This window comes from Macaca fascicularis, chromosome 20 (genome assembly GCF_037993035.2).
Source record: "Macaca fascicularis isolate 582-1 chromosome 20, T2T-MFA8v1.1".
Lineage (NCBI taxonomy): Eukaryota > Metazoa > Chordata > Mammalia > Primates > Cercopithecidae > Macaca > Macaca fascicularis.
The window spans coordinates 53265013-53367895 of NC_088394.1; the positions used below are offsets into that span (position 1 = coordinate 53265013).

Consider the following 102883-nt stretch of genomic DNA (forward strand, 5'->3'; position numbering starts at 1 on the left):
TAGATACTTTCCAAGGCTGCTTCCTCTGTTGGTCAGATCAGATGCTGCTTGTTAGCTGTGGTTTCTACAGAAGCTCTGTTTCAGTTCCAGAGCTCTGTGCTAATGGGTACAATGGAATATGATGCAACCATCACCAGTGATTCTCAGTCTCTCCTGAGACACCAGAAGATAAGTCACAGTCTGGAGTCTCACTCAACCTTCTCCACACAATCTAGCTGAGAGACACAGGGAGAGTTGGAAGCACAATATTCAGTAGAGGAAAAACAAGATCTTGTTCTCTGACAGGTTTATTAGCTTTCATGTTAATGTATGTTTTAAACCCTGCAACCTTTTGTCAACTTCTTTCCACATCAAGAGGCCATGAGGTACAGTAATGTGGCTTGACTCAAGCCACATAAAGATGGTGACTTGATGCCCTAGCCTGCCTCCTGTAACAATGTGAGGCTGTTTTGGGTACATGCTGTAATAACAACACGACTATCACAGGAACGATGAAGCAGAGAAGCAGAAGGTGCCTACACAGTTTTACCTAAACATCTTGTTTGTTAGGATGGAGCTGACGCGCCCATACTGGCAGTCAGGAACAATTAGCACAGAGTAGTTCTGAAAAGGAGGAAGAATTCACAAAGCATCAGTTATGGGTGCAGAGAAGTCGCCATCTGCCAACGGGCACCGGAGTGTCACTGCACTGGAAGGGGAAAACGAGTGGGCTGGATGAGATCCAGGGGCCTCTCTGCCCACGTTCAAAGTCAGTAGCTGCTCTGCCTGCCGGCACCACAGTGTCAACACATTTTGTGTGTGTCTCACTCAGTCTCACACCCAAGAAAGTGAAAACAATTGACGTAGGAACAAGGGGAATGGATAAAGAACGGTACACGCTTATTCTAAAGCAGGAGAGCCTACAGATTGTCATCAAAGCTCATATCTTATCTCTTTCCTAGAGGCCTCCAAACCATCTCCCTCTCCCCCTCCCTCCTCCAGAATCCGAGGGATGAACCCGTTTCCCTTTATGAGACAAGGTGGAGCAGCACCTCTAGTTTTTGGCTGCTCATGGCCTCAGAGTTGCTGTTTGGAAAGGAAAAAGAGCAGCAGGGGCAGCAAAGAAAAGTACTAGGGCAGCACCTTTAGGTTAGAAATAGATTCCACAGTGAAAAGCACAAGTATAATGTGCATTAAACAGAGAAGGGCCTCAGTAGAACAGTCACAATATGCAAGTGTGTCCCACTCGTTTACAATATCAGGATTCCAGGAGCTGCCAGAAATAAGTCATCTCATTAACATACCTACGCACAGTTCTGATGTCTGACTATGAGTAAACAAGGCCTACGTTCGTTTCTCTAAAATTTAGAATCTTAAACTAAATCCTTTATTTCAAAAACAAACATAAAATAATTTCCCAGGCAGAGAAAAGGTCTGAGATGGAAGCTTTCTTGTTAGCAGTCCCTTCCTGCATAAACGGGGTTGGATAAAGAGGGGAGAGAGAATGGCCAAGGGTATGGAAAGCTTTCACAATGCATGCCGAGTGTGAAGTGACACCCCCAGCAGATGGGGTTTATCATCTTTACTTAGTCACACAACATCAAGGACTGGTTAGTTCCAGGGAAGGGCTCCATTTCATCACCTGGGTCAGTTCTCTTCCCCCGCATGCTCCACAATGCAGTAGAACCAAACAACACGTTCACCTACAATAGAATGTTTAAATAACACCTTACTTCTTACTTATAACTGCCCTTACTTCTTTGTGCTGTCAGGAAAAGAAAAAAACAGAAAGCAATAAAACCCAAACCCTTTGGCAAGCCAGCCGGTGCCTATTCTCCTAGGGCATTTTTAGTGGAACTTCAGCTGGGCCTTGCCCTCCTCCCAATATCAGTGAGGAAAGTGGCAGCGGGATAGGTTTGCTCATGTGCACTGCAGTAGAAAGAGAAACCAAACACAATTCGGGCCACAGGTGGATTCTGGCACATTTTTAGATTGGATTGGTTAAAAGTGTCATGTTGTGCACAGGATGCAGGCAAAGGAGTTTTTTTTTTGAGACGTAATGCCCGAAGGCAGCATGAACGGTCCAATCTACCCTTGGGGAGGAGCTCCCTGTGTAAGGACAGAGAAACTAGGGGGCCTCGAGGAAAGTGTTGGTTCGGAAGATGGAGGAGACAATCTTTCCGGTGGCATTGATGGTGCCTTCGCTGTCTGAGCTGGACTCGGAGTCGCTGCTCCCAGAGTAGGCGCCCAGGCCCGGAAGGATGCCGATACAGACTGCAGCAGAGGGGCAGTGGATGGAGGGGCCACTCAGGGAAGTGTTTCCGAGAGACTTGCAGGATGAGGGCTCTGCAATAAAAGGTGAAAGACTGTCATTTCGTCACCCTTTTCCAAAGTTGGGGACTGACTTACCATGTGCCAGGCACAAGTACCGTGGGCTTTTCCCACAGAGAAGCCTCAGAACAACACTATGCAGCCAATACTATCATCACCCTAAGAGGTGGGGAAACTGAAGGAGGAAGGGAGGTTCCAGGAGGTGAAAGGACTTCTGAAAGGGGAAGAGCTGAGACTTGAATCAAGGTCTTTTTAACTCCAGAGCCTGACTACACTCTCTTGTCCCCCATCAAATCCGAGCTGGAGAACAAGCTACTCTGGAGTGCAGCCTAGAGTGCTTTGACTTCCCCGTGCTCACACAGCCGTGAGAATCTGAAGACAGATTAAGAGAGACACTGTGAGCAATAATAACAATTCCATTAAGTTCTCAGCATATTATGCCATTCCTTATTTACTGACCAATAAGCCAGCTAGCACAGATACAATTTCAAGGTCAAACATTAGCTACAAAATAACATTCTTTTCTTTTTAAACATTTTAAAAAATCGGGTAGCCCCCTGGACTAGAATAGGCTTAGAAGGACTCACCAGAATAGCGTTCTTTATTAAGAAGGGCCGCTTTTCCCAGATAGGAGAGAGGAGCAATTCAGAAACCAATTTAACACAACCTTTGCTTTCCAGTTGTGTTCTTTTACAAATGAGAAAACTGAAGCCTGTCAGGTAACATTTTAAGGCCATGCAGAATGTCACCTAGGAGCTGGGATTCTTTTTCTTACAGGAAACCCACAGTTACTCTGCCACCTCAATGACAAATATCTCAATCTAGACAATGCAGGACTTGGCTGGGCATGGTGGCTTATGCCTATAATCCTGGCACTTTGGGAGGCTGAGATGGGGGGACCATTTGAGGTCAGGAGTTTAAGACCAGCCTGGGCAACACAGTGAGGCCCTGTCTCTACGAAAAAATGTTTTGAAAAATTAGACGGTGCCAAGCGCGGTGGCTCATGCCTGTAATCCCAGCACTTTGGGAGGCCAAGGTGGGTGGATCACTTGAGGTCAGGAGTTCAAGGCCAGCCTGGCCAACATGGTGAAACCCCATCTCTACTAAAAGTACAAAAAATTAGCTGGGCGTGGTGATGTGTGCCTGTAATCCCAGTTACTAGGGAGACTGAGGGAGGAGAATAGCTCCAATCCAGGAGGCAGCGGTTGCAGTGAGTTGAGATCATGCCACTGCACTCCAGCCTGGGCAACAGAGCAAGACTCTGCCTCAAAAAAAAAAAAAAAAAAATCAGTCGGGTGTAGTTGTGCATGCCTGTGGTCCCAGCTACTTGTGAGGCTAATGCGAGGATTGCTTGAGCCCAGGAGTTCAAGGTTACGGTGAGCTATGATGGCACCACTGTACTCCAGCCTGGGCAACAAAGCAAGACCCTGTCTGAAAAAAAAAAGAAAGAAAGAAGAAGAAGAAGGAGAAAGAAAGAAAATGCAAGACTTGAAGACTAAAGAAAAAGTTAAGAACTCTACTCCAGGCCTTCCGTTCTTCCCTGAAATGTTTCCGGCCTTATTTAATCACTACAACTTGATGTATAGGCGTTGTTCCCATTTTACTGATGAGGAAAGCCAAATGACTTGGCAAGGCTGCAGGTTGCTTAAGGCAGAAAATGTGAAACCAAACATGAATCAAAAGAGAATATACTAAAACGTTAACCTGAGCTCACTGCAGAGTTAAGGGTTGGAGTTCACACTTTGTTGCCACAGGCTGACAAGCATACTACCTTCTAGGGTTTTGCCTTAGATGTACTAATACCTCATTTGCCCAGACACCTCAAGTAAATGTGAAGAGAATACACAGTTCCAAGTATAGGAAACCAGGAGTAAGCAAACAATACCACTGAGGAGTTAGAAGAGATATCAAACGGCCCGCAAACAAAGTTCAGATCAATGTATTTGCTTGTTTGTGCAAGAAGCTCGAAGAAGGGAAAAGGAAGCTGCCAAAGATAAGCAATGTTAAAACATGGAGATGGAGAAAAGTAAAATGAAAGCCAACAATGGCTACAGAGATAGAGCAAGGCGATAAAAGAGGCAGGAGCAAATACTTGCAATATCACAAAAGCAAATTTCCTTAAAATACTAAGAGTTCTTCCAAATCTGTTAAAAAAAACAACCAACAACCAAATAGAAAAGTGAACAGAAAACATGAACAACTCACAGAAAAAGAAACAGATGAATTTTAAACATAAGGGGATAAACAATATATTAGGAGGGAATGTGTTGGGAACAGCAAACTTCGTATGCTGTTCAGGGGGTACAGAGAAATTTGGCAATGTTCTTTGAACTTAAATGATGTCCATAAAAGAACATTCATTGCAGCACTGTTTACAGTAGCAAAACAGTACAGACAACCAAAATGTCCATTAGATGACTAGTTAAGTAATGGACTACTATTCAACCACTAAGATGAATAAAGTAGCTGGGCATAATGGCTCATGTCTGTAATCTCAGCACTTCGGGAGACCAAGGCAGAAGGATCACTTGAGCCCCCCAGGAGTTTGAGAACAGCCTGGCCAACACAGGGAAACTCTGTCTCTATAAAAAAATTTTAAAAATTAGCCAAGTGTGGTGGTGCACACTTGTAGTCCCAGCTACTCAGGAGGCTGAGGTAGGAAGATCACTTGAACTGGGGAAGTTGAGGCTGTAGTGAGCCATGATCACACCATAGAACTCCAAACTGGGTGACAGAGCGAGAACGAAGAAGAAGAAGAAGAAGGAGAGGAAGAAGAAGGAGAGGAAGAAGAAGGAGAGGAAGAAGAAGGAGAAGGAGGAGAGGAAGGAGAAGGAGAAGGAGAGGAAGAAGGAGAGGAAGAAGAAGGAGGAGAAGGAGAGGAAGAAGAAGGAGAGGAAGAAGAAGGAGAAGGAGAAGGAGAGGAAGAAGAAGGAGAAGGAGAAGGAGAGGAAGGAGAAGGAGAAGGAGAGGAAGAATAAGGAGAAGGAGAAGGAGAGGAAGGAGAAGGAGAGGAAGAAGAAGAAGAAGGAGAAGGAGAGGAAGAAGAAGGAGAGGAAGAAGAAGGAGAAGGAGAAGGAGAGGAAGAAGAAGGAGAAGGAGAGGAAGGAGAAGGAGAAGGAGAGGAAGAAGAAGGAGAAGGAGAAGGAGAGGAAGGAGGAGAGGAAGAAGAAGAAGAAGGAGAAGGAGAGGAAGAAGAAGGAGAAGGAGAAGGAGAGGAAGGAGAAGGAGAAGGAGAGGAAGAAGAAGAAGGAGAAGGAGAGGAAGGAGAAGGAGAGGAAGAAGAAGAAGAAGGAGAAGGAGAGGAAGAAGAAGGAGAGGAAGAAGAAGGAGAAGGAGAGGAAGAAGAAGGAGAAGGAGAAGGAGAGGAAGGAGAAGGAGAAGGAGAGGAAGAAGAAGGAGAAGGAGAAGGAGAGGAAGGAGAAGGAGAGGAAGAAGAAGGAGAAGGAGAGGAAGAAGAAGGAGAGGAAGAAGAAGGAGAAGGAGAAGGAGAGGAAGAAGAAGGAGAAGGAGAAGGAGAGGAAGAAGAAGGAGAAGGAGAAGGAGAGGAAGGAGAAGGAGAAGAAGAGGAAGAAGAAGAAGGAGAAGGAGAGGAAGAAGAAGGGGAGGAAGGAGAAGGAGAAGGAGAGGAAGGAGAAGGAGAAGGAGAAGGAGAAGGAGAGGAAGGAGAAGGAGAAGGAGAAGGAGAGGAAGGAGAAGGAGAAGGAGAGGAAGGAGAAGGAGAAGGAGAGGAAGGAGAAGGAGAAGGAGAAGGAGGAGAAGAAGAAGAGGAAGAAGAAGAAAGCATCTCTGTGTGCACTGTTATTGAATGATCCCCAAGATACTGTGCTAAATGAAAAAGGCAAGGAGCAGGACAGTGTGTGAAAGTTATAATTTGGGGCAAAGTGGTCATGCCCATGTATACGCATGTCAGTGTCTGAGAACAATAAATAAAAACTGGTAGCAGTGGCTGCTCAGGGGAAATGAACTTAGTGGTTGGAAAACGGGGGAGACTTACTTTTTACTCCACATTCTTTTGTCCCTTTTGAATTTTTCCTTTCTTTCTTTCTTTTTTTTTAAACATAAGTCTCACTATGCTGCCCAGGTTAAACTCCTGGGCTCAAGCGATTTTCCCACCTCAGCCTCCCAGAGAGTTGGGATTACAGGTATGAGCCACCTAACCTGGCCTAAATGTTTTATTATGTGCATATATTACCAATTCAGACAATTTTTCAAAATGCAGCTGTGCTTGGGTAGACAATTTTTTAAAAAAGCAAATACAAAAAATTCAAAGAACATCCTGAGCACTTAAACTAGGGAGGAACAGTCCCGTTTATCTCTGTAACCCCAAGAGCATCCCAGTATTAAAGCTAAGAAGGCTGCAGAAGATAAGAGGGGTTGCTTGTTTGTATTCTCTATTAACTGTAAGCCCCTTGAAGGCAAGCACTCTTTTATCACCATTCCACCCCCAGGCCATATAGCACAAGGCCTGGCTCAGAGCAGGCTTGCATCCACAAGGGTCAGAAATCAGAATGCAAGAAACTGTGTCAGACAGTTTACAGTTTCATTGCAAATGGCTAATTTGGGGGGAACGGGTATAAAAATGTGACGCTCTTTTAACATTTGGAACATAACATCAAACTATACCATTCATGACTTAAACATGCATTGTAGTACTTATGTATACCATATAGAATGATACTTTCAGCATTCTGTTAGAAAAATTTGGTTGTTCAAAAAAAACAAACCGGCCAGGCATGGTGGCTCACGCCTGTAATCTCAACACTTTGGGAGGCTGGGGCAGGTGTATTACCTGAGGTCAGGGGTTCGAGACCAGCCTGGCCAACATGGGGAAACCTTGTCTCTACTAAAAATACAAAAATTAACCAGGCATGGCGGTACACGCCTGTAATCCCAGCTACTTGGGTGGCTGAGGCACGAGAATCACTTGAGCCTGGGAGGTGAAGGTTGCAATGAGCCGGGATTGCGCCACTGCACTCCAGCCTGGGGGACAGAGCGAGACACTCTCAAAATAAAAAAAACAAACCAACCAACAAACAAAAAAAACCTTATAAGGGTATATAGATCAGTTACCTAGAAAACTAATTTATGTGAAATTGTTGAATGAGGTATTTCATTTTATCAAGTATAGACACTCCTGCTTAATGATGGGAATATGGCCTGAGAAATACATCATTAGACAATTTCATCATTGTGAACATCATAGTTATACAACCTAGATGGTACAGCCTACTACACATGTAGGCCATATGGTATATAGCCTATTGCTCCTAGGCTACAAACCTGTACAGCATGTTACTGTATGAATACTGTAGGCAGCTGTAGTACAATGGTCAGTATTTGTGTATCTAAACGTAGCTAAGCATAGAAAAAGGCACAGTAAAAATACGGTATTATGATCTTATGGGACCACCATCATATATGCACCCATCATTGACAAAAATGTCGTTATGTGGCACATGACCATATTTCAAGGGCGAATGGAATTTAAAGGTCTATTTTATATAGAAAAGAAGGATGAAAGTCAGAGTGCCTGTGGGGGTAGAGAACTGGCCTAATGGAAGGACGGAAGTTAGCTACAGAAATATAATCAAGGAATCTGGACCACTGTGGCATCAGAAGAGTTTAAGTAAAAAAAAACAAATACCCCAATTATCTAGGAGGTTTCAAGAAAGAAAAGAGACTGCAAATCCGACAAATTTCATTCCAAAAGCAGTTAACTGTCCAAAGAGAACAAAATGGTGCCCTCTGATCTCACCCATTTGGTGAAGTTTCCTGCCAGCTTCTGCATTTGCAGGACCACATTGTCATACTAAATTAACACAGAAAATTACTAATAGAGAATGTTCTTAGTATTCAGACAGATGCGTGACTTGGGAGTAGATGGGGCCAACTTGTGCATTCACTGGCTCTGCTCAGTGCTTAAGTTCAGAGTCTTCACTGGGGAAAGGCTGAATCTCTATCAGAGTCATAGGGGCCCAAGGAGGAAATCCTCCCACTGCTAAAGACAGGGCTGAAGCAAGCTTCAAGGAGTATTCTTCTTGTGGGGCCTTAATTCCTAGCAAAGGAGGACACTTCCTGCCTAGTTTCTGTTGCAAGAATGCAGGAGTAGGAAGAAGGGATTTAGAATGACAAAAAGATGACTCTAAAACACAATTGTCTGCCTGAGATAGTCCAAAGAAGCTACACAAGTTTTCCTTTCCATTGATTCATTTGTATAGTTCCTACCAGGAAATAAGTACCATATAGTGAGCAAATAGCTTACTTGTGGAAATACATTTAAGATTCCTATGCCAAGCGCATTTAACCCCAGCAACTCAGGAGGCTCATGTGGGAGGATCGCCTAAGCCTGGGAGTTTGTGGCTGTAGTGCGCCATGATTGCACCCGTGAGTAGTCACTGCACTACAGCCTAAGCAACAAAGTGAGATCCTACCTCTTAAAAAAATTAATTAAAAGAAAAATATTCCTATGAAGTTTTGTGTGTATGTGTGTGTGTGTATACACATATACAGTATAGATTTATCCTATTTAAGCAAGTTTCCTGCTTATTAAAAAGATGTCAGTGAAAAATTCCAAAATTGCTGAAGGTAGTATAAATTGGGATAACTTAACTGAAGGGCAATTTGAGAATATTTACCTAAATTACAAATGTATATCCTCTCTGACCTATCAAGTCTACTTCAAGGTATTTAACTTGATAGATCTGTGCATGTGAAAAATTATGCACGTGTAGGATTATTACTGAAACACCAGAACAGGGGAAGAATGGAAAAAATCTAAGTGTTTATCAATTAAAAAGTGGGATAAATGATATACCCATACAATATACAATACTACACAGCCTTAAAAAGCAACAAGGAAGTGCTCTACATCCAATTATGCAATGATTCCCAAGGTACAATAACTGCTGAATTAAGCAATGAACAGAGTAGGTTAGATTACAATACTACTAATAATGAAAGTTTAAAAACAATATATAATATATTCCTGCTGAAAAAAACCGACTTGATCAAGCTTCCAGATCAAATTACCATTTTACAGGAAACACAAGGTAGCAGGAAACAGCACGGGGATGCCATCAGTAAAATATAGAGCCAGAGAAATGCTAAAGAGCAAAGACCCAGTTTCTCCACAAATAAAATACAAAGAAAACAAAATATAAATTTAGAAAGGAAGAACTTACAGATTAAATTCAAATTAAAAGGTGTATTAGCCTATCGCTAAGATGGCAATATTGCCAAATTAATCTACAGATTCCAGCAATTCCTGTATCAAAATCTTAGCTGCCTTTTCTGCAGAAACTGACAAGCTGATCCCAAATTCATATGGAAATTCTACAGACTCCAAATAGCCAAAACAATCTTGAAAAACAGGAGCCAAGTTGGAAGACTCACACTTCCCAATTTTAAAACTTACTCCAAAGCTATAGTGATCAAGACTGTGTGGTAATGGCATACAGATAGACATATATAGCTCAGTGGAAGAAGACAGTCCAGAAATAAATCCACACATTTATGGTCAACTGATTTTTTAAAAATATAAATCACTGAGTTGTATCCTTTTAAAGGGGGAATTTTATGGTATGTGAATTATACTTCAATACTTTTTTTAAAAAAAGCCATAGTAGGCAAATATAATGTCTGGTGTTTGTTAAGATCATAATTTTTTTTTTTTTTTTTTGAGACGGAGTCTCGCTCTGTTAACAGCCCAGGCTGGAGTGCAATGGCTTGATCTCCGCTCACTGCAAGCTCCGCCTCCCGGGTTCACGCAATTTTCTTGCCTCAGCATCCCAGGTAGCTGGGACTACAGGCATCCACCACCACGCCCGGCTAATTTTTTGTATTTTTAGTAGAGATGGCGTTTCACCATGTTAGCCAGGATGTCTTGATCTCCTGACCTCGTGATCTGCCCGCCTCAGCCTCCCAAAGTGTTGGGATTACAGGCATGAGCCACCGCACCTGGCCAAGATCATAATTTAAAAAAAAAAAATTTTTTTTGAGACAACTGGAGAAAATACTAACTTAATATTTGATAATATTTGGTAATTATTGTGATTTTTTTTTTTTTTTTGAGACGGAATCTTACTCTTGTTGCCCAGTTTGGAGAGCAACGGTGCAATCTCGGCTCGATGCAATGGCTCACCGCAACATCTGCCTCCCGGGTTCAAGCGATTCTCCCGCCTCAGTCTCCCAAGTAGCTGGCATTACAGACATGCACCAGCAGCCCGACTAATTTTGTATTTTTAGTAGAGGCAGGGTTTCTCCATGTTGGTCAGGCTGGTTGCGAACTCCCGACCTCAGGTGATCTGCCCGCCTCAGTCTCCCAAAGTGCTGGGATTATAGGCATGAGCCACCGGGCCTGGCCTGTGATTATTAATATAATGGTATTGCAATTGTTAAAACAAAGAAACAAAATAAGAACTTGTATTTGCTAGAGACACATATTAAGAATTATGAATGAAATGATAATGTCTGGAATTGTCACAAAATATTACAGTTGAGAGATATAAATGAAATAAAATTGGCTATGTGCTAAAAACTGCTGACTGGGTGTGGTGGCTCACACCCGTAATTCCAGCACTTCGGGAGGCTGAGGCAGGTGGATCATTTGAGGCCAGGAGTTAGAGACCAGCCTGGCCAACATGGTGAAACCCCGTCTCTACTAAAAATACAAAAATTAGCTGGGTGTGGTGGCACATGCCTATAGTCCTAGCTACTTGGGTGGCTGAGGCATGAAAATTGCTTAAACCAGGAAGGCAGAGGCTGCAGTGAGCCAAGATAACCCCACTACACTCTAGCCTAGGTGACAGAGCAAGACTGTCTAAAAAAAAAAAAAAAAAAAAAAAAAAAATTGTTGAAGCTCTTTCCTGTAGGATAGCTTACAAACAAACAAACAAAAAATCACTGAAGCTTGGTAATGGGGGTTTATTATACTTATCCCAACTTCTGAATGTTGCTTAAATTATCCATAACAAAGCATTTAAAAAATACATATTTACAATTGCTTGCACATGCATAGAATAGCTCTTGATGGATACATAAGAAATGTGGCTGGGCTTGGTGGCTCAATCCTGTAATCCCAGCACTTTGGGAGGCTGAGGCAGGCAGATTACTTGAGCTCAGGAGTGCAAGACCAGCCTGGCCAACATGGTGAAATCCCATCTCTACTAAAAATACAAAAATTAGCCAGATGTGGTGGCGCACGCCGGTAATCCCAAATACTTGGGAGGTTGAGGCAGGAGAATTACTTGAGCCCAGGAGGTGGAGGTTGCAGTGAGCTGAGATTAGGTCACTGCACTCCAGCCTGGGCGACAGAATGAGACTCCGTCTCAAAAAAAAAAAAAAAGTATAATTCTGTTTCCCTCTAAGGAGAACTAGATGGAAGAGGACATGGTAATGGCAGACTCTTTCTTTTTCCCCACACTCTTCTTTTTAAAAGTAGGTTCTAGAGCAAAAGGATAACAGCAACAGACCACCGCCACTGGTGCTTAGTAGATGCATATAAAAAGCATCATTTTTTTTGAGACAAGTTAATGTAAGCCCTGCTGATTGATGGAATTTAGTTCAGAGTCTCAATCCCACATGGAGTAATAATAAAACTGAAAACACACTCTTGAATTTCTCACCCCTAATCCAGCCCCAGTAACATTCACCTTCACTTACAAGTTCTTGCCACTTAATACAGAGGCAGATTTCATCACATAAAGGTAAAAACCAAAGAAGTATACTCCTGGAGACTGTATTAAGCTTCTAGGCTCAATCCAATCCAATAGTGAGGAGGAGCCAGGTATTTACCTCCTATTGGTAGCAAGCCAGGTGAAATCAAGAAACTTGACATTTGGGGGAAACAGAAAAAAACCTTTTGTGAGCAGAGGTGGTATGACCAGAGCCTGGTAAGCATTCCTGGGAGAGTACTATTTTCATTGATCAGTTTCACTGGTTTCTAATACGATAACTTTTGCAGGTATAAAATCCTGCCTGGTATAAAATCCTGCCTGGTATAAAATCCTGCCTGGCATAAAAAAGTTGGGTAAATTCAGTGTAGGTAGGCTTGCTTGAAGACGGAAATGCATTCATTTGCAGATGCAATGCATTATAGCCCTTTACTGTGGTTCATGTGTATTCTGAGTACAAGGAAGTAATGAAGGCTGCCACCCACCTTGATTCTTGTCATCTGGCTCAGGGTCTGGTTTCAGTCTTTTCACACTGTGGCCACTCTCTGAGCTGTAACAAAACACATGGTGATTTGAGCCATGTCCAATCTTGCAGATCAAAGCTTAGGGAATCAGGAGCGCCAATAACTATTTATATGTGTCTTAGGCAGTCTCAAGAGGCTGGGATGATAAAAATGAATGAAAAGTATTCATTTCAGATTCTTAATCTCCTTCCAATTGCATCATTAGTCATAAAGACAATTTAAACTCCTGACAAATCCAGGGAATAAAGCACTGTATCTTTAAGCATCACTTCAACTTCAGATTCTTGGCCGCCTTTATCACTCAAATTGGTTAGAACCACAGATGGATTTCAAGAATATTTAGACATGTTCATAAATGACAAACATTTAGTAATTACAGATTGAAGAAAACATCTTTAGTGACAAGCTAGAGATTCTGAGAGTCACCCAGAAGACTTTCACTAAAAGAATGTATAAGGAATGTACTTCAATGAAGAAAGAAATGATCCCAGAAGGAAGGAATTCCAGAAGGAAGGGGTAGGGAACAAAGAAACTGGCAAAAGGAAATATAAGTCTAAACAAATACTGTCTGTATCAAAAAATAACATCTAGTTTGTGGTGTTCAACATGACCATACTGAAGTCACCTCTAAGACTGGGACATTACTGTGTGTATGTACTACCTGGTATTTTCTTGCAGGAAGTGCAGAGCAGGTTCCATTTAAGAGTTATGTGGGAAGCCCAGGAGCAGTGGCTCACACCTGTATAATACCATTACTTTGGGAGGCCAAGGCAGACGGATCACCTGAGGTGTTTGACACCAGCCTGGCCAACATGGTGAAACCCCGTCTCTACTAAAAATACAAAATTAGCCAGGCGTGGTGGTGTGTGCTTGTAATCCCAGCTACTTGGGAGGCTGAGGCAGGAGAATCGCTTGAACCTAGGAGGCAGAGGTGAGCCAAAATCGTACCATTGCACTCCAGCCTGGGCGACAAAAGCGAAACTCCAGCTCAAAAAAAAAGAAAAGAAAAACAAAAAGAATCAGTGTATACAAAACCACAATGCAATTAAGTTGGAAATCAATGACAAAAGCGAAACGTATTTTGTAGCCTCTAAGACACTGTTATATCATCATAAGGTGTTAAAATGTGTGTGTGGCGAGGGGGAAGGCTTATCTTCCCCCTTACTGAAATATGGTTGTTACCTCAATATGGAGATTTAAAAAATACATTTCTAAATAATTCCTGAGTCAAAGAAGAAATCATAATGGATATTTTAAAATACTTAGAAGGAAATATAAAACTTATATACAATGAAAGAAGGAAATATAAAACTTACATACAGTGAAAGCTAAGGAAAATTTATAGCTTCAGATGCCTATAACTAAAAAGGCTGCACATTCATGAACTAGGTATCTGACAGTTTTTTCTAACAATAAATAAAAGAATAAACTAGAAGAGAGTAAAGAATATTCCTTTGAAGAAGGTAAGAAATTGCTGCTTGTTTTGTTCTTAGGTTTCATGACATATACATGCCGATGGCTTCCAGACCTTCACCAGGCAGCAGAATCACTCATGGAACTTTGAAAACTACAACTCCCAGACTTCACTTCAAACTTACTGAACCAGAATTAGTGCGAGGCCTACAAATATAAATTATTAACAAACTCCCAGGTAATTCCAATAAACTCAGGGTCGGCCTACAAATATAAATTATTAACAAACTCCCAGGTGATTCCAATAAACTCAGGGGCGGACAGATTAGGAACTCCTGCCCCAGGAGACTAATTCATCACCTTGCTACACAAAGCAACATTAAATGATGTTGTTTCAAAACCCAAAAGGGGTTATATGCAGGTCACCAAATAAGCCACAGAGCCTTTTCCAAAGGTGATCTAAGGACTAAGGGAGACAGCTACAACACCCATTCTGCGACCACCAAGAGCAGTCTCAAGGGATAACAAATTGATCACCTGGAGAGCCCTCCCTTGGCATATTCCAGTAAAACTGACCCAGGTCCAAATCCTGCGAGTCCCTGGTCTTGCAGGAAAGCTTATGTGAGAACTTGAAAGGAATAATTCATGGTTTGGGTAGCGAGCCCTTCTCAGGATAACTCCTCCCCTCTGCTGCTATACCAGCATGACATTTTTACATGTAGGCAGTGTTCCTAAGAACATCTGCAGCAGATGGGTGGTGTGCCAAACCACAAGACTGCATCAATACATTCCCTTCAAAACATATGGCTGGTTGCCAATATATCATATTGATTTTCCTAACAGACTGCACTTAAACTTATCATTTCGCCCACAGTCTGTTGGGTCAAATCGAAATGACCAGATTCAATTACTCTGATGCCATTTCAGGATTTGGAAAGGGAGGAGCAAACATAGCAAAGAACTTATCACAGCTTCAAGACAGTGCTATCACTTCCCCATCAATCCAACCTAGCCACAGCCAGGTCTGTAACGCTGTCAGGGCTGCCATGTTCTTTCAGGACAGGATGTCTTTGCAGCAGCTATTCCCTCTGCCTAGACTGTTCTCTCCCTTTTTGCTTGTCAAAGTACTAGTCGTCCTACCTAATCAGCATCTTTCCAATGGTTTCCCCAACCTCCCCAACATGGAGATGCACACACCCTCCAAGCAGCATTGTATGCTCCTCCTTCTTGCTCTCAGCACACCCTACATAGATCCTTTCACAAGACTCACTACCTCATTTGTCTAGACAGAAGCCTAAATATTGAACTCGAGCTCCCTATTTCTCTATGATCTTGCACAAAGAAGGGTCTCAACCTCTCAAACTCTTGGTCTTCTCATCTACAAAACAGGGATTATAATTGTACTTTCACAGGATTGTTGAAGAATACATGAGATTATGCACAGGAAGCACTTAACACAATGTCTGGTGTGGCAGATCCCCACTGAAGAGTAGCTAGTATTTATATTTGTTGAATAAATGATCAGAGAGACGAGGGTTGAAGCCTATAGAAGGCCCCAAATCTGGAAAGGGAGAGAGGCATAGGTGAGCACACCAAGGGAACTTCACCAGGACTCACGCAAAGTAAGCGTTGGCTCTGTCTTCCATTACAAGTGGTGTTTCAGAGTACATGGTCAGAGCGAAATCTAAGTTGTGGGAGTGCTGACTGACCTCTTATGCTTCACAGCTCCTGCCAACAGCTTTGCCTGGGAGAACTTGTTCTTGGTTTCTATGGGCTTCACAGTCAGTTTCTTTTCCACTTCCTTCTTGTTCTCTTGAGAAATTCCAACCTTCTTGAGGTTATTGTGAGTTACCAGTTAAGGGTCAAACTAAGCAAAAGGAAGGACAACAAATATAACTCACTAGCCCTTCGGCTGTGCCATGTAATGTCTGGCCTACATTAAATAAATGCCCCACCCTTCTTTATTCTGCCAGTCAAATCCAGCCGATTCAAAGATAAATGAAAGAGACCATGGAGGAAGACAGCATAGAAAGCCCAAAATAATACAGGTAAGCAAGCTTCTCCTCTGATTCTCAAGGAAAATCTGAGCATAGCCACAAAACCCACTATTACCAAGGACATGGCCAATATCATGCTTGATGGGGAAAACAAAGATCTTAAAAAATATAAAGAAAACACACACACAAAAATGTGGCTCCCCTGAAAATGTGCTTCCCCCTTCAAGGGTTAAATCAAATTTTGCAGAATGTTGTTATGACTATCAGTGCCATTTAATCTTAGACATTACTAAGACTAACTCCTGCTCCACTGGTGCAAGGAAGCATCAGAATCACCCCAAGGCTCATCAGACATGTCAAATCCCTCCCTGCCCCAAACCTACTGAATGAGGACCTCTAGAGGCCAGGGAGTTTGTTTTAAACACTCTCTGAAGGTGATTTTACACTTGATCTTAGTCAAAACACTGAGAAACAAACGATCAAAGGTGATTTTAATGAGACATCCTGTGCATATATACAACAACTGAAAAGCGGTTTTTAAAAGCATGACCAGTTCACTTGTAACATCAGTTTTTCGTTCTTGATGCCAATCTCTGGCTCTCAACTTTTTATTTTTTTTGAAGTGAAGAAAGTCCCCAAATTTTTGTCGGGGAGGTCACTTTCACTTGTTCCCTCCACCAGCCTTCCCTCCTCTCCCTCCACTTCTCCCTCCATTTTATGCTCTCTCTCGAAATGTCTTACACAACAGATGTCTGGCCTACTTATTTAAATAAATGCCCCACCCTTCTTTATTCTGCCAGTCAAATCCAGCTGATTCAAAGATAAATGAAAGAACCATGGAGGAAGGCAGCATAGAAAGCCCAAAATAATACAGATAAGCAACCTCTGATTCTCAATGAAAATCTGACACGGTGCAAGTCCTTATTTAAGATGCAGTAGTGCCTGGAACAATAGTGACATCTAGTGCCCAGGAAATCTAAGAAGCATGAATTATCAGCCCAAAGAGGTGGGTGGAAGTAGAGAATGTATGGTTAAGGTTATTTGTCTAGGCATGTTTGAACAATGGAGAAAACTGAGTTCCAGAAATCCTAAAATTCTAATTCTAATCACTCTCCAGGCAACTGACTCTGTTCTTATGGGCACAAGTTACCTTAAATATTTGCAGTATGCAACAGAAATTAGATATAATGCTCAGTACTATTATGAGTTTAATGAATTTAATGTTTTTAGGGTCATCATGGAAATAGATAATTTTTTTTTTTTTTTTTTTTTTTTTGAGATGGAGTCTTGCTCTGTCGCCCAGGCTGGAGTGCAGTGGCCAGATCTCAGCTCACTGCAAGCTCCGCCTCCCGGGTTTACACCATTCTCCTGCCTCAGCCTCCCAAGTAGCTGGGACTACAGGCGCCTGCCACCTCGCCCAGCTAGCTTTTTTTGTATTTTTTAGTAGAGACGGGGTTTCACCATGTTAGCCAGGATGGTCTCGATCTCCTGACCTCATGATCCGCCCGTCTCGGCCTCCCAAAGTGCTGGGATTACAGGCTTGAGCCACTGCGCCCGGCCGAAATAGATAATGTTAATACTCATTTTTATTTAAAAAAAAAAAGAGATTAGCCGGGTGCAGTGGCTCACGCCTGTAATCCTAACACTTTGGGAGGCCAAGGTGGGTGGATCATCTGAGGTTGGGAGTTCAAGACCAGCCTGACCAGCATGGAGAAACCCTGCCTCTACTAAAAAGACAGAAAATTAGCTGGGTGTGGTGGCACATTCCTGTAATCCCAGCTACTCGGGAGGCTGAGGCAGAAGAATCACTTGAACTCAGGAGGTCGAGGTTGTGGTGACCTCAGATCATGCCACTGCACTCCGGCCTGGGTAACAAGAGCAAAACTCTGTCTCAAAAAAAAAAAACATTTCATCTTTCTAGGAGAAAATGCCAAAAAAATTAGCATGTTGATTTTTTATCTGCTACTCCATCATTAGGAGACAGAAGTTCTCAAAACCTTCAATATTAAATATTAAAAAATAAAACAAAAAATGGAAAAAAAACACAACAAAAGCATGTATATATTCATACATTATTCATACCATGACATAGACAAAACCCAACATTTAACTTTTTATTCTTTCAAAATGAAGAAAAGTCTTAACCTTTTAGGGGTAGGGTTGTTAATAATCTTTTTTTTTTTGAGACGGAGTCTCACTCTGTCACCCAGGCTGGAGTGCAGTGGCGCCATCTCCACTCACTGCAAGCTCCGCCTCCCGGGTTCACGCCATTCTCCTGCCTCAGCCTCCTGTGTAGCTGGGACTACAGGCGCCCGCCACCGCACCCGGCTAATTTTTGTATTTTTAGTAGAGACAGGGTTTCACCATGTTAGCCAGGATGGTCTCGATCTCCTGACCTCGTGATCTGCCCATCTTGGCCTCCCAAAGTGGTGGGATTACAGGCGTGAGCCACCGCGCCCAGCCAATAATCTTATTTTTGATCCACAAAGTACAAGCAATTTTTCCTTCTTAAGCCCCTCTTCTCCCAAAATGCTTTAAAAACACAAACACACCTCAAAAATCTCAAGAAACTCATTAGATGCAGCATTCTCTTAAAATTGCACTGTTTTTAACATACGCAATACTGCTAAATACTGGTTTAACCTGAGAGGAAACAACAAGAGTTCTGTTATTTACATGGTTTAAACCACAGCTTATTTGTATTCAGAAGTATCCTATTATACAACATATCATATAGTAATCAAGCAAAGCCAAGAACAAGTTCCTAACTTAGAGCTTCAACAAACAAATGTCTAATCCTTCAATTCCTATCTCAACATGTCTCTGGCTACTTGCATGCTTGGGATTAGTGCATTAGATGTCAGTAAGTTGAAAGGCCTGCTTTTTTTCAGTTTTTCTAGACAGTCAGAACTTTCCAAGTTTCCAGTTAAAGCCCTTATCCCTGGAGCCTCATTGTACTGCAATGTTACCAGGACACAAAGGTTTCTTTTGTCTCACTGCTGCCCTGTTCATTCTTTCCTTTTAATTGAAAACCAAAGTGAACTCAACAGCACTTCTCCCCGGGTGCTGCTTTGGGGGACACTATATGTCTTATTTGCTAGTCTGCCAACATAAAACAAAATATCATTCAAGTGAGAAGTGTAATGACGAAAAAGCTTTGTGTCTGAAACAACACAATATGGGTATCTGCCTACCTCTACAAACGAACACATATTATTCTGGGGTCATCAGGGTCAGGGAAGGGGGAGTTCAGAATAATCAGCCTCAATCCTACAGTTGAGATTGAGGTATAACTTTCCATAAACTTCTATCTCCATGTTGCACATGAATGCCAGTAACAGAACTGGGACTGGAAGCCAGGTCTTTTCTGGTACAGAACACCAGTTCTGATGTAAATCAATTTTCCCAGGGTATCTGTCCATTCCAGTCCATGTCTTCTCCCACATCATCCTTTTTTTTTTTTTTTTTTAAGACAAAGTCTTGTTCTGTCCCCAGGCTGGAGTACAGTGGCGTGACCTTGGCCCACTGCAGTCTCCACCTCCCGGGTTCAAGCGATTCTCCTGCCTCGGCCTCCTGAGTAGTTGGGACTACAGGCACAAGCTACCATGCCTGGCTAATTTTTGTATTTTTAGCAGAGATGGGTTTTCACCATTTTGGCCAGGCTGGTCTCAAACTCTTGAACTCAAGCGATCCTCCTGCCTCGGCGTCCCAAAGTGCTGGAATTACAGGTGTGATCCACCGTGTCCAGGTCTCCCACATAACTCTTAAAATGGAAGCTGCTGCACATTCTCTGCAAGAAAATACCAACTAGTACATATACACAGTCAAGTCGTCCATTTCGGAGGTGAAGCCTGTTGGATTATACCAGTGATGTTACTCAACATATAAGCTTGAAATATCCAAATAAGCTTCCTCACATGAAGACAAATGGTCCTATTAATATCTCTTATTAATCATTTATTAATTTATTCACATATTTACTGAGAATCTACTATATGCCAGGCACTGGGGAAATCAGAAGTGGCCAAAGTCAGATAGTCTTTTTCTTATGGAGCTCATTTATTTCACATTCTAGCAGGAAAGAGATAGACAAACCAGTAGGCAAATAAATAAAGACAACTTTCAGATAGTGACAAATCTATAAAAAATGATATTACTGGCCAAGTGCAGTGGCTCACGCCTGTAATCCCAGCACTTTGGGATGCTGGAGTGGGCGGATCACCTGAGGTAAGGAGTTCGAGACCAGCCTGACCAATATGATGAAACCTCGTCTCTACTAAAAATATAAAAATTAGCTGGGCGTAGTGGCATGTACCTGTAATCCCAGCTACTTGGGAGGCTGAGACAGGAGAATCACTCGAACCCGGGAGGCAGAGGTTGCAGTGAGCCAAGATCGTGCCACTGCACTCCAGCCTGGGCAACAAGAGAGAAACTCCTTCTCAAAAAAAAAATTGATATTACCGATAGCAATTTTAGGTGGGGTGCTTAGGGAAGGTCTCTAAAAGGGAGAGCTGAGCAGAGGGCTAAGCTGTGAAATGCGTCTTGCAAAATCTGAGGGCAGAACATTTTGGGCTGAGGAAATAGCAAGTCTGAGGCCTTGAGATGGACTCAGAAAGCATGGTGAGAGAGAACATAAAGGGCAGCAGGCTGCAGTACAGTCAACATGAGAAAGAGTGGCTTCAAGATGCAACAAGGAGGTGGGTTGGCCTAAATAATGTAGAGCCTTCAAAGGCCTGATACAGAATAAGACTTTAGTCTAAATATAAGGGGAAGCCACTAGAGTATTTCAAATAGAAAAGTGACATGATGCCATATATGGTTTTTAAAGTTCCCTTTCTTGTCTAAGGAATAGATTATTGAGGATGAGAGCAGAAACAAACCAATTAGATGGTCACAGGAGTCCAGAAGAAAGTCTACTAGTACTACAGTAGCAGTAGATACCTAGAATTCAAGAGATTTGGAGTATATTTTGGAAACAGTTCTTGGCCCAGGCACCTGGAGGCATAGGACTACCAGTTACTGGGACTGGGAGGACCAGAAAAAGAAGAGACTTTGGGGAAGGGCAGTGTGATGAGAGTGGGGGTTATGTGGCACAATATTGAGAATTTTGATTCAGCTAAGTTACATTTGGGATGTCTATTAAGACATTTAAGTGGATGACCAAAAGGCAACAATGAGCCGCAGCAAAGTCATCTTTGCAGATTTCTCAGCCCTTCTATGGAGAGAGGGCATGCTATAACCAGTAGAGAACATCTCACTAAGAATACAGGAAAGTTGCTAAACATGTTCTTTTAAAACTCAGAGGCCAATTTCTCCCCTGGATGAAGCTGGCTGCACTGCCCACCTGTCTGAGAGTCTAATCCCAGTACTATTAGGATTGATGCCTTGAGTTAACCCTGAGAAGGATGTGGACTTTTGACAACACCCTTGCACACAACACAAACTCCACAACCCGTTGCCAGCTTTTCAGAATCACAGGAAAATCAGTGTTGAAAATGACTTGAGAGATCACCAGGTAGAAAACCCCCTTCTGTTGATGAGGAGATGACATCCATAGATACTGATGAGAAAATGGACACCTTACAGGTTTTCCTCCAGGTACAAAGGATATTCTGTATTCCTTCAGTTCTTTCAGTTCTTCTTCTCTTCGTTGCTTTTCTATTAGTTCCTGCTGTCGAGAAACCTCATCAAGGAAGTTGGTCTCATCTTCATCTAAGCCTCTTACCATGTTTTCTGAGGAAATAATTAAACAGGGAACACTTAGCAGGCTAAAGGGAAAAATAAGATTTTTCCTTTCCCCTTTTTTAATAAACAGCAGATTCTTCAGGGGATTAAAAAAAAAAAGAACTGGTAAATACCATCGCGTTTGAATAGATAACAGCGCATAAAAAAACAAGGCATTTTTCCCATTACTAAATATTACCATAGAATTAAAATGGGTGTTTTGAGCTCTAAACAAAAATATTCAATGTGGTTTAGAAGGCTGAAGGCTGTCTCTTTTCCACCAAATGAGCATCTGGAGACTTGAAAATCAAGACAATTCCATGGCTAGTTAGGAAAAGTGCTGCACGAGGCAAAAGTGCGTCAAAAATACCCCACAGAGTCCCTTGAACTGTGTTTTCGGAACCTTACTGAATTTGAACTGTTCCTCATACTCCTGCTGCTTCCTGTCCTTCTGTTCCTGTAGTCTTTCATACAGAGAGCGAGGGTCATAAACCTCCTCTGGACATTCTGAAAGGAAAAGGAGATGGGAGAGAGGTGGAGGGGGAGGAGATACATACTTCAGATTGTTTTCATATTATTTTGGAATCACAAAAGCTTTTAAAGACAAAGTCAAGTCTCTGCATGATCTGAGGGTGTGGACAACACAAAAATAGTACAAAGTCCAGTTTCCCTTCGGACCTCAGAGAGGGGCCAGCAGTTCTCAAAGCCAACTATCAATGTCAATAGCGCCCATGGCCTGAAACAGTTAACTGATTGAGGGGCCAGCCCTAACCCTCCACAGCAGCTGTGTTCTCAGTTGTTCAGACCATGGATGCACCTGTATAGATGGAGGAGAGGAGCAGAATCTCTTGGAAGGCAGTGTGGTAGGCAGAAAAGGAATAGGATGTGAGTATCCTGGCTCTACTCCCAGCTGTGCAGGACCTTACACAGGTGACTTCACCCCTCTGAGTCTCAGTTCCTCAACTCTAAAGTAAGGACAATTGGCCAGCATGGTGGCTCACGCCTGTAATCCCAGCACTTTGGGAGGCCGAGGCAGGAGTTCAGGAGTTTGGAACCAGCCTGGCCAACATGATGAAACTCCATCTCTACCAAAAATACAAAAATTAGCCAGGCATGGTAGCAGGTGCCTGTAATCCCAATTACTCGGAGGGCTGAAGCAGGAGAATCTCTTGAGCCCGGGAGGCGGAGGTTGCAGTGAGCCAAGATCGCACCACTGCACTCCAGCCTGGGCAACAGAGTGAGACTCCGTCTCAAAAAAGTAAATAAATAAAACAAAGTGAGGACAATTAATACCTACTCTGCAGGGCTACTGCGTGGATTAAAGACCATTATACTGAATGTCACAGTATACCTTCTGGATCTTCAGGTTTTCGAACTTTCTCCCATTCTTCTTGCCTCCTTTTGCGCCGTTCATCTAGTTCTGCCTCAGACACAAACCTCTTTTTGATAACAAGGTTACCATCATCCCCTCCATCCATAATGAAACAACCAATCTACAAAACAAAAACAAAAACAAAAATATCATTTCAAGTGAGAACTGCAATTAAAATTCTAAAGAGAAACAAGGAGATTTAGCTCTGTCTCACCCAGCAACAAACTAAAAATTATCTTCCAACTTTGAATTGAAAAAATTCTCAGCCGGGCGCGGTGGCAAATGCCTGTAATCCTGGCACTTTGGGAGGCCAAGGCAGGCAGATCACGAGGTCAGGAGTTCAAGACCAGCCTGACTGACATGGTGAAACCCCATCTCTACTAAAAATACAAAAATTAGTCAGGCACCTGCTACCACGCCTGGCTAATTTTTGTATTTTTGGTAGAGATGGAGTTTCATCATGTTGGCCAGGCTGGTTCCAAACTCCTGAACTCCTGCCTCGGCCTCCCAAAGTGCTGGGATTACACGCACCTGTAATCCCAGCTACTCAGGAGGCTGAGGCAGGAGAATCACTTAAACCTGGGAGGCACCCAAGCCTGAGCGACAGGGCAAGACTCTGTCTCAAAAAAAAAAAAAAAAAAAAAAAAAAAACTCTCAAATAGTTTAATTTATAGGCCATTGATGAAAGCACATGAATACACTTTTCCAAACATATCAGGGAATTTTTATTAACATCGATGTTATCTACACAGTTGGCAAGAGGACCTGGAATAATTCTTATTACCTGGTGTTCCATAGTAAATCTCACATTGCAGGTACTTCTCTGTCCTTCTAATCTAGATAAATTGGCCTCCTGAGCATCCCATCCTTTTCCCAGCTTTATCCTCCTTTATTTCTGTAACATCTGACATTGCTTCTTCTTGAAATTCCTGTTTCTGGGACATTACACTACCTTGATTCACCTGCTCTTGCCTCCAAGTAGATTAAGATGGAGAATCTCAGCTACTGAAGATTTAGTGATCAAGTCCAGTCTGTACAGCAGGGAACGTGAACAAACCATGAATGGAGAAAGTGAGACTGGAAGAACAGATCTCCCAACTCCAACTTCAGTTCCATGTACTTTCCTGAATATTAATCTGACTCTTCATTTATCTCTCTCCTGACCTTCCTCCTTGTAAACCCCTTGTCTGTGCCATTTAAGATTTGAACTTCAATCCTTCTCTTTTCTCACTCTCACAATCACCTCAACCATTTTATGCATATTTTGACACAGAAGATTACCTAATCTGTTATTTCTACCTGAGCTTTTCTTCAGAGAGAAGGAAATAAAGATAGCAGAGTGTGTATTACTTATTACTTCTTTTTTTTTTTTTTTTTTTTTGAGATGAAGTCTTGTTCTGTCGCCCAAGCTGGAGTCCAGTGGTGCAATCTCAACTCACTGCAACCTCCGCCTCCCGGGTTCAAGCAATTCTCCTGTCTCTGCCTGCTGAGTAGCTGGGACTATAGGCGTGTGCCAACATGCCCAGCTAATTTTTGTATTTTTAGTAGAGATGGGGTTTCACTATGTCAGCCAGGCTTGTCTCGAACTCCTTACCTCGTGATCCACCTGCCTAGGCCTCACAAAGTGCTGGGATTATAGGTGTGAGCCACTGCAGCTGGCCGTATTACTCCTTTTAAACTAAATCTCTGTTTTTCTTTATTGGTTTCTTTCCTTTTGAGTAACTGTAGAATCAACCCCTACCCAGACATGTTATGTGTTATTCACAGCACTATGCGCTAACAAGGAGGCACATATTCAATCCAATGTCCATTCCAAGATGACCACTAACAACAAAAACAGTAAGTTTCCACGCTACCACAAAAATAAGGCAGCTAACTGCTAATAAGCTCTTACCATGTACTGTATTCTTTTTATGGATATTATCTAATTAACATGGTCATTGATCCTATGAGAAATATTATGTTTATAGATGAAGTTGAGGTCCAGAGGAGTTAGATTATTTGTCTAAGGTGATACACGTGGTGAATGGTAGAGCCAAGAACCAAAGTCAGGCCTAACATCAAAAATTCATACTCTTACCAACTTTACCATACTCCTCCCCAGAAAACACTAAATCTTGGTTGAAAACAAAGACATGTCGACTTCAGCTTTCTTCCTACTTCAAATTCTAGTGTTAAGAATATTCATGCAACATTTTTATTTAGTAAAGCTAGAAATGGAAGCTAAAAAAACAAAACCAAACGTTCAGAACAAGAGAATAGTCTCAGCCTGTTGCTGAGGTTTAGTTTAATGTAACAATAATAAGAAAGAATTGTGAAAATTACTAGAAAGAAATGAAATCAACTGACAGACGCTGTTGCTCCCACCTAAAGCCCACAACCTGGACACTTCTGATTTAGCAGCACTCAACGACTCCAGCCAGAGGCTCATTACTGAAGCAGAACTATTCAGTCTCTGTGAAAATGCCAAAAATTCCTCAAGTTCTACAGAACAACCTCTTATGAAACCAGAGCCAACAATTTCTTAAACGTCTCTGGCAGAGAAAACGTGAACTTTCTAGGGCTCTAATGATTGGGAGAGACATTCTGGACAACCCTCAGTTTCCCCCTTTCTCATCCCCTATTAACCATTAAGTCTCCTTTCTCATCCTGTATTAATCACTTGGTTTCTTTCCATCACCCATTTTTCCTAAATAATTCAGAGTAGGATAGGTCCTTATAGCCTACCTAACACGATAATCACTCGACATCTGAATTTACCATACACACCCAGGAGAAGGTCATCCAACTCATATATTAAAACTTCAAGAGGGACCACTGCACTCCCTTCCTAGGCAGCCAACTCCCTCTCTAAGCAGATTTGACTGTTAGGATAGTTCTTCCTTAAACTGAAGTGAAATCTGTTTTACTATAAATTCAACACATAGGTTCAATCCACTGGGACTATACAAAAAGAATCGAATCTTTTCTAACATGACCATATTTCAGTTGTTTGAAGACAATTCCCATGTTCTTCCTAATTTGTTGTTTTTCTGAGCCAAACATTCCTAGTTACTTTAATCTTATAAGATGGAGAAAAATAATCATGTCTCCGGGAAATGAATTTATCAGATTAGATATGATTTAAACCTGGGAAATACTAGGATATGGCAATGCCATTGGTGCCCCAGTAAATGTCTCTCTTCATTCTTGTTATATATATATAATTTTTTTTTTTTTTAGGACAGAGTCTCGCTCTGCCTCACAGGCGGAGTGCAGTGGCATGATCTTGGCTCATTGCAACCTCCGCCTCCCAGATTCAAGTGATTCTCCTGCTTCAGCCTCCTGAGTAGCTGGGATTACAGGTGTGTGCCACCATGCCCGGCTAATTTTTGTATTTTTAGTAAAGATGGGGTTTCATTATGTTGGCCAGGCTGGTCTTGAACTCCTGACCTCAGGTGATCCACTGGCCTTGGCCTCCCAAAGTGTTGGGATTACAGGCATGAGCCACTGTGCCTGGCCTATATTTTTAAAACAGAAAATTAAAAAATCTTCCAATATGCCAAAAAAAAAAAACAACCAAACCCTAGATTTTTACATTTCCATCTAAATAAGAAATCAGAGAGCCTCCTGGGTTCAAGCAGTTCTCATGCCTCAGCCTCCCGAATACCTGGGACTACAGGTATGCACCACTACACCTGACTAATTTTTTTTTTTTTTTTGCAGAGACAGGGTTTCACTATGTTGCCCAGGCTGGTCTCAAACTCCTGGACTCAAGTGATATGATCTGCCCACCTCAGCCTGCCAAAGTGCTGGGGTTATACGTATGAGCCACTGCACCCGGCCTACAATCTTTTATACACAAGGACAAAACCAGAAATCAGTTGGTTAATGAAAATAAGAAATAAAGCAAATGCATACATTAAAAAAAAAAAATTTTAAAGACAAGTGCTGCAGGGGCAAAAAGGGGACAAGAAATGTATTTCTCATCAGCTCTCAGTGCGTTGGTCTCCCGAAAGCAAAGTCACACTGTCAAAACTAATGCACACTTATAAAAGTCTGCTCTTTAAAACTAATTTCTTAATTCAGGTTGGGCATGGTGGCTCATGCCTATAATCCCAGCACTTTGGGAGGCCAAGGCAGGAGGACCAGCCTGGACAATAAAGCGAGACCCCCCCATCTCTACAAAAAAATTTTTAAAACTAGCCAGGCATGGTGGTGTGTGCCTGTAGTCCCAGCTACTCAGAGGCTGAGGTGGGAGGATCATTTACTCCAGGAGGCTGAGGCTGCAGTGAGCCATGATTGCACCACTGCGCTCTAGCCTGGGCAACAGAGTGAGACCCTGTCTCAACAAATAAATCAATTAATTAATAATAAAACTAATATCATAATTCTGGCATTCCCTTGATCCCCAAATAAAGAAAGTAAGCCAAGTTAGATGGCCACAATAGTAATAAATTTCTGTAAGTTTAAAAGGAGTAGACTAAAACATAGACTGCTTTATACATCTTTTTTCAAATTAGCATTTTCTTCTGTAGGTCCTCATTCTCTGCATGGCTTTGCTCAGGCTGTTCCCTCTGCCAGGAATATCCTTGCTTTCTTTTCACCCCATGCAAACTGCTGCTCCACCCACCCAGAATCTCACTGAAGACCATCTCCTTTATGAAAAGACCTCCTAGAGTAGTTAATATGTATTTCCTTCCTTTGTGTTCCTGCTATGATCATTCATAACTCTACTACAGCCCTTATTCATTGTGTTTTATTATCTATGACTGTTCCAACAGCTCTTCATCTCCACAGTGCTTATTATTATTAGCACAGTATCTGGCATATATTAGGTATTCAAATACTTACTAAATAAACCAACCATGAGGAGCTGAAGAATCTGAGCAGGGAGGAATGAACTCACATGAACATTCCTAGGTACTGTCAAGTGCAAGCTATAGAGATTGGTAGCCATCAAGCAAGTATTTGCTGAAGTGTCAGTATCATAGGAATTCTATTCAAACACCATACAATTTATGCAGTAAGAAACAAAGGACCAAAACTTAAATCATTTTACTATATCATATAATTGATATCATCTCTCAAAAATAACTGCTACTTTCCTTTAATTTCAACTGATTAAAAATGGTCACTTAACCTGCAAAAGCAGTACTTGATGCAGACAGCGTATTTCTTTGAAGAGTCCAATGGCTGTTTATTCTGCAAGAAAGAGGTGATAAGTACCTGTAACTTACTGCCCTGCTGGAAGTAGACAGAGAAGCTAGAAAACTAGATTGTAGTGACTTCTAATTCCTATTGTCTAGGTAAATTTTCACAAGTCTCTTCTTTTCCCCTTTTGTTTGCTAGAGTAATTAAAAACAAAACAAAAGACAAACAGCCCAGGGATATCGGGGATATGGGCTCTAACTGTGAAGATCCCTGTAGGAATGCAGAGGACTTATATTAGGAATGCTTATTTTGTCCTTACTGTGTTCCACTTTAGAAAGAGTAAACAAATGCTGTCAGCTTTCCTTTACTCACATGTTTTTTCAAAGTGACTCAAGTTTAATTATCAAACTAAACATTACATTATTTTTTAAAGGATTTATTCAAGTTCTTCAAATAGGGAATTCATAGAAAACTAAAATCATTTCAAAATTCACTTTGTCCACCAAACTTAAAGTTCAAACTGGCACAAATAAAGAACGTGGTTTTCAAATCTGCCTGACAGTCAAGAAAACAAAGTTCTTATATTTCAAGCCAAAGTAACTGTTAAACACTGAACCACTGGGTTTACATTGGAGACTGTGGTATTTAATTTCCAGGGTGGTGGGACAAAATGGGCTCAGTTCTTACACAGCACACTACACATTTTAAAATACAAAACTTACATTGCTGCTCCCCAAATAATTGCTATTCCTAACTTGAAAAATGACTCCATTAAGTTAGTGCCATGACACAGGTAATGAGATCTGGTTTCCTATGGAATTGAATTATGTGATGGCAAACTACTTAAGTGTTTACATCATTGGCCACCATATCCTTCTAATTCTAAAATTAGAGAGACTGTACATGTAAAAACACACCAGAATCAGGTTTCTGTGTTCTATTGTTTTAAGGCTTCACTCTGAGTAGCAAAAGCAATAGGTCAATTCATTTCCTTCTGTCAGTAAATACAGATTATTGCTTTCCAACATTTTTTACTCTGATGTTCAAGTCACATTGTACTTCAAAATGCAGGACAGCAACTAAGAGGAATTTGCCATCTGGCTAACTCAACTATATTCCAAATAAAGACTGCTTTCTGGACAGAAGGCACTTCTACCAAGATACAATAATTTAGATTTTTAAAAATTTAGCTGACTTTTCCTATATCATAAAATTTATTTAGAGGATGGTAACTGCTAACAGAGAGCCTGCTGTTAGTATTTATTACTAGGCAAAGTAAAGTCAATCTTCTAACACTGAAGCTTATTTAACATACTCCAGTAGCAAAGGAGACTAAAAGAATCTAAAAACCACAGAAAAAGCAATTTAATCCATATTTTAAATGTTTATTATAAGGGGCAATTTACAATAACCTTTCAGGCATCTATGAAACACATACAATAAAAAATTCGGCTTTGCAATAATCTCTCAGGCATCTATGGAACACATATAATAAGAAATTCGGCCAGGCGCAGTGGCTCACACCTGTAATCCTAGCACTTTGGGAGGCCGAGGCAGGTTGATCACTTGAGTTCAGGAGTTCAAGATCAGTCTGGCCAACATGGTGAAACCCCATCTCTACTAAAAATACAAAATTAGGCCGGGCGCGGTGGCTCAAGCCTGTAATCCCAGCACGTTGGGAGGCCGAGACGGGCGGATCACGAGGTCAGGAGTTCGAGACCATCCTGGCTAACACGGTGAAACCCCATCTCTACTAAAAAATACAAAAAACTAGCCGGGCGAGGTGGCGGGCGCCTGTAGTCCCGGCTACTCGGGAGGCTGAGGCAGGAGAATGGCGTAAAAACCCGGGAGGCAGAGCTTGCAGTGAGCTGAGATCCGGCCACTGCACTCCAGCCTGGGCGACACAGCGAGACTCCGTCTCAAAAAAAAAAAAAAAAAAAAAATACAAAATTAGCCAGGTGTGGTGACATGCACCTGTAATCCCAGCTACCTGGGAGGCTGAGGCAGGAGAATCACTTGAACCCAGGAGGCGAAGGTTGCAGTGAGCTGAGATTTCACGCCACTGTACTCCAGCCTGGGCAATAGAGTGAGACTTCGTCTCAGAAAAAGAAAAAAAAACAAAAAGAAATTAAGGCCTGGTACGGTAGCTCACACCTGCAATCTGAGCACTTTGGGAGGCCAAGGCAGGACTGTTTGAGTCCAGGAGTTCAAGACCTGCCTGGGTAACATGGTGAGACTCCATCTCTATTAAAAATAAACAAACAAACAAACAGACTGGGCACAGTGGCTCATGCCTGTAGTCCCAAAGCTGTGGGAGGCCAAGGTGGGAGCATCACTTGAGGCCAGGAGTTTAGGACCAGCCTGGGCAACACAGTGAGACTCTGTCTCTACAAAAAAAATTTAAAAATTAGCCAGGTGTGATGGTGCACTACTTAGGAGGCTGAAGTGGGAAGATGGCTTCAGCCGAGGAGTTCCAGGCTACAGTGAGCTATGAGGGCCACTGCACTCCAGACTGGGCAACAGCACAAGACCCTGCCTGGGGAAAAAAAAAAAAAAGTTAAAAAAATTATTGATTTATCTTTCCATAGCGCAAGAGCAGAGACTCAAATGCGCGTTTATCTTGAATTCATCTATATGCACTAGAAGACAACTAATTTAAATATCAGTTCCCTTAGCTGATCCTCATTCACATGCGCCTCTCCGAATATGAACACTTCCCTCACTATGCATGATTGTATTCATTGCATTTTTTACATATTGTGACTCCTAAATACAAACCAACAACTTCATCTGGGGCTCACAGGAAGAAAAACAGCAGTTTTTTCCAAAGCCAAAATAAAACTTGCCTGAGGATCTAGAGAAAAAAAACCCAAACCAAATTGTTTTTCCTATTCTCTCACTCAACAATCAACACAGTATAATTCTGTGAGGGATATGTCCCCACAAACCAAGCAATCCACCAATTCTGCAGCAGACACCAACCGGCTGGGTGTCCTCTAATTCAGTTCAACTCTGACACTACCTACCTGGATGGAGACTGCATCAGATCCCACAGGCTGAGGGCTGAGTCCCACAAGACTAGCCTCCATTTATAGATACCAACCACAAGGACCAGGTTGTTTTCCCTGTGGTTCGGATCAACTGGCTATTAATCGGGGTTCCCATGACCTGCTCCTTAGGTTCTATGAATTTGCTAGACCAGTTCACAGAACTCAGAGGAACTTAGAGGAACACTTTACTTACATATACCGGTTTATTATAAAAGGATATTACAAAGGATACAGATGAAGCGATGCATAGGGCGAGGCATGTGGGAAAGGCACAGAGCTTCCATGCACTCTCTGGGGCACCATCATCCAGGAACCTCCCACATCCACCTATTCAGAAGCTCCCCAAACCCAGTCTTTTGGGGTTTTATGGAAGCTTCATTACTTAGACATGATTAATTAAACAGTGACCACTGGTGATCAACACAATTATCAGCTCCTCTGCCCTCTCCTTTCCCCAGAGGTTGGACACTGGGGAGGGGCTGAAAGTCCCAACTCTCTAATCTTCCCTGGGTCTTTCAAGTGACCAGCCCCCATCCTAAAGCTACTTAGGGGCTGCCAGCCACCAGTCAGCTCCTTAGCATATAAAAAGACACCAATCATTTTGGAGATTCCAAGGATTATAGGAGTTGTATGCCACAGGAGACAGGGATGAAGGCCAAATATGTATTTTATAATATCACACTGGCCATGTCAGAATTGTGCAACACTGGTACTACAATTAACATGCTGCTTCCCTGAAATTTCAAGGGTAGCTTTGCTTGTAAGCTATTTTGTCATCTAGGCTCGCTTCAGAACCTAACCCACACCTCAAGTCATATTCCATCCTCCCTCCCCCCACCCTACGTAACTCCACTTCAAGACCAAATTAAAAACAAAATAAAACAAATAATCGCAGTCCCAGTTACTCAGGAGGCTGAGACTGGAGGACTGCTTGAGCCTAGGAGTTCAAAGCCAGCCTGGGCAACATAATGAGATACCCATTTCCCTTTAAAAAAAAAAAAAACAAAAACGGGGGGAGGGGGGGCTTTGCATTACAATAACCAGACAAGGCCAAATAATTTTTTTTTTTTTTTTTTTTTTTGGCGCAGTGGCTCATGCCTGTAACCCTAGCATTTCGGGAGGCTGAGGCAGATGGATCACCTGAGGTCAGGAGTTCCAGACCAACCTGACCAACATGGCGAAACCCCGTCCTACTAAAACTACAAAAATTAGCTGGGCGTGGTAGCACATGCCTGTAATCCCAGAATCGCTTGAACCCGGGAGGCGGAGGTTGTAGTGAGCCGAGATCGCACCACTGCACTCCAGCCTGCGTGATGCGAGCAAGACTCCATCTCAAAAGAAAAAAAATTTTTTGAAGCAAATATTTACAGAGAACCTATTACGTGCAAGATACAATGCTATGTACTAAACAGGCAACTGAGGAACTTACACTCATTCAGTAAAAGAAGTAAGGTTGGTACACAGCAATTTAAGGAAAAGTAAAACTAGGTTACAGGCCATTAAGAGGCACTAAAGAGTAAAGAAAGGAAGACTAGGATAAGCATTGGGGAAGCTTAATTTTCACAGTGGCTGTGACGACGTACAGTGAAAGTGGTGGAAATTTTAGGTATATGAAGAATAACCATCTTTAACTTAAGGATGCTAGAAATCACACAAATTTCACATTCCAAAAATCAGAATACAGGGGGATTTTCATTTCTTGAAATAGTGGGCTAGGTATTTGAGATCAATTAGCCACCTCTGCACTAAATATGCCTGAAATTTGTTAAAAAAAATTTTTTTTTTTGAGACAGGGTCTTGTTCTGTCACACAGGCTGGAGTGCAGTGGCACGATCTCGGCTCATTGCAACCTCCACCTCCCAGGTTCAAGCGATTCTCCTGCCTCAGCCTCCTGAGTAACTGGGATTGCAGGCGCCCGCCACCATGCCTGGCTAATTTTTGTGTTTTTTAGTAGAGACAGGGTTTCACCATGTTGGCCAGGCTGGTCTCAAACTCCTGACTTCAAGTGATCTGCCCACCTCGGCCTCCCAGAGTGCTGGAATTACAAGTGTGAGCCACCGCGCCCGGCCAAAAATATTAATTCTTAAATAGAAAAGCTAACAAGATAGTAAAGAATTTGGACACAATCTAGAAGGTGAAAACCAGAAATTAAGCCCAATATTCAAAATGGATTTCATCCTGAGGATTTCTCTGACCTAAAAGCTAAAGTTTCAGTGCCTTTATGAGATAACAGAAACAAGTTCAAGCCAGGAGCCCATCCAGGAAGTGGAGTCTGACAACTACCTCCCTCTCCATCTTAATTTGGTATCCAAAAGAACTACAGCTTCAAAGTAAAGATGAACTGGGAAGTAAAACAGCAGGAATAATGGACAACAGAAACAGACTCTCCCAAAGGGAATTCAGACAGTGGAATTAAACATAGAGATTACAAAAACAACTATACTTTCCATGTTTAAAGAAATAAAATTAAGCCTCAAAATTAATAATAAGAAATAAGAAACTGTAAAACAGTGTCACAAACCAAACAGAACTTCAGAAACTAAAAAATGCAATATATGATTTAAGATTTCAGTGGCCGAGTTTAATAACAATGGAAATAACTTGAGAATAAAGAAATTATCCAGAATGTACTATGAAAGAACAGAGTAAAAGATATAGAGAAAAGAATGAAAAGGTTTAGTTAAATCAACAAAAAAGAGAGACAATGGGAAAAAGCAGTATATGCATATAAAATGGCTGAGAATTTTTACGGAACTAACGAAAGACACTAATCCACAGATTCAAGAAGTCTAATAAATACCAAACAAACTGAACAAAAACAAACCCATAGTTCCATACAGCATGGTGGAAATACAGAAAACCAAAGAGAAATCTTTTTTAAACTTGTCCATACTTCATTTTAGACAAAACAATAAACATTCTATAGTGAAGAATGAAACATAATATTTAAGAATGAAGACAAAGTATGTTCAAAAGGTTACTAATAGTGAACACGTTGAAAATGCTTAATTTAGCTGCCGCGAAGGCATAATTACACTATGACCCTGTACTTAGATTGCACTTGTTACTTGATTTACCACATACGTGGTTTTCAATAGCTAAAACAGCAGCTTGACTCTAACCAAGCATCACGATTCTTGGAAGATGAAAGTGAAGGCTGATAAACAACTAAATGGTTTTGACAAAATTATCCCTTTCTTATATTATGAAGCACTTCCCCACAGAGTGAGGACATGAAGACTTCAGTTGAGAAAGATAATCGGGCAGCCTATACTTTCAGACCCTTACAAATTGTTCGCAGGTTATCTAACTAAAGACTGTAAAAGCTGCTGTCGGCTCAATATTTTGTATCAAAAAGGAGTCTACCCACTGATTCTCTTCAAAGATTTCAGAAGGGTGCCTCCTATTTTATGGTGTCCCTGTGGACACATGAATATACCAAATAATTGAAGAATCGACAAATCTTATCTCACAAGTGGTAGGCAAGAGGTCATCGGGAATTCCGACCACCAGGCTCGCATGTGGCTTCCTGGGTCCCACTCCTGAACTAACCAGACTACCTGAGGGTGCGGGGGTCTGAGAGTCTGCATTTTAAAAGGGCCCCAGGAGATGTTGTTTTCCACTAACGTTTAAGAAGCACGACTACGAACAAACAGGTCTCCCCTTTTCCTCTGTGTGGACTATCACAAGGACCACCAACTCTCAAGCATGACGCTTCAACTCTCCGTCTTTGTTCCTTAAGTTTTCTGCAAAACGGGCCAGCTGGCTTGTTTTCCGTAATAGAAAATGCGCTTGGCACAGCAACTAGTACATGGCACACAATAAATGTGCTTCCCATCCTGCACTTCCATTCTGGGATGCAACCATTTCCAACCAGACGCCGCACATCGGAGTAACCTGGGCCTGTTCCAAGACCTCTGGAACGCAGCCTGCTACTCACTTGAAGCCTGGGTGGCCCTATCTAGCAGAAGAGTGGGGAAAACCCACTAAACGCCCGGCAGTGTTGGGCCCGCCTGAAAGGGTCCTCCCCCGCCACCCAGATGCCTTCCCGCGGGCACCCTCAGCTACCCTCAGGCTGGGCCTGCAAGCCCCGGGCTTCGGCTACTCCGGGCAAGGGGCGGGTGGGCGGACTGAGAACAGGCCTGGCCCTATCCCTAACAGCAGCTACAGCTCCCCTTCTCTTCGGTAAAGAAGCTGGAACCCAGGTGTCGCTGCCAGGCCAGTACCGAGGCCGCACTCACCTACCGGCGCGCGGGAGGCGAGACGCCCTCACCTCGGCGGCGCCTACCCCAAACCGCCACCGCAGAGCCGCTCGCTCTTAAAAAAGAAAAACAAAAATGAGAGGAAGAAAGAAAGAAACAGGAAGGAACGAATGAAAGAAGAAAAAAAAAAAGAAAATAGCCTTTGCTTTTGTATTCCTTTTGACCCTTCAGGGCTTCCTGTTCCTCACCGCCACAATAGAGTCCCGCCCCACTTCCGGCGACGTAACCCAATCCGCGGAGCTCTTCCTCCCCGGGAGCCCGATGGAAATCCGGTACCCTGAAAACTAGCCGGAGAGACTTGATTGGGCTGTTCACGTCTCAGGATGAGGATTGGCCAGTTTACGCTTGGGGGGCGGGCCGGTTCTTCTGGTCACGTGACACGATTTTTGAAAGGCGATTGGCTGTCAAGGAGAGGGATTGCCACCGAGGAAGGGGCGTTTCCTAGGGGACTGAGGGAGGGCCGGGGCGGTACGAAGCGGGGGAGGGCTGTGCGCGTAATGGCAGCGCCGTGGCCTCGCGTCCATCTTTACCGTTCTCTCGGACCTGTCACAAAGGAGTCGCGCCGCCGCCCCCTCGCTCCGGTGGGCCCGGGAGCTAGAGAAAGTCAGTGCTGCAGCCCGACCGCGCTGCTCTGAGAAGCCCCCTGGGCACGCGGAGCGGGAGGGAGTGTGAGGGTTGGAGGCGACTGTGAGGGAGGGAAACAGCCTCTCGAGCCTGGGGCGGGCGGACCGGACTGGAGCCGGGGCAGGCTCTGGGAAAGGGCCCGGGAGAGAGGTGGCGTTGCTCAGAAGCCGAGAAACAGCCGAGAGGTTTTCCACCGAGGCCCGCGCTTGAGGAATCCGAAGAGGTTCCTAGAAGAGGGTGTTCCCTCTTTCGGGGGTCCTCACCAGAAGAGGTTCTTGGGGGTCGCCCTTCTGAGGAGGCTGAGGCTAACAGGGCCCAGGTGAGAGGCAGCTATCTATCTCCTGGGGTGGCTCCTGGTACTGAGGGGGTCCTATCTACTCAGGGGTGCCCGGGATAGAAAGGGTAGATGAGGGGACGCTTTGGGAGGGTTCCTTTTGTGGAGTTTGCGGTCTAGGTGGCACGGGTGGGAGGCGGACCTCCCCTGGGAGATTTAGAAACGCCTTGGGATAGAAAGACAGAATGGGGCTGGGAGGTAGGAGCCAGAACTAGCGGATTCTCGTACTACGGAGGCCGGAGCTGAAAATTGGGTAAGGACCTTGGGGAGAGGGGGTTTTTGGGCGGTGATGGGAAGAAGACACCTCCATCCATAAGAAAGCCAGAGTGGGGAATAGTGAAAGGGAAACGGGAATTCATCGACCAGGTGTCCTAGACACAGGATCCAACTGCTTCCGGGCTTAGTGCCCGAGTAGGGTGGGGAGAGTCCATCCCACCAACACCCCCTGCGTGAGTCCAAATTAGGCATTTGTCTCTGCCTGCTGCCTCACTTTCCCCGTCTTTGGGGAGGGAAACCGACCCAGACCGAGACGGTCAGCTGAGACTTCGAGGTCCTGTCTTGTACCGTTCTCTCAGTGAGGTTGCTCCCCTTGGAGTGTTGCACTTTGAACTTTGAAGGGTTAGAAGTGTCTATTATTGACTGAGTAGAATCCCGCAGTTTTCCAGGCCCTTCACCTACCATCTGTTTGTGCTTAGTGGAGTGACTTAACCTCCTTAAGTCTCTTCTATAAAATAACCAGCGCAGTGTGTGAAAGTAGAAACTACAAGCTGCGTGAACGTAAGTTACTGTGATTCTACCACCAAACGGGTTGCTGTTGAGGAATAAAAGTGAAGGGACTTTATAAATTGTAAAGCAGTATGTAGAGGTAAGGGGTGAGATTAATACAGTAGTTGTCTGCCACCTGCGGAGTCCTGGGAGCCATATTGCACTGCAAGCTTCAAGGTTCACAGCTTCTTAGGTCATATTATGATCTAAACCCATGATTTCAAACCCTGCTTAGATGGGGATGGTGGGATTTCCAGGTTTTGCTCTCAGAATTTTTACTTACTTTGAACTTCTTATGGTGCTGGCAGTAGTTACCACTGTAATATCTTTTCCTTCAGGATTTTTTTTCCCCCTGACAGCTGAAATTTTCCTCTAAGTAATTTGATCTCAGCATTATAAACCTCTTCCCCCTTTTGCATATATATATATAGAGAGAGAGAGAGGCATGGCTTTTGGATGTCTACAGCTAGTGAATATCATGCTTTCTCCCTCAGTTATGAGTTGTAAAGACTGCCTTTTTTCCTCCACGAATACTATGCGTTGTTGTGGTAGCCCCAGACTATAGATTATGAGGCACGTTGGAAGTTGCTTTTAAATTTCTCTTGCACAGTAGTTCTCTTTATTTTTCCCCTTATGTAGAGTTTGCATTTCCTGGGATGGTATCTTGCTTTGTAGATCCCTCTATGAGATTATAAGAGACTTGTGTCCCTGTGTGACATTTTACTAGTGTTTGGTTCGTGGTACTTGTTAAAGATGGTTTTTCGGCCGGGCGTGGTGGCTCACGCCTGTAATCCCAGCACTTTGGGAGGCCGAGGTGGGCGGATCACAAGGTCAGGAGATCGAGACCATGGTGAAACCCCGTCTCTACTAAAAATAGAAAAAATTAGCCGGGCGCAGGGGTGGGCACCTGTAGTCCCAGCTACTCGGGAGGCTGAGGCAGGAGAATGGCGTGAACCCGGGAGGCGGAGCTTGCAGTGAGCCGAGATTGCGCCACTGCACTCCAGCCTGGGCGACAGAGCGAGACTCCGTCTCAAAAAAAAAAAAAAAAAAAAAAAAAGATGGTTTTTCAAATATTGGGCAATTTATGTGGGATTTAGTTGGGTTTTTTTTGTTTTGTTTTTTGTTTTTTTGTTTTTTGAGACTGAGTTTCACTCTCGTTGCCCAGGCTGGAGTGCAATGGCGTGATCTCGGCTCACTGCAACCTCCGCCTCCAGGGTTCAAGCAATTCTCCTGCCTCAGCCTCCCAAGTAACTGGAATTATGGGCAAGCACCACTGTGCCCGGCTAATTTTTGTATTTTTAGTAGAGAGGGAGTTTCACGGTGTTGGTCAGGCTTGTCTTGAACTCCTGAGCTCAAAGTGAGCTGCCCATCTTGGCCTCCCAAAGTGCTGGGATTAGAGGCATGAGTCACCATGCCCAGCCCTCAATGATTATTTTTAAGTTATTGATTATAGGAGGTATTCTAGCATACTCTATGTGGACTTCTGCTTTTTTCAGCAAAATAACTTTTCATTTAGCAAGTATCGAAGGGAAATAAAAACAGCATTTTGTATAATAGTGTGTTAATCTGTAGTGAATCAGGTAAAAACAGCAAATCTGAGTTATGTAGCTCTATGGGGCCTGGAGGCAAAAAAAAAAAAAAAAAAAGGTATGTTTTAGCAAGAGTTTAACAAACAATTGTTCTGTATTTCTTTTTTTCTGTTCTTTCTTTTTATTTTTTTTTTTGAGACAGGGTTTCATGCTGTCTCTCAGGCTGGAGTGCAGTGGTGCAATCGTGGCTCACAGCAGCCTCTACCTCCTAGGCTCAGGTGATCCTGCCACCCCAGCCTCCCAAGTAGCTGGGACTACAGGTGTGAGCCACCACACCTGACTAATTTTTGCACTTTTTTTAGACACAGTTACACCATGTTGCCCAGGCTGGTCTCAAACTCCTGGGCTCAAGCCATCCACCCACCTTGGTATCCCAAGGTGCTGGGATTACAGGTATGAGCCACCATGCCTAGCCTCATGAGCTTAATTTAGTCTATCGAGAATTGTATATACTTTCCTTAACAATGAAGTAATTTGTTATAATGAAGTGGGAAATCGCTTTGCATCTTTTTAAATCCAGCTTGCTTTCACACTCTTTATAGTTTGGAGAAAATGTTAGGAATTCTTGAGGATAGTAATCACTTACACAACTTAAGATTGGAAGTTATGGCTGGGCATGGTGGCTCACATCTATAATCCCAACACTTTGGGAGGCCAAGGTGGGAGGATCACTTGAGCCCAGGAGTTCAAGACCAGCCTGGGCAACATGGCAAAACCCCATCTCTACAAAAAAAATACAAAAATTAACCCAGCGTGTTAGCACATACAGATAGTCCCAGCTACTTGGGAGGCTGAGGTGGCAGGATCTCTTGAGCCTGCGAGGTTGAAGCTGCACTGAGCCACTACACTCCACCCTGGGTGACAGAGCAACACCCTGTCTCAAATAAATAAATAAGAAATGTTCTGTATTTTTGAGTAGGATACTTGTAAAGTAGGGTGTGATAGTCTCAGGATTGCAAAATAAGTGGAAAGTCAATAGTCACCACAAATGGGAAACACAGGGGAACAAGCAATCAATTTCAAAAGAATTATTTGGGGATAATAAACTATGGATATAGCTTCTCTTCAAGCTTTTGGCATTTTCAAGGCAGTTATCATTGAATTTGGGTAGTTTTTTTTTCCCTGGTATTCAAATTAGAAAATTGAAAAACAGAATAATCACGAAGTAGTAAATGCCATAACTTGGGCCACAACCTTTTGGAGGGGACTTTTACAACTTTTAGAAGTGCGAAGGAGTGAATATTTCCCTTTGGTTTATCATTCAGTAAGTCAGCTTTTGAAATCCTTTTCTTGCCAACCTTTGTGAGTAGAAAAAACTTACAAATGTGTCCATTCCAAAAGGAAGTGGTTACTGGTTAAGTATGTAAAAGCAGTAACTTCAGATAAATGTGTGGTATATACAAGGTTAAATCAGGAAAAGTTATGTTATAAATAGTGGTGGCCTCTTAGAGAACATTCCACTTTGTTTCTAAGCTTTTGAAAACTGAGAATACATTTGAAATAGTAAAGAATTTATATACTCCTTAAATTTGTTAAGGAATGAACTCTGCACATAGCTTGAAATTATAGTTTCCAGGTGTAATTTCATGGGTCCTATATACCTCAAATAGAAGGTTTGAAGTACCTTACTCAGCAAGTATATTACCTCATAGTTTAATGTTCAGTGTTAGTTTTTTCTTACCCCTTTACCTCTTGAAGAATTGTTTTCACTCCTGTGTTCCCTTAATGCAGTGATTCTCAAGATGTGGTTCCTGCCCAATCCCTCCACATGGGAAATATAGCTCCTTTTTTTTTCTTTTTTAGGTTCTTATTGCTTCATAGTTGTTCATACTTAGGTATGCCTAAGGGCTACTTATTAATAACCTATCAAGTAAATTACTAAATATTACTAAAACTTGGTATTCATAACCTAAAACTAGAACAATATTGGAGTTTACTGTGGTCTCTTAATACTTTTTTCACCCAGGAAGTCTGTCCTGGGAAACCTGGTACCAGTGCAAGCTTCTCACGTGTCATATGCAGAATGGGTATTCCTGCAGTATTCAGGAAGCGTGCTTAGTTTGGGGTGCATCATCTGTATTGTCTCAAAATTATCTTGGTTTTCATCATGATTCCTCTTTTTTTAATTAGACTTTTTATTTAGCTTCATCTTTGTCAATTTAATTTATAGGTTTTTGGTTAACTTTTCACTCTGTGGGCGAGGATATTTATACCAACAATATTTTGGCTTGTAATGTAAGATATAAATATGTTACAATGCAAAGATAGATTCTCTATTCCCCTTTTGCTATTGCTGATTTGTATAGTCACCTAAAAACTTGCTCACACAGAGATACTTCAGTGTTACCAAAGTTCCCTTTTCCACTGGAAAACTGATGGAACGAGAGGCCTCCTTCTAGTAGATGCTTTATCTGTAGGCTTTGGGTAGGGAGCTAAGTTTGTCCCTAACCCCAGCTCCCTTTGTCAGGAGCATGAAGGACCTTTTTCCATCTTTCCTCACTGCCCGCCGTATAAGCATTGGATATGTATTTATTAAATGGTGTCTCAGTTTTTCCAAATGGTAAATATTTTGGAGAGACTTTATGTTTTAACAGATTTTAGAATACACCTAAGATATTTATTGAATATGTATTAGGGTCTAATAAGTATCCAAATGAGTTTGCAGTATGAGTGTTTTAGACATCATTTAAAGTAGACATCATTAAGGAAAATGTTGATATTCATACTGCTTATATATTTTATTTGCTTTTCTTAACAGCAAAGAGTTTTCTATAATAGAAAAATCCTTTTCCTTCAGATTTGTGTATATTTGAATAACATATGATCTCCTATTATTTGGCCTTCTTGAGGGAAAACCACAAGCACCATGGAATATTACATTTGTTTTTCTCCCCTGTACTGCAGCTGTCATAAGCACTCATGTCAATTCTTCCTTAGGATTTTTTGGAGGTCTAAGGCAAATTTTTCAATCCTTAAGACTTCGGGGCCGGGCGCGGTGGCTCAAGCCTGTAATCCCAGCACTTTGGGAGGCCGAGTCGGGTGGATCACGAGGTCAGGAGATCGAGAACATCCTGGCTAACACGGTGAAACCCCGTCTCTACTAAAAATACAAAAAACTAGCCGGGCGAGGTGGCGGGCGCCTGTAGTCCCAGCTACTCGGGAGGCTGAGGCAGGAGAATGGCGGGAACCCGGGGGGCGGAGCTTGCAGTGAGCTGAGATCCGGCCACTGCACTCCAGCCTGGGCGACGGAGCAAGACTCCGTCTCAAAAAAAAAAAAAAAAAAGACTTCGGGCAGGGATTATTTACTTCCTTTTTTTTTTGCTATTATTTGCTTCCGGAAATTCCTTACTCTATCTTAGGCCTGAATTTTATTTTTTAATAAATTCTTTGAATGCTGAAGGGATTTGTCTTTTTCTCCTTTGTACCGTTTTAGGTCAGAACTAAATTCTGTAATTCTTTCTCACTGCAGATGCACTCCTTCTAGGTTAAAAAAGCTCTCAACATTTGAGATGAAGGTTTTTCCAGATACTTTTTTTTTTTTTTTAAGATCTCTGTCTCCTAGGCTGAAGTGCAGTGGTGCAATCATGGTTTACTGCAGCCTCGACCTTCCCAGCTCAGGCGATCTTCCCACCGCCCTTCCCAGTAGCTGGACTACAGGGTCCAATCCGCCATGCTGGCTAATTTGTGTATTTTTTGTAGAAACAGGGTTTCGCTATGTTGCCCAGGCTGGTCTCAAATTCCTAAGCTCAAGCTGTTTGCCTGCCTTGGCCTCCCAGAGTGTTGGGATTACAGGTGTGAGCCACTAAGCCCTGCCCAGATACTCTTTCAACCAGAAAAAATATCTACTTTCAACGGCATGCTTTCTTAAAGATCTTCAGTGCATAAGGGAAGTGTCAGAATCATCCAGTGCTTTTCCCAAACTTCTTGACAGTTACAATTCAGGGGATAATGGTACCCTGTGTGACTTAAACCTCCAGATAAATAGCTTTGGACATCTGGGAGACATGTAAAAACACCTTATCAAGGCAACCTTTCTTTTTGGGGGAAAAGTAAAATTCCAACCAAATATTTCACAATCTACCCCCTTCTTACCTTCCCCAACAAAATACCAGAGGCTTTAGAGTCTAAAGACAGAAACACTCTTGTTGAAACATCTTTAGGTAGTTTCTGTTTCAGCTGGCAAGTGTAATCTTCTTGCATTACCAAATCAGTATTGTTGACTTCAGAGTTTTCCCCATGTAAACACAATCTTCAGTAAGAAGATTGTGGTCTTTGGGGTGTTCTGCAGGGTTTTGTTGTTGTTGTTGTTGTTGTTGTTGTTGTTGTTGTTGTTGTTGTTTGAGACAGAGTCTTGCTCTGTCACTCAGGCTTGAGGGCAGTGGGATGATCTCGGCTTGCTGCAACCTCCACCTTCTGGGTTCAAGTGATGTTCCCACCTCTGCCTCCCGAGTAGCTGGAATTACAGGCGCACACCACTGTGCCTAGCTAATTTTTGTATTTTTTAAAGCAAATATGTTTCTAGATAACGTTCTCTATCTTGATAGGGTTTGAGTCACAGGTGTATGCATTTGATAAAACTCAGCACATCACTGTGCTTAAGATTTGCACATTTCTGCCAGTGTGGTGGCTCACACCTGTAATTCCAGCACTTTGGGAGGCCGAGGCAGACAGATTACCTGAGGTCAGGAGTTTGAGACCAGCCTGGGCCACCTGGTGAAACCCCATCTCTACTGAAAATACAAAAAAGCTGGGTGTGGTGGCATGTGCCTATAATCTCAGCCACTCGGGAGGCTGAGGCAGGAGAATTGCTGGAACCCGGGAGACAGAGGTTGTGGTAAACCGGATCACACCACTGCACTCCAGCCAGGACAACAGAATGAGACTCCGTCTCAAAAAAAAGAAAAAAAAAGATTTGCACTTTTCAGTGTGTGTAAGTTTGATTCCTAAAAACTTGAAGTTTATTGAAGTCTAATTAGTGATGTGCATGCTGAATTATTTAAGAGAAAGTATACTGATGCCTATAGTTTACTTTGAAATATGTAAAAAAACAACAACTATGGATTGATGGTTACAGAGATGGATAGTGATAAAGCAAGTTTAGTAAAATGTTAGTAGTAGAAGCTAGGTGGTGGGTATATAGTTCACATTTTACAGTGAACTCTAATTCAATTTTCTGTATGGAAAATTTCATAATAAAATATTGGGAGTAGGGGGTAAATGTGATGATAGAAGCTATCGCTTTAACACACTTAGGGAAAAAATCCGAAAACATTTTCTAATGAGAGGACATCATTAAAATTTTCAGGATGTTACACATTTTGCTATTCATGCTATTTGACTTAGCCTTTGCGGGGGAGAGTTGGAAAAAAATGTCGCATCCTCTAACACTATTTTGGAATGACAAGGTGAAGATTATAACAATAGTAATTTAGTGCCCAAAGTCTGGTTTTTCTTCTTTATGGTCACTCTTTTAATCAGCTTTTCTTCCTTGGCAGTGTAATTCTGCAGTCCTATTTTCAAAGAAAAGAAAGTGTTCTTTTTCACTGATCTGTACTATGGCTGAATGCAAGCAAATATTTGAAGAGATGAATCATTGATTCCTGGACCATTTGTCAGAGAGGGTTAGACCAGTTGGCCAGATGTCTCCATGGTGAGTTGTTCATGATGGTAGAGGTCTGTGTTTTATAGACAGTGAGTACCAGAACCTTACTGCTTTAACACCAAACTTACCAACACCCTAAGTTTGATTGTTTTTCGTCTCAGAGCAGCTTTTAAAAAAATATAAAGTGTTAGGTGCTTCATTTGCCCCCAAGAAAAAAGAAAAAACATGTAAAATGTAAAAATCTAATAAATAATATAGAAATGGAGGGAATAGTCTTTAGTTTCTTTTTTAAAAAGGCAGGAATCAAAATTAATAATACCACACTTCAGAGAAATAGATTTGCAAAGGAAATATTTGATCATAATGGTGCTTTTGCAGCAAAATTGTTATCAAGAGTGTATTAGGCTGGGCATGGTGGCTCACGCCTGTAATCCCAGCACTTTGGGAAGCCAAGGTCGGCAGATCACCTGAGATCAGGAGTTCAAGACCAGCCTGGTAAACATGGTGAAACCCCATCTCTACTAAATATATAAAAATTAGCCAGGCGTGGTGGCAGGCACCTGTAATCCCAGCTATTTGGGCGGCTGAGGCAGGAGAATCGCTTGAACCGGGGAGATGGAGGTTGCAGTGAGCCAAGATCACACCATTGCACTCCAGTCTGGGCAATGAGAGTGGAACTCCGTCTGAAAAAATAAAAATAAAAAAAGAGTATAATGATATTAAAAGTATTGCCATTTAGGTGGTGAGAAGAGTCTTTCTACTGAGCACTGGCGTCCAGTGATAAAAATTATTAAATCAGTTGATGATTGCCACAGATGTGTATTTAAATTCTGTGACTAGCTTTTTTTTGGTCTCAAAGTTGACTTCACCAGCTAATGTTGTCTTTGAAGTTAAGGTAAAGAATATAGGTATTGGCCAGGCACGGTGGTTCACGCCTGTAATCCCAGCACTTTGGGAGACTGAGGCGGGTGGATCACAAGGTCAGGAGTTCAAGACCAGCCTGGCCAACATATTGAAACCCCGTCTTTACTAAAAATACAAAAAAATTAGCTGGGCATGGTGGCACGCGCCTATAGTCCCGGCTACTCAGGAGGCTGAGGCAGGCGAATTGCTTGACCCCAGGAGATGGAGGTTGCAGTGAGCCGAGATCACACCATTGGACTCCATCCTGGTGAAAGAATGAGACTTCATCTCAAAAAAAAAAAAAATATATATATATATATATGTGTATATATATATATGTATTACAGATGTGTTGTCTTTATATAATCTCTTATTCATTTTCTATTCCGTTCAGTCTCTTAACCTTGGATGATATTACCCTTAAGCAGCATATCATTTAGGTTCATTTTGATGCTTCATAGGAAAATATATGGAGCCGTTTTTTTCTTTGTGTTAATATGTACTGTACATGTCACTTATGGATATAACTCTTCTAATGGTTTTTTAGGCTGACCTCTCCAAAGGACTGCATTCAAAGATAGTCTCAGTTCATTTTACTGGACAAGGAAATTAACATTTTTGACTCGAGAAGAATCGCCCTTTAGTATTTCAGGTTGCCCCCTAATTCAGTCAGTGGGTCCTTCCTGCTGTGCCAGGTTCTGTGGTAGGTTCTATACACAGTGATTTCTAAATGTGGCTGCCATCAGAGTCACTTGGGGAGCTTTTAAGAAAACACAAGCTTGAGCCAGCATTCTAGAAATTCTGATTCTGGGTATTTGTAGTGGGACCAGGGATTTGCATTTTAGTAAGTACCCTAAGTGATTCTAATGCCACCTATGAGGTGATTAAGCTACAATCCCTCCCAAGATTCTCTGTCCAAAAATATAGGTAAGTATAGGTTATAGGTAAGTAAAAATTAGTTCAGTATGGGGTAGTTCTGTAAAAGTTTTCTTAGTGCTTTTAACTCAAGTTTTACTCCAGAATCCCCCTCCCCCAGGTTGTTTAGTTATTTCTGATTAGATATGTGCTCATTTTATAACATCTTGCATTTTTTGATCCAGTTTAAGTGTTAGACACTGTGCCATGCGTATTACATGCATTATTTTGTTTAATCCCCACAGTGGTACTTTGAGATAAGAACTATTACTGTCTCTGTTTTTTAACATGTGTCAAGAGTCAGGTTAATTAGGATACATGTCAGTAAATATTGCAGGGCTGGGACTTTCACCTAGTCTGACAACAGAGTGTACTGTGCTATGGTGGCCTTTCGTATTGTGTGTAAAATCTGTCAGCTGAGTTTTATTGTCTTAAAACAGTGGTCCTTGGAAAGTGGGCCACATAAAGCTTTTTCTGAATGGATAAAACAAAGTTGTGTAAAGTGTAATTGATTAGCTTTCACCCAGTTTTGCCTACAGTCCATCACTTCTCTGTAAAAAAAAAAAAAAAAACCATGAATGACAATCATTTCCAATTGAAAACCTATAGATTTTTAGTGCCAAATAAATCTGAAAGATCATATACTTGTTCATTTATGTGCCCTGTCTGTGGCTGTAGCCCTCAAGAGTACTCTGTGTAGTCATCTCAAAAAGTATTTAGAGGTAGTAGCTCTTGTTTTGTCCTTGTATGTTTCATAGGCTTGCCTTTATGAAATGCCTTACAGCTTCATCCACCTAGTTAACTTCTTCTTTACACTTGGTTTTCACAGCTGGTCCTTTTTATTTAAAAAAAAAAAAAAAAAGTCTTTGGCTTTGAAGTATTTAAAGTTTTTTTTAAAGCCTCATTTTCTTCTCTGACAAATTTTATAGTTGACATTTTCTGAGTCATTTAAGGTAAATTGCTCTTTTGGAAGAAACTGACTCAAAACGCACTTTATTTCAATTTGGAAAAAAAAAACTTAATTTTTGTCTTACCTTCATATTTAGTCAGTTTTTGTTTTTTGTTTTTTGTTTTTTTTTCCAAAGACAGAGTCTGGCTCTGTCACATAGGCTGGAATGCAATGACACCATCAGGGCTCACTGCAGCCTCGACCTCCCAGGCTCAAGTGATCTTCCCACCTCAACCTCCTGAGTATCTGAGACCACAGGTGTGCACTACCACGCCCAGCTAATTTTTTAATTTTTTCTGTAGAAATGGGGTCTTGCTACATTACCCAACCTGCTCTCAATCTCCTGGGCTCAAGCAGCCTTCCCAACTCAGCCTCCCAAAGTGCTGGGATTATAGGCATGAGCCACCATGCCCAGCCTATCAGATTTAGTCAGATTTTTAAAAATATCTGCATGTATTGGATATCGTCCAATCACCTTAAAATTGTACTAAATGGGCGGGGCACAGTGGCTTATGCCTGTAATCCCAGCATTTTGGGAGGCCAAGGCAGGCGGATCATGAGGTCGGGAGATGGAGACCATCCTGGCTAACATGGTGAAACCCCGTCTCTCCTAAAAATACAAAAATTTAGCCAGGCCTGGTGGCAGGTGCCTGTAGTCCCAGCTACTCGGGAGGCTGAGGCAGGAGAATGGCATGAACCCGGGAGCCGAGATCACCCCACTGCACTCCAGCCTGGGCGACAGAATGAGACTCTGTCTCAAAAAGAAAAAAACTGTACTAAATGGAAATCTGCGTAGATTATTCTGTATTCAGTGTATAAAAACCTTAGGAAAAAATGATAAAATTAAGAATTTAAGATCCAACAAACCTCTTTTTAACTTCTTTCCTCACAGGCACCCCCAAGATGATTTCTTGTTAATTATTCTAAATACCTTTATGTGTTGGCATTAAGTTGTAACTTTTTAGGATCCACTATTCTTTTTGCTTTTTTTCCCCCCTGAAGTTACTGAGCTTCAGCAAGATCCCTGTTCTCTCCCCTTCAGGGCTTTGTTTTCTGGAAGTTGACATTCTCAAATCATTGCCAATTATTTTTAGTATGTGATTAGCCTCCCTTCCTCAGGTATGTTTTCCCCAATTTGGATTGAATCTACTGTTTGAATCTTGTTTCCCATCCTACCTTCATACAGATTGTGTGGAAAGGCTGTGGGATATTAGAGAAGCCAGTGGAGTTCCCCTCTGCTGTGGCAATGTTGACACCACAGAGCACAGTCCTAGGACCCTTACCACTGTGAGGAAGGAGTTTGGAGTTAGCACTTCCCCAGGGGATGACGCATTCCGCAGAAGAGGCCCCATGTCTCTAATCCTGGACTACTCCCTTCTACCATCCCCAAAATGTTAGTTGGGTTAGCCACAAGTTTTTTATAGCATAGTGGTCAAGAAACTATGATAATCCAGAGTATGAATTTCTATACAACCTTTAAATGCATGAGGTAGTTATATATATACTGATACAGAAGGTTGTGGTATTAAAAAGAGCAAATCATAGAACAGTATTTATGGCTTCATTCTAGTTAGATTTAAAGAAAAACGGCCAGGCGCGGTGGTTCATGCCTGTAATCCCAGCACTTTGGTAGGCTGAGGCGGGCGGATCACGAGGTCAGGAGTTTGAGACTAGCCTGACCAACATGGTGAAACCCTGTCTCTACTAAAAATACAAAATTAGTCAGGCATGGTGGTGTGCACCTGTAATCCCATGTACTCAGGAGGCTGAGGCAGGAAAATCATTTGAACCTGGGAGGGAGAGGTTGAGTGAGCCGAGATCACACCATTGCACTCCAGCCTGGGCGACAGAGTGAGTCTCCATCTCAAAAAAAAAAAAAGAAAAAAGAAAAGAAAAAGCTAGTTTATAAGTATATAGTAACAGATGTGGGAACAAACATATGAAGCTTTTAAGAGGTTATTTCTGGGAAAGGGATGGGCTAGGTAGAGCAGAAGAGGAACTTTCACATTCCATAGGCCTGTGTAGCATTTAGGTTTTAGAAATGAATGTGTATATTTTTAAGTTTCTAGATAAATATATTTTTAAATAAGATACTTTATGATTTCAAATAAATACTCTAGTGGCACAATCATCTGAGCTACTGCCCAGAGCCACACCTGTCCGAAAACCTTGCATTGTTTACCTCTTTTCACCTGAAATATTCTAACAGCACCTTATCAGTGAAATTTCTGTGAGAGGACCCAGAGCATAGCTTCTTAAATGTTGCTTTTTCATCTTTCTCACAAACCAGCATAATTTATAAGATCTGTAGAAATTCATTCCAGAGACCCTTTAAAGAGTTATTCCAGGCCGGGCGCGGTGGCTCAAGCCTGTAATCCCAGCACTTTGGGAGGCCGAGGCGGGTGGATCACGAGGTCAGGAGATCGAGACCATCCTGGCTAACATGGTGAAACCCCGTCTCTACTAAAAATACAAAAAGAAATTAGCCGGGCGTGGTGGCGGGCGCCTGTAGTCCCAGCTGCTCGGGAGGCTGAGGCAGGAGAATGGCGTAAACCCGGGAGGCGGAGCTTGTAGTGAGCCGAGATCGCGCCACTGCACTCCAGTCTGGGCGACAGAGCGAGACTCCGTCTCAAAAAAAAAAAAAAAAAAAAAAAAAAAAAAAAAAAAAAGTTATTCCTATTTCTGATTTCTGTTTCCTCTATTCTTTTAAGCATTGAAATCTCGTAGTTATCTACCCTCTAAAGCGAATCATACTCTGATCCGCACAGTAATGGCAATGTTATTACTTCGACTCTGCTGGTTTAGAACGTGTTCTTTTAAAAAGTTATTTCCAACTGGTCCTTGCGTCATGCTCCTACCTATATACTTCAGTCACATCCTTTTCAGTACAACCTCCAAATTTTGAAGACAGCCCAAGTGGTTTGGGGAAACCAAGAACATCTGTGGTATCACTTGGCCCAGCCATTGCTGTCTTAATAGCGAAAACATCTGTTGCCTCTCATTTCTTTTCTCTCTCCTTTTCTTTCTCCTCTCTTGTTCCATCCCATTCCATTCTTCTCTCTCCCTTCCCTTTGCCTCCTCCCTCTTTATGTATATGTTATTACATATGATTATATATAATATATATGTACATATAAAGACTTTCTGTCTCCATTTATCTTTTTTTCTTCTATGTTTCCCCTGTAGCAGTAATCAAACTGGGAAAATAATAAAAAGAATTTGCCATTAATCTGTCTAAAATAATGGAAGTAGGCTGGGCACAGTGGCTCACACCTGTAATCCCAGCACTTTGGGAGGTCGAGGTGGACAGGTAACCTGAGGTCAGGAGTTTGTGGCCAACATGGTGAAACCCCATCTCTACTAAAAATATAAAAACTTGCCAGGTGTGGTGGCAGCACCTGTAGTCCCAGTTACTCGAGAGGCTGAGGTAGGAGAATTGCTTGAACCCGGGAGGTGGAGGTTGCAGTGAGCTGAGATCAAGCAACTGCACTCCAGCCTGGGTGATAGAACGAGACTCCTCAAAAATGAGTAAATAAATACATAAAATAATGGAAGTAATATTTCTCTCCTAATTCCACTGAATTATAAATTTTGTTTATATTATTCCTGGCCAGTGCTTAGGGTATGAGGAATTAATTGTAACTAGCCAAATATTGTATAGAGACTACATACTAGCATGGTCTATTCCTTATGTGGCCTATTCTCCAGATGTCAGCCTGTTTGTTGTTTTTTTTTTTTTACTTTTTGCTACCAGCCCATGTAAGTCTCCTGTTTCTAAATCTTTACTTCCTTCCAGAATCTAACCAGATTTTATCACCTTCATGAAGAACTGGTTCTTTCATTAGGTTTTTTGATGATAAACATACTGTATGGGATGAGAATGGCCATCCATGAATTCCTGGAGGGCAGGAACTATTCCTTATTCATCTTTATTCTCCTAGTCCAGCGTGGTACCTGGCACAAGGTGCTTAGTCAGTATTTTCAGGCAAAGAAATTGGTGGATCTTATTCTGAACTTTGTAACGGACATGTGCAACAAACTGATCTTTGTGAAAATACAACTTTTGTGATATCAATTTGCCTTTCCCAAAACAAAGCCTTGCTTACATAACAGAAACACTTTGTAACAACTTTATGAATTCTGTCAATTCTTGAGTGAGCTTCCAATGGGGAACTCTATCCTTTTATTCTCCTTGATATCAAATGGTGCTATCATATTTGTATCTTAAAACTTGTTAAATTATCCTGTGGGTTTAAAGCAAGGAGACAATTCATTTTTTTAAAGATTTTTCTCTTTTTAACACCTATCTCTTACACAGAAAGACAACTGATTTTTTTATGATAAAAGGAGCCCTTGAAAAAAAAAAACACACACATCCTTCTAATGTATTTCTATATACCTAGAAAAAACTATACATGTGGTTTTAAAAAAATCAATGATAACTCCTCTGGTCTATAAGAGTATGGTTTGACAATCAACTTTGTAATAGAATGATAAAAAGAAATTATTGATTGATTGCTAATTCTGTTATCCAAAGCTGTCTCTTGGTATTGGAAACCCATAAAAATAACCAAAGATGATTCTCCATTAGAATCCTCCTAATATCTATAAAATCAGACAAAGAAAGTTTGAGTAATTAAGTGGTCAAGAATATTCTATTCATTTTCCTTTTTCTCATTTTCTTTTAGAACTGCTATTGGATGACCAGAATTCCCTGTAGTTGATAATGTTGGGAATAAGCTCTGCAACTTTCTTTGGCCTTCAGTTGTTAAAAACAAATAGGATGCAAATTCCTCAACTCCAGATTATGAAAACAGTACTTGGAAAACTGAAAACTACCTAAATGATCGTCTTTGGTTGGGCCGTGTTCTTAGCGAGCAGAAGCCTTGGCCAGGGTCTGCTGTTGACTCTCGAAGAGCACATAGCCCACTTTCTAGGAACTAGAGGTGCCACTACTACCATGGGTAATTCCTGTATCTGCCGAGATGACAGTGGGACAGATGACAGTGTCGACACCCAGCAGCAACAGGCCGAGAACAGTGCAGTACCCACTGCTGACACAAGGAGCCAACCACGGGACCCTGTTCGGCCTCCGAGGAGGGGCCGAGGACCACATGAGCCAAGGAGAAAGAAACAAAATGTGGATGGGCTAGTGTTGGACACACTGGCGGTAATACGGACTCTTGTAGATAAGTAAGTATCTGACTCACAGTCACCTCCAGTGGAATGAAAAGTGTTCTGCCAGGAGCCATGACTTTAGGACTCCTTCAGTTCCTTTAGGACATACTCGCCAAGCCTTGTGCTCACAGGGCAAAGGAGAATATTTTAATTCTCCTCTGATGGCAGAGTGAATGAGATTTGATGTTTTTGCTTGCTGTCATCTACTCTGTCTGGAAATGTCTAAATGTTTCTGTAGCAGAAAACACTAATTAAAGCTATGATCTTTATTAGAGAATAGAATAAATATGGAGTGAGTTTATGTTGCTAGCTACAACAGGAAATGGTTTCATGTAGGCTCACTGTTAATGGTACATGCCTGTCTATTCTACTGACCTCAGATTCAAGATAAGCTGTTTTACCGAGAACATGGCTACAGGCAACTTCTCTTGGCAACATAAGGACCAAGGTCAAGGAGAGTTTTCATTATCGTTTATTTGATCCTTTGTTTATCCCTTATTTGACTATCTTTAGTCCATTTAGGAAGCTTGTCAGTTGAAACTTCAAGGCACACCTGTACCTGTTTTGTCTTTTCCTCTGCTTTGTCTACCTCTAAATACAAAATCCCAGATTGAATAACAGTGAAATTAAAGGGCATCATTCAAGTGGAAAAAAACATTTAAAGTTGTATATTTCAGTAGTTAAGAGCACAAAGCTTAGAACCATGATGGGCCTGGCTCAACTGCATGACATTGGGTAAGTTACTTCTTGAAGCCTCAGATTCCTCATCTGTAAATGGGGACATAATACTGTTCCCACAAAGATTATCATGAGATAATGTACATAAGGCATTTAGTGTGGAGCTTTGTACTTAACAGTTGCTCAGTAGTTGGTAGTATTTTTTAAAAAGTTACTTAGGTGTTTTTGCTTCAGGCCCTGCTAGTAAATTTAAGTATATAAACATTTGATAATCACGTTTATAGAAACCTAGTTTCGTTTAGTTCCTCAAAAATTAAGCATAAAACAGAGTGTATCTGTGAATACAAATGAATTTTTAGAGCTGTATTAAACTTTTCCATAAAATACTGGAGCATTTGTTAGTCTTCTAGAAGAGTAATTTTTTGGCCAGACACAATGCCTCCTACCTCTAATCCCAACACTTTGAGAGGCTGAGGTAGAAAGATAGCTGGAGGCCAGGAGTTCAAGACCAGCCTGGGCAACATTGGGAGACCCCCATCTCTACAAAAAAATTTAAAAATTATCCAGGTACAGTGGCGCGTGCCTGTGGTCCCAGCTACTCAGGACTCTAAGACCAGAGTACCGCTAGAGTCCAGGAGTTTCCAGCTGCAGTGAGCTATGATCACACCACTGCACTCCAGCCTGGGCAATAGAGCAAGACCCTGCCTCAAAAATTAATTAAAAAATTTTTTTAAATCTCTTTTACCAAATTGTAATAGAAGTTTTCCTTCCCAAATCAGGAAGTAAACCACAAGCAATGTTAATTTAAGCTCATTGGAAAAATGAGTGCAGAATAAACTTGGAGAGAGAGAGTTGTTTTGTTTTGTTTTGTTTTGTTTTTAAAGAGACAGGGTCTTACTCTGTCACCCAGGCTAGGGTACAGTGGCATGATCATGACTCACTGCAGCCTCAGCCTCCCAGACTCAAACAATCATCCCACCTCAGCCTCCTAAGTAGCTTGGACTACAGGTATGTGCTATTACACCTGGCTAATTTTTTTAAAAGTTTTTGTAGAGCCAGGTCTTGCCGTGTTGCCCAGGCTGGTCTCAGATACCTGGACTCAAGCGATCATCCAACTTCAGCCTCCCAAAGTGCTGGGATTGCAGATGTGGGCCCCCACGCTTGGCCCCTTGCAATGTTTTAAAAGACAGTAATGTAGTTATACAAACCTCTTTGTTTTTAACTTCTTTCAACATTGAAATCTATCTTGCTGTATATAAATCTACAACTGCTTCTGACTATTACAGAGTATTCCCTTGTATGCCTGAAAGTATTATATTTTGTTACATTTTCATCTGGTGGTGGTCATTTAGGTTACTGCCAAATTTTTGTTCCTACAAATAGCACTGGAGTGAACAGCACAAATATGCATCAGTTTTTGGACCTGTGTAAAAATTTATCTAGAAGTGTTGGATATATGCATACTTAATTTTATTGTTGCCAGATCATTCTTCAGAAATGTTTGCATCAGTCAATTATATTGTTTAAACAGGCAGCACCTAGTGAGTACCTGAAATTACCATAGTAATTCCCATATCACGAGGTTATTCTCAGGATTAAATGACTTAAGATGATAGTTTTTTAGGCTTTTTTTTTTTTCCACAGTAAAACAGAGACCCACAATATGTAAACAAATAAGTGGTGAGTTCTTAAGCAGTTAGAATTGTTTAATGGAAAACATTTCATTATTGAAGTTCCCCTGAAGGACTTCTTAAAGATTTCTGGGATCACACCACTGAATTAAGGTGTAGAATGCCACTTTGGATCAATGTCTAGAATGTTAAATAGCTCCTTAAGTTTGGTTTTGTTTTCTTGTAATACCATTTTATGAAGTATAAGCATGTAGTATATCCAGAGGAAAACTTCAAAATGAAGATGTGTATATAGGCCCTTGCTTCCATAAGTCCTCAACCGGGATTATCATCTCTCTTCCTGGCATTTCTCTGAGGTAAGTATGAAGATGATGTTGACCTTCCTGGCTTGTCTCAGTTGGCACTGGGCCTCTGAGTGTAAAGCTGAGAGTAGGCTGTGGTCTCCAGTTTAGTCCTGTGCTTTTACCCCAGGACACATAGTAGTCCTTGTCTGTACCCACCTGCCCATTTTGTTTGTGGGTCATTGTGGACAATGACTGGAAATTAGCACATATGGTATACATTCATCCTTACAGGTCATAGCTCAGGTTGTCTCTTCTATCTCTTTACTTACATTTGTGTTCATTTCTTCTGTCCCTTTTTACCTCCACACCTCCAGTTTGAATTTTTATTTGGAATTGTCATTTATTTCCTCAGGTTTAATGCCTTGAATTTTTTTTTTTTTTTTCAGTGATCAGGAACCTCCCTATTCAATGATAACATTACATGAAATGGCAGAAACAGGTATTTTTAGTTTTGTTTTTATTACTTTGTAATGAATATATAATAATGAAGAAAAGTAGCCACCTTTTGTTTTTTGTTTTGTTTTGAGATAAAAGACTCCAAAAAGACAGCATACATAACAATGAAAAAAGCCCTTACTGTATGGAAATTTCCCTGAATAGGTATAATAGGCAATGTGCATAATGGCATTGCCCGGCCTATATTTTTAAAAGAGAAAATTTAAAAATCTTCCAGTATGCCAAAAAGAAAAAAAAAACCAAACCCTAGAATTTTACATTTCCATCTAAATAAGAATTCAGAGAGCATCCTGGGCTCTCACCTTTTTTTTTTTTTTTTTTTTTTTTGGTATTGATGGATCTTTGACCATACTGTTCTGGAATGGAGAGATTACTTATATATATATATATATACTTATATATATATAATATATATTTTTTTTTTTTTTTGAGACAGAGTCTTACTCTGTTGCCCAGTGCAGTGGCACAATCACAGCTCAACTGCAGCCTCAACCTACCCTGGCCCAGGTGATCACCCCACCTCAGCCTCTCAAGTAGCTAGCACCACAGGCACATGCCACACTACCCAGCAATTGTTCTTTTTTTGTAGAGACAGAATTTCACCATGTTGCCCAGGCTGGTCTTATACTCCTGGGCTCAAGGCATCCTCCTGCCTCAGCCTCCCGAAGTGCTGCATTACACATGTGAGCCACAGCCCCTGGCCAAGGATATTTTTTCTTCCTTAGTTTCCTAAGTATCATTCTGAAAACAAAGCCAGCTGCTGAGTATGCTTCATTTTCTCAGTTAACTCCTATGTAGTAAATAAGATGCTTAAAACTATTTTAATGTGAGAACACAAGACCGTAGCTTAACCTTTTTACAAATACAGGTACCCACAAATCACCAGACTCCTGTAACTTAAGATGTTTTTACTCCACCACGATGACTAGCAATTGATGATTATGTCCATGCCAAGTATTAGCTGCTAAAAATCTATAGACCAAAAGTCTTTCTTTTAATGTGAATTGATCTTGTGTGACATATTTTCACATTTTAAAAATAGTGACTCCATCATATAATCTTCTTGATTTGCTCTTAGATGAAGGATGGTTGGATGTTGTCCAGTCTTTAATTAGAGTTATTCCACTGGAAGATCCACTGGGACCAGCTGTTATAACATTGTTATTAGATGAATGTCCATTGCCCACTAAAGTAAGTTAATACTTATCTTTTAGGAAACTATCATTTTTGCTTAAGCCCAGGATAAATGACCACAAAGAACATTTGATGTAATGTGTTTCATCTTTATACATTTGGGGTCTGTTTTATTCAGTATTGATTTTATTATGTAAATTTATTTTGTATTATGAAGAATTATGTCCTCTTTTTTTTTTTCTCTTTGAGATAAGAGTCTCGCTCTGTTGCCCAGGCTGGAGTACAGTGATGTGATCTTGGCTCACTGCAACCTCCACCACCCGGGTCCAAGCGATCCTCCTGCCTCAGCCTCCCAAGTAGCTGGGATTACAGGCGCCCACCACCACACCCGGCTGATTTTTGGATTTTTAGTAGAGATGGGATTTCACCATGTTGGCCAGGCTGGTCTTGAACTCCTGACCTCAAGTGATCCTCCTGCCTCGGCCTCCTCCCAAAGTGCTGGGACTACAGGCATGAGCCACTTCGCCCAGCCCTCTGTCTTTTTTTTGTTGTTTATTTTGAAACAGGGTCTCACTTTGTTACCCAGGCTGGAGTGCAGTAGAGTGATCACAGCTTACTGTAGCTGCAACCTCCCTGGGCTCAGGTGATCCTCCCACCTCAGCCTCCCATGTAGCTGGGACCACAGGTGCATGACCCCATGTCTGGCTAATTTTGTATGTTTTGTGGAGATGGGGTTTCATCATGTTGCCCTGGCCAGTCTTGAACTCCTGTGCTCAAGCAGTCAGCCCACCTCAGCCTCCCAAAGTGCTGGGATTGTAGACGTGAGCCACCGTGCCCTGCCACATTCTCTATCAAGACTTTATTTAATTTCTTTTTTTTCTTCTTTCCCTTCCTCCCTCCCTCCCTCCCTCTCTTCCTTCCCTTTCCTCCTTTCCTCCCTTCCTCCCCTGGCCCCACCTAGGCTGGAGTGCAGTGGTGCAGTCATGGCTCACTGTATCCTCAGCCTCTCAGGTTCAAGTGATCCGCTTGCCTCAGCCTCCCATGTTGCTGGGACTACAGGCGTGCACCACCATACCCGGCTAAATTTTTTTTAATTTTTGTAGAGAAAGGGTCTCACTGTGTTACCCAGGCTGATTTTGAATTCCTGGGCTCAACAGATCCTCCCACCTTGGCTTCTTAAAGTGTTGGGATTATACATGTAAGCCACTGTGCCCAGCCTAGGTTAAAATTTTTTTCAATGTTAAAAATAGAAGCATTTAAGGCCAGGCGCGGTGGCTCACGCCTGTAATCCTAGCACTTGGGGAGGCTAAGGTGGGTGGATCACCTGAGGTCAGGAGTTCGAGTCCAGCCTGGCCAGCATGGTGAAGCCCCATCTCTGCTAAAATACCCTGTCTCTACTAGAAATCAGCCAGGAGTGATGGCAGGCACCTGTAATCCCAGTACTCAGGAGGCTGAGACATGAGAATTGTTTGAACCCAGGAGGCAGGGGTTGCAGGGAGCTGAGATCGTGCCACTGCACTCCAGCCTGGGCGACAAAGCAAAACTCTGTCTCAAAAAAAAAAAAAAAAGAAGCAGCAGTTAGGCTGGGTGCAGTGGCTCACACTTGTAATCTCAGCACTTTGGGAGTCCAAGGCAGGCAGATTGTTTGAGTCCAGGAGTTCAAGTCCAGCCTGGCAACCTGGTGAAACCCTGTTTCTACAAAAAAATCCACAAGTTAACAGGGTGTCATGGTGCATGTCTATAGTCCCAGCTGCTCAGGAGGCTGAGGTGGGAGGATCACTTGCACTCAGGAGGTCGAGATTGCAGTGAGACAAGATTACGTCACTGCGCTCTAGCCTGGTTAAAAAAAGAAGTATTTGTATCTGAGGTGGCAATCTTTATTCAGAAGCTAGAAGAGAATGTTGAGTTGCTGAGCTGATTTTCTTATCTTTCTCTTAAGTGATTTCCTCAAAAGTTTTAATAATGTTTTTTATTAGGAGGAAAAACTGGGCTGGATATAGTGGTTCGTGCCTGTGATCCCTGCACTTTGGGAGACCGAGACAGGAGGATCAGTTAAGCTCAGGAGTTTGATGCCAGCCTGAACAAAAAGTGAGACCTTGTCTCTATTTAAAAAAAAGAAAAAAAAAAGCCGGGCACGGTGGCTCATGCCTGTAATCCCAGCACTTTGGGAGGCCAAGGCAGACAGATCACTTGAGGTCAGGAGTTCGAAACCAGCCTGGCCAACATGGTGAAACCTCATCTCTACTAAAAATACAAAAATTAGCCAGCACGATGGCGTGCACCTGTAATCCCAGCTACTTGGGAGGCTGAGGCAGGAGAATCACTTGAACTCGGAAGGTGGAGGTTGCAGTGAGCCAAGATTGTACCACTGCACTCCAGCCTGGGCGACAGAGTGAGACTCCATCTCAAAAAAAAAAAAAAAGTTAAAACTGCAAGCACTTTTGAATCTTACTCAAATGTATTAATGATTAGTGTAACCCTGGTTATCCCTTACATAGAACAAAAGCATCAAACTTTCGTTGTCTTAGTCCATGTGTTTTAGAGTCTTTTTTTTTTTTTTTAATTGGATTCTGGCATCTTTCATTTTTAAGATGGAGTCTTGCTATGTTGCCCAGGCTGGTCTCAAACTCCTGGGCTCAAGCATCCTCCCACCTTGGCCTCCCAAAGTGCTGGGATTGCAGGCATGAGCCACTGTGCGTAGCCTCGATTCTGGCATTTTCATTCATCTGTTTAAGCCCAGTACAGAAAAACATTGTGGACAGAAGGGGAGAGGCTTTAGCGTACTGGCCAATGAATTTACCTTTGCCTAGGCTCATAAGAGGTGCCTGTTTCAATTTACCTTCAACTCTGTTGGGTCAGGGTGCAGTGGTTCATGCCTATAATCCCAAACTTTTTGGGGGCTGAAGCAGGAGGATCACTTAAGACCAGGAGTTTAAGACCAGCCTGGGCAACATAATGAGATCCCCATCTCTACAGAAAATTAAAATTATCTGGGCATTGTGACATGTGCCTGTAGTCCCCAGCTGCGAGAGAGGCTAAGGTAGGAGGATCACTTGAGCCCAGGAGGTAAAGGCTACAGTGAGCCATGATCACTTCATTGCACACCAGCCTGGGCAACAGAGCGAGAGCAAAAAGAAGAAAACTGTTGGGATTTGTTTTTGCTTAGTAAAACTTTTTTTTTTTTTTTTTTTTTTTTTTTTGAGATGGAGTCTCGCTCTGTCTCCCAGGCTGAAGTACAGTGGCTGGATCTCAGCTCACTGCAAGCTCCGCCTCCTGGGTTCACGCCATTCTCCTGCCTCAGCCTCCCGAGTAGCTGGGACTACAGGCGCCCACCACCGCGCCCGGCTAATTTTTTGAAGTTTTCAGTAGAGACAGGGTTTCACTGTGTTAACCAGGATGGTCTCCATCTCCTGACCTCGTGATCCGCCTGCCTTGGCCTCCCAAAGTGCTGGGATTACAGGCGTGAGCCACCGTGCCTGGCCGTAAAACTTTTTTTAAAGTAACTTTTTACTTCAACATCACTAGCCTTTAATGTTTCCATAATGGCATTTGAGTGGGTTTAATCTGTTTAGTGATTCAAGAATATGTAGCATATATTTGATACAACTTAAGCATTCTGAATGAAATGGAATCTAGTAAGTCATGAAAGGAGACTTTCAGGTTGATCAGAAATTTCCCATCAATGATATCATTGGGGTACATTGCATAATTTTTATATGGTCTTTCTGAGTTTATTTAACACCTGGTTGGCCGGGCGCGGTGGCTCAAGCCTGTAATCCCAGCACTTTGGGAGGCCGAGACGGGCAGATCACAAGGTCAGGAGATCGAGACCATCCTGGCTAACACGGTGAAACCCCGTCTCTACTAAAAATACAAGAAAATTAGCCGGGCGAGGTGGCGGGCGCCTGTAGTCCCAGCTACTCGGGAGGCTGAGGCAGGAGAATGGCGTGAACCCGGGGGGGCGGAGCTTGCAGTGAGCCGAGATCGCGCCACTGCACTCCAGCCTGGGGCACAGAGCAAGACTACGTCTCAAAAAAAAAAAAAAAAAAACACCTGGTTATAGCTCCCCCCACCCCCCTGAGGCAGAGCCTTACTCTGTCATCCAGGCTGGAGTGCAGTGGCGTGCTCTCAGCTCACTGCACCCTCCACCTCCCGGGTTCAAGTGATTCTCCTGCTCTGCCTCAGCCTCCTGAGTAGTTGAGATTACAGGCACGTGCCACCACTCCCGGCTAATTTTTGTATTCTTACTAGAGATGGGGTTTCACCATGTTTCCAGGCTGGTGTCGAACTCTTGATCTCGTGATCCGCCCTCCTCGGCCTCCCAAAGTGCTGGTTATAGCTTTCATCTCAAAAAAAAAATGAGCCTGGGAAAACAACCTGTGTAGTATATGGGTCAAACCCACTTGTACTTTTTTGTTTTAGGATGCACTCCAGAAATTGACTGAAATTCTCAATTTAAATGGAGAAGTAGCTTGCCAGGACTCAGGCCATCCTGCCAAACACAGGAACACATCTGCAGTCCTAGGCTGCTTGGCTGAGAAACTAGCAGGTAACTTTGGGACACTCCACAGTGGAAGATCTTCAGTTGTTTGACATTAAAGGGAAATTTGTACTGTAGGTCTTTGATCAAACCTGCCATAACAGAAATAAATCTCTTAACAATGATATTGAGAGACATAGACAATAACTGGAAGAAAATTACTGAAAGGCTACATAGGTGAATGCAATTTAATTTAGCTTTGTGGATTTTCAGGGGAAATTTTAAAAGAAAAAAGTTGTGTTTATTTGCTTTAAGAATAAGGAGCCGGGAAAAGAAAAAAAGGGAGAAAAGCTAAATTCAGCATAACAAAGATATGTATGTATGTATACAATATATAATTTGCATATATACACACTTTATAAAGTTTAGCTAGATTATGAAGACATACAAGGTAGAGGGAGAGGAAAAGGAGCTTCTGATTGGAGCAGTTCCTGAGAAACAGATATTTAATTTGTTTATGAATATTACCCATTTTAAGAAAGTTAACAGCAAAGTATAGGGGCATAGCTCAGCTACTAACATCACATATTGTGGAAGAAACAATGGATTAGAAATCAGAATATGTGGCTGCTGGTTTGGACTCTCCCATGTGCTCGCCAAGTGCCCTGGAGTTAGTTGCTTCACTCTGTGGGCTCACTTGCTTAACTGTGAGATGGGACTGGTACTATTTTCTACCTCAGAGCAGGATGCGTGAATAAGATAACATGCGTGAAAGAGTTCTACCAAAACAATTTGATTGCTACCAGTGATTTAAAATAATATGGCATTTTAATTTATATCAAGTGTTTGTTGTATTTGTCTAGGTCCTGCAAGTATAGGTTTACTGAGCCCAGGAATACTGGAATATTTGCTACAGTGTCTGGTAAGTGAGACATCAAAACTATTTATTCTCAGTCATCTAGAAGTGAGCATCGTCTAGAACTGTGCATTTTCTCAAATTGCTGGCATAGCCTCTGGCACAGAGAATGGAATCAATTGTAAATTTTATTTGCAGGTGTTTCCCGAATGCTTATTTATTCCCTCCTATGTTTAAAAAAGAGAGTGGGATTGGAATTTATCCCAACCAGCAAAAACAGCTGAGTTGGTCTGGTTTTAAATTTAGTCATAAGATAGCTGCTATGATTGGCTCTTTTGCATGTTCCTAGAGTTTGCCAAATGGTAATAGGGACCTCCACAGTGGAAACAAAATTACATGGTGTTCCAAGCCAGGAGGCCATCAAGTCAAATTCCCAGTGTATATAAATCTCTACTCCTCCCTGCCCTCCCCCTCACTGCTACTGTTCTTAAAACTGTTGTCACTGGAGTATTTAATATATTGTGTGTGAAGCCTATGGTTTGCTGAGGCTATGCCCTCAGATCTCTCCTAGTTCTGGCCTGTGGTCTTGAATGGTCTATATTTTTAAAAGTTATTTTTGTAAGCCTAGTGAGCATTGGCCTTTTTCAAAACTCTGGTCTGAAAACCCTTATTTGTCAATACACGCTGATACGTGCTTAAAACACTTACCTTATTCTCAATGAGCACTCTGGGGATACAGCATGGCAGTCCTTGATTTCAAGAAGTTTATTGGTTAGTTGAGGAAACAAAACTACTCAGACAAGATAATTAGCCTCCATTTTATCACAGGATGTGATCATGGGATAAAGTACTTCGTCAAGACTAAATGAGGGCCGGGCACAGTGGCTCACGCCTATAATCCCAGCATTTTGGGAGACTGAGGTGGGCAGGTCGCCTGAGGTCAGAAGTTCAAGACCAGCCTGACCAACATGGTGAAACCCGGTCCCTGCTAAAAATACAAAAATTAGCCGGGCACGGTGGCATGTGCGTGTAGTCCCAGGTACAGGAGGCTGAGGCAGGAATTCACTTGAACCTAGAAAGCAGAGATTGCAGTTAGCTGAGATCTCACTGCACTCCAGCCTGGGCGACAGAGCGAGACTCCGTCTCAAAAAAAAGACTAAATGAGAAGGTGAGGGAGGTGGGTGGTATGGGTAATGAGAGCTGGGGTGTCATGAAAGTCAGACTTCCTGATGAAGGTGGACCCTCAGCTGGGTCATGCCATAAGATTAGGATTTTATTGTGCCCAGAGGAGGAAAAATTGGATTTCTTAGCTAAGGGAACATCACAGGCAGAAGCCCAGAGACAGAGAAGTGTCTGATGAGAGAAGACAGTGTTCAGAGATAGGACACAGACTGAGTAGCCAGCTAGAAAGGGTTCAGGGCCTGAAAAGCCAGGCAGAGGGATTTAGATGGATATGAGAAGAAATAGAATGCTGAATAGGCTTTCCAGCAGCAGGGATGGTGGTTATGTGAGCTTTCCAGAACTTAGGTGGGTACCAGGGAAGTCAGTGGGAATCATCTGATATTCTGGAGCTCCTCTGGTGGCTCCCAATGCAGCAGTAGGGAAAGCATGGCTATGAGAAGGTGTCATGTTCAACAGATAGACCTTTCCTTAAAGGGGAACTCATGTGACATGAACTTAAATGTAACTAAAAGAGTTCACTTGTTGCTTTCTCCTGTCTACCATCAGCATTTGTAGAATTCCTTTCAGGAAACAGCTTAAAAACTAAGCCATTAATTGTTAATTTAATTATTTCTAATTTTGGAACTTGGTAGTGATAAGTGGTTCTTTTTAGGGTTCTAAGTAAAAGATCATTTTTAGTTTATAATTCAAGGTTTCTGTTTGGCTTGCATAAATGAATGTGAGAATCAATGTTTTATTTAACAAAACCCTAATATAAGTTTTACGAAGTAAAATAACATAGTGTATTTAACAGGATACTTTTGAAATTTCCAAATCTATAAGTTAACCTAGTGACTTTAAGAAAAAATTACAAGATTAAGAGAGCCTGTCCGGTTCATTACTGTTACTGTCATTACTAACATTAGCCAAACGGATAATTGAGGACTTGAATGAATGGAACTTTTCTGACCACTCAAAAAAACATCTAGCACATACTGGGCAAGGAAATGAAACTGATAACTTGCCACCTCTGCAGGGGAATGATTTTTTTTTTTTTTTTTTTTATCTTTTGTTGTTTTTCAGAAGTTACAGTCCCACCCCACAGTCATGCTTTTTGCACTTATCGCACTGGAAAAGTTTGCACAGACAAGTAGGTATAGTGACTTCTTGCACTAATGATCTTCTGTATTGGTTGTTAAAAATTTTATTTTTCTTAGTTACTGGATGAGCCTACATTTTGAACCCCATCAGATGGGCATTACATTCTGTTTTCGTCTGGATAGACACGTTAAAGCCAATGAAGTATAACAGGGACAAAGGCAAGGATTTTCTCACCTAAGAATCGAAACTTGGTAACCATGATTACTCACTTTTTATAGCCAAAAATTTAGTAATGCGATTGCTACTTTCTAGAAAGAAGTGTGGTGGCTCATGCCCATAATCCCAGCACTTTGGGAGGCCAGGGCCAGAGGATCGCTTCAGGCCAGGAGTTCGAGACCAGGGTGGGCAACATAGCAAGACTCAATCTCTACAAAAAATTTTAAAAAATCAGCCAGGCATGGTGGCATGCACCTATGTTCCTAGCTACTTGGGATGCTGAGGCTGGGGGATCACTTGAGCCCAGTAGTTCAAGGTTACAGTGAGCCGTGGTTGTGCCACTGTACTCCAGCCTAGGCAACAGAGCGAGACCCTGTGACTAAAAAAAAAGGAAAAGAAAATAGTCAAAGCTCTTTGGCTATGTTATCCCTAGAAAGTTTAATTGAAGTCTGATCTAGTCTCCAGTTCTTTAATTGCCTCTTCCCCTTAGCAATACTAATTTGCTGAGCAAATCATTCTACTCTTTCATTGTTAATTCAAGGATTATGTCTTTCCAAACAGGTGAAAATAAATTGACTATTTCTGAATCCAGTATTAGTGACCGGCTTGTCACATTGGAGTCCTGGGCTAATGATCCTGATTATCTGAAACGTCAAGTTGGTTTCTGTGCCCAGTGGAGCTTAGACAATCTCTGTAAGTGAGAGTTGTCCTTTATTAAAATGTCTGTTTCCATTTCCAGACTCATTTCTTTCATAGGCTCACTGGTCTTCCTTTTGCAGTGGTAAGTATGAGTCCTTATAAGGACCTCTACTGGCAGGTTGGATATATTCTAGCAGAAAAGTATCCTAGAGACCCTTTAGACAAGAATTGTATAGTATGCTTCTAATTCCAGCATTTTCTTGTTCAAAAACCTTTACTGGCACCCAGTTTCCTACTGCATCAAAGCCCTTAATTATATGGCACTGTCTAACCAGCTCTTTCCAACACAAATCATCTCACTGTCCTACAAACAGGTCCTGATGATTCCTACATCTGGACCTATTCCCCTCACTTGGAATTCCCTCTTTACTCCTCTCCCTTTCCCAACTTTGCTCTTCAAAACCCAAGTCATGTCTTACCTACATCATGAGAACTGTTCCTGATTTTTCTCTTTTCCTCCTCCAAGGGCTGCTGGAACAAAAACTACTATAGGTTGAGTTTCTCTTATAGTTTGAATTTCTCTTATCTGAAATGCTTGGGACTGAAAGTATTTCAGATTTCACATTTTTTCAGATTTCGGAGTATTGGCAGATACCCGGTTAAGCATCCCTAATCAAAAAATCTGAAATCCTCCATCGAGCATTTCCTTTGAGCCTCGTGTCTGCACTCAAAAAGTACTGGATTTTGGAGCATTTTGGATTTTCAGATTAAGAGTGATCAACCTGTATACTTCTGTACCCTCACTCCCCCATCCATAGTTAGTACTGTGCTAAAGCACAACTGACATGTAAATCCACCCCCACTGTTACCCCAATATTGTGGGGAGGAGCTTCCTGCACAGCCTGTGAAGTGCCAGTTAAAGAATAATTCTGAAAGAGTGCAATTTGGATTTTGTTCATGCAAAATGATTCTCTAGGGAATGGAAGCATAAATCTAGCAGTGCTGCCTTTCCTAGCATTTGTTTGATTGATCTTCAAATGGCAATGCTGCAGCAGAGCTCTGGCTATGTCTCCCCACCTATTCTGCCATTTACGAGCACCTCTGCTCCTTAACTAGGATAGCACTACCTTATTTATTTGTTTGTTTATTTTTAACGTATGAAAAATCAGTGTGTTTTACCTTCCAGGAGGATTATTTTTAATGGACATATAGTAATACATATTTTTGAAGCATATGAGATATTTTGATACAGTCATACAATGAGTAATTACCACGTCAGAGTAAATGGGATATCTGTCCCCTCAAGCATTTATCATTTATTTGTGTTACAAACATTCCAATTATACTCTTTTGGTTTTTTTAAATTTCTTTGTTTTACACTTTTATTTTCTTTTAGTTATTTTTAAATGTACTATAAATTATTGTTGACTGTAGTCACCCTGTTATGCTGTCAAATACTAGGTGTTCTTCATTCTGTCTAGCTATATTCCCATTAACCAACCCCATTTCTCCCCCACCCCGACTACCCTTCCCAGCCTCTGGTAATCATCCTTCTATTTTCTCTTTTCATGAGTTCAGTTGTTTTAATTTTTAGCTCCCACAAAAATTAGTGAGAACGTGCAAAGTTTGTCTTTTTGTGCCTGACTTATTTCACTTAACATCATGTCCGACAGTTCCATCCATGTTATTGTAAATGACAGGATCTCATTCTGTTTTTGTGGCTGAACAGTACACTATTATGTGTATGCACCACATTTTCTTTATTCATTTGTCTCTGTGGACACTTAGGTTGATTGCAAATCTTGGCTATTGTGAGTGCTGCAATAAACATGAGATTGCAGATATTTCTTTGATATACTCATTTCCTTTCTTTTTGCTATATATCTAGCAGCAGAATTGCTGGATCATATGGTAGCTCTGTTTTTAGTTTTTTGAGGAACCTCCATACTGTTCTCCATAGTGGCCGTACTAATTTACATTCCTATCACCAGTGTACAAGGGTTACCTTTTCTCCACATCCTCACCAGCATTCACTGTTGCCGGTTTTTTTGGATAAATACTGTTTTTACTGGGGTGAGATTATAGCTTATTGTAGTTTTGATTTGGATTTCTCTAATGATCAATAATGTTGAGTACCTTTTCATATATCTGTTTGCCATTTGTATGTGTTCTTTTGATAAATGTCTATTCAGTTGTTCTGCCCACCTTTTAATCAGATTATTGGATGTTTTCCTGTTGAGTTGTATGACCTTCTTATATATTGTGGTTATTAATCCTTTGTCAAATGGATAGTTTGCAAATAGTTTCTCCCATTCTGTGGGATGTCTCTTTACTTCGTTGATCATTTCCTTTGCTGTAAGAAACTTTTTAGCTTAATATGATCCCATTTGTCCATTTTTGCTTTGGTGCCTGTGCTTTTGGGGTATTCAAGAAATCTTTGCCCAGATCAGTGTCCTGGAGAGTTTCCCCAATGTTTTATTTTAGTAGTTTCATAGTTTGAGGTCTTAGATTTAAGTCTTTAATCCATTTTGATTTGATTTTTATAGACGATGAGAGATAGGGGTCTAGTTTTATTCTTTTGTTTATGGATATGTGGTTTTTCTAGCACCATTTATTGAAGACACTGTCCTTTCTCCCAGTGTATGTTCTTGGCACCTTTGTTGAAAATGAGTTCACTGTAGATGTATGGATTTATTTCTGGATTCTCTGTTCTGTTCCATTGGTCCATGTGTCTGTTTTTATGCCAGTACCATGCAGTTTGGGTTCCTGCAACTCTGTAGTATAATTTGAAGTCAAGTAATGGGATTCCTCCAGTTTTGTTTTTTTGCTCAGGGCCAGGTTTTTTGCTATTCTGGGTCTATTGTTGTTAGGATAAATTTTAGGATTATTTTTTCTATTTCTGTGAAGAATGTCATTGGTATTTTGATAGGGATTGCATGGAATCTGTAGATTGCTTTAAGTAGTGTAGACGTTTTAACAATATTGAGTCTTCCAATCCATGAACATGGTATATCTTTGTGTGCTCTTCAATTTCTTGCATTAGTGTTTTATAGTTTTCATTGTAGAGATCTTTCACTTCTTTGATTAAGTTTATTCCTAGGTATCTTATTTTATTTATAGGTTTTGTAAGTACAATTACTTTCTTGATTTCTTCTTCAGATTGTTTGCTATTGGCATATAGAAATGCTATTGATTTTTGTATGTTGATTTTATATCCTGCAACTTTACTGAATTTGCTTTTTAGTTCTAATAGCTTATTGGCAGATTTTTTTAGGTTTTCCTAAATATAAGATCATATTATCCACAAACACAGATAATTTGACTTCTTCCTTTCCATTTTGGATGCCCTTTATTTCTTTCTCTTGTCTGATTGCTGTAGCTGGCACTAGCTTCTTCTTTTCCCCACAGCTACCTGCCTTAGAAACATGAACACTCTTTCTTTTGCAGTTTTAAAAGAAGGTAGACAGCTGACCTATGAGAAAGTGAACTTGAGTAGCATTAGGGCCATGCTGAATAGCAATGATGTCAGCGAATACCTGAAGATCTCACCTCATGGCTTAGAGGTAGGTAATGCTTCTACAGTTAGACCCTTTGGGGGATGAGAGGGTAATTACTTTAATCGTTGCATAGCCAGTTGTCTTAGGGCTGGTGCTTCTCTCTCTCCCTGTATTTTGGAAATGTTGCTGACTTCATGGGGAAGTCTTGATGAAAGATCTGCTTATGAACAGAAGGTACCATAAGGCACTAAATGTGTCAGGATTAAAGAACTGTTTGAAGAATGGCTGCAAACAATTCTTTGATTCTGTATGTTGCCAAATGCCTTATATAGTTTGATTTTGTACTTTTTGTCACTGAGGATGGATGGAGGAAACAGTCCACCAGAAGCTTTAATAAGGAAAAATACACTCAGCCTTCCCAGTAGTCAGTTATCTTTGGTGGTCTTAAGGCCCTCATGGTTGATTGTCACATTTTTTGGTTTTGCCAGGCTCGCTGTGATGCCTCCTCTTTTGAAAGTGTGCGTTGCACCTTTTGTGTGGATGCTGGGGTATGGTACTATGAAGTAACAGTGGTCACTTCTGGTGTCATGCAAATTGGCTGGGCCACTCGAGACAGCAAATTCCTCAATCATGTAAGTACCCTAGAGAACTGTGAAAATGGGGGCAGTGGCAGTTTGCTTTTTCCCCCTAGTTGGTGGGTGGAAAATACTTAGACATACTTATTTTTCAAATAGATTTGCTCAATAATCTTTTCTTGGGCAGAGCCACACGGTACCAGATCCCTAACAACGATCTACTAAACTGATAGAAAAATAGGAAAACACAAGTGAAATTGCCCCTCAGCCTTTTCTTTTTCTTGAATCTTAAGTTCACGCTAATTTTTCACCTAGAGGCTAGATGTGTCCTTTGTCTTTGTAGGCTCTGCTTCTGCCCCAGCCACATATTTGGCTCATTTCTTATATAGGAAGTAGTGCTGATTATTACCTTGAGTTTAAGCTCTAAGAGCTTTCTAGGGATTCTCTTCCTTTCAAGAAATAGAGTGTTGGCTTGACTTCTTTCACTTGACTTTTACCTAGTAATTAGTTGGCACATTTTTCTCAATATTTAGTTATTTATCTTTTGTTATAGAAAGCTGTAATATAAAGGGGAAAATTAAATCCTAGCGTAAGTAGCATTGAAGGTGTTGGAGTTCCTTCCTTTCCTACAGATGTATGATTTCTTGCCACTTTATACCCTTCTAACACCCAGGCCAATTGGCTTTCTTCTGTTGATCAAATTATAAGCTGTTTGGAATTAATCCAGTTTTGATCAGGAATATTTTGTTTTCATATGATTTCTACCGTTTGAGGTGGGAGAAGCCCCTTGAATTATTTTGTTAATCTAAATAATAGTCCCCCATCCAATATGTAAGATCCTGGAATGGGTTTTAGAAGTGATCCAACAAAATCAAATTAAACTTGCCAGCCATAAGCATGGTGAAGTTTTCTGGTTTTTTGCTTTGCTTTTAGAGACAGGTCTCACTGTGTTGCTTAGGCTGGCCTCGAACTCCTGGGCTCAAGCCATCCTCTTACCTCAGCCTCCCGAATAGCTGGGACTACAGGAACATCCCATGGTGAGCTACTTATAAGCATAGTTTTTAAAGGCCTTTTTCAGCAAGGCTGTATTTCACCCTGGAATTGTTGATGGTGTATTATTAAAACTCCTAGGCTGGAGAGAGACAAATTGGAGGAAAAGGGCCAGTGGAGAGGTCAAGTCTGGACTCTTGTCTGGGGTGGAGAACTAGACCCCAGTCTGCCAATCATCTGATTCCCACAATAGCTTTTACTGTTAGAATTTCCATTTCACAGATGAGAAAACTGAGACAGAGTAGGAAGAAACTCATACCAGAATTCAGTGGCCTTCCTATTCTACAGCAGTTGTTTTTTTTGTATTCAAAAATGGGGAAAATCTCAGAGAATTAGCCAATTTCCTCATTTGGAAATGAAAAATTGTTCTAGAACTAGAAGTAATATAGGGGATTCTTCCACAGAGGAAGCTTCAATATAAAATTTGTTTCTCCTGATTTGGCAGCAAACACACTACAGATCTAGATCTGACACCGAATGTTACAAATGTGTTTTTTTAATGACCAGTGAAGCTGGATCTTTTCATTTGCTTGATGAAACTATAATTTTTGCCATGTAGTTGCAGACCTTTGGCTTCTCAAGTTAAAGACTTAAATACTGTTTTTTTATCCTGCAGATCACTTGACAGGCTATTGGTTTCTTTAAAAGCAAACATTCTTCCCTGATCCAAGCATTAGTTGATTCCCTATTAGAAACTGATAAAGTCTGATATGATGTCTTTTCCCAAATACAGGATTTTAATGATGTTGCCATATTTAAAACTTTGCTTCAAATGTACATTGTTCTGGTGATTCTGAATCTTTTTGCCTATTCAGACAGGGTGTGATTCTATGGAGTAAGTCATTCCTAGGATACATCCAGTTTCAAAAGATTCCAGGTGTCTCCATAGTGCCTCTTACTTGAACTCTTGCTGCTTAGGTTTCCATTTTAAAAGGCTGGCCACTGGGCTCAATTTTAAGTCATTAAAATAAGCTTAAGGATAGTTCTGTTCAGGTAATCTACAGAATAGTTTTTCTTGTTGTATTGTATATTTTTATGGAGGCTTAGGAGGAGCAACTCTCCAAGGGTGTACTCTGATTTATCTAAAATATCTTTTGCCTTTTGGCCGGGCACGGTGGCTCACACCTGTAATCCCAGCACTTCGGGAGGCTGAGGGGGGTGGATCACTTAAGGTCAGGAGTTTGGTCAACATGGTGAAACCCCGTCTCTACTGAAAATACAAAAATTAGCTGAGTGTGGTGGCGAGCACCTGTAATCCCACCTACTCAAGAGGCTGAGGCAGGAGAATTGCTGGAACATGGGAAGCGGCAGTTGCAGTGAGCCCGGAATGCACCACTGCACTCTAGCCTGGGCAATAGAGTGAGATTCTGTCTCATAAATAAATAAATAAATAACTTTTGCCTTTTCATGAGCGTCTGTCATGTGATAGATCTTCCACATATTCATCTTTAATCTTTTTGAGAGTTTGGAAAGATATTATTCTGCCATTTAAAGATGAGGAAAATCAAGTTCAGAGAAATTAAGAAACTTGTCCAAAGCCATCTAGTCTCTAGCTGCTAGAGATTTCAAACCCTGGTCAGGATAGCCCATGCTCCTTCCCCTGTTGAAGCATCCTGCCTTGGAGAAAATGACTCTGGCTATCTCAGACAGAAAAGGAATGACTTAGAAGCCTTTCCAGGGCCTCCAGATTACGGAGAAGTTTGGGAACTAGACAGGCTCCAAGGCAATGTCAGGGCCAAGAAACAGGAAGTACAACAGCCAGTGTTTTAGGGGAATGATCTGGCCAGCATGTAGCCACCATTGCTGCTAGAAATCAATCCTAACTATCCCTCTGTGTGGGGTCACTTGCACCATACTGAGTGTTTGATGGGAAGGTCCAGCTGGCCAAGGCTAGGTCATATCTTTACCTTTCCACTTCCAAAAGAGGCGGCAGAACACTGTCTTCATACATTTCCCATAACAGGAAGCAGTTGGGATGCTCTACAGCAGGAAAAAGACAGTGTCCACCACATGGGACTATTCCCTGAATGACAAGCTGTGGATAAACTTTCTTTTGTTTGTATTTGGTAATGTTTCCATTGCTAAAATATGCATGACCAAAAAACAGTTCAAAATAAATACCAAGCTAGCCACTCTATTCTCTCATTTATCTGTCCTAGCCAATGGAAACCAAAATTAATCCTGCTGGGAACATTTTGAGCTGAGAGAAGGTGTAGAACATCTAGATTATTCTCTGAGATGTAAGCTCAAGAGATTTTTAAAGTGCATCTCAGCTAGGCAGAGGCATCTTCTCCTTAAATCTGTAGATACTGCTCTGTAGTTAAAGTTATTAGAGTTCCTTCTTTGTGCTACAGTGCCACTCTGTTGTGGAACTTATCCAGTCATCAAAGACACTGCATGGTAAAGAATGTGTAATGAGTCTGTTCTTTACCAACTCATCGTGGCTAGTTTCTAGGAATTTCTTTCAAGTGTTCTGTCAAGGACTTATCAGGACATTAAAAGGTGAAGATAGAAAAGAATTGCTTGCCTTTTACCTATGCCCCAATGCCTACATGTTAGTGGTTTTTAAGTTTTTTACTTACTGACTTGTTCAGCCTTTGAAAGGGATGGCAAGGCATTCTTTCTAGCAAGTGGTGAATTTGTTTTCTTTTGTTTTGAGACAGTCTCACTCTGTCACCCAGGCCAGGGTGCGGTGGCACGTGGTCTCTGCTCACTGCAACCTCCGCCTCCCAGGTCCAGGCAATTCTTGTGCCTCAGCCATCAGAGTAACGGGGATTATAGGTGTGCACCACCACACCTGGATGATTTTTGTATTTTTAGTAGAGACATGGTTTTGGTCTCAAACGCCTGGCCTCAAGTGATCCGCCTCCCAAAGTGCTGAGATTACAGGCATGAGCCAGCGCTCCTGGCAGCCTTGGGTGGTGAATTTCTAAGGCAATTAGATGCAAGCTCATTTAACTCTTGAATAGTCTGAATAGTGAATATCAGTAGCTATTTCAGGAGAGTCCCTTTGGAGAGCATTCATCTAAATTCAGTATGTTGTAATCCAAAAATTTAGTACAAAATCGTTGCATTCGAACTTTTTTTCCAATCTATCTCCTCACTGTATTGTTTGCCCCATAGAAGAAACAGGCCATCAGGACCTGATCTTACCTGGATTTGGCCATTTTCAATTTCTTTCTCTAGTAAAACTTTTCACCATTGTTCCTTAAAGATAGCAGTTGTCTGATTTGCTTGCTGCTTCTATTTTTTATAAGCACTCAAAATAATTTCTTAAGATCTCAGCCACCCTTTTATTTTAACAGTTCTGTGAAATAATTGAAAGACAGTAAGTAAGAAAAAGAAGAAACTGCCAGGTATGGTGGCTCATGCCTGTAATCCCAGCACTTTGGGAGGCCAAGGCGGGCAGATCACCTGAGGTCTGGAGTTCGAGACCAGCCTGACCAACATGGAGAAACCCCATCTCTACTAAAAATACAAAAGTAGCTGGGCATGGTGGCTCATGCCTGTAATCCCAGCTACTCAGGAGGCTGAGGCAGGAGAATCGCTTGAACCCGGGAGTCAGAGGTTGCGGTGAGCCAAGATCACCCCATTATACTCCAGCCTGGGCAACGAGTGAAACTCCATCTCAAAGGAAAAAAAAGAAGAAACTGCCAAGGACCTGTACAATCCTCAAATCAAGCTGATCTCAGAATAGCTTTTATCTGAGTGTCCACTATAACCTTTCTCGTCTCCAGTTTTGAAATCTCTGAATATTTGGGTATTTTGAAGTCTGCTACATGCAAGAAAGGCATTTGCCTGATCTGATCTTGTTACTGGAAAGGGTCTGGATCCAGATCCCAAGAGAGGGTTTTTGGACCTTGCACAAGAAAGAATTTGGGGTGAGACTATAGAATAAGGTGAAAAGTTTATTAAAGAAACAGAAGAATAGCTACTTACTCTATAGGCAGAGCAGCAGCGTGGGCTGCCCAACTGAGTGGACTTAGGTTATTTCTCGATTATATGCTAAAAAGGGGTAGATTATTCATGAGTTTTCTGGGAAAAGAGCAGGCAATTCCCAGAACCAAGGGTTCCTTTTTAGACTATATAGAGTAACTTCCAAACTGCCATGACATTTGTAAACTGTCATGGCACCTGTTAGAGTGTCTTTTAGCATGCTAATACATTATAATTAGCATATCATGAACAGTGAGGATGACCAGAGGTCACTTTTGTTGCCATCTTGGTTTTGGTGGGTTTTGGCCAGCTTCTGGCTGGCTTGTCGCATCCTGTTTTATCAGCAGGGTCTTTGTGACCTGTATCTTGTTCTGACCTCCTGTGTCATCCTGTGACTAAGAATGCCTGACCTCTTGGGAATGCAGACCAGCAGCCCAGCAAGTCTAAGCCTCATTTTACCCTGCCCCTATTCAAGATGGAGTCTCTCTGGTTTGAATTCCTCTGACAATCTGGTACTGATATACAAGTGTACTGATCTTGGAATCAGAAGAATTTAGGTTCAAACCTGGCTCTCTTTCTTGGGCAAGTAATACATGCTTGGGCAAGCTGGTTGACCTCTCTGAGCGTTTGTTTCCTCTTATAATGGAGTCTGATGCCACCAGCCTCATGGTAGTTAGTGAGAACTAAATGAACTAAGAAATGTGAAAGTGCCTGAACAAAGGAGGTACTGGGCAAATATTTGTTGGTGAAGTCATTATCTGTTCACTTGGGACCAGCCCTCTAAGTCATAATTTTAGTATTTTCCAAAAACCATGAGCTCTCTCTTCATCCAGAAAGCTTAGAATCCCAGCCACTAGGTCAGTGGTTGTAAAAAACACACTCTGTCTTCCCAGGTCAGAGCAGGCAGACTTGCTAATCTTCTGGGCCTTGTCTCCCTCCAGGAAGGCTATGGCATTGGGGATGATGAATACTCTTGTGCGTATGATGGCTGCCGGCAGCTGATTTGGTACAATGCCAGAAGTAAGCCTCACATACACCCATGCTGGAAAGAAGGTATTCATTCCCTCTATTATAAATTTATCAAGTGGGTTAAGACATATGGTTATTATGAGGCATTTATTACATTAAGCCTTAAAATGTCTTAGAAGAAGATCAAATGTGAAAAGGGATATTAACTTTTGTGTCACTGCCAAAGATATAAATGGTACTCCTCCGATAAGTTTACCTCTGGTGGAGTCCTTCCTGTAGCAAAAACGTTTCAGAAAATAAATTTTTTACATTCGTCAGAAAATGATGCTGTTAAGATTAGTATGAATTCTATTTTCCTCTTTGGATCTATTTTGAATTAAAACAGCCATGCCAATATCAGGGACACTGGAATTGTAATGCCACTAAAATGAGGATTTTTCAGGGACAAGATGGCTATGGAACAGGTTCTTTTTTTTTTTTTTTTTTTTTTTTTTTTTTTTGAGACGGAGTCTCGCTCTGTCACCCAGGCTGGAGTGCAGTGGCCGGATCTCAGCTCACTGCAAGCTCCGCCTCCCGGGTTCCCGCCATTCTCCTGCCTCAGCCTCCCGAGTAGCTGGGACTACAGGCGCCCGCCATCGCGCCCGGCTAGTTTTTTGTATATTTTAGTAGAGACGGGGTTTCACTGTGTTAACCAGGATGGTCTCGATCTCCCGACCTCGTGATCCGCCCGTCTCGGCCTCCCAAAGTGCTGGGATTACAGGCTTGAGCCACCGCGCCCGGCTGGAACAGGTTCTATCCAGTGACCACGCTCTAAGGAAGTAGGGTCATATGGTAAAAGATATAACCTCTGGAAGGATTGGAGTCCTAGCATCAGAGATAGAGGATATAACCCAGCTATTTCTCCAAGCATCCCTCTCTCATTTTGCTACCCCAGTCAGCATTGTGAATATAAACTGAATTTTTAGGCATGCTAATAAAGCAGAAATTTAGGCTGAGGCAGGTGGATTGCTTGAAGTCAGGAGTTCAAGACCAGCCTGGCCAACATGGTGAAACCTCATCTCTACTAAAATACAAAAATTAGCCAGGTGTAGTGGCACCTACCTGTGGTCCCAGTTACTTGGGAGGCTGAGGCAGGAGAATCACTTGAACCCAGGAGGCAGAGGTTGCAATGAGCCAAGATTGCGCTACTGCACTCCAGCCTGGTCAACAGAGTGAGATTCTATCTCAAAAAAAAAAAAAAAAAAAAAAGAAAGCAGGAATTTGCCCACCCCCGTGTGGAAACAGCTCCACTTGATTAAATTGATATATGGGGAAAAAAAAGTCAGAAAAGCCAACAGGAACACTCATTTTAATGACTTGCAGGTTCTTGAAGGAACGTAAAACTTCTTCATTTAATTAAGCGTATGATAAAGGCACTGTTTTCAAAAACTAGCTTGTATAAATAAGAATTTTTAAAGGATTATTCGAGTAATATGTTTATTATAAAAATGTGAAAAATAGAAAAAGAACAAAATGAATAAACTAAAAATCCCCTGTAATTTCTCCAGAGTTTTTTCAAAATGCTTAAATTGTATATATATATATATATGTATATATATTTGTGTTGTTGTTATGCTTAATACCTTGAACAGCTTTCCAGGTTATTAAATAACATTACTTTTTATTGTTGTTGTTTTTGGGACAGGGTCTCACCTATCGATAGCCCAGGCTTGAGTGCAGTGGTGTGATCACAGCTCATACAGCCTTGACCTCCCAGGCACAATCCATCCTCCCACCTCAGCCTGTCCAGTAGCTGGGACTACAGGGACACACCACCATGCCTGGCTAATTTTTGTATTTTTTTGGTAGAGATAGGGTTTTGCCATGTTGCCCAGGCTAGCCTCAAACTTCTGGGCTCAAGTGATCCACCCAACTCTGGCCTCCCAAAGTGTCGGGATTATAGGCCTGAGCCACCATGGCTCAGACAATAACATTACTTTTAATGGCTTCTCAATATTCCATTATATAGTTGTACTGTGATATACTGATTAATGCCTCATTGTTGGACATTGACATTTTTGCCTTTTGAAATTATCATTATAGACCATTCCGGATATTCTCAAGACAAAACCCTTAGAAGTGAAACTTCTCTGGCAAGGGGGATATAGAATTTCAAAACTTTTGCTGTATATTGCCCGATTTTCCTCCACCAGCATTAAGTGTCCATTTTTCTTGTCATTGCTGTGTAATTTCATTTATCTTTGACAAACAAATTTGTTTATCTCATCTTTCAAAACCAAAATTGGGCCAGATGTGGTGACTCATACCTTTAATCCCAGCAGTTTTGGAGGTCGAAGTGTGAGGATCCTTTGAGAGGATCACTTGGGGCCAGGAGTTTGAGATTAGCCTGGGCAACATAATGAGACCCTCCGTCTGTAAAAAAATTTTAAAAATTTGCCAGGTGTGGTGGCACGTTCCTGTAGTCCTAGTTACTCAGGAGGCTGAAGCAGGAGGATCACTTGAGCCCGGGAGTTTGAGGCTGCAGTGAGTGAGCTAGGATTGTACCACTGCACTCCAGCCTGGGTAATGGAGCAAGACCCTGTCTTAACAACAAAAACAACAAAACCAAAAACTGAAACCTTAAGAGTTTTACTTTATTTGATAAGTGAAGATAAATGCTTTTTTTTTTTTTTTTCTTTTTTTTGAGACAGAGTCTTACTGTGTCACCCAGGCTGGAGTGCAGTGGTGCAATCTCAGCTCACTGCAACCTCCACGTACAGGGTTCAAGCGATTTTCCTACCTCAGCCTTCCAAGTATTACAGGCACCCACCATAACACCCGAGTTATTTTTGTTTTTTTAGTAGAGATGGGGTTTCACTATGTTGGCTGGGCTGGTCTCAAACTGACCTCAGATGATCTGCCCGCCTTGGCCTCCCAAAGTGCTGGGATTACAGGCATGAACCACCACGCCCTGTCTTTTTTTTTTTTTTTTTTTTTTGAGACAGTCTTGCCCTGTTGCCCAGGCTGGAGTGCTATGGCATGATGTCAGCTCACTGCGACCTCCACCTCCCGAATTCAAGCGATTCTCCTGCTTCAGCCTCCCGACTAGCTGGGATTACAAGTGCCCACCACCACACCCAGCTAATGTTTGTATTTTTAGTGCAGACAGGGTTTCACCATGTGGCCAGGCTGGTCTTCAAACTCCTAACCTCAAGTGATCTGCCCACCTTGGCCTCCCAAAGTGCTGGGATTACAGGCGGGAGCCACCTTACCCGGCCTGCCTTGCCTTTTTTTTAAAGAAAGGCATATTTTGGGGGTAGTTATCTAGGGAGTTATAAATCTCACCAGAAAGGCAAGTAAGCACATGATTTTGATCTTACCATATTGCATTGAGCCCAAAATGCATATTTTTCCCCACATTTTAACATCTTTGAAATTGGGATGCATTTTAAGATTGGCTTGTCATAATTTAATTGGCAGTATTTTTTTCTTATTGTTACATTAAAATATTGGTGAGTAGGGGTCAGATCAGTTACAGAAGAAACAAAAATGACCATGTTGAATGCATAGCTAAAGATGCAGACTTAATACAGTGCCACTGAAACACTTGAGATGCTTATCAGAGAATCCTGGTAGTACACATCATTATCCTAACAGTGTTTCACTTTATCCTCTAGGAGATACAGTAGGATTTCTGTTAGACTTGAATGAAAAGCAAATGATCTTCTTTTTAAATGGCAACCAGCTGCCTCCTGAAAAGCAAGTCTTTTCATCTACTATGTAAGTAGCTCTTCTCAGTCAAAAATTTGAGTAGATGCATGGAATGCCCTTTTCTCTAGGAAAAAAAAGTCTTTGTCCATTTATGTACGTAATTGTGATGAGAAATTGATTAATTTCAAGTGATTGGGAACCCATTTGATCAGACCTAAAACTATCCCGAAGTTTGATACAGGAAGATAAGGCACAATATTCTCTGGTCACAGACCTGTGTGGGTTATAAACACAATCTGTCACTCTTCCTTTCGCCAGGGTAGGACTGACTCACCCTGCTTTTCTGAAAACTGTTCTATTAACTCTATTTTGATTGTTATTAATTCTGTTGGCCTCTGTACCCGTTTTATTTGTAGATCTGGATTTTTTGCTGCAGCTAGTTTCATGTCATATCAACAATGTGAGTTCAATTTTGGAGCAAAACCATTCAAATACCCACCATCTATGAAATTTAGCACTTTTAATGACTACGCCTTCCTAACAGCTGAAGAAAAAATCATTTTGCCAAGGTAAGGGATCTGCCCAGGCTATCTCCAGACTTTCACATGAATCTTAGGAGAAATTAAACAATTTATAATCAAGTTTAAAAGAACATAACCAATACATTTTGAATTAAATTACAATACCTGAGTAAAAGGATGACTTTTCAGGAAATATAAATTACTAAGATAGATCCCAGAAGAGATATACACAAACCAATTATTGTGTATATCTGTCCCTAGAAAGCACTAGACCCAGGTGATTTCACAGGGGATTTCTACCAAATCTGTAGGTAACAGATAACCTTATTGTTATTTAAAATGTTACCAAACCCAGAAAGAAGGAACACTTTCAAATTTTTTTTGTAAGATAAATAAGATTGGTATAAAAATCAGAAAAATATGACACACGTACACACAAAGAAGCTGCAAACTAACTTCACTTGAATGTCAGTGTCAAAATCCTAAATATTAGGAAATCTAGTGCACCTTTTTAACAGACTCGGCTTTATTGAAACAGACTTTTTATATGGTTTGAGCTGTGTGGCAAAGATGACAACACTGTTCCACAACCATCAGTGAATACCATCTTGCATAAAATTTCACAACCCTTATTTGACAAAAACTGTGTTTGGCATTAATTTATCAGATGAATGCCTGCTTTGCTTCCTTGTGAGATGAATGTAGTCTATTCCTTAGGCTGGGGAAAGACTCCAGCTGCTTCCTGGTAATTATTTCAAGTTGAAGCTTGTTTCACAATGTGAGCTAAAGTTTATCATTTTAAACAGAGCAGCTGCCTGTTTAAAGGGTATTCCTGTTACTAATACCACATGTCTTATATCAGTAAGAGAGTCTCTCTCAACAGGCAAGGCCAGCATACTGGCCATGACATAGCTAATGTTGGACTGTTATGCCCCGAAGGTATCTGTAGCATAATCCTAGCTCTTGTTTTGGCTCAAAAAGCAGATCTGCAAGCAGTGCTCTGGGCTGTGCTTCACCTTGGACTCACTGTCTCAGTGTTTCAGTAGTTTCCAGATGAACTAGAAAATGGCATGATGATGGTAGCATTGTCTGCAGCAGCAGAGCCTCGGTAATAGCCCAAGAACATAAGGGTTGCGTATGTTCCTGCTCAGGGTTCTGAGGTTAATTCCTAAAACTTTTCATTCAGCCTCATCCTTGGTGCCTGACAGAGATTCTGAACTTTAAATTCCTATTGGCCAGAGTCTGAGGGGACATCTCTCCCTAATCTATCATACCCCATTCTTTTTCATCTAGCCTGCCTTTTCCTTGGATGAGGCCCACAAATAAGTCTTCTCACATATACCCTGAAAGGGACAATTGATCCATCTAAGTTCCCCTGGGGACTGGCCATAGTTAAAATGCTTCAGCATTTAGTTAACTGCTCCTACAGAATCAAACCTTCCAAAACTCAGATGGCAATGGGCATCAACTGTCAGAAAGTCTCATTTTATGGACAGCTTATACACACTCTCTTGGTAACCATGTATATAAATTTGGTACTCAAAGTTCATCTTGTCTTGAATAAGAACAGCTGAATTTCAAGCTAGGTCCATCCTATGCTGTCTTTAGACTGTTTTCTCTGATAGTAACAAGAAGATAGAGTTGTCAAGAGCCTAATTGAGTGGCCACCTTAGTGCCAACCTCCTCCTTGCACCTTGCTGCCCTTAACATTCCAGTTGTGCTTACTTATAAATTGTGGCATTAAATATGAACTTACTTAAGACTATTTTCTGTACCATTAATATTTTCATCCTGTGTTCCAAAAATGTATATTCAGTGATACTTTATATTCATTGGAATATTACTCCTTTCTGGCATCAGGGTAGGAGATCATGGCCCTATTACTACCAACTGGGATTTTATAAATTGTTCTATGTTGTATATACTCTCTGTCTCTAATTGTTCTTCCATTCATTCTTTTTTTCTTTAACCTTTTTATTATGGAAAATTTCAAATAAATAAGAAAAAAATAATAGTATGGTGAAGCACCACATACCCACTCTCAGCTACAAGTCACCCACTCACAGCCGCTGCTTCTCCTACAGTCTTCTCTCATCTCTGTTTTTTTATTTTTATTTTTATTTTTTTGAGACACGGTCTCATTCTGTTGCCCAGGAGTGTGGTGGCACGATCTCAGGTCATTGCAACCTCCATCTCCCAGGCTTAAGCGATCCTCCCACCTCAGCCTCCTGAGTAGCTGGGACTACAGGCATGCCAACACACCCGGCTAATTTTTGTATTATTTGTAGAGACTGGGTTTTGCCATGTTGCCCAGGCTGGTCTCGAACTCTTGGGTTCAAGCCATCTGCCTGCCTCGGCCTCCTAAAGTGCTGGGATTACAGGCGTGAGCCACTGTGCCCGGCCCCTCATCTGTTAATAACTACTTTATCATCCCTGTTTCCCTGGCCATAACCGTAGCCTGGGAGATGGAGGTTGCAGTGACCTGAGATTGTGCCACCACACTCCTGGGCAACAGAGTGAGACCCTGTCTCAAAAAAAACAAAAATAAAAATAAAAAAACAGATGAGAGAAGACTGTAGAAGACCTTACTTTCTGCTATACCCACATTCAATCCCTCAGCAAATCCGGAAGGCTGTGCCTTCAGAATATATCCCAAATCCAACTACTCATCACCCTCACTGCTGCTACCATGGTCCAAGCCTCCACCATTTCCTACCTGTATTATTTTTGTCTTGCCTTCGACCTTGTTCCTCCCCAGAACCCCTTCAGTCTATCCAACACAGCCTCCAGAATGATTTGTTACAGTGTAAGTCAGATCGCACACTTCTCTGCTCAAAAGACACCAGTGGGTGGCTTCCTGTTCACTGAAGGGAAGAGCCAAAACCTTTCCGGTGACCTCCCAGGCCCTGTACAATTTGTCCTCTCCCTTCCCCATGTTACTTTTCTGACCTCTTTCCTACCCTCTCCCATTTTCTCCTGCTCCTTCAGTCACCCTGGCCTCCTTGCTGCTCCTGAAACACACCAGGCCTGTGATAGCTTAGGGCACTTGCTGTACCTGCTACCCAAAATGGTTTCTCCAAACAACCACAGAACTCACTTCCTGACTCCCTTTACCTCTTTACTTAAATATTACCTTAGTGAGACCTTTCCTGGCTGCCGTATTTAAAATTGTTTTAATAACTCCCCACCTCTGATGTGTACACTCCTTGTCCTTCCCATTTTCTCTTTCTTCATAGTATTTATCACCATTTAACACTGTATTTTACCTTGTTTATTTCTGTCTTCCCCCACTGGAGCATAAGCTCTCCAAAGGCAGGGATACTTTTTTAGTTCTCTGTTCACTGCTGAATCTCTAGGGCTTGGAACAGTGCCTGGCACACAGTAAGCCCATAAGTGAACTGAATGAATGCTTCATACTTCTGTTGCCTATCTATTAGGGCTGTACCTTTAGCAGAACAGTTTTGCCTGTCTGCTTCCATTCCACGCTGAGTGAAAGTATAATGGAAGGGTTCTAACTTGAGGTGTTTGGACTTGCAGGGAGTCTAAAATGGACTGTTATAAACCTCTTGAAATTGTATAAAAACTTGTGTATGTGTGTTTTTCTTGAGAAAGGCTCTATGCTTGTCAGCTGACTCTGACATATGTGACTTAAAAGGTTGAAATTTGCTGGTAACATAAAAAGAGCACTGGACTTAGAACTAAAGAATTTGAATTTGATTCCCGACTGCATACTTTATATAAGTCACTTCCTTGAACTTTGTCTATAAAATGGAAATGGTTATACCTCTTTCATTCCCTACTTTAGAAAATGATTATAGGATTGAAAGGAGATAGCATGTATGAAAACCTTACTGAACAAAGTTTAAGGAATATATCTCACAGGTGCAGAGCATTTTCAAAGCATTTCATATGCATCCTGCTAATAGGCCCCCTGTTGACAAAATGCATTTCAAATTGCTTTTTCTACTCAGGCACAGACGTCTTGCTCTGTTGAAGCAAGTCAGTATCCGAGAAAACTGCTGTTCCCTTTGTTGTGATGAGGTAGCAGATACACAATTGAAGCCATGTGGACACAGGTAAGAGGATTTGTTTGGTTGTTCCCTCTTTTGTACATTAGGCAAAGTTTCATGCTGTTCTTGAATTGCTAGTTCCATAGCTGGGCGAGGGCAGGTTTTTTTGAGATGGAGTCTCGCTCTATCGTCCATGCTGGAGTACAGTGGCACGATCTCAGCTCACTGCAACCTCTGCCTCCTGGGCTCATGCAATTCTCCTGCCTCAGCCTCCCAAGTAGCTTGGATTACAGGCGCATGCCACCAGGCCCAGTTAATTTTTGTATTTTTAGTAGAGCCGGGGTTTCACCATGTTGGCCAGGCTGGTCTTGAACTCCTGACCTAAAGTGATCCACCTGCCTCGGCCTCCCAAAAGTGCTGGGGTTACAGGCATGAGTCACCACACCCGGCCTACAATATAGAAATATTTAATATAATTACTCAAATAGGCCAGAGGCAGGAGGGGCAGTTGTCACTTTCTTCAAGAATGCTGAGAAAGCATTTGTTAAAATTCGATATCCATTCCTAATGGATGAAATATTACAAAACAGAAATGAATGGAGGGACGAAAACAATATAAAAGAGGAGTGGATGGATACTTCCGTAACAATATAAAAAACACATCTATTTCAGCCAAAGGCTAGCATCTTTTTATTTTTTTATTTTTATTTTTTATGTATTTTTATTTTTATTTTTATTTTTTGAAATGGAGTCTTGCTCTGTTGCCCAGGCTTGAGTGCAGTGGCGCAGTCTCTGCTCACTGCAACCTTCACCTCCCAGGCTCAAGCAATTTCTCCTGCCTCAGCCTCCCAAGTAGCTGGGATTACAGGTGCCCGCCACCACACCCAGCTAATATTTGTATGTTCAGTAGAGACAGGGTTTCACCAGCTAGCATCTTTTTAATGGTGACACGTGGGAAGCATTTCAAGAGATGTTGGGAACAAGATAAGGATGCCTACTGTCACCACTATGACTTACAAAATACACAAAACTCAGTCGTTTCTCTAGCTATATGTATAAATAGCAGCCAATTAGAACATATAATTGGAGATCCCTTTTACAATGGTTAAAAAAAAAAGGCTAAGAATACAAAGCAAGAAATATGTAAAGCGTATATGAAGAAAACTTTTAAACTACCAAAGAGTATAATAGAAGACTTAAATAAATGAGTCCTTTCTTGGATAGGAGGACCTCTCAGTATTGTAATGGTGACAGTTTTCTCTAAACTCTAAGTTTAATTTGGTCAATGTAAAAAGAGCAACATGATTTTTTTCTGGAACTTGACATGCTGATTTGAAAGTGTAAAGCAAGAAAATTCTGAAAGTTATGGAGATGACAGCCATACCACGTCTTAAAATACATTAAAATAAATGTTAGTAGTTTGGTCCCATTATTATTATGACAGGAATGGCAGAATAATGGAATACAATAAAAGCCCAGAAATAGAACTAAAAATGAAAATTTACCATATGACAAAGGCATTGTGTCAAAACTGTGGTAAAAGATGGACTGTTTGGTAAATGATTCTGGGATAAATGGCTTTCTGGGGAGAAATAATATATCCCTACCTATATGTACACATCTGTATGTATATGTTGTGCACGTATAGAGTATCTGAAAGAATGCATATGAACTTTTTACTTGTTCCTCAGACTAAGACAATTGAGGATCAGAAATGTAAAATGTACTTTTTATTTACATATTCATTTTTTTAAACCATGTATAATTATTAACCCTTTCAATGAACAAACTTGTTAACATTTTAGATTTAGTTGGCAGGCAGTTGGAGTTTGACCTTTTGAAGCATTAAATTGACTGGCTTTTCTGTGTTTCTCCCCAGTGACCTGTGCATGGATTGTGCCTTGCAGCTGGAGACCTGCCCATTGTGTCGTAAAGAAATAGTATCTAGAATCAGACAGATTTCTCATATTTCATGACACATGTGAAGAGGCATCGTGGACTTTTTTCTACTCAATTCCAGCCAATGTTGAAAAGAAAAAGAAAAAAAACTCTCTAATCAGTTGTACACATACTGAAACTTATAGCCATGGCCAGATTTTATGCTAAAAATGGTAGTTTGTCAAAGACAAAATTCTCTTAGAATCTAATCCAACTTGCCAGCCCTGAAAAAATCCCTTTAAGGCCACGGAAAGCTGAATGCTAGCAGCCAGGCCTGTGGTACTTCCATGAAAAACTATAGGAGACAATGCCCTCCCAAGTACTGAAATCACACTGGAATCCTCCATGTTGGGTTCATTTGATTGTTTAACACAGGACGTGTTGTGTCATTCTGAAGTTTTTATTTGGGGCAGAAGTCTTTATGGAGATGTAAATGACAGCGTTTCTGGGTTATGCATAACTTCTCACTGGTTGGAGAGACACCGGTGCGTTAAGCATGGATATTGCATTGCAAGACTTGAATCTATAAACATTAGAATCACACAGTCAGTACTACAAGCAAAACAGAGAACCTGAAAGAAGGTGCACAGACTGTAAGAAAAAACCCAAGTTTGTGATATTTCAGTGATTCCAAAGAACATTCTAGGTTTTTTGTTGTTTTTTTGTTTTTTTGGGTGTTTTTTTTTTTTACTGCAGAAAATTGGTGGTATTTTCATATTCATAGTGTTCCTATCCAATTTCAGTACCCACATTTTATGAGGAAAAAATGTTTACCAATGCAGGAGGAATTCTTAAATTAGCTGTAATGTTAGGTTGGAGAAAATTTGGTATTTAGGGTATTTTTAAGGTACCATCAAATCAGATTTCTGTTTTTTTGTTAAAAAAAATTTTTTAATCAGTATTGTTTTTACAAGTAATATACTTTGAAACTCTTGAACTAATAGTCTCACAAACTCTAGAGGACAGTCTGAGAACACGTATTTCTATTGTTCTAAATAAATACATGTTTTCGAATAGTAAGTTCAATCATGAATTATTGACTATGTCTTCATCAAAAGTGTTAATCCCTCTCAGGGTCTCTGGTGAAGACCTTCAAGAGTTTGGTTTTTTCTCCCAGGAAATTGGAAGGTAGAATTGTAAATTCATAGAACTTCTTTTATAATGGTGTACCTCTGCAGCTGCCTTTCAATTTATGCCAAGTCCTTACAGAGTTTATACTTGAATAGTAAATATGTCTTCTGAGTTTTACAGTGTCTTAAACTCAATGCACATTTTTTTTTTCTTCTTTTTCCACCCCTTCTTGTTTATAGTTCATTATACCTGTCCTATTACAGAGCTGATTTCCTTCCTGGCTGTACATGTTGGGGTGCTGGATTTTTTCCCATGTCTTTAGTCTTCCATAAATCCAAACAAATATATATATATATATAAAAATATATATGTAGATACATGTTCTCTTCTTTAGCTTGTGGTGAATACAGTAATTTGCATTGAAGAATAAAACATCTGTTGCCTTTTTTGACTAAGATTTCACAACTTTCATTGGTATATACTGCTAAGGTTCCAAGACATTATACTCTCAGACTTTAAGGGCTACTTTTGGGAGTAGGAGAGAATCAAGTATTAGAATTAAGAATAAGGCTAATCACTTACTTATCCAGCAGATTGTTATTGAGCACCTAATATGTGCTGGGCACTGTGCCTATGTGGCATACAAAATACCTGTTTGTAGAGCTTATGTCTAATGAGCTTGTCTAATTATTGTCTATTATTATGTCTAATAATAACTTGGAAGTGGTCCAGCTGAGACTAAAGGTAGTCTGTACATTTAGTGGAGAGAGGGAAAAATAGATGGAATTAATAGATAATTTGCCAGGCAAAGGAATGCAGGAGCCTAACAGCTTTCTAAAAATCTACCCTTGAAGTTTGTTCCTAAGGTGGGGAGAAGACAATGTATTTGTGTTTATTGTAACAAATTTTTAGTGGAAAAGAATAGGGTCCTAGAGAGAATGAGGGGGAACTAATTTAGATGGTGGTGGGAGTGTCAGAAGAAACCTCACTGAGGAAGTAACATTAGTGAAACTTAAAGGAGGAAGTAGGACATAGCCTGGCAGAGACTGAGGACTAGCTTCTAGGACTGGGTAGCTAGGCAGACACAACATTACAGGCAAAGGCACTAACTGAGGAAGAACGGGTCTCAGTGGGTTTGGGGATCAGATGGAAGGCCCTTGTAACTAAAAAAATAGGAAGCAAGTAGGTAGAGTAGATAATGCTAGTGTTGAGTAGGTAATGCTACAGGCCAGGGAACTGCTCATGAAGGCTATGTGAAGGGTTTTCTATTTTATACTAAGTGCAGTAGAAAGCAAAGGTGTTTAAGCATCTTCGCCTTGATAATTCTAACAGATGACTCTGGCTTCTATTTGGGAGAATGAAATGGAGGAGTGGGGTGAGCTGGGGGTAAAGGATAAGCAAAAAATGTAAATAGACCAGTAAAGAAACATGTGGTCCAGCTGAAACTAAAGGTAGTCTGTACATTTAGTGGAGAGAGGGAAAAATAGATGGAATAAATAGATAATTTGCCAGGCAAAGGAATGCAGGGGTCTAACAGCTTTCTAAAAATCTACCCTTGAACTTTGTTCCTAAGGTGGTTTACTTTTCCTATTCTTAACTTCTAGATCATAAAAGGGCTTCAATATGAAATCGATCAAATCATCCAGGATGGAAGCTAAGTTGTAAACTTGGAGCCACCTCCAAGGGAAAGACAGGAATTCCATATCAAAGAAAAAACTAGGGGTTAGCAAGCTATGTGGAAGAGTAAAATCGTACATCCATATTCTGAACTGAATGTAAGCATTTAAGAGAAAAGCTAGACTTTTACTACTGATAAATGGTTACCAGGGAGAAAAACAAAAAATGATGGTATTTTGTCAGGTGATTCATTGGGGAAATCCAGCATTTCAGCCAAAAAAAATTGTAATGAATTAGCCCCTTTTAAAAATGACATAGAGCAGAAATCATGGTGCCATTTGCAGAGTGCCAGGAAACAATGATTCACAAAACTGACAAAATTTCACTAGCAGAAAATGACTTTTACACAAGTTTCAACCATCTTGAATGTGTATCCACGAAAAACCAACTAAGATCAGGTCTTTCCAAGATTGCCCATCATTTACCTTTTGCTATTCACTCAGAAGAATTCCTAGTGCCAACCCCCAATAAAAGGATTTAAAAAATGAGTATTAATGGAAAAACATTTAGTATATTCAAGTCAACTTTTAATTTTGCTACAAGTGGAAAAAGACCATTCTGTATTCAGGAGAAAACACGTTCTGATTTCCAAGAATATGGTTTAACAACCCAGGGATTAGGGGCTATACAGCACGATGGTTGAAATAGGCCTTTTGGGTGGGACTGGACCCAGGTCCCACTAATGCTTGGTTTTCCAGACTGTAAAATGGAGATACTCATACCAGTTTTTTGTTTTTACGGGGTTTCAGATATTTCAAAAGGAGACAATGTATTTATAAATGTTTAGCACACTATCTGATACATCCCTGAGTGGGTACATTTTATCTTTATCCCCATTTGTTCCTAGAGTCAATAAGGGTGGTGAAATGGATTAAAAGATGGCCACAAATTATTTGACATCCCTCCCGTCAAGAAATGAGGTTTATGTCCGCTCTCCTTAAATTTGGGTGGCTCTGTGTCTGCTTTATCAGTGGAACACAGTGGAAGGGATACTGTGCCAGTTTCCAGTACCAGGCCTTTAAGTGACTGCCAGCTTCCATTTCTGTGTCTCTTGAAACACTTGCTCTTAGACCCAGCACCATGGTGTGAGAAAACCCAAGAATCCCCTGAATCCTATACATGGGGAGGAACTTGGACCCCCAGCCCCCGGCCCCAGTTCTCTGGCCAATGTCCACAACTGAGAGCCAAGAGCCAACACTAATTTGCCAGCCACATGAGTAAACTCCTTGGAGGGAGCTCCTCTAGTCCATTCCAGCTGCCCCAGCCGACACCAACTGGAATAGAGACTAGTGGCCCTGCCAAGCCCTGCCCAAATTACAGATTAGTGAGCAAAATGGTTATTTTAAGCCACTAAATTTTCAGGTTGGTTTGTAACAGCAATAGATAACCAGAACAGATTAAATCAAGGTGTGTTCCTCCTCCACTCCATCAATGACTTAGGAAGGGTAGGCAAATTCATTTTGTCCAGAAATGTGTGGTATATAGAGAAAGGTCATAAAGAAATTATCTGAGTTTGCTGTGAGCTGTGTGACCAGGGCTTGACTAAACTCAGTCCAGTAATTCAGCAAACCTTTTAAAATGCCTATCTTCCACTTGGTGCTAAACAGAGTAACTCATAATTGATGTCACCTGACCGGGCGTGGTGGCTCACGCCTGTAATCCCAACACTTTGGGAGGCCGAGGTGGGCAGACCACCTGAGGTCAGGAGTTCAAGACCACGCTGGCCAACATGGTGAAGCCCCGTCTCTACTAAAAATACAAAAATTAGCCAGGCGTGGTGGTGCACGCCTGTAAGTCCAGCTACTCGGGAGGCTGAGGCAGAGGTTGCAGTGAGCCAAGTCTGCGCCACTGCATTCCAGCCTGGGCGACAGAGCAAGACTCGTCTCAGAAAATGAAATAAATAGGCCGACCACAGTGGCTCACGCCTGTAATCCCAGGACTTTGGGAGGCCGAGGCGGGCGGATGACCTGAGGTCGGGAGTTCAAGACCAGCCTGACCAACATGGAGAAACCCCGTCTCTACTAAAAATACAAAAAAAAATTAGACTGGCATGGTGGCGCATGCCTGTAATCCCAGTTACACGGGAGGCTGAGGCAGGATAATCCCTTGAACCCGGGAGGCAGAGGTTGTGTTGAGCCGAGATTGCGCCATTGCACTCCAGCCTGGGCAACAAGAGTGAAACTCCGTCTCAAAAAATAAATTAGTAATAATTGATGTCACCTTAGTCACAGCTGTCACACCCAATTGTGTCTTTGTAACCATCTTTGTTACAGATCCCACGGATATCTATTTTACGTCCATTCAAAGATGCCTGCTAGGCCGAGCGTGGTGGCTCACGCCTGTAATCCTAGCCCTTTGGGAGGACAAAGTGGGTGCATCACCTGAGGTCAGGAGTTCGAGACCAGCCTGGCCAACATGGTGAAACCCTGTCTCTGCTAAAAATACAAAAATAGCCGGGCGCGGTGGCGGATACTTGTAATCCCAGGTACTTAGGCTGAGGCACGAGAATCGCTTGAACCTGAGAGGCGGAGGTTGTAGCCAGCCAAGATCATGCCACTGCACTCCACCCTGGGCGACAGAACAAGACTCCGTCTCAAAAAAATAAAAATAAAAAATGTCTGCCAACCCATTCTGACTGGCCACCTGACCCTCAGTTCATACCTTAAATCCCTCTAGTTCCTCTAGTCATATACCGCACTTTGGCCAAAAGGTATCATGCAATTAAAGAGACACAATGCTTAGCTGTCCAATCAAGAGAAATCAGCTCAAACGAATCCTTTGTTTCAAAGTTTGGCAGTTTTGCAGAGGCCTTTTCCTGAAAAGTATATGATTCCTGATTGCGTGGCTCAAAACAGTTCTTCGACTCTCATCTTGTATAATTAGTCAAGAAACCAGTTACTGCCGAGTAAGCTTTATAATGCGAAGATTATAATGCAAATTACAAGGCATCTACTTCTTGCGATGGCGCTTTCCTTCCACGAGGGGTAGGAATTGTCTTGAAATCAGACGTCAGCATCACCTGGTTCAGGGATAAAGGACTGGCTCTCCAGCGACTTGGCAACTTACAAGCGCTCTTCAAAAGCGCCTTAAACTACTTAATTTTCCACACTCTGGGAGGGGCGATTTATTCTCGAGTTGCGAGCGAGGAAATTCAGGTTCGTGGCTTCGTTTCCTTTATCCATAAAATGGGGGCGACTTAAGACTGAGTCGCCAAGCAACGCGGCCTAGGCGAGGCCCAGCATCCCTCCGCATTCCTTTCCGGGACTTCCTCTCCCTGTCTTGCCCCGCCCCGGCATCGGTGACGCGCGCCTGTGATTGGCTGCCGGCCCGCCGTGAGGCAGCGGAAGGGGTTGCAGTGGCCATGGTGACAGGAGGTGGGGCGGCAGTCACCTAGGCCTGGACCTGCGGCGTCGGCTGCGCGCGCAGAGTGCCCGGCGGGGCGTAGAGGCCGGGCGGACGAGTGGACGCTGCGGGTATCCAAGGCGGGGCCTGGCGCGCAGGCGCTGACCCGACCTGGCAGTGAGGTGGCCGCGGCCTTGGCTGAGAGGCCTTAACCCCGCTGGCCGCCGCGCCCTGCATGCGAGTTGGGCCGCGGGCGCGGCAGGAGCCTACTCGGGGCGGCGGCGATGGACGCCTTAGAAGAAGAGAGCTTTGCGCTGTCTTTGTGAGTAGCTCCGCCAGGGGGCAGGTGACTTGGGGACGGGGACAGCGGGCGTTTGCCCGGGCCTGACCCTATAAAACAGGTGTCCTTAGGGGCGGGGCAGGGTGGGGGCCGCCAAGGCGCCGTCCCAGCCCCAGGCCTTCGTTTTGTAGAGTACTAAGGCCTCAGGTTTCAGGCCCCGGAGGACAGGAGTGCGAGGCGGGTGTCACCGTTGATCAGCACCTCCATCACAATCCCCAGCCGCCAACCTCAGCTGTCAGCAAAGCCTGGCGGGGTTGAGCTGCCGAGGCCCTGCCCCGCGCCCGAGGCCCCTCCACGCCTCCCTGGCCCCCGCCTCCCGGACTCCTGACCAAATGACCCCTCTGGCAGGTGTTTCACCCGTGCCGGGTTCATGCTCACAAGCAGACAGGTATGGGGTGATAGCGAAAAGCCTGGAGAACCAGTTTTTATTAAAGTGGAGTCATGACATTGAACGTTCATGTCACAAACGTGCCGAGTGTGTTTTCTTCTGTTTGGACTTACTAGATTAGACAGTCATTCTTACATTGTTGAAGATGGGTGATGGGAAGTTCGTTTTGCTACTCTTTTTTTCTCTTGTGCATGTTTGAAAACGTCCATACTAAAAACATTTTTTTAATGCATTATTTGAAATAGCACCTAATCCAGGCATGTTTTTCAGCTCCTCCGCCTCTGATGCAGAATTTGATGCTGTGGTTGGATATTTAGAGGACATTATCATGGGTAAGCTTTTCAGATACTGTTTTTAAGGACCTGCTTGCTTCTTCTTTAAGGACATTGAAATCAATTTGGAGAGTTAATTTTAAAAAGAGAAAACATCAAGCTGCCTGCAATTTTTAATGTAGCACAATGTAATACTTAAGTAAAGGCTTACTGCAGTTTGTCTTAGAAACAAACGGCCCAGTACTCCTGAAAACATCTAATAAGCATAGATTCAGAGGCCTGGAAGGGACTGACTCAGGTAATGGGGCCCCAGTAGTGTGGAGTTCTTCACAAAACTATAGGAAATAATGATCTACTCTATTTCTTATGTAGGGTAAGAGCAATTTCATTTTTAGATAGTTTTGAGTTTTAACATTTTCATGCCACAAAACACGTAAAACCAGGCCAGGTGTGGTGGCTCACGCCTGTAATCCCAGGACTTTGGGAGGCTGAGGCAGACGGATCACGAGGTCAGGAGATCAAGACCATTCTGGCTAACACGGTGAAACCCCGTCTCTACTAAAAATACAAAAAAATTAGCCAGGCGTGGTGGCGGGCCCCTGTAGTCCCAGCTGCTCAGGAGGCTGAGGCAGGAGAACGTGAACCTGGGAGGTGGAGCTTGCAGTAAGCCGAGATCGCGCCACTGCATTCCAGCGTGGGCGACAAAGCGAGACTCCGTCTCAAAAAAAGAAAAAAAGATACATAAAACCATAACCACAAGCACACATGGCCATAAAGAAAACAAAGTGTTAAGCTTCAGCTGGTTCTGTATTTTCCTAGGTTTTGAGTTCCTACTTGTGGATGTATTTGGGCATCCATGAAACCTGCTAAGTAACAGACAAGCAGTAACAGTCCCCAGAGGTTTAAGACAAGTATGTAGGAGGGGAAAACTTACATTTGAGAAATTCTGTTGACTTTTAAGTTTTATGAGAATTAGGAAAAGAACACTGTTATTTGGTGGTGTTGGCTGTATGGCTTAATCCATTTAGTATGAAAATTACTGACCAGGCCGGGCATGGTGGCTCACGCCTGTAATCCCAGCACTTGGGGAGGCCAAGGCAGGCGGATCACAAGGTCAGGAGATTGAGACCACGGTGAAACCCCGTCTCTACTAAAAATACCAAAAATTAGCCGGGCCCGGTGGCGGGTGCCTGTAGTCCCAGCTGCTGGGGAGGCTGAGGCAGGAGAATGGCGTGAACGCGGGCGGTGGAGCTTGCAGTGAGCAGAGATAGCGCCACTGCACTCCAGCCTGGGCGACAGAGTGAGACTCCGTCTCAAAAAAAAAAAAAAGAAAATTACTGACCAATGTTTTATACCTTCAGGTATAAAGGTTCATGCCCTTAACTCCTGAATATAGATGTTTCATCATTAAGTTCGTTTCCCATGTGGATTTGGGGATTTCTGGGGAATACTAAAGAATCCATTCAGTTATCTTGCCTATTATACCCTATATGCTATGGGAAAATGAGCCTTCTGTGAGCCTACAGTATTTATCCCAAGGTCTAGGTCCTTTCTGAAACTTTCCTTTTATTTTTAGAAATAATCTATTCAGTTGTTAAGATTCCTTATTCCGGGCTGGGTACAGTGGCTCACACCTGTAATCCCAACACTTTGGGAGGCCAAAGCAGGTGGATTGCTTGAGTCTAGGAGTTCGAGACCAGCCTAGGCACCATAGGGAGACCCTGTCTCAATTAAAAAAAAAAAAAAAAAGATTCCCTCTTCCCTATCATTTATTAAGTGTTCACTATGAACTAATCTATTTATATGAATTCTCATCTAAATTCCACTTCCAATCCTATATGATAACTACTATAAACCATTCTTATTTTCCAGATAAATGAGAAGTTTATATGGGGTTTAGAGAAATTAAGTAACTTACCCAAGGTCACACAATTAGTAAGTAGCTGAGATGCGATTCGAACCCAGACAGGCTAGCCTCTTTCAGACTCCATACTTCTAATCACTACAATGTTTCCACAATTGCTCCTAAAGTTATATCAAAATAAGAGAGAACCAATCCATTCCTTTTCAGAAAAGTAATGTGAGGGAGTTCCCAAGCCACCCTGTGTGGATGTGGTTAAAATGGACTGAAGGATGGTGATGATCACTGCACAACAATGTGAACATACTTAAAGCCACTGAGCTGTGTGCTTCAACATTAAAATGATTTTAAAAAAAAATTGTATATCTCACCACAATTTAAAAAGAAAACAGGGCTGGGCGCGGTGGCTCACACCTGTAATCCCAGCACTTTGGGAGGCCGAGGCAGGCAGCTCACCTGAGGTCAGGAGTTCGAGACCAGCCTGGCCAACATGATGAAACCCTGTGTCTACTAAAAATACAAAATTAGCCCAGCGAGGTGGCACACGCCTGTAATCCCAGCTACTCAGGAGGCTAAGGCAGTAGAATCTCTTGACCCCTGGAGGTGGAGGTTGCAGCGAACCAAGATTGCACAATTGCACTCCAGCCTGGGCAACAAGAGTGAAACTCCAGCTCAAAGAAAAAAAAAAAGAAAGAAAAAGAAAACAGGATTGGTCTATTTCAACATCAGGGTCCCATTTAATACCCTCTTAAAACATCAGCTTTCCTTCCAGAGACTGACCATTGAGAAAGTAGTACTGCTGACATAGATCCTGCCTACTTATAAATCATAATGGTTGGTAATCTCCATTAAAAAGAATAAATTTTCCCCATTGTGGTTCAGATGACGAGTTCCAGTTATTACAGAGAAATTTCATGGACAAGTACTACCTGGAGTTTGAAGACACAGAAGAGAATAAACTCACCTACACACCTATTTTTAATGAATACGTAAGTAGATTTCTATGTCTCCTACCAGGAGGTCAGAGTTTTAAAAATTTAAATTTAGAATCAAAAGACATTGAAATTTGCTGCTTTTTAAAATATGCCACCAGTACACTGCCAGGAATCCTCGTTAGAATCTGGTTTAAGTTCATTTTCCTCTGCACAGCCTTTGGGGCTATTTTCCAAAAGGCTTTCAGGCAAATATTTGATTAGCTCATCAGCTTCGTATTTAAAAGAAGTTTGAGGCCAGGCGTGGTGGCTCAAGCCTGTAATCCCAGCACTTTGGGAGGCCGAGACGGGCAGATCACGAGGTCAGGAGATCAAGACCATCCTGGCTAACACGGTGAAACCCCATCTCTACTAAAAAATACAAAAAACTAGCCGGGCGAGGTGGCAGGTGCCTGTAGTCCCAGCTACTCAGGAGGCTGAGGCAGGAGAATGGTGTAAACCCAGGAGGCGGAGCTTGCAGTGAGCCGAGATCCGGCCACTGCACTCCAGCCTGGGCAACAGAGCGAGACTCCGTCTCAAAAAAAAAAAGTTTGACCTGGGCTTGGTAGCACACCTGTAGTGCCAGCTATTTGGGAGGCTGAGGTGGAAGAATCACTTGCGCTCAGGAGTTTGAGACCAGCCTGGGCAACAAAGTAAGACCTCTTTATCTAAAAAAATAATATAATAAATATAATAAATGAAGTTTGGCTTATCATAGTCCTGCTTTCAATCACAGTACATGAGTTTTTCATACCTTGCATTTGCATGCTTTTGACAAACCTTTCTGCTTTCACATACTCTTTCTTTCTTCTATATAATCCAGTCATATATGCATGACTATTAAGTAAAAGTGAAAACTGAGACCAAGATCACTAACTATTTGGTGGAAAAACCAAGACTGGAACCCAGGAACCTCAGTTCGTCACCCTTGGGTCTCTACACTTTACCCTGAGGCTTCTTGCAGCCCTCTGGGATTCTGTCATCTAAGAATCCATTTCAGCCTCCAAGACTTTATTTTCTTAACACAGAAGCATGACATAAACAAACCTGCCCAGAGGGAACCTGTGACTGCCTCCATGTCCATATGTTCTGTTTACACAGATGCCCTCTACCCAGGAGGCAAAGCCTCCATTTATTGCATCCTGCACTGGGTTGTGGGTGTGGGCACTGTGCTACTCACTGTCTCCACCTGTGTCAGAGCATTCACCCTGCTACAGCATCATTATCAGCTAATGCTTCTCTTCCACACCAGGCTGAGTCCTTCTCCAGGACAGGGGCTGTGTTTTGGTCCTCTTTGGTATCCTTGGCACTCAGTGTAGATTGTGGCACACAGACCTCAGGAAATGTTTAGGAAGGGCTGGAGGGCAGGCTTTCTGAAAAGAAGTCTTGTTTTCCCAAAGTGTGGTCTCACCAAAATCCTCTCCACTGTTGCAGATTTCTTTGGTAGAAAAATATATTGAAGAACAGCTGCTGCAGCGGATTCCTGGGTTCAACATGGCAGCTTTCACCACAACATTACAGTGAGTTGACCTTGACTGATTTTTGTGTTTTGTTTTCTCACTTTCTTCCTTCCCTAGGCTGACCAAAAGACCCTCTTGTTTTGTTTGCTTTCCTGTGCATGCCCTTGGTGATTAGGTCCTGTGTAGGAAGCCCTCAAACCTTTTAATGAAATCTTGAAAAGACCAGGCAGTGGCTCACACTTGTATTCTCAGTGCTTTGGGAGGCCAAGGGAGGAGGTTCACTTGAGCCCAGGAGTTCAAGACCAGCCTGGGCAACATAGTGAGGCCCCAACTCTACAAAAAATAAATTAGTTAGGTGTGGTGTTGCATACCTGTCGGCCTAGCTACTCAGGAGGCTGAGACTGGAGGATCCCTTGAGCCCAGGAGTTCAAGGCTACAGTGAGCTATAATTGCACCCCTGTACTCCTGCCTGGGTGACAGAGCAAGAACTAGTCTCTTAAAAAAAAAAAAAAATGCAGGGGGTGGGGCTGGGGTGAGGGAAAGAAAAACAAAAGCAATCTTGAGGACTGTCTCATCATTCATTCACAAAACAGCCGTCTGTTCCATTTGCAGGCACCATAAGGATGAAGTGGCTGGTGACATATTCGACATGCTGCTCACTTTCACAGATTTTCTGGCTTTTAAAGAAATGTTTTTGGACTACAGAGCAGTAAGTTACTACTGCCTATTTATTTAGCCACTTTGAGCCACTTAGAAAGTTCCAGGTAGAAATACCGAACACAAACCTCCCACGCTTCCCCCATCATTCTCCCTTCAAACTGGCCAGTATCAGTCCAGCAGCTGATGAGGCATCAGAAGAGTGAGCTGCTATTCTACTGTGGCTGGGACCTTCTCATGTTTTCATGAAAGAAGCCCCAGGTACCATCTCAGAGTTCCTAATCAGAAGGACAAAACCCAAAAAGCAGGTCTCAGGTCTCATTCTGCTTTGCCTTTCCTTTTTTTCTTTGAGACAGAGTTTTGCTCTTGTCACCCAGGCTGGAGTGCAGTGGCACGATCTTGGCTCACTGGAAATTCTGCCTCCCCGGTTCAAGCGATTCTCCTGCCTCAGCCTCCTGAGTAGCTGGTACTACAGGCACCTGCCACCATGCCCAGCTAATTTTTGTATTTTTAGTAGAGATAGGGTTTCACCAGGTTGGCCAGGCTGGTCTCAAACTCCTGAAGCATGGTCCACCTCGGCCTCCCAAAGTGTTGGGATTACAGGTGTGAGCCACCGCACCTGGCCCTGCCTTGCTTTTCTTACAATGCAAGCTCTTTATAAGAAAAATAGGAGACTGGGTATGGTAACTCACACCTATAATCCCAGCACTTTGGGAAGCCGAGGCAGGCAGATGGCTTGAGCTCAGGAGTTTGAGACCAGCCAAGGCAATATGGCAAAACCCTATCTCTATGAAAAATACAAAAATTAGCTTGGTGTGCTGGTGTGCACCTATAGTCTCAGTCAGCTACCTGGGGGGCTGGGTGGGAGGACCGCTTGAGCCCAGAAGGTTGAGACTGCCGTGAGCTGTGATTGCCCCACTGCAATCCAGCCTGGGTGACAGAGTCGGACCCTGTGTCAAAAAAAAAGAAAAGAGAAAGAAATGGTGTTGGGTATGGTGGTGCATGCCTGTAGTCCCAGCTACTTGGAAGGCTGAGGCAGGAGAATCACTTGAGCCTAGGAGTTTGGGGCTGTGTTGCACAGCACTGATGCCTGTGAATAGCCACTGCACTTCAGCCTGGGCAACATAGCAAGACCCCCATCTAAAAAAAAAAAAAAAGAAAGAAAAATGTTTTCCAGTGAAGGGAGGTACATTTTAAGAGTGCACTTTAAGAATGACCAGGGCCAGGCTGGACACAGTGGCTCATACTTACAGTTCCAGCACTTTGGGAGGCCAAGGCAGGAGAATCACTCAAGCCCAGGAGTTCAAGACCAGCCTAAGTGACATACCAAGACCCTATCTCTACAAAAATAAAAATAAAAAAGTTAGCCAGCTGTAGTGGTGCACACCTGTAGTCCTAGCTACTCAGGAGGCTGAGGCAGGAGGACCATTTGAGCCCAGGAATTCCAGGCAGCAGTTAGCTATGATCAAGCCACTATACTCCAGCCTGGGTGACAGAGCAAGACCCTACCTCTTTAAAAATAATAATAATAAAAAATTAAGACTAGGGCAGGTCAGTATTGAGCAGAAATGCAGAATAACCAATAACCTGTGTTCCCTTCCTATGTACTGTGGAGGTCCACGTTCCCACCTTCAGCTCTGCCTTCGCCATGTCAGAGGCAAGATTCCAAGCCAGGGCTCTTTCTGGCCCTTCCTTTTGGTTGTTTTCTCATATAGGAAAAAGAAGGCCGAGGACTGGACTTAAGCAGTGGCTTAGTGGTGACTTCGTTGTGCAAATCATCTTCTGTGTCAGCTTCCCAGAACAATCTGCGGCACTAGGTCCTACCTCCAGCCAATGAATGGGATCATTCTGGATGTCACCAGCCCCATAGGCCCAGCTCATGATGGCAGAACACATCTTGGAAAGACTGACTCTGTTATGTAACTCATTTATGTTAAGTATTGATAGGTCAAAACCAAAAAGACCTAACCCTCCTGGACCTATTGCTCCTGAAACACCTTCTTGTATTCATTAACCATAGTACTCCTCCCCTCCTCAAGTAGACACCTCTCTCAGGAGCTTCTGGGTCAGACGCCTCTGGAGCGAGCCCATGTCAAGCACTCCCCCTGGGGGCTCCTTCCCCAGCATACCTGCTGGTGTGTAAGTGTGGACTAACCCACCGCCACCACCCTCTGTTCCAGCAGCCTCTGCATGAATCTTTGTGCACTCGCACCTCTTTTTCACATGGGCCACAGTTTCAGTACTTCAGCCGCAGTGGGGTTCCTGATGTTTATCTAGGGTGTTACTCAAGCCCAGCTTGAGATTTCGGAATCTCCTGTGATCACATCTTGTCTTGGCTGTAGGAATCAAAAGAAAGAGATATCCTCTACATAAAAGCTCCATGTGAAAAGCTACTCCTAGTCTTAACATTTGCAGTCCTTGTGTCACTGTCTTCTGGTCCTGATGTAGTCCCACTGTTTCTAGATGTCTCTTTTTAGCATTATTTTTGGAAAAAAAAATATTTTTATAGATGAATACTCAGGCTAACCTAGTGGATGTGATCTTGGAACTTCCATGATTATCCACTTAAAGATCAAAGTATTATATGCTGTGTGCTTTTTAGGTGTTAGTACTGTGAAAGCAAAAACGCTTTCTACATTGGCATTCGTTCCTATTTTACTGGGCACCTATGAATGTATGCTGTGTGCTAGAAATAGGCTAAAACATTCTTATAGCATGTTAGTATGTTTGCATGTTTGCTGAAAATCCTTTCTGTGTAAACAAGTTTGTAAGGTTCTCTGGGTTAGGTAGGGACTCTGCAGTTTCTTCCTGTCAAAATATCTCTTACTAAGATGATGTTCCACTGTCCAGCCCAGCATGAGTAGCAGGTAGGGCACAGCTTTACTGGCTGTTTGTATGCTTTGGTTCAGTGCAATGTGTGGTAGATTACTTACCAGAAAACATATATGTCATCTCTAGAATGAAGAAAAAGCATAGTAGTTCAATTCCCAGTGTGTCCCTTTGATTTTTTTAATAGTAAAAAGAATCTGTACTGACTTTTCACTTGGCCATTCTGGTTTTAAAGGACAAGCTATAAGCTTTACATAAGCTCTGTTTTTCTGTACTGATGTGTCACTTATTAAATACTTTTGTACCATGAGTAAAATTTGAGGTGTTTTGCAAGAACCACCATTCTCAATGAGTCATACTCTTTCTTTAACGTAGCTACTGCCATCAGGTTATTATTGCTTTGGTCTTTTTTTTTTGGCGGGGGGGGGGCGGCTAGTCAAGTGAAGCAGTGGGAGTAGAGAAGGAACAAAGAAATCTGCCTGCCACTGGTTGTGATCTATTAGTTATAAACACCACTGCACTCGCACCAGCCCCCTTTGGCCCCTTAAAATCACTCTCAGAGCCAGCTTTTCAAAATACCACCTCTCCTGGGCTTGCTTTTTCCCTTGCTTTGTCTATAAATGGGACTGTCCACCTCAGCCCAGGCATGTTGGGGGCACTTGCTAAGACCTGTGGACCAGCCTGCCTGCTTGAGAAAAAGCCAGTGGACAAGTCCAGAGATTAAATGATGAAAAAACGACGATAAAGGCAAATTGGTTTTTCACCCTGTCTTTTTTTTTTTTGTCTTTTTTGGGGGGGGGGATGGAGTTTTGTTTTTGTTGCCCAGGCTGGAGTGCAATGGTGCAATCTCTGCTCACTGCAACCCTCGCCTCCTGAGTTCCAGTGATTCTGCTGCCTCAGCCTCCCAAGCAGCCGGGATTATAGGTGTCCACCACCATGCCCAGCTAATTTTTGTATTTTTAGTAGAGACAGGGTTTCACCATGTTGGTCAGGCTGGTCTTGAACTCCTGACCTCAGGTGATCCACCCGCCTCCCAAAGTGCTGGGATCACAGGTGTGAGCCACCATGCCTGGCTGGTTTTTCACCCTTTCTACTCAGTAAAAAGGAGGCAAGTCTGTTGTCACTTAATATTATAAGTAGACATTCTGATTTATTTTAAAATAAACTAGCAGCCTGTCTCTCCATCCACAGACACTTAGACTGTGATGTCAGGTGCCACCTTTGATGGGGCTCCCACCTGGCCTGGGGTGAGGAAGCCCCAGTCCTCTTGCTTAGGACTCCTCCCCAATGAGGAGCAATAGTCACGTGAACTGCTGAGCCTTAGCATTGACTGAACGCCTTTAATGTTCCCCCGAAACAGGCTTTTTGATTCATGTCGGAAACATAAGAGGGGTGAGCTCTCCAACTTGCCTGCGATGTTGTTTTGCATTTAAGTGCATTGTCCTTCCTTAAAACCAAACTCTTATAACTTACTCCTGGAAGGACTAATTTATTATTCAAACTCGGAGAGACTTGAGAGTAAAAAGTGATGCTATTAATATTTATACCAGGGCCAGGTGTGGTGGCTCACACCTATAATCTCAGCACTTTGGGAGGCTGAGGCAGGAGGATCACTTGAAGCTGGGAGTTTTACGACAAGCCTGAGCAATAATAGCGAGACCCAGTGTCTACCAAAAAAAAATCAGCCAGGTGCGGTGGCTCACGCCTGTAATCCCAGCACTTCGGGAGGCCGAGGCAGGCGGATCACGAGGTCAGGAGATTGAGACCATCCTGGCTAACACGGTGAAACCCATCTCTACTAAAAACACAAAAAATTAGCCGAGTGTGGTGGCACGCGCCTGTAGTCCCAGCTATTTGGGAGGCTGAGGCAGGAGAATCGCTTGAACCCGGGAGGCAGAGCTTGCAGTGAGCCAAGATCACACCACTGCCCTCCAGCCTGGGTGTCAAAGCGAGACTCCGTCTCAAAAAAAAAAAAAAAAAAAAAAATTAGCTGGGCATGGTGGCATGCACCTGTAGTCCAAGCTACTGAGGAGGTTGAGGTGGGAGGATTGCTTAAGCCTGGGCAGTCAAGGCTGCAGTGAGCTGTGGTTGTGGCACTGTACTCCAACCTGGGCAACAGAGCAAGACCCTGTCTCTTTAAAAAAAAAAATGGCCGGGCGCGGTGGCTCATATCTTTAATTCCAGCACTTTGCTAGGCTAAGGCGGGTGGATCATGAGGTCAGGAGATTGAGACCATCCTGGCTAACATGGTGAAACCCCATCTCTACTAAAAATGCAAAAAATCAGCTGGGTGTGGTGGTGCTCACCTGTAGTCTCAGCTACTCGGGATGCTAAGGCAGAAGAATCGCTTGAACCCAGGACGTAGAGGTTGCATTGAGCTGAGATCATGCCACTGCACTCCAGTCTGGGTGACAGAGCGAGACTCCATCTCCAAAAAAAAAAAAAAAAAATTATACCAGGACAACAACAGCACAAACTGGGCTTGTCCCAGGTGGACTGGGACATAGGTACTGGATTTAATCCCCCATCCCTGAGTAACAGAGTAGCTCATCTGCAACTGTTTGAACTTAGTTACATTTTAATTCTCAACTTTTAAAAAGGGACCAGAGGCTGGGGGCCGTGGCTCATGCCTATAATCCCAGCACTTTGATAAGCCGAGGCGGGGAGATCACCTGAGGTCAGGAGTTAGAGACCAGCCTGGCCAACATGGTGAAACCCTGTCTCTACTAAAAATACAAAAATTAGCCAGCCGTGGTGGTGCACACCTGTAATTGCAGCTACTTGGGAGGCTGAGGTGGGAGAATCTCTTGAACCCAGG

At 42.2% G+C, this 102883-nt stretch overlaps 3 protein-coding genes across 13 annotated transcripts; 2 read left to right on the top strand and 1 right to left on the bottom strand.

The window, feature by feature from the left end:
• Positions 1-271: 271 nt before the first annotated feature.
• PSME3IP1 (proteasome activator subunit 3 interacting protein 1) lies at positions 272-35675 on the bottom strand. 4 transcript variants are annotated; one of them, XM_074027039.1, is made up of 7 exons: positions 35645-35675; positions 22991-23132; positions 22048-22146; positions 21526-21648; positions 15628-15760; positions 12467-12531; positions 272-2325 (listed from the first exon to the last, which is right to left on the bottom strand). In XM_074027039.1, the coding sequence occupies exons 2-7, from the start codon at positions 23115-23117 to the stop codon at positions 2108-2110; spliced, it is 765 nt and encodes a 254-aa protein (XP_073883140.1). In that variant the 5' UTR covers positions 23118-23132; positions 35645-35675; the 3' UTR covers positions 272-2107. The 4 variants fall into 4 exon arrangements, with proteins under 4 accessions (XP_073883140.1, XP_073883142.1, XP_073883143.1 ...); XM_074027041.1 differs by lacking the exons at positions 272-2325; positions 12467-12531; positions 15628-15760 and adding exons at positions 19533-19705; positions 28134-28195 and having other exon boundaries at positions 21495-21648; positions 35440-35653; XM_074027042.1 differs by lacking the exons at positions 272-2325; positions 12467-12531; positions 15628-15760 and adding an exon at positions 19533-19705 and having other exon boundaries at positions 21500-21648; positions 35436-35653.
• Positions 35676-35928: 253 nt separating this feature from the next.
• Positions 35929-86723, top strand: RSPRY1 (ring finger and SPRY domain containing 1). Of its 7 annotated transcripts, none has more exons than XM_005592023.5 (16): positions 35929-36667; positions 44264-44418; positions 51826-52330; positions 55355-55407; positions 56503-56615; positions 60981-61107; positions 61902-61960; positions 64139-64205; positions 64934-65065; positions 68459-68574; positions 68997-69140; positions 75011-75122; positions 78695-78797; positions 79145-79297; positions 83221-83325; positions 85139-86723. In XM_005592023.5, the coding sequence occupies exons 3-16, from the start codon at positions 51981-51983 to the stop codon at positions 85233-85235; spliced, it is 1731 nt and encodes a 576-aa protein (XP_005592080.1). In that variant the 5' UTR covers positions 35929-36667; positions 44264-44418; positions 51826-51980; the 3' UTR covers positions 85236-86723. The 7 variants fall into 7 exon arrangements, 6 of the variants coding, with proteins under 6 accessions (XP_005592080.1, XP_005592078.1, XP_015298340.1 ...); XM_005592021.4 differs by having other exon boundaries at positions 35929-36399; XM_015442854.3 differs by having other exon boundaries at positions 35929-36059.
• A 4646-nt stretch (positions 86724-91369) lies between these two features.
• ARL2BP (ARF like GTPase 2 binding protein) lies at positions 91370-100407 on the top strand. 2 transcript variants are annotated; one of them, XM_045382789.3, is made up of 6 exons: positions 91370-91609; positions 92286-92347; positions 95031-95137; positions 96554-96639; positions 97192-97288; positions 98852-100407. In XM_045382789.3, exons 1-6 carry the CDS (start codon positions 91572-91574, stop codon positions 99071-99073), a joined length of 612 nt encoding a protein of 203 aa, XP_045238724.1. In that variant the 5' UTR covers positions 91370-91571; the 3' UTR covers positions 99074-100407. The 2 variants fall into 2 exon arrangements, with proteins under 2 accessions (XP_045238724.1, XP_045238725.1); XM_045382790.3 differs by having other exon boundaries at positions 98952-100407.
• Positions 100408-102883: the final 2476 nt, after the last annotated feature.

Bases quoted from the DNA above. Each gene is read 5' to 3' on its own strand.
- RSPRY1 (XM_005592023.5), top strand. From the start codon at position 51,981: ATGATCGTCTTTGGTTGGGCCGTGTTCTTAGCGAGCAGAAGCCTTGGC. The intron at 78,798-79,144 runs GTAAGTAGCTCT...TTTTATTTGTAG, and splicing joins CAAGTCTTTTCATCTACTAT to ATCTGGATTTTTTGCTGCAG. The intron at 79,298-83,220 runs GTAAGGGATCTG...TTTTCTACTCAG, and splicing joins GAAAAAATCATTTTGCCAAG to GCACAGACGTCTTGCTCTGT.
- PSME3IP1 (XM_074027039.1), bottom strand. From the start codon at position 23,117: ATGGATGGAGGGGATGATGGTAACCTTGTTATCAAAAAGAGGTTTGTG. The intron at 15,761-21,525 runs TATCCTTTGTAC...TGGTAACTCACA, and splicing joins AGAACTGAAGGAATACAGAA to ATAACCTCAAGAAGGTTGGA. The intron at 12,532-15,627 runs GTCAGTCAGCAC...GTTTTGTTACAG, and splicing joins GGAGCTGTGAAGCATAAGAG to CTCAGAGAGTGGCCACAGTG.
- ARL2BP (XM_045382789.3), top strand. From the start codon at position 91,572: ATGGACGCCTTAGAAGAAGAGAGCTTTGCGCTGTCTTT. The intron at 91,610-92,285 runs GTGAGTAGCTCC...CATGTTTTTCAG, and splicing joins GAGAGCTTTGCGCTGTCTTT to CTCCTCCGCCTCTGATGCAG. The intron at 97,289-98,851 runs GTAAGTTACTAC...TGTACTGTGGAG, and splicing joins TGTTTTTGGACTACAGAGCA to GTCCACGTTCCCACCTTCAG.